The 125,859-nt window shown below is 43.7% G+C and overlaps 1 protein-coding gene across 1 annotated transcript; it reads right to left on the bottom strand.

The window, feature by feature from the left end:
• Positions 1-20,068: 20,068 nt before the first annotated feature.
• On the bottom strand, positions 20,069-66,630 carry LOC120989265 (prostaglandin reductase 1-like). Its single transcript, XM_040417255.1, has 10 exons — positions 66,570-66,630; positions 47,054-47,167; positions 39,364-39,409; positions 37,061-37,117; positions 28,853-29,020; positions 28,531-28,648; positions 26,782-26,937; positions 23,048-23,153; positions 21,184-21,308; positions 20,069-20,264 (listed from the first exon to the last, which is right to left on the bottom strand). Exons 2-10 carry the CDS (start codon positions 47,157-47,159, stop codon positions 20,154-20,156), a joined length of 993 nt encoding a protein of 330 aa, XP_040273189.1. The 5' UTR covers positions 47,160-47,167; positions 66,570-66,630; the 3' UTR covers positions 20,069-20,153.
• Between the last annotated feature and the right edge of the window lie 59,229 nt (positions 66,631-125,859).

The raw sequence follows: 125,859 nt of genomic DNA, 5'->3' as shown, positions 1-125,859 counted from the left end.
CAAATAGGAAAAAGAGGCTACAATTTGCATGAGCTCACCAAAATTGGACTGTTGAAGACTGGAAAAATGTTGCCTGGTCTGATGAGTCTCGATTTCTGTTGAGACATTCAAATGGTAGAGTCTGAATTTGGTGTAAACAGAATAAGAACATGTATCCATCCTCTGATGGCTACTTCCAGCAGGATAATGCACCATGTCACAAAGCTCGAATCATTTCAAATTGGTTTCTTGAACATGACAATGAGTTCACTGTACTAAAATGGCCCCCACAGTCACCAGATCTCAACCCAATAGAACATCTTTGGGATGTGGTGGAACGGGAGCTTCGTGCCCTGGATGTGCATCCCTCAAATCTCCATCAACTGGAAAATGCTATCCTATCAATATGGGCCAACATTTCTAAAGAATGCTATCAGCACCTTGTTGAATCAATGTCACGTAGAATTAAGGCAGTTCTGAAGGCAAAAGGGGGTCCAACATCATATTAGTATGGTGTTCCTAATAATTCTTTAGGTGAGTGTATAGTAAACTGTTATTACCGCATTGAACAACTACCTGCAATTTGCGATACATATTGGTTATTATTTTCAATCAAGACGGCCAACTAATAGTTGCTATATCAGTGTACAGCTTTTTTACTTACATACCAATATACACTCACCTAAAGAATTATTAGGAACACCATACTAATACGATGTTGGACCCCCTTTTGCCTTCAGAACTGCCTTAATTCTACGTGGCATTGATTCAACAAGGTGCTGATAGCATTCTTTAGAAATGTTGGCCCATATTGATAGTATAGCATCTTGCAGTTGATGGAGATTTGAGGGATGCACATCCAGGGCACGAAGCTCCCGTTCCACCACATCCCAAAGATGCTCTATTGGGTTGAGATCTGGTGACTGTGGGGGCCATTTTAGTACAGTGAACTCATTGTCATGTTCAAGAAACCAATTTGAAATGATTCAAGCTTTGTGACATGGTGCATTATCCTGCTGGAAGTAGCCATCAGAGGATGGATACATGTTCTCATTCTGTTTACGCCAAATTCGGACTCTACCATTTGAATGTCTCAACAGAAATCGAGACTCATCAGACCAGGCAACATTTTTCCAGTCTTCAACAGTCCAATTTTGGTGAGCTTGTGCAAATTGTAGCCTCTTTTTCCTATTTGTAGTGGAGATGAGTGGTACCCGGTGGGGTCTTCTGCTGTTGTAGCCCATCCGCCTTAAGGTTGTGCGTGTTGTGGCTTCACAATGCTTTGCTGCATACCTCGGTTGTAACGAGTGGTTATTTCAGTCAACGTTGCTCTTCAATCAGCTTGAATCAGTCGGCCCATTCTCCTCTGACCTCTAGCATCCACAAGGCATTTTTGCCCACAGGACTGCCGCATACTGGATGTTTTTCCCTTTTCACACCCTTCTTTGTAAACCCTAGAAATGGTTGTGCGTGAAAATCCCAGTAACTGAGCAGATTGTGAAATACTCAGACCGGCCCGTCTGGCACCAACAACCATGCCACGCTCAAAATTGCTTAAATCACCTTTCTTTCCCATTCTGACATTCAGTTTGGAGTTCAGGAGATTGTCTTGACCAGGACCACCCCCCTAAATGCATTGAAGCAACTGCCATGTGATTGGTTGACTAGATAATTGCATTAATGAGAAATAGAACAGGTGTTCCTAATAATTCTTTAGGTGAGTGTATATGCTTTAAAATACGCTAGCAGACCGCAGAAGCATTGGATGATTGGATTTGTCACCATGAAAGTGACATCATATTGATTATGCAGTTATTCAGTTACAGGGGTAGATTGGCCATAGACTTTACAGGGAAATTTCCCGGTGGATGCCCCAGGGGGCCACCCAAGTGCTCCTCTCTGCCGCTGACTTGGTACATAATGAGCTCTCAGCGGTAATTAATGCTGTGAGAATCAGGTACTCATGTACCCAGCCAGTACAAGGACCTCAGTTAGGAAGAAAGACTAATGAATCTTTTGATGCATGTGTCTTTACAGAGGATTAGGTTCTAAGTCTGCTGTCTAAAATTAATACAAATAAGTCACAGGGGCCTGATGGGATACACCCAAAGCTATTAAAAGAGCTCAGCGGTGAACTAGCAAAACCATTAACAGATTTATTTAACCAATCACTGGTAACAGGAGTGGTCCCAGAAGATTGGAAATCAGCAAATGTTGTGCCCATTCACAAGGTAGTTGGGAGGAATCGGGCAACTATAGGCCAGTAAGCCTGACATCAATAGTGGGGAAATTAATGGAAACCATACTCAAGGAGAGGATTGTGGAACATCTAAAATCCCATGGATTGAAAGATGAAAAACAGCATGGGTTTACTTCAGGGAGATCATGTCAAACTAATCTTATTGATTATTTTGATTGGGTGACTAAAATAATAGATGAAGAAGGTGCAGTAGACATCGCTTATCTAGACTTTAGTAAGGCTTTTGATACTGTCCCACATAGAAGGCTTATCAATAAATTGCAGTCTTTGGGCTTGGACTCCCATATTGTTGAATGGATTAAGCAGTGGCTGAGGGACAGACAACAGAGGGTTGTAGTCAATGGAGTATATTCAGACCATGGTCTTGTTACCAGTGGGGTACCTCAGGGATCTGTTCTGGGACCCATATTGTTTAATATCGTTATCAGCGAAATTGCAGAAGGCCTCGATGGTAAGGTGTGTCTTTTTGCTGATGACACAAAGATTTGTAACAGGGTTGATGTTCCTGGAGGGATACACCAAATGGAAAAGGATTTAGGAAAACTAGAGGAATGGTCAAAAATCTGGCAACTAAAATTTAATGTTGATAAGTGCAAGATAATGCACCTGGGGCGTAAAAACCCAAGAGCAGAATATAAAATCAGTGATACAGTCCTAACCTCAGTATCTGAGGAAAGGGATTTAGGGGTCATTATTTCAGAAGACTTAAAGGTAGGCAGACAATGTCATAGAGCAGCAGGAAATGCTAGCAGAATGCTTGGGTGTATAGGGAGAGGCATTACCAGTAGAAAGAGGGAGGTGCTCATGCGGCTCTACAGAGCACTAGTGAGACCTCATTTGGAGTATTGTGCGCAGAACTGGAGACCATATCTCCAGAAGGATATTGATTCTTTGGAGACAGTTCAGAGAAGAGTTACTAAACTAGTGCATGGATTGCAGGATAAAACTTACCAGGAAAGATTAAAGGACCTTAACATGTATAGCTTGGAAGAAAGACAAGACAGAGGGGATATGATAGAAACTTTTAAATACATAAAGGGAATCAACAAGGTAAAAGAGGAGAGAATATTTAAAAGAAGAAAAACTGCTACAAGAGGACAAAGTTTGAAATTAGAGGGGCAAAGGTTTAAAAGTAATATCAGGAAGTATTACTTTACTGAGAGAGTAGGGGATGCATGGAATTGCCTTCCTGCAGAAGTGGTAGCTGCAAATACAGTGAAGGAGTTTAAGCATGCATGGGATAGGCATACGGCCATCCTTCATATAAGATAGGGTTAAGGGCTATTCATAGTATTCAGTATATTGGGCAGACTAGATGGGCCAAATGGTTCTTATCTGCCGACACATTCTATGTTTCTATGTAATCGCACATGCCCTCCTGAATTTAATTGCTGTGGCCCACACCTCACCTCCTAGGCCCCCTGCTTCATAGACAACTGGAGGAGGAGGGCAGAAGAGGGACAGCTTTTTGGGCAGTATATTGTGCTACACTGTGTTATTTGGTTTTGCAGGGATGGTATTTTACACCATGGTATTGTTGACCCCACCTCCTTGTGTTAACTTGGGCCTGCCTATAAAATGGGGCCACTTTTATTTTTATTTTTTCCAAGGCCACCTCTGTTCAGTTACACTCTATTTGGTGCACATACTAGACTGCATAAAATATATACAAAAAGACAAATAGATGTTATATATTTTAGATATTTTTATTCTAAACTTTTTTTCTATTATTTAACCACCTCCCGTCTGTTGACTATAAACGTCCGGGAGGTGGATCTCTTTCTCTGAATGAACGTTTCTGAACGTCCATTCAGAGATGGCAGCTGACTGCTAATCATGCAGCTGCAGAGCGGGTTGCCCGCTGTCAGTGACAGCAGAGCAACCCAGAGAGAAGGCAGGGACAGTTCCCAGGTGTCTCTGCCTTCTAAAACACTGTATGCGCTTCCTGTCCCGGACCCCAGCGGTGATGTGACCGCCGTGGCCGGGAGAGTGCAGGAGCTGTCAGGTGTTCTACAGACCTCGATCAGCCCTGCACTGAGGCTGTACAGCATTGTATAGTGCTGTACAGCCTCTCCGGGGGGTGTATTTCCCCTGTAACTGGAGCTACTATGTCAGCCCCAGTTACAGGAGAAATCAATAGTGGAAAAAAAAAAGTGAAGTTAAATGTCCCCGAGGTCTTGTATGACCTTATGGGGGACACAAAGTGTAAAATAAAAAATTAAAAAATAATGTGTTAAAATAAAAAAATTAAAAAAAGGTTTCACATGTAAAAAAAAAAAAATTCCCCAAGAAAGGAATTAAAATAAAATGTTAAAAATGGAAAAATAATAATAAAATAGACATATTTGGTATTTCTGCGTCCGTGACGGTCGGCTCTATAAATATATCACATGAAACACATATACATATACAGCATAAAAAAAAAAAACTGTGTCAAAAAAGCAATTTTTGTCACCTTACATCACAAAAAGTGCAACACCAAGGAATCAAAAGGTGTATGTCCCACAAAATGGTACCAATAAAACCGTCACCTCATCCCGCCAAAAATGAGACCCTAACTAAGACAATCGGTCAAAAAATAAAAAAGCTATGCCTCTCAGACTATGGAGACACTAAAACATAATTTTTTTGGTTTCAAAAATGCTATTACTGTGTAAAACTTAAATAAATAAGAAAAAGTATAAATATTTGGTATTGTCACGTCCGTTAAGATCTGCTATATACAATGTCACATGACCTAACCCCTCAGGTGAACGCTGTAAAACTGTGCCAAAACAACCAAAGTATTATAATGAATGATCAAAAAATCATATGTACCCAAAAATGGTACCAATAAAAACGTCAACTCTTCCTGCAAAAACGAGCCCCTGCACATGACGATCTGCAGAAAAATAAAAAAAATGGCGTTTAGAAAATGGAGACACATACTTTTTTTTTCAAAAATGCTTTGTTATGTAAAACTCAAACAAACAAACAAAGAAAGTAGACATATTTGATATCATTGCGTCCATAACATCCTGCTCTATAAAAATAGCACATGACCCCTACCCTGTCAGATGAATGTTGTAAAAAATAAAAACGGTGCTAAAACAGCCTTAAAATTTCATCTCTATTTTCCTTTAATTCTTGTGGAACACCTAAAGGGTTAACACAGTTTGTAAAATCAGTTTTAAGTAACTTAAGGGGTGTGGTTTCTACAATGGGGTCATATGTAAGCCCCACAAAGTGACTACAGACCTGAATTGGTCTTTAAAAAGTCGGTTTTGGCAATTTTCTTAAAAATTTAAAGAATTGCTTCTAAAATTCTAATCCTTATAACGTCCTAAAAAAATTAAATAATATTTACAAAATGATGCCAACATAAAGTAGACATATGGGGAATGTTAAGTAATAAATATTTTATGAGGTATCACTTTCTGTTTTAAAAGCAGAGAAATGTAAATTTTGAAAATTGCAAATTTTTACAATTTCTTGGTAAATTTGGGATATTTTCATAAATAAAGGTGAAATATATTGACTCAAATTTATGACAGTCATGAAGTACAATGTGTCACGAGAAAACAATCTCTGAATGGCGTGGATAAGTAAAAGCGTTCCAAAGCTTATTACCACATAAAGTGACATTTGTCAGATTTGCAAAATTAGGCCTGGTCACGAAGGGGGCAAATGGCCCAGATGTGAAGTGGTTAATGTATGTTTTTTGCAGAAAGGGCCCTGCTAATAGTGTGGAATAAATAATTAATATTATGATAATTGACATTAATATTATATTGTGTTGAGGTAATTTTAAACTATAGACTTCCAGATGGAGGTGTGCCTATCAGCATCATTTATATGAATGAACTTATAGTTACTAACAATTTGACTTGAAGAAGAGTTTGCTTTGGAGAACCATTTCGGCAGGTATGGGTTCCACTCCCACTCTGAGGCACGCACTATTATATTTGACGCAAGTGTATGCAACGTTCTTCCAAATTAATCAATTGCCTAATAGAGGTGATGCATTGAGAATGCTATCTATAAAAAGTGGTGTGGGAATGGCTGTCCTGGAAGGAAGCATCGTCTATGAGTTGGAGATGAAAAGATGACTGAGGAGCGAGTCTAAAATGGTGGCGTATTTTATGCCATGCCTTCCACATAGAGAGTAGGAGCAGGTTTGTCCTCACCTCAGCTGGTAACTCACCGTAAGAAAGGTGTAGGAGGGTGTAGAGCTAATCCCGGAGTGAAGAAGTCCTTTGCAACCAATCTGTCACCACCATATGTTGGAAATTGGCCGCAGCAACACAAAACTTCTTGCGACGACTTCTTCTTGAGAAGATTCTTTAGTTTATTCAGACAAGAGCAGCAAGACAGCATAGAAATAAATATAAAAGTCAGGCAGAATATGACATGAGGTAGCTGGTATTGTGAAGCAGCAGTAGAAAAAAGGTAGCGCTGTGTGTGTTTATGTCCGCAAATACACTTTTTTTATACCCCAGAGAACAAAGGAATTATAAGTATAATAATATAGGTTTGCCGCAGTGTACAGCAATCCATAGAAGTGAATGGTGACACACCTAAATTACATCATTGCATCATTATTATACATAACATGTGACCTCACAGGAGTCACAGATACTTTACTATTCATAACCATTAACGTACCTAAGTTGCACCTCCAATATCAATATGCATTAGGAAGACTTACGCCTCCTTATACTTCATGATAGTTAATTGGCTAAAACTTCTCTAACATGTATGAGAATGAATATCTAATGCATTTTTAACCTTTGATCCCTTGTCCTCTGATTCCATTATCCTTGAAGGTGTTTGTTTGCAATAAACTAAAGAAACTGACAAGTGTCCACTAAGATTACTTTCACACCTGCGTTCGGGGCTCCGCTTGTGAGCTCCGTTTGAAGGGTCTCACAAGCAGCCCCGAACGCATCCGTCCAGCCCTAATGCATTCTGAGTAGATGCGGATCCGCTCAGAATGCATCAGTCTGGCAGCGTTCAGCCTCCGCTCCGCTTAGCAATCGGACACCTGAACGATGGAAGCAGCGTTCGGGTGTCCGCCTGGCCGTGCGGATCCGTCCAGACTTACAATGGAAGTCAATGGGGACGGATCCGTTTGAAGTTGACACAATATGGCGCAATTTTCAAACGGATCCGTCCCCCATTGACTTTCAATGTAAAGTCTGGACGGATCCGTCTGACTAACTTTCACACTTAGAATTTTTTCTGAACTATAATGCAGACGGATCCGTTCTGAACGGATCCAAACGTCTGCATTACAGGAGCGGATCCGTCTGTGCAGACATCAGACGGACCCGCTCTGAACGCTAGTGTGAAAGTAGCCTAAGTATCTGAAAGAAGCTCTGGAGGACATAAATATGTCACTAAGACTCCATGATCTCTTAACTAGCTAGTCCTGAACAGAAAACATGTATTAATTGATCACCTAAGGACCTCTATTTTCTTAGCAACAGTATTTCAGTATTCAAGGTGACTCTTTAGCTAAGCTTTAAGATAGAAATATAAGATGTCTGACTAAGACAACATGACTGACCATCAGATCTAATCCTGATTCTCCAACACCCTAAATAAACACACCAAGTTACATTGTTTGATATCAGAGAAGTTAAAGGGGTTATCCAAGACTATTAAATGTCCCCCATATGCCTGAGCCCCTCACAATGAATATACTTACCTGGCTCCCAGCATCGCTTTTGATCCCTGCACCGCCGCTGCTGCTTCTCCAGTGTCAGGGGGAGCAGCCAATGGCCGGCAGGGACGGGGACGAGCCTCCCTAGCGTCACCTGCAATGCTAGGGAGGCTCGTCCCCGTCCCATCTGCCATTGGCTGCTTCCCCCTGACACCGGATGTTTTCATCCACGCATGGGGAGAAGCAGCAGCTGCGGTGCGGGGACCGGGAGTGGTGCAGGGAGCAGGGAGCCAGGTAAGTACTGTATATTTATTGTGAGGGGCATTTAATAGTCTTGGATAACCCCTTTAATTCCTCCATTTATTCTCGGGAGCTTGAGTAGGATATAAGCTACATAGGATTTTTTAAATTTGCGGTATAAATAATTAATCTTTTTTTCCTCCTTTGGTGCTAGGTATATTGGGAGGCTATGGAAAAGATACAGGAGACAAGTAAAATCAACAATTTTAATTAAACTGGACCTTCCTAACTAGCGTAGTTTCCAGATTTTTATTACAATTTTTTTAATGTTGAATCTATATATTGTGGCTGGGTGCCTCATCACATATATTCCCAGATACTTTAAAGAATCAGTCTTCCATTGACATGGAAAGGCCAAGGACTAGAACGGTTTGAGGGGGCTGCATAGTAACATCACTTCCGTTTTGTCCCTGTTAATAGTATAACCCGATAACCCCCTCCACCACCATGGTTTCCAGCTCTTGTATGAGGTCAGTCATGACTTGTTTAGGGTTGATGAATACAAGCAAGATATCATCTGCAAACACACTACCTTCAGTTCCTTGGGCCCCCACCCTAAGTCCCTTGAAAACCGGTGTTCACAATAAGTGGGGCTCTATGGATAGGTTAAATAAAAGGGTGACAAAAGACATCCTTGTTTGGTGCCCCAAAAGAGGTCTATTATTAGTGAGCTACACCCATTGACTGCCAGACAGGTTGTTGCATGCATATGAAGGTATTGAATATACTGTTGAAATTGTGAACCAAAATTCCCCCTGCTCAAAATTTCATATAAGAAAGGCCATGCTAAGGCAAGTTATAATTCCTTAGATCTGGGAAATTTAACCCATCCTGTTACCTTGGGAGGATAATTTTTGCTTAAGATATTTTGGGCTGCTTTCCTACAAATAGGTATTTTACAAAAACAGAACTCAGTAGGAAGTTTTGCACTAGAGATGAGTGAATTTCACAAAAATATTATTTCATTAGCCTGAAAATTGGTATATGCCACTCTAGGACTCTAATTTTTTCAAATATTTTTTTCATTATCTCTAAATTGCCATGACAGCAATAGAAAATGTTGTCAGAGTGACACTAAGATATATAGCTATGGTTAAATGCATAGTTGACAGTGCTAACAAACAGCGTGTTTAACCACTTAAGGACCACAGGTTTATACCCCCCTAGTGACCAGGCCCTTTTTAACAAATCGGCACTTCACAACTTTAACGGTTTATTGCTCGGTCATGCAACTTGGCACCCAAATGAATTTTACCTCCTTTTCTTCTCACAAATACAGCTTTCTTTTGGTGGTATTTGATTGCTGCTGGCATTTTTAGTTTTTATGATATTAATCAAAATTGACCTCAATTTTCTCAAAAAAGTGTATTTTTAACTTTTTCTGGTAAAATTGTTCAACTATAATTATATTTCTATACAAGTTTGTGTTTCTCTGTGTTGAGAATTTATTGTGCTACATGTCTTTGATAAAAAAAAAATCCAATAAGTGTATATTTATTGGTTTGCGCAAAAGTTATAGCGTTTACAAACTATGGTACAAAAATGTGAATTTCCGCATTTTGAAGCAGCTCTGACTTTCTGAGCACCTGTCATGTTTCTTCAGGTGATAGAATGCTAGGATAGTATAAATGCCCCCCAAATGACCCCATTTTAGAAAGAAGACACCCCAAAGTATTCGCGGAGGGGCATGGTGAGTTCATGTATGATTTAATTTTTTTTCACAAGTTAGCGAAAAATGACACTTTCTGAGGAAAAAAAAAAAGAAAGTTTCCATTTCTGCTAACTTCTGGCAAAAAAAATAAAAATCTCCCACGGACTCACTATGCCCCTCAGTGAATACCTTGGGGTGTCTACTTTCCGAAATGGGGTCATTTGTGGGGTGTGTTTACTGTTCTGGCATTTTGGGGGCGGGGCTAAATTGTGAGCAACCCTGCAAAGCCTAAAGGTACTCATTGGACTTTCGGCCCCTTTACGCACCTAGGCTGCAAAAAAGTGTCACACATGTGGTATCGCCGTACTCAGAAGAAGTAGGGCAATGTGTTTTGGGGTGCATTTTTACATATACCCATGCTGGGTGAGAGAAATATCTCTGTAAATTGACAACTTTTAATAAAAAAAATTAAAAAGTTGTCATTTACAGAGATATTTCTCACACACAGTATGGGTATATGTAAAAATACACCCCAAAACACATTGCCCTACTTCTTCTGAGTACGGCGATACCACATGTGTGACACTTTTTTGCAGCCTAGGTGCGCAAAGGGGCCCAAATTCCAATGAGTACCTTTAGGATTTCACAGGGAATTTTTACGCATTTGGATTCCAAACTATTTCTCACGCTTTAGGGCCCCTAAAATGCCAGGGCAGTATGAGCCTAAGGCTGCAAAAAAGTGTCACACATGTGGTATCGATGTACTCAGAAGAAGTAGAGCAATGTGTTTTGGGGTGCATTTTTACATATACCCATACTGTGTGTGAGAAATATCTCTGTAAATGACAACTTTTTCCATTTTTTTTATACAAAGTTGTCAATTTGCAGAGAAATTTCTCTCACCCAGCATGGATATATGTAAAAATACACCCCAAAACACATTGCCCTACTTCTCCTGAGTACGGCGATACCACATGTGTGACACTTTTTTGCAGCCAAGATGCGCAAAGGGGCCGAAAGTCCAACAAATACCTTTTTAGGAGGGCATTTTTAGACATTTGGATTCCAGACTTCTTCTCACGCTTTAGGGCCCCTAAAATGGCAGGGCAGTATAAATACCCCACATGTGACCCCATTTTGGAAAGAATACACCCCAAGGTATTCCGTGAGGGGCATGTCGAGTTCATAGAAGATATATTTTTTTGGGCACAAATTAGCGGAAATTGATATTTTTTGTTTTTTTCTCACAAAGTCTCCCTTTCCGCTAACTTGTGACAAAAAGTTCAATCTTTCATGGACTCAATAAGCCCCTCAGCGAATACCTTGGGGTGTCTTCGTTCCAAAATGGGGTAATTTGTGGGGTGTTTGTACTGCCCTGGCATTTGAGGGTCTCCGCAATCATTACATGTATGGCCAGCATTAGGAGTTTCTGCTATTCTCCTTAGGCCTTATGCACACGACCATTGTTTGAATCCGCATCCGTGGCTCCGTTCCGCGGCCCCGCAAAAAAATATAACATGTCCTATTCTTGTCCGTGCTTTTCGGACAAGAATAGGCATTTATATTGCCGGCACTCGTTCCGTTCCGCAACGGGCGCCTTCCGTTTTTTCAACACGGGCGCCTTCCGTTTTTTGCGGATCCGCGGTTTGCGGACCGCAAAAAATGGCACGGTCGTGTGCATGAGGCCTTATATTGAGCATATGGGTAATGAGATTTTTTTTTTCCGTTCATGGTCTGGCCTGAAAGAAAAAATGAACGGCACAGATTTCTTCATTCGCATCGATCAATGTGGATGAAAAAATCTCTGCCAAAAAATGTGCAAAAAAAAAAAGCTGCGATCGCTAATAAAGATCCAAAAAGCTCAAAAGTGATCTTTATAGCGCCACAGCGATTTTACGGTGTTTTTGCAGTGATCAGAAAAAAAAAATTCTGTCACTGCGGTGGGGCGGACTGAACGCAAGTGTGCGCACAAGATCAAGCCTGATCGGGCGAACACTGCGTTTTTTGTAGAGCCTAAGGTGACCCTAATGTACTGATATAGATCTGATTGCAATCAGTCTTGATCACTTACAGATACTATATAGTACTAGTGCTGATTAGCGACAGCGATGACGCTAATCAGCGACTAATCAGTGACTGCGGTGCGGTGGGCTGGGCGCTAACTACCTAACAAGTAGCTAACTAACTGGCGGGGATAAGGGACCCTTAGGCCCCATTCACACGTCCGCAATTCTGTTCCGCATTTTGCGGAACGGAATTGCGGACCCATTCATTTCTATGGGGACAGACTTTGTCCTGCTCGGATCCGGAATTGCGGATCTGCACTTCCCGGTCCGCACTTCTGTTCCGCAAAAATATAGAACATGTCCTATTCTTGTCCGCAATTGCGGACAAGAAAAGGCATTTTCTATATAGTTCTGGCAATGTGCGGATCCGCAAAATGCGGAAAGCACATTGCCGGTGTCCGTGTTTTGCGGATCCGCGGATCCGTGGATCTGCAAAACACATACGGACGTCTGAATGGACCCTTACAGGGGGGTGATCAATGACAGGGGGGTGATCAGGGAGTCTATATGGGGTGATCAGGGGTTAATAAGGGGTTAATAAGTGACGGGGGGGTGTAGTGTAGTGTGGTGCTTGGTGCTACTTACAGAGCTGCCTGTGTCCTCTGGTGGTCGATCCAAGCAAAAGGGACCACCAGAGGACCAGGTAGCAGGTATATCAGACGCTGTTAACAAAACAGCGTCTAATATACCTTTCTGATGTTAAAAAAATCGCATCTACAGCCTGCCAGCGAATGATCAGCGCTGGCAGGCTGTAGTTCAACTTGTTTACTTTGCGATCCTGTGAACGCGCGCTCCTGTGAGCGCGCGTTCACAGGAAATCTCGTGAATCACGAGATGACGCCAACAGGCGTCGCTGAGCCCTGAGAGTGCCGCCGCCCGGACGCCTATCAGCGTTACGTGTGCGGCAAGTGGTTAAAAAAATACTGTGCCGTTGCAGTGTTAAGCTTTTTCGTATTAGAAAACTTGGTCCCTTTCAAGGACAGATTATGTTTTTTGCATTGCAACCTGAAATTAAAATGGATCTTAATTTAAATTTTATGTAATGGACCTGAAAAAATAGTCCAAATTGTTACAGTTAAATAAAAAAATAAAAAACTTTATTTAAAAGATAAACCCAGAAACGTTGTAAGGGCATATGTATTCAGCCCCTTTGCTTTGAAACCCCCAAGTAAGGTCTGGTCCAACCAATGAAGTTCAGAAGTCACATAATTAGTTAGTCCCCTGTGTGCAATCACATGTATAACATGATCTGTCACATGTTGTGAGTAAAAATACACTTCTGAATGGTTTCTGAATCTGAATAAGCAACATGAAGACCAAAGAGCTCTCAAAACTGGTCAGAAACAAAGTTGTTATTAAGTTGCTGTTCAGTGAAACGACAGATTTGGTTCTGGGCTAATCCGCAGGGCGTTATCCTGGGAGTCCCCTAGTATTCTCCCTTTAATTCCTGTACAGGGATCTGGACTACAAAGCATAAGAGCCTTCGGGCTGCTACCTCCTGGATTAGTCTCTGTGTGCTTAAGAACTGACCCACAGAGGTCAGTGACACCAGTGCAGGGCACTGGAGAGTCAGGCAATAATGTATTCAGAGAAAGGCTGAGGTCAGGGTTGGCAGTTTACGTGCAATACAGTAAGTAATCCGAGGTCATTGCAGACAATGAAGGGTCAATACAGAGGTCAAGCACAGGTCAGATCAGGCAGCGGAGGATCAGAATACAGTAAATAGGCAGAGGTCAGTACATGGGCAGACAAAAAAAACAAAGCAAACTAAGGAAACTATAGGTTAGACAACTTCTGACAAGGATGGGTGCCTAAACTACCTCAGGGTTTCCAGCCATTTTCTGGTGAAGATAAAGGCGCATGTATGCTGGCCCTTTAAGGGCTGGAGGGAGTGCAAATGCTCTACAGCCAGTGGAGGAAAGGCCTTGCAGTAGTGTGGAGTGGAGCAGTAGCAGCTTTCAGCTACTGCTGTAACAATCCTCCCCCCCCCCCTCCTTTTGGACTTCGTTCTTTTTTCAGAAGAACAGAGGCATTAATGTTTTCAGCCGTCTCCCATGATCTTTCTTCTAAACCATAACTTTTCTAGTCCACCAAAAAAATCCTTTCTCCGATCATGAATATTTTTTTACTTTAAATACATCTTCAGTACAGAAGTAGGAACAGGAACAGGACCTCTGGAATAGCGATTTTTACACCACAATTGTGTGAGAAAGGTGTAAGAAAGTCACAAATTTTGTCAATAAAATATTTCCAACAAAATTCGGGACTTTTGGCCCTTCACGACACTTTTTTAAACTGACCAGAAAAGGGAGCATGGCGAGGGTGGGGAGCGGATGGTGCATCAAGGCCAGCACATTTACCTTATTCACACCAGGAGCCTGCCGTGGATTATAGTCTGTTGCATGGGCTGCCAGAAGATGTGACAAATCTATGAGAGGCATGTGCTTCTGGATACATTTGGTGCATCTTCTGGCTGCACAGGGGGAATCGAGACTGGCACAGAAAACTCCTGTCTTGATAAATGTCCCCTATAGTGTCCTTTGGCTTCGTAATACATGCATAAGTCCTCACTGCGCCTATGCAGAGACTCCTCCTCAGGTAAACATTCCTTGTCCAGTTGTATAGGTGCTGGATCAGATGATGGAGGCATGAGAGAATCTGAGAAGTTGGTGCCAGCCTCCTTTCATGTGCAGATTTTTTGAGACGCTCTCTGTAACACAGATCAATATGGGCAGCCAAACTAATCAGGGTATCCAGGGTAGATGGAACATCAGGACCTGCCAGTTCTTCTTTTATGCAGCCTGACACACCCTCCCAGAAAGGTGCTGATTTGTTGTTCAATGATAAATCAGAAGCCAGGATGCGGGACTGTATGGCATACTGCCCAACTGAGAAGTTACCCTGGTGGAGGAGCAGGAGGGATGACGCAGTTGAGGTGGTGTGACCTGGTTCCTCAAAGGTCTTGCTCAAAGGGGATAGTACACTGGTTATGAAATCCACTATATCACTTGGGCCTCCCCTCATAGTGTGGGGGAACACGAAGACACTGCAGACACTAAATGTTAAAGTACCAGAGCGGTAGTGAAGGAGCCCAGGCAGCCTAAAATAGTATGCAAGTACTGCAGGAATTGCTCTTGGCAGCCACTGTAAGTAGTCAGCTTCTTATATACTTTGGATAGGCCCATCTTGGGGGGTGGGGGTGAGCAGGTTCCATGGCCTGAGCAAACTGTTATGACAGTGGGTGTAGAACCACTCAGTTAACTAACAGAATTAGCTTTGGGCTAATCCTAAGGGTGTTATCCTGGCAGTCCCCTGGTATTCATCTTTTAACCCCTGTAGTTTGCTGCAAGGGAACCACCAGGCCACTACCTCCTGGAGTAGTCTGTATGTGGTTATCAGCTAACTGATGGGATTCAGATACACCTGTGCAGGGAATTGAAAAGTCAGGAAAAATTGTGATCAAAGGCAGTCTGAGGTCAGGGCTGGTAGAGTACATGCAATATGGTAAATGTTCCAAGGTCAGGGCAGACAGCAAAGGATCAATACGGAGGCCAGGCACAGGTCAGGTCAAGCAGTGGAAGGTCAGCATACAGTAAACAGGCAGGGGTCAGTACACAGGCAGACAGCAGAATGCAACACACCTTTGCAAGAACTTAGCAAGCTAAGGGACCTATTGGTCAGATACAGTACCTTCCCATAGTGCCTGAACTACCCCGGGTTGCCAGCCATTGGCTGGTGAAAGTGAAAGTGCGTGCTGACCCTTTAAGAGCAAGAGAAAGTGCGTGCACTACAGGCACAGAAGGGGAGGACATGCTGGACAGAGAGGATTCAGCAGCCCGGCTCACCTGGAAGAGGACAGCAGGAGTCAGGTCCGGCAGTGAGTGGAGCGGTGGCTGCTGTAATAGTTGTGTTATAAGAAATATACCAAGCTTTGAAAAAAATTGAAAGAATATGGAAAAATGACAAACCTGACAAGAGAATGCAACCCATCAAAACTTACAGACAAGGCAAGGAGGGCATTCCTCAGAGATTCAAGCAAGACAACAGCATTAACACTGAAGTTGATGCCAAAATCTACTGTGGAGATGGAAATATCTGTCCATAGGACCAGGGGCGGACTGAGAACACAAAAGGCACCCAGACCACTTCAGCTCATTGAAGTGGTCTGGGTACAGTGTTCCTTTTGCAAATCGAACTGCAATGTTCTAGAGAAACTGCATTGTTTATGTTCCAGCAATAAGTCAGCCTCTAGTGGCTGGCAGCCACCTGAGGGCTTCCTGGATTAAAACAGACCTTTGGTCTGGTATCTGACGCTGGACGTCCTCACACTCTGCATGATGACCTCCAGGGTCAGATTTTTCCCCATAGGAAAGCATTGATTCAATGATTTCGTATGGGGTGATCTAATCTCAGCGTCCATTAGTGAGCCTCTGTTAGAAGCAGTGTGGGCATAACTACTGTGAAGGGGGCACATATCTGGGTATAACTACTGTGAAGGGGGCACATATCTGTGCATAACTACTGTGAAGGGGGCACATATCTGGGCATAACTACTGTGAAAGGGGGGGAGGTCCTTCACAGTAGTTATTAATCCCTTTCAGCAGTGCCCCCTTCAGTGAATGGGGGACTGCTGAAAGGGGTTAATAACTACTGTGAAGGGCCTAGCCGTCTGGGCAACCCCACAGATCATCCCCCCACAGATCATCCCCCCACCCACCTTGTACTTGTTCCACTGATCCGCTACTTGAGGGCTACATAGGCATGAGATCAGTCACTTCGGTGTGCAATCCCATCCTGTTGCGCGTGATCCCGCGAGACCCGTGACCTACAGCAGCAGGTCTTGCGGGATCACCCGCTGCAGGACGGGATTGCCCACCGAAGTGACTGAACTCATTCCCGCGCAGCCCACAAGTAGCGGAACAATTACAAGAGGGGTGGGGAATAGCCAAATTAAAAAATATTTTGAACCAAAAGGTGTTATGGGGGCTCTGTGGATGGCACTGTTATGGGGATCTGTGGATGACACTGTTGTGGGGGGGATCTGTGGATGGCATTGTTGTGGGGATCTGTGGATGACACTGTTGTGGGGGGGATCTGTGGATGGCACTGTTGTGGGGATCTGTGGATGACACTGTTATGGGGATCTGTGGATGACACTGTTATGGGGGGATCTGTGGATGGCACTGTTATGGGGGGGATCTGTGGATGGCACTGTTATGGGGAGATCTGTGGATGGCACTGTTATGGGGGGGATCTGTGGATGACACTGTTGTGGGGATCTGTGGATGACACTGTTGTGGGGATCTGTGGATGACACTGTTATGGGGGGATCTGTGGATGGCACTGTTATGGGGGGATCTGTGGATGGCACTGTTATGGGGGGATCTGTGGATGGCACTGTTATGGGGGATCTGTGGATGGCACTTATGGAGGGGATCTGTGGATGGCACTGTTATGGGGGTATCTGTGGATGGCACTGTTGTGGGGGCTCTGTGGATGGCACTGTTGTGGGGGCTCTGTGGATGGCACTGTTGTGGGGGCTCTGTGGATGGCACTGTTGTGGGGGCTCTGTGGATGGCACTGTTGTGGGGATCTGTGGATGGCATTGTTGTGGGGGCTCTGTGGATGGCACTGTTATGGGGGGGATCTGTGGATGGCACTGTTATGGGGGGATCTGTGGATGGCACTGTTATGGGGGGATCTGTGGATAGCACTGTTATGGGGGGATCTGTGGATGGCACTGTTGTGGGGGCTCTGTGGATGGCACTGTTGTGGGGGCTCTGTGGATGGCACTGTTGTGGGGGTTCTGTGGATGGCACTGTTGTGGGGGCTCTGTGGATGGCACTGTTGTGGGGGCTCTGTGGATGGCACTGTTGTGGGGGCTCTGTGGATGGCACTGTTGTGGGGGCTCTGTGAATGGCACTGTTGTGGGGGCTCTGTGGATGGCACTGTTGTGGGGATCTGTGAATGACACTGTTGTGAGGGGGATCTGTGGCGACACATATATAGCACTTTATGCTATATATGTGTCATCTACAGATCCCACCATAACAGTGTCCCTGTGAGTGAATGATCCCCAATACCGGCATCTGGTGTTGTAATGGCAGCGGGGCCCGGTGCAGTCACTGTATTCTATTACACCGGGCCCGCTCACTGTAATACTAATATTCATATGTGAACAACTTGAAATCCTCTACGATCCTCTCCCTCTGAGCTCTCTGTACTCACAAACTCAGTAGCCGGCCGGGCGGCAGCGCAACTCACTGACGTCACGCGCCTGCTCCTCCCACTTTATGAATGAAGTAGGAGGAGCAGACGCATGACGTCAGTGAGTTGCGCTGCCGCCCGGCCTGCTACTGAGTTTGTGAGTACAGAGAGCTCAGAGGGACAGGATCTCAGAGGATTTCAAGTTTTTCACATATGAATATTAGTATTACAGTGAGCGGGGCCCGGTGTGATGTTATTCTGCGGCTGGCCCCCATCCCGGCCGCGCCCTCAGACCATGTCCGAAGTGCCCGACCGGTCAGTCCGCCCCTGCATAGGACCACACTGAACGATACAGTCCACAGGTTGTGGCTTTAAAGAAGTGGTCAGAACAAAAGCCATTGTTTAAAGGTGTTGGCTGCTTTCTTATATATACTCCCTTAACTCCTTAAGGACCGGGCTCATTTTCACCTTAAGGACCAGGCCTTATTTTGCAAATCTGACCAGTGTCACTTTATGTGTGTATCTAAGCCATTCTGAGATAGTTTTTTCATCACATATTGTACTTCATGACACTGGTAACATGAAGTCAAAAAAATTCATTTTTTTAAATGAAAAAATACCAAATTTACCAAAAATTAGCAAAATTCCAAGTTTCAATTTCTCTACTTCTATAATACATAGTAATACCTACAAAAATAGTTATTACTTTACATTCCCCATATGTCTACATCATGTTTGGATCATTTTGGGAATGACATTTTATTTTCGGGGGACGTTACAAGGCTTAGAAGTTAATAAGCAAATCGTGAAATTTTTCAGAAATTTTCAAAAACCCACTTTTTAAGTACCAGTTCAGGTCTGAAGTCACTTTGTGAGGCTTACATAATAGAAACCACCCAAAAATGACCACATTCTAGAAATTACACCCCTTAAGGTATTCAAAACTGATTTTACAAACGTCGTTAACCCCTTAGGTGTTCCACAAGAGTTAATGGCAATGGAGATAAAATTTCTGAATTTCGATTTTTGGGCAATTTTTCCATTTTATTCCATTTTTTACAGTAACAAAGCAAGGGTTAACAGCCAAACAAAACTCAATATTTATTGCCCTGATTCAGTATTTTGCAGAAACACCCCATATGTGACCGCAAACTACTGTACGGGCACACGGTAGGGCGTAGAGGGAAAGGAGCGCTGTGTGGTTTTTGGAAGGCAGATTTTGATGGCCTTTTAATTTGCCACCATGTCCCATTTGAAGCCCCCCTGATGTACCCCTAGAGTAGAAACTCCATAAAAGTGACCCCATCTAAGAAACTACACCCCTTGAGGTATTCAAAACTGGTTTTACAAACTTTGTTAACCCTTTAGGTGTTCCACACGAGGTATTGGCAAATGGAGATGAAATTTCAGAATCGCAGCAAACCGCAAGTCTGAATTGACCTGTGGTTTGCTGCGATCGCCGACACGGGGGGGTCACAGGACCCCACTGGGCATTGACCCAAGGTGCCTGCTCATTGATTTGAGCAGGCACCTTGTTCCGATCACCGCCCGCCACGCGGCGGTGATCGGAAATACACAGGCCTTACAGGTACGCCCTGTGACCTTAAGTACCTGGACATCAGGGCGTACCTGTACGCCCTGTGTCCGTAACAGGTTAAACATATGATTTTCAGTTGTAACGAATTCCCCTACAAAAATCTCTGTCTGCTATACTTGGTGTTAGCAATGGGTTCTGTTCTGCTGTAGTGTATCATCACGTCCATGTGACATTATGCCATTGGGGAGGTGGGGTAATATATTCACCCTTCCATCCATGACTCTATGTGCACACCCTGTTATGATCACTGTCTGAAACCAGCAAAGTCAGAAACTGCTACCAGTCTTCCTTAACCATTTTTTTATAGACCCCCTTTAAAAATAAAAGTGAAGTCATTTTTCAAGGGTCAAAAACAAAACAGACATTTAAGAAATATTATTTATTTCACAAGACTAGGGACTGCTGGAGGGCATTCCCCATATATAGTATTTAAAGATTCTTCTCTTCGTTTAAGCTTTTATTATTGCTTTCCCAGTGTTTTCTCCATTGAGCATTCCAATAAATCCAGCCGACATGTTCTCAAACCCATTTGTGATGTGTTCATGATATTTCACCTTACCCTTTTAGGAAACATAACACAATTGCATATTGTTTAGGCACATGAAAATCTAGGAAATAGCTTCTGAAAACTATTAAGCCAAGTCATTATGAATTAGCACTCTTTAAAAAGTTAAAGGTAAACTATATTAGGTGTATAAAAAAAAACCTGCGTTATAAATCTTAACAACAAGCGCTCTATTAAGCTGTTCATTTTAGTAAATACTCGCATTCATAATGAAATAACAGTTTAAGAATCCCTTAGCAATCTGAATATTGTAGTTTCTGTAGCTTCTCCTGTAAATATATAGATGAATAGTCAAGTGGATGTTACCATTTCTCTTGTCAAGTGTATTAAAAATATGGTACTTTGTAACAGACACCTACACTGTAGATATTGATTAGGTAAAACTTCAATTATAGACATCAAGATGTGGTAAATAAAGACTGTAGGACCTTTCATTTCCTAATGTATATATACAGGAGCTAATCTTCAATTCTCCACTTGCTAACTCTAAAAAGATTTAAATAACTGCATATTATACAGTAGGCTTGTTCTCAAATGCGCCAGCTGCTTTAACTTTTTGCACTCAGGACCTGCTGATCCTGTACATAATTCACATCCAACAAATAAGGGACGCTAGTATTGCAAAAATTATTTTCTTTATCAAATATTTCCATATACAATAGTAAATGAAACAGTATATTCATACTAAGCCATTTAAATATTCCATACCCCCAAATATGTGCATGTAAAGATAAGCAAAACCAAAATTTCCATTTTCTTCTGACATACATGATTTGCATAAGTAGAAATTAGGTATGAATTTTCAAATACAGTCATATGATACCTATAACAACTTCTTATATATGAAGGACATTGAACAAAGAATAAAGTATTATTGTCCATGTTTGGGATCTAGGAATTTAGAATACTTATACCTCTAAAATCCACTCCAACAGTTTCTTCTGTGCTTCTTCATAGATGGGTTTATTCTCATAGTGGAATATAAGAAACCCTTCCATGCGCAGTTGTTTAAAGAGAATAAGTGGGTGAACATAGGGTCCTAGAAGTAAATTATAACAGTTACTTCCTGAAAATAAAACCTGTGAAGGTATTTGTCATTTTTGTCATTGTGGAACCGTGACTAAATTAGAATGGAGTGGAATATTTTGTGCTTCACTGACAGCTTGGAATTACAGAAGTTCAGCTGGTTGAACAAGTTCCATCTTGATCACCCTCTTTCTAAACACAGGTTCTTCAACGATAAGCATGGTAACGCTAAGTCCTCCAGAACAAGAGCCGTAATTTCCAATGTCTTCCTGCTCCAGTAAATAGAAGAATGCCCCAAACTGGATAGTCCCCTTAATGATTGTCATATGCACTAAAAAAGTATAATTACCAAAAATGTCCTAATGGGACATCTGTGATTGTCCCACAAAATATATTCTACATTTTTCAAACCAACATCTGTAGCTGAATATTTTTCGTAATTGCACGTAACTAAATAAAAGCTTTGTATGGCACTACCTGCTTTGTATGTTCTTTTGCTCTGTCCACCTCAGTAGCATTGAGACAATATGTACACTTTAGATCATTACACCACAGGACATCACAAAGTGGGATATACAATTGAAGTTGGCAAAATAAATTGTAGCCCCTCCTCTAACACTACCTGATCTGTGGCTATTGGCTGAAGCATTACTTCTGCCACTGCTAACATACACTCTGTGTATAATGCTGTTAAAGGTATTTTCCAGGACTTTGGTAATCAATATTTGGTCCAAGAGTGACATCCCCACCAATCAGCTTGTACAGGTAGCTACCAGTGTCGGAACTATACAGTGGACCGAGGGCATCAGCATGCTGCAGCTCAGCTTCCATTCATTGAGCTGCAGTACCTCAGCATGATCACTACACAGTGGGTGAAACCTTGTGCTTGTGGTTCCATCTAAAGTATAGTCTATGGCGTGAGATAGCTGAATAGTGTGAGTGCGGGATATCAGACCCCCACTGATCTGATATTGATCAATATCCAACGCCTGGAAAACCCATTTACCCTTTCCCTACCAGCACCGTATATGTACGGCGCTGGAGCTATGTGTAAACATGGCGCCCACTTGCGCGTGCAGCGGGCGCCATGGCCGGCAGGTCTCTCCTGTTTCAAACAGTAGAGACCTGCAGCAAATTACTGTCACTGGCAATAATGCCGATTGTGGTAATTAAAGGCTTTAGATGCTGTGATCAAGTGAGATTTAAGGGTAAAACGTACATTTAAGGGTAAAGAGTGAAAGAGTTAATGACCCTGGTAGCTTACCAGACCCTAGTAAATTGCTACTTATCAAAATTTTGCCAGGAGTTTAATTTAAAATTTGTAATTTAGTAGAGCACATAATAGCATCAAACAAAAGAAAAAAACTGTGGGCAGAACTTATCAGCTTTGCTGCAGTTTTTGAATTTCAAAAGTGGTTAATTGCTCAAAAATTATTTTGTGCTCCTCAGAAGTGGTGAAGCGGTGAAGTGTTTGTGATTTATTAATACTAAAGACAGAAAATGGTGCAAATTTTCATTTTCTGGAGTTAGAACAGTCAAAAATGCACCAAATGTATTAAGAGGTGTATGCCTTTTAGTAAAATTGGCCCTATTCACTCCAGCAATTTTTTTTTAAATGTTAAATTTAATATTTATCACCAGTTTAATTAATTTGGGTCAGCATGTCTGGATCTGTGTGGGGCCCAGTCCAGTTTTCAGAGTGGTATATAAACATGAAAAATTAAAAAGCTTATCTATGAAGTGAAAAGAGACCTGTCTGAGGAATGGAATCGTTGTACATTGAGATGCATCCACAAACTGCTATTCTTCCAAAATCTTTCATCTGCTGAAGGGCTGCATCCCCAAACTTTCCTCCAACCTATGTGGTCACACAGAGAAATAAAAAGAAGCAGGTGAGGGTGTCAATCATTATTTGTGTAATATATTGTAAGGGTATGGACACATGGTCAAGTTTCTTGATGCAGCTTCGGAAGCCAGTATCAGGAGTGGATCATGAAAGAAGAGAAAATATAAAGGAACGGTACTCTTTTTTTTAACTCAATCCTGGTTTTGGCTTCCAAAACGGCATCAGGAAAACAGAATGTGTGGCAGTACAATAAAAGTTGGATGTTGAGGATTAGAGCTCTTAATATACTGTACATTTAATTGTAATGCATTTGTTGAAATTAACACATGTCCCAATGGAATATACAGAGTACTGTACTGTACTTTAGGAGATTTGGATCAACCTGGAATGAACATCTATCTGAATCAGGGTTGCCAACTAGAATTTTTTTTTTCTGGACCAGTAAACCCAAAATCACGGACAGCCAACATTTTTTATGGACAAATTGGAAAACCATGATGAATGATAAAGATTATAAGTAATACATGTCTATACTGATAAGAACTTACCAGAATTTACTGTGAGCTGTAAAACGATGAAAATTACCACAAAAATAATCTAGTCAAGAACCACCAGCCTCAAAAAAAATCACAGACACATCTATTTTTTTTCATGGACACAGGAAAAAAGTAGCCTATTTTTATGGACTGTCCAGAGATTTCTGGACACTTGGCAACCCTTATCTGAATGTTCACTAGATCCACCATATCCCAATTACATAATGTAGTAGCTACTTTACATACATCAATGACATGTAGTCTCCATTAGTGATGGACCAACATCGGCCGGGACGTTTCGCGAAGGGCCCCATTCACTTTAATGGCAGGCGAACCTGAAAAACCTTCAGGTCATTATTTCAGCCACCAAATACTTACCAGAAATGCACAAATAGTCCCACAACATGAACAGTGACATACCAGAGAGGGATCAATGGCAAAAATTCCCACAGAAAAATATGTATTTTAATCAGGGGCCATTTTTATGTGTCTTAAAGGGAAACTCTCAAAATTTTTATTTTAGGCCACGGGAGTACGGGCCCCAAAAATTAGGCATTCACCTGACAGAAAAGAACAAGTGATTATGTGGCTGGAGGTATATTAGCTGGTCAGTGGATAACAATTTTACTGTAGACCAGTGGAGTACAGGCCCCAAAAATTATGCATTCACCTGACAGAAAAGAACAAGTGATTATGTGGCTGGAGGTATAATTAGCGGTCAGTGGACAACAATTTTACTGCAGGCCAGTGGAGTACAGGCCCCAAACATTAGGCATTCACCGGACAGAAAAGAACCAGTGATTATATGGCTGGACGTATATTAGGCAGTAAGTGGATAACAATTTTACTGTAGGCCAGTGGAGTACAGAGCCCCAAAAATTATGCATTCACTGCACAGATAAGAACAAGTGTTTATGTGGCTGGAGGTATATTAGGTGGTCAGTGGATAACAATTTTACTGCAGGCCAGTGGAGTACAGGCCCCAAAAATTATGCATTCACCTGATAGAAAAGAACAATTGATTATGTGGCTGGAGGTATATTAGACGGTTAGTGGATAACAATTTTATTGTAGGCCAGTGGAGTACAGGCCCCAAACATTAGGCATTCACCGGACAGAAAAGAACAAGTGATTATGTGGCTGGAGGTATATTAGGCAGTCAGTGGATCACAATTTTACTGTAGGCCAGTGGAGTACAGAAAAGAACAAGTGATTATGTTGCTGGAGTTATATTATAAGGTCAGAGGATAACAATTTTACTGCAGGCCAGTGGAGTACAGGCCCCAAACAGTAGGCATTCACCGGACAGAAAATAACAAGTGATTATGTGGCTGGAGGTATATTAGGCGGTCAGTGGATAACAATTTCACTGCAGGCCAGAGGAGTACAGGCCCCAAACATTAGGCATTCATCAGACAGAAAAGAACAAGTGATTATGTGGCTGGAGGTATATTAGGTGGTCAGTGGATAGCAATTTTACTGCAGGCCAGTGGAGTACAGGCCCCAAACATTAGGCATTCATCAGACAGAAAAGAACAAGTGATTATGTGACTGGAGGTATATTAGAGGGTCAGTGGAAAACAATTTTACTGTAGGCCAGTGGAGTACAGGCCCCAAAAATTATGCATTCACCTGACAGAAAAGAACAAGTGATTATGTGGCTGGAGGTATATTAAGCGGTCAGTGGACAACAATTTTACTGCAGGCCAGTGGAGTACAGGCCCCAAACATTAGGCATTAACCTTACAGAAAAGAACAAGTTATTATGTGGCTGGAAGTATATTAGACGGTCAGTGGATAACAATTTTACTGTAGGCCAGTACAGGCCTCAAAAATTAGGCATTCACCTGACAGAAAAGAACTTGCGATGATGTGGCTGGAGGTACATTAGGCGGTCACTGGATATAAATGTTATTGTAGGCCACTGGAGTAGAGGCCCCAAAAATTAGGCATTCACGTGACAGAAAAGGCCTTTTATGCCGCTGTATATACATAAGACAAGGATCATTCTTTGTTCTGGGTGGTGGCTGAAAGTGTGAGCTGGCATTAGGAAATTCAATTACACGTGGTCGTCACAGGTGTTGAATTCCTCCAAGATCCATGCCACATTCATTTTTAGAAATGTGAGGTAGTCCTCACGTGAAAAGAAACCAATCTCCCCAGAACCTGTCCTGCTGCAGAGTTCGTACAGGTAGTCGTTAACGGCACGTTGCTGCTGGAGCAGCCTATCAAGCATATACAAGGTGGAGTTCCAGTGCGTCGGGCTGTAACAAATCAGACGTCTGACGGGCAGGTGGTTTCACCACTTAACGTCAGCAAGGCGAGCCATGACCATGTAAGATCTTCTAAAATGGCCAGAGATTTTCCTGGCCTGCTGCAAGACGTCCTAGAACCCGGGGTATTTGGCAACGAATCGATGCACGACTAAGTTCAGGACGTGTGCAATGCACGGCACGTGTGTTGCCATATTAGCTAGAGTTTGGTGTGCCTAACAGTCTGTCCCTGCTCCACAAAGCAACCCTTCCCTACACTGGCAAAACACAGAATGTAAAATGGCTGCCAGATTGGGTTCTGTTATAGGGTGGGGGTGTGTCCTTGTGCTGAAACGTCTCAATTGGCTGTCCTGTCCCACCTGATGGATGTGTCATGGGTCAAAGTTCGGAGCAATGCAAAAGAATATGGCGCATGCGAACATCGCCATATGTTTGCATGTTCGGTGAATCGCGAATGAGCAAAGTTCCCCGCGAAACGACCGCCGGACGAACCGCAAGGCCATCTCTAGTCTCCATCTATCCATAACTAGAACAACTTTACCGGACACATTATTAATTAATTAATAGTAGTGGCTAAGCTGGTGTTATCCTTTTGTGTTTCAGGTTTCTATTGTTTCTTTACATGTAATTTTGTTTAAAAAAATTAAAGTAACAGTATAATCTTCCCAAAAGTTATGGCTTCATTTCTTTTTTAACATTGGTTGAGCATTCCTTATGGGATTCTTGCCTTGTAAATGAAACTTAAAAGGGGTTGTCTAGCCAATTATTAAAGAATAAATATAGATAAGAAAAAAGAAGTACAAATATGTTTTATATTAATTTGTAATTTACCTGCTCAAAATAGCAGTCATAGCCTTCCGGAGATGCCTTCTTCAGAGCTTCATCCAAAGAGCTCACAGTCTTGTAGTTAAAAGCCGCATCAAAGCCAATTTCCTTTAAGTATTCAACTTTTTCATCTGACCCAGCTGATCCAACTACTTTACAGCCCTAGAGGTAACAAGTTTTTTTCTTTTTTCATTATATAAATCTGAAACATTTCATTATATATATTTTAGCATTTACCAACCAGGGTTTATAGAAACCCCACCGCATGAAGCAGTGCCATTTGACATGTGACCCGCAACAAAACCTGCCAGAAGCATAAATATAGGGGTCACAGTTGTAACAGAGCCCCATAGTCCACAGATCTCCCTGCCATACCTCATGCCCCTAAGCCCAGAAAAAGCAGGAGCAAGGAGAGGCTAGTGAATAGCACTTCATCACAGTTCTGTTCACTGTGGTACCTCATTGGCGTGTACGCTGGCTGTTTGCCATACTTGTTGGCTGTGGACTTCTATGGGTGTGTGTGTGAACTATTACCTGTGACGTGTATGCTCTGTGTTTGTTCATGTAAGGGTTAATGTTTCCCTGGTCTGTGTGTCCGAAAATCAGGTGTCTTAATCACTCTGCTGTTTAGACCTGTGAGCTATGTGCCTGGGTTTTCAGTCTTTCTTCTGAATCCAGAAAAACTGGTTTGCCGGGTGCTGGCTATCCTGACCAGAGTGTTTGTGACTTCGGCCCATGTGCTTAGCCTGATTGTTCATCAATTGCTTTTATGCCTTTGTCATGTCCTGGTCTGCCCCTGAACACTGATTCCCGAGTGTATTTCTATTTGAATGGGTTTTGGTTTATGCTTTGATCCGGTGTTTGGTTCGATTTGCTTGTCATCTTGATTCATGTCTGTTTTGTATGGTTGGGCTCCTGCTGTATGGATTAGGACCCTGCACTTAGCCAGCATAGGGACTGTCAACCAGTTGGACGATTTGTTCTAAGAGACAGCCACCAAGCAGGTAGGGACAGTGATCAGGTAGAGTTTAGGTCTGCACTATTCCCTATCTGTACATCCAGCTTAATTCTGAGTATGTTTTGTCTCCTAATCATTGTTGAATAAAAAAATAGTTTTTGCCTATTCTGTGTTCTGAAGTCTGCGAATGCCTGTGATACGTTCAGTGGTTCGCCTTAGCCTTTGAATTCGACATTTTGTTTTGGTCTGATGTGAGGTTTAATTTTGAGGTCTCGTCTAGGGTATGTCTTAGGGTTGTGATTAATTTAGAGGTCTGGCAGTCTACATCAATTGTGGGGTCAGCAATTATTTTGGAATTTAATCTGAAGTTGGATTGATTGTGGAGTCTGGTGTTGTCATAGTTAAAGGTCAATCTTTCTTTGTGTGTGCTCAGCATTGTTTCTTTGACAGTTGTCATTGTTACCTTGCTATTCTTAATACTATTTATTTAATGCTCAATTTATTATCCTGCTTACAAATTTTGTTTTCAGACATTTTTAACTGTCATATTACTTGTTTTCAGTTTGTTTTTGTTAATTGGCAAGGGTTCCATGAGATAAAATTTTTAAGAGCTTCCTAATGTTGAAAAAAGTTGTGAGAATGTGATATATTTTAAATACCTTTCTCAAAAATAAAAATTCTATGTATTGTACAATGCAAACATGATCACGTATTAATGTAGCATGCCCACATTCATATATTTTATCTGAACTTGAATGCAGAACTACATACTTAAAAAAAATCTGTACTGTAATTACCTTGATCTTAGCAATTTGGCCAACTATTGTGCCAACAGCACCAGCAGCAGAATTAACAAGAAAAACTTCCCCTGGTTTTGGATTGCAGATCAGATGTAGACCAATGTATGCTGTCACTCTATTTAGAGAAAGAATCTAAAGTGAATTGAATTACATATGCATACATATGTATGATGTATGCATTTTAGGGATGAACATATTGGTTTGTGTGTTGTCTGTTTATCCTCCATGATATGGACAACTTGAAGGTATTAGTTTTAATAAGACATTTTAACTGTAGTAGGGGGTAATAGATAATCATGATTGAACTTTTAAGACTTACCCAGGCATGCCAACAGCTCCGAGTGCTAGTGATCTTGGCAGAGATTCAGGCCAACTTGATGGTAAAGCACGGAGTTCTTCACCATCTGATATAAAATGTGTGGTCCAGCCTGACCGTGCAACATAATAATCTCCAACAGCAAAGGCAGGATTTTTGCTCTCTATTACCCTGGATTAAAAACAGAAAAAATTATCACTTATCATATCATTTTTGATTGTCATATAGAACGCTATCTCTTGAACCTTGACCATAAAGTATATTATATGGCAATTGGTTTCAATTGAGAAAAGTGCTCACATGGCTACTTTCAGGTTTTGGCTGGCCTCAGTGGAACAGGTGAATCCCCTGGGGGCCCTAGTCTCCCACTCCCTACATTAATACATAATACATAAATACATAAACACAGTAGACTGATTGCACTAAATTTAGATACAGCATACAGCATCTCAACCAGCCTATGTGAGATTATATATATAACAAACTGCCCCATTTATTATTATAGATACATTGGTTGGCTGAGAAGACTTCTAGGCAATGAGGCAGGACAGCCAGTATCCTCTTTCTCCAGTGACCTGTTTTCAAGGTTGCTGGAGGACCTCCATAATCAATCTTGTGGAGTCTTGCTGCAGTCTTCCACTGTGTGAACATGTATTTCCCACCCTCCGTGTTACAGGAACATGGTCCACGATCATAAACTTCAGATCATTCTAACCATGTTTTTAAAGTAACAAAACAGCGGCTACACCCACCAATCGGCTTTGGATACGAGGTGCTCACCTCTAGAGGCCTCACCCCAGGCCTATATAAGAAGAGAAAATATTGGTTATGGAAATAAGAGGGGCACTCTCTACATACGGGATCACACACAATCTGGATATGATAGGATTCAATAGTTTATTATCCTCACTGTAACAATAGTTGTGCCCTAAAATAAATGATTAAAATAGTAAAATATTACCCAAACTTAAAACACTTCATATGATCATAAAATACAATGCTAAAATATAGAATGATCCACTTATATACAACTCCTCCTTAGGGTCAAGGAAAGTTAGTCCTTGAATTTGCAGCACTATATATCTCTGGAAGAGCTATTCAATATATAGCGTGATGATGCAATTCTCATATAAGGTGCACTAGTACAATCAATGAGTGAGAGCAGTCCATACAGCTTTGTGTATCTTATTCCGGTTGTGTTCCGATATCACCATACAGTCAGTTCAACCTTGCTGCTCAGTTGAGCCGCGCTAGGTGTATCAGCCAGACGGCTATATAATGTATATTATTCCGTCCGAGCTGAAAGTGGATGTCTCTTACCAGACTCTCGATGCGCCACTCGCCCGCCTCCCAGTAGTCGGTCGTCTCTTACCGGCCTCCCGCTTCACGGCATTGTCCTCTGCCCTGCTCCTCCTCACCCTTCACACGGCGTCCCGCATGGTGATGAAGTAAGCGTCGGCGCAGCGTCTCACGTGATGCGGAAGAGGCGTTCCTTGCCGGTCAGCTGATTATACTTGCCGGAGGTCCTGGTCGGGCTGAGGCAATTCCTAGACAGGCCTGTCGTTATTAGTCAAGTATTCTCTACGTGCACATCAGTTGATTAAGCTCACTTGCTGGGACCATACGCGTTTCGGGGACAACCCCTTCCTCAGTGGATATCACTAAGCTAACCATGTTTTTGTTCCACGAAATGTTTTGGTACAGGTAAGTCTCTATTATTCAATCATGTTTCACCAACGTATAACAATTTGCATGGACACCATAGTACATAATCATTATTTAACATGTACGTAACTCTTCATATGTTGTTTAATTTATAGCTTAAATTTGTCAGTGGGTGAATAAAACATTTACCCATTGACATTAGCTTACAATTAATACAACAAAGATAGGGACAACATCCCATTTTCAGTTTTTTTTATATGTTGCTGTACCCATCTTTGTGTCCCTATGTCTGTTTTTACCAATCTGTCACATAAATTTGTAGGTCTCCTATATGACATGAGTGGCATATTATTAAATCCAGACATTAGAGTGTCCACTTTTTAAGATAAACCAGTGTCTGTAAATAATAATTCAAGTCTGGACTCTGGCTGGGCCACTTCAAAACGTTAATGTTTTTGTCTGCTAACCATTTCTTCACCACTTTTGCTGTGTGTTTTGGGTCATTGTTATGCTGAAATGTCCACTGGTGCCCAAGGCCAAGTTTCTCTGCAGACTGCCTGATGTTGTTGTTGAGAATCCTCATGTATTGCTCTTTTTTCATGGTGCCGTTTACTGTGATTAGGTTCCCTGGTCCATTGACTGAAAAACACCCCCAAAGCATTAGGTTCCCACCACCATGTTTGACAGTGTGGATGGTGTTTTTTGGGTTGAAGGCTTCTCCTTTTTTACGCCAAATGAAGGAAACATCATTGTGACCAAACAATTCAATTTTTGTTTCTTCTGACCATAACACAGAAGGCCAGAAGTCTTCTTCTTTGTCCAGATGAGCTTTTGCAAAGGCCAAGCAAGCTTTTGTGTGCCTTATCTGGAGAAGTGGCGTCCTCCTTGGTCTGCATCCGTAAAACCCAGCAATGTGCAGTGTCCAGTGGATTGTCTGCCTTGAGACATTGCCACCAGCAGAGCCCAGATTCACCAGGATGGCCTTGGTGGTGATCCTTGGATTCTTTTTGACCTCTCTAACTATCCTCCTGGCCAGCACAGGTGTCACTTTTGGCTTCCGACCACGTCCTCTGAGATTTTCCATAGTGCGGAACATCTTGTATTTTTTGCTCAAATGTAAATAACAGCTGAGAAATGTTTTTTTCTTCCCACAATAATGCCTCTTGTACATCGTCTTATTATCTTTTGAGAGACACCTATGTCATTTCCCGTCAAAAAATTACTTGCTGGTTGAATAAAAGTAACTTTAAGTCAATATTTGCCAGGGGTATGAATAATTATGGGCAGCACTGTATGTAGGAAAGTAAAACAAAAACAAACCAAAAGCATATTTAAACTTGTAACGTGAAACAAAAAACATGAAAGACAGGTTCCATCCCCACAAATCCTTGAAATGATAGAAACAGTAATTTCTACCTTTCCAAAAAGGTAAATCCATGTTACAAAGTTTAGCAGATTTTTTTAGTCTGAGGAGTGTGACGGTCATGTGCCTCTTGGCCTCGTGGCTATTATTTGTCTAGAAGATCTGGGTTTAACCTTGTCCATTGCTACCAAGTTATCGAAGGCTTTAAGTGACCCTCTTTGGTGAGCTAGTACCTTCTCACACATAAACTTATTTAATATAGTTATTCGATATCAGTTAGTTATACAATGGCCTGCACCTCCGCTATCGTTGGTATTGTGGGAGATTTCCAGTCTCTGGCTATAGTTAGCATGATGAATGGAACATATGACAAATGATCATTCTGCTACTATGTGACAAAGCTTCTATGTCTAGCAAAGAAAGGGCCATTTTTAGAGATATCTATGAGATGAATGGGTCCAGCTTCTGAAGAAGCATATTGATCAATTGCCAAAAAGGTGCGGACATGACCAGAATATATGGTATAAGGTACCTATAGTAAAGTCTCCAACATTGCTGGACACATTGGGATTTATGTGTGCCAAACGCTTCGGGGTATAATACAATCAAAGCAGCAGCTTACTATATTGCTCCCAATGCGAAGCACATTTTGTGGATGTATGTGCCCAGTATATAGCAGTACGCCACGCTGTCTGACAGCTTTTAGAGAAGTCACTTTCCCACTTCATTATCGCAGAATGAAAGATGCTTTTATGTGTCAAAGTAGAATACAGCATTCTGACTCCCCTACTTCTTGAGCCTCTTCTTATGTTTATTAGATCCTTCATGATGACAGGGACCTCAATTGTTGGCGTCGGTTTTGAGGTGAGGAATGAAGCAATCCTATTAAATGTATGCTGCTCATTCCCTGGCAACGGGAACGTCTCTTGGAGCTGCTTAAATTACATTATGTTGTTGATTTTATAGATGTTGGATACATGTGTGACCCCACGATCCCTCCACAGTTTAGTAGATAGGTCTCCATGGTGGAGCAGCCCGTCCTCCACGTGAGCAGGGTTGCTAGTACTGGAGGAGGAACCATGTGGGAACTCAATTGTGTCGGGCTAGTTAAACCTAGTAAAGTATCAAGGCATGTCACGACTGTCATGCTTGCTTCTAGACTTGGCCATAGCTTTTGACTTTTCCTATCTGTCCAGTGTGTAGTTTGATCTAATAAGAAGGAGATGTGATATTTTTCCAAGTCGGGCAGCCCCATACCCCCTTTGTCCTTAGCCTTAATCATCAGGGAATACACCAATCTCGGTCCCCTTCCCCGGCAGATGAACGCGGTCATCTGGGAGGGAAGAGAGAAAGTTTGAACGTGGAATGGGAATAGGTATTGTGCGAAATACGTATAAAATACGTGGCAAAATCAACATTTTGTACAAGACTATCCTGTCCATCCATATCAGTTCGTATTTCACCAGTCTTTCTAGTTCCAAAGCCAGAGTTTTGAGAAGGGGGAGGAGGGGGAAGTTTGCCTGAACCAGCTGGCAGGTAGGTTTCTTCGGTAAGCTGGATACCTAAATAAGTGATAAAGGTCTCCGTCCATTGGTAAGAGAAACAAGGATATGGATATGGATTGCCTCTCTTTGCTAGGTAAATTTATGGCTAGAATTTGGGATTTATGAACATTAACCTTATAATATGATATATTGCTAAAGAGGTGGAGTACTTCTTCGACCGCCCCCATTGAAGTACCCGGCCTGGTGAGAAGGAGTATTACATCATCTGCAAAAAGGTTGATCTTATGTTCCTGGGATGCTACCTGAATGCCAGTGATAGAGGGGTGACATCTTATCTCCGCAAGCGGTTCCATTACCAAGGAAAAAAGCTAAGTTGAGAGTGAACACCCGTTTGTGATGGTAAAGGGCTTGGAGATAATACCATTTACCAGTACCTGTGCTAAGGGGCTGAAATACTGTATAAAGCCCGTATTGCATTGACTATGGAGTTGCCAAATCCAAAGTGATTAAGAGTAGCAAAGGCATAGCCCAATGAACCCTGTCAAATGCTTTTTCTGTGTCCAGGGATAGGAGCACAGAAGGGACATGTTTCTTTCCTACCCAGTGTATTAGATCAATAAGGCGTCTAGTTCCACCTGGCTCTTGTCTTCCCTTAGTAAATCCTACCTGATCTCATTTAATAAGTCCTGGCAGAATTGGGAGCAGTCTGTTCACCAATATTTTTGCATATTGATGTTTTCCATCAGCATTTAGTAAAGATATTGGCCTAAAATTTGCAGGGTCATTGGGTGCTTTGCGTGGTTTGGGAAAGGTTATAATGGTCGTTTTCAGCATTTCTCCAGGGAGTTGGCCTTGATGCATAGCTGCATTAAATACTATGCTGAGGTGTGGTGTTAGCTCCTCTATAAAAGTATGATAGTATTCTCCTGAAAAACGGTACTGGCCAGGCGCTTTTCCTCTTTTCAGTTCTTTTATATCCTGAGCAATCTGTTGGGCTAAGATAGAGGTACCCTCCATTTGGGTATTGAAGAGGAAGATTTATCAAAAGCATAAGCTAAATTCTTTTTCAGAGCCACCTGCACTTCCTGTAGTTGTTCAAATGCCTGCAGGGAGTTATTAGACTTGTGTATAGTTTTTAATTTAGCTATCTTATCTATGAGATCTACAGTTTCTTTACAATGCGACTCTTGATGTACGTTGGATCAGTAAACCTCTCATGTATGCTTAGAAATGGGTCAGGTGTTGTTGGTGCATTAAGTTAAAATAAGTCTTGCAGTTTCCCTTTGAGTGCAGCTTTAACTGATGGTAAGGAGAGAACATAGGTGTTCATTCTCCATACTGTACCTATGAATTAGCCGGGTGGGCAGGTGTGCAAAAGGCATTGGAACAGAACACATGAGGAAAGTGCTTATTAGTAAATTTAGGTTCCTTGCAAAGGCAAAGTATATATGCTTGGAGCAACTGGGCTTCATTCCATAGAAGCGATCTTTTATATGGGCTATTCAGACCTTTGGCATTTAGGGAAACAAACTTAATAGACATGGCTGGTTGGAATACATGCGCTGGAAAGTATAGTGCCTGCCTAATTTAGAACCAAATAAACTAAGTGTTCAGGTAGTAGAACAATGTGAAGACCTTTTGGGTAGGTCAACATATTAAAATCTTGAAAGCAAAGGGTTAAAACAAAACAATAAACCTAAGTAAGCAGTGGGCGATACTGCACAAACCTTGGGGAACGTTTGTATTAACTAGTGCAAACACAATGTTGTGCTAACCTCATAAGTGATAAGAAAGACATATGACCTCATTGTTTTAGCAGATGTTGTTAGATCCTGTAGATGGTGAGGAGACGGTGATTCCCAATTGCTTCATAAGTGCCAAACCTTGTTCCAGATCAGATATAGCTTGATATATTCCATTAATTGAGACCAGGATTTTCGTAGGGAAACCCCATTTATATAGGGTGCACTGTTGGTGAAGAGCTTGCGTGATGGGGTGCAGCTTCCTTCTAGCCTGTAGTGCTACTTAGAAAAGATCAGCAAAGAGAGAGATAGCTTGAAAGGGATCCAGCAATTTTTGTAGTTTCCTCGCCGCTTGCATGTGTTGCTCTTTATCATGGAAAAAGTGAATACGTGCAATAGAGTCACGCGGCACAGCATCTGGAAGATTCTTTGGTTTCTGTAGCCTGTGAGCCCGATCTATGATCAATTCCATGTCAGGCACATGTGGGAGGACAGTTTGTATTACTTTTTTGATAAAAAACGGTAAATCTGCCACAAGAACCGATTCAGGTATCCCTCGGAACTTCAAGTTATTTCAGCAGTTCCTGTCCTCCAGGTCAGCCATTTTATGTTTAACTACTTCCACCTCTTCTGCCATATTGTTGTGGGTGTCGACCAGCTCATTGTGGGCGGATGAGAATTCGCCCATTTTGGCTTCAACATGGTCAACTTTTTCACCCAAATATTCTACAGTTGTTGTTATAGAAGAGATAGTATGTGTAATATCTTTTCGAATAGAGCCTTGGATTGAGAAAGCCTCTAGTGTTGAGCCAAAACGTTGCGTCCTGTATGGGTGAATAAATCTCTTTTCTTTTTAATATGTAAGTGCTGCCTTTTTGAGATATATATTATATATACAGTACAGACCAAAAGTTTGGACACACCTTCTCATTCAAAGAGTTTTCTTTATTTTCATGACTATGAAAATTGTAGATTCACACTGAAGGCATCAAAACTATGAATTAACACTTGTGGAATTATATACATAACAAACAAGTGTGAAACAACTGAAAATATGTCATATTCTAGGTTCTTCAAAGTAGCCACCTTTTGCTTTGATTACTGCTTTGCACACTCTTGGCATTCTCTTGATGAGCTTCAAGAGGTAGTCCCCTGAAATGGTTTTGACTTCACAGGTGTGCCCTGTCAGGTTTAATAAGTGGGATTTCTTGCCTTATAAATGGGGTTGGGACCATCAGTTGCGTTGAGGAGAAGTCAGGTGGATACACAGCTGATAGTCCTACTGAATAGACTGTTAGAATTTGTATTATGGCAAGAAAAAAGCAGCTAAGTAAAGAAAAACGAGTGGCCATCATTACTTTAAGAAATAAAGGTCAGTCAGTCAGCCGAAAAATTGGGAAAACTTTGAAAGTAAGGGCTATTTGACCATGAAGGAGAGTGATGGGGTGCTGCGCCAGATGACCTGGCGTCCACAGTCACCGGACCTGAACCCAATCGAGATGGTTTGGGGTGAGCTGGACCGCAGAGTGAAGGCAAAAGGGCCAACAAGTGCTAAGCATCTCTGGGACCTCCTTTAAGACTGTTGGAAGACCATTTCAGGGGACTACCTCTTGAAGCTCCTCAAGAGAATGCCAAGAGTGTGCAAAGCAGTAATCAAAGCAAAAGGTGGCTACTTTGAAGAACCTAGAATATGACATATTTTCAGTTGTTTCACACTTGTTTGTTATGTATATAATTCCACATGTGTTAATTCATAGTTTTGATGCCTTCATAGTCATGAAAATAAAGAAAACTCTTTGAATGAGGTGTGTCCAAACTTTTGGTCTGTACTGTATATATATATATATATATATATATATATATATACATTCATGCATGTGTGTTATATGCGCGCTGGAATAGCATATGGTAAAAAGTTGCAGACAAAGGACCTTACCTGGCAACCTGAGAGCCCATCAAGACATCACCTTCTTTCAGTGACTTACTGTATGCTCTGAAAGGTTGAAACTAGCATAAGTATACAATCATTTTCACTTTATAGCAAAACCAAAAACATGGGCCCGTATTTACAAATCATAAAGATGGCCTAAACTTAGGCTGAGTAGACTGCACTACATTTATCATGGGGTTGAGGCTGGATGGTAAATCTGGTGCATGGATAAACACCGTTCTCTTACTGTATACCAGGGAGCAGCAACCTCCGGCACTCCAGCTCTGGTGAAACTACCACTCCCAGCATGCACACTTGCTTGACTTTTGTCAGAACTCCCATAGATTTGAATGGAGCATGCTGGGGTTGAAGTTTCCCCACAGCTGGAGTGCATGAGGTTGCTGATCCCTGCCTTGGGCAACATGCACATGACTGTATAGGTTTTGCAGTTGGCAAACTGGTTATCACAAAATACTAATAACTTCCACATGAAATCTGCATTTTTCTCAGTCCCATTAATAAAAAAAAAAAGCTTTTTTATTATGTTTTATGGACATGGGTAGTGTGTATAAGGCTTTACTTTGAGACATGATATTCATCATGAAATTTTCTCAAACACTTATCCCATTCTTAAAATATTTTCATTTTTTACACTCTGTGCTCCAAAACACAACTTTTCCCCTCCATTTACATAGCCTTATGAGGGTCTACTTTTTGTGAGGCAGGTTGTAATTTTTAATGGCACCATTTTATATACAATACATTGTAATGGGAAGCTGGAAAATAAATTCTAAATGGGGTGGAATTGAATTTTTTTTTATTGTGCCATTGTTTACAGGGGGGGTCATTTACTAACTGATATAGGCCAGTTTTCTGGCGTATATCTCTGTCGCAGATTGCAGTGCAAAGGTTTTTTTCTGTGTTTCTGCTGAGCCCTGCCTCAGGCACGGCTTAACCGGAACTCTGCCAAGGCAGTCCTGGGAGCCTTCACAAAGCTTCTGGCTGCCATAGCAACTTAACAGCTCCCATGATCACATTGCGGGGAGGAGAACTTTTAGAAAATGGCCACTCAGATGCCTTGGTTTCAATTCACCACAGAAGAGTTCCCTCTGATCACAGACATTGCAGTCGTCTGCTGTGTAAACAGTCACTCACTGCCTAGTGCTCCCACTCAATTCCTGAACAGGCTCCATCTTTAAAGATCCAACATCTGCCATACATATATGGAGGATGTCGGGAAGTATTTAGAAGGCGTTTCCAGGAATTGAATTACCTATCCTCTGTATAGGTCATCAATATCTGATTGTTGAGGGTTCTGTCTCCCAACCTGCCTGACAACCATCTGTTGGAAGGAACAACAATGCTTTTACGAGTGCTGTTGTCTCCACTTCAGCCATTCATGTCACTTCTATTGGTCACATGTCCTTTGTGCAGCTCTGTCCCATTCAGGCAAATGGGATTGAGCTGCAACACCAAGCACAGCCACAACTGCTCCCTGTCCTGGCATGACACCCTGGAAATGGCAGGAGAGGCCCACTCAGCAAATCACTGGCCTTACTCCTCTCAACAAGAGATTGGCTGAGTAGGCCTTTCTCGGCATGTCAACCTGGTACAGGAAGTGGAGAGCAGTGGGACCCAAATTTCTCCTAGGAAAACCTCTTTTCACGACTGGTACCCCTTAGTTGACAATGTTTTATAAATTTCATAAATGTCTTTGAGAGGAACAGCACAACACAGAGCGTTAAAAAAGGTGCTCAGAGGGAAAATACAAGTATTTACTAAAATAGACAAGTTAGGAGAGTTGGAATGCTTTTAACAAGAGATGCCAACACAACATTACCACTGACTAAGGGTACCTTCACACTTGCGGCAGGACAGATCCGACTGGCTGTTCACCATGTCGGATCCGTCCTTCCGCTATTTCGCCGTTCCGCCGGACCGCCGCTCTGTCCCCATTGACTATAATGGGGACGGGGCGGAGCTCCGGCGCAGCACGGCGGTGCACGGCGAGAGCCGCCGGACTAAAAAGTCGGACATGCAGGACTTTTAGTCCGGCGGCCTTTCACCGTGCACCGCCGTGCTGCACCGGAGCTCCGCCCCCTTCCTCATTATAGTCAATGGGGACGGAGCGGCGGTCCGGCGGCACGGCGAAATAGCAGCAGGACGGATCCAACATGGTGAACAGCCTGTCGGATCCGTCCTGCCGCAAGTGTGAAAGTAGCCTTACGGGGAAATTACTGTATGTACAGTACACACATTTCACTTAATATAAAACCCTCAAACCAGTTTTAAATGTAATGTTTTCTTACCTCATGTATGGATCTACACTCCAAAACTCAGATTCCAGCAGTACCTCTGCATGATTATAATGACAAAAACATATCAATAAGTATAATGACATACAGTAGGAAGCTGCAGAATCAGCAAGAACTTGAGCCTCATATTTGAATTGTTCATTATCTTAGATAATTGTTTAAAAATGAAAGCTAAACTCACAGTGTACATTCATATGAGTGGATGACATAGCCTGTAAAAATTCTTAAAGGCGCTTTCTAGTACTTACTGTAGATATTGATTAACTTTCCTCAGGATAGGTCATCAATAACAGATCAATGAGGGTCCAAACCCTGAACCTCCACTGATCAGCTGTTTCGGGCAGCTACTAGCATCGGAAACAATACAGTAGATAGAGCCGGAAGTGTAGCATCCTGCTACTAGAAGTCATGTACAGTATACTGCAAAGTGCAAAAGTATATTGCTATCATGTCATGTTTGTATTTCAGTCTGTGCCTCCGCACTGCAAAAAAAATAGAACAATTTTTTTGCAGTGTGGACCATCTCTTGTGGTTCGCAGATCCATGCAAGTGGCTTGCACATGGACAGTGCCCATCGGTGTTATGGTAAAAAGGGGGGTGCCAGAGCCCACAAGCAATGAGCAATTCCATCAATACAGATTGAAGCGCTCATTGCTGGAGCGCCAGGAGCTGCGGTCCTGTCACTCAGCTCCCCATGCGCTGACTTTCCTGCGTTGAATGGTGAGGCAGGAAGCCTCCTGCTCCACCATTCAGCCTGCAGAAACAGATTGCGCTGCTTGCCTGTGTGGGAGGAGCCTGCATCCTGGGAATCTGCCTGGGCTCCTTCCACACAGTGCTGCACAGTGATCTGTGTCTGCAGGTGAGAGCTGGATCTGAGCATCAGGAACAGGTCACGGTGAGTAGTTACCGTTTTTTTTTTTTTTTAACACAGGGGGCACAGAGGGTACTACCACTATGAAGGGAGCAAAATTGGCATTAATGCTATGCGTCCGTGTGCATACCGTATTTTGCGGAACAGAACAGCTGGCCCCTAATAGAACAGTGCTATCCTTGTCAGTAATGCGGACAATAGTAGGACATGTTCTATTTTTTTGCAGAACGGAAATATGGAAACGGAATGCACATGGAGTAACTTCCATTTTTTGCATACCCATTGAAATGAATGGTTCCGTAATGGTCCGCAAAAAAATCGGAACGGACACGGAAAGAATATACATTAGTGCGCATGGGGCTTAACAAGGCAGCAATTGCCTGATGAATGAGCAAGCTCTTGTATATCAGTTAAAGAGGACCTATCACCACAAAAGCCAGTGCAATCTGACAGCACCATATTATAGAGCAGGAGAAGCTGAGCAGATTTATATATAGTTTTGTGGGAAAAGATTCTGGTTCAAGGAGGCAGTGGTAGCAGGCAGTCAGCATGGAGTGGTGGGGGGAAAATGTCATACTCGGCGGTGTGGCAATTTTTCATCAAGCCGCCGGAGGACATCAGCATGGCCATTTGCAGAACCTGTGGGCAGGTTCACCCAGTGGCCCGCACCCCTTTTCCTGCAGTCAAGGTTCCACCACCTCAGCAAAAGGGAGCTGTGTTTCCTTCCCATCATTTACTGGTCCTGATGCTCCTGCTCCTCACCACTCATTTCATCAGCAATCGATCACAGAGGCGATTGCAAATAGACAACAGTATGCGTAAGGCTCCCTCTAGCCAATGGCGCCATTCCTCAAAAGCCAACTTGATGGCCAACAATTCCCTATCTCCCACATCATAATTTCTCTCTGCGGAGGAGAGTTTCTTCGAGAAAAAGGCACATGGTTGCCATTTGGCAGGAGAGGAACCCTGAGACAAGACCGCACCCACCCCTACCTCAGAAGCATCAACCTCAACTATGAAGGGTAACGAAATATCAGGTTGTACCAGGATGGGAGCGGAAGCAAAACTCTCCTTGATATTAGAAAAGGCCTTACGCGCCTCTACCGACCAGGAAGAAAAATCTACCCCCTTTCTGGTCATATCAGTGAGTGGTTTAACAACAGAGGAATAATTCAAAATAAATTTCCTGTAATAATTGGCAAAGCCCAAAAAACGCATCAGCGCCTTCTGATTCTCAGGAAGCTCCCACTCAAGCACAGCGCGGACCTTCTCGGGGTCCATGCGAAAACCAGAAGCGGAGAGAAGAAACCCCAGAAATTGAATTTCTGGAACCGCAAACACACATTTTTCCAGTTTCGCGTATAATTTATTCTCCCGCAGGATGAGCAAGACCTGACGTAAATGTTCCTTATGAGTCTTGAAATCAGAAGAAAAAATCAAAATGTCATCCAAATACACTAATACAAATTTTCCCATTAAATGATAAAAAATGCTGTTCACGAAATGCTGAAAAACGGCTGGGGCATTCATCAAACCAAAAGGCATAACCAAATTCTCAAAATGGCCCTCAGGGGTATTGAAAGCCGTCTTCCATTCGTCTCCTTCTCTGACCCTGACCAGGTTGTATGCCCCTCTTAGGTCTAATTTGGAAAAGACTTTAGCCCCAACAACCTGGTTAAACAGGTCCGGGATCAGAGGAAGCGGATAAGGGTCACGAATAGTGATACTGTTCAGCTCCCTGAAATCCAGACAAGGTCTTAAAGAACCATCTTTTTTCTTAACAAAGAAAAAACCAGCGGCAACAGGTGACTTCGAGGGTCGTATGTGTCCTTTTCTCAGACTCTCAGAGATATAAGCACGCATAGCGACCCTCTCAGGTTGGGAAAGATTGTACAAACGAGATTTAGGCAGCTTGGCGCCTGGGATGAGATTAATAGGGCAATCGTACTCCCTGTGCGGGGGCAAATCCTGAACTCCACTCTCAGAGAAGACATCCGAAAATTCAGAGAGGAAAGGTGGTACAGTCTTAGTAGAAACCTCAGAAACAGATGTCATGAGGCAATTCTCTCTGCAAAAGTCACTCCAACCATTTATTTGCCTCGCCTGCCAATCAATGGTGGGGTTATGTTTAGTGAGCCAGGGTAGCCCCAACACTAGAGGAGTAGGCAAACCGCTAAGGACGAAACATGACACATCCTCAACATGAGCATCACTCACAATCAAACGGATATTGTGAACTATGCCCTTTAATGATTTCTAAGAAAGTGGAGCGGAATCAATAGCAAAAACAGGAATATCCTTTCCCAAAGTGCATACCTGGAAACCATGAGTTATTGCAAATTGATTATCAATGAGATTGACAGCTGCTCCACTATCCACAAAAATCTCACAAAAAATGCTTTTGCTCTCTAGCGCCACCCTAGCAGGCAGGACAAAAGGGGAACTACAAGCAAACGGAAAACCTTAAATTTCCGCCTCAACCCTGCCAATAGTAACAGACGAAACATTTTTAAAAGATTTTTTCCTTTTTGTTTCTTTATTACTCCCAGAAAACTGCCTGAATCTCCTAGAGGGACAAACATTTGCCAAATGATTTATACCTCCACAACAAAAACAAACCCTCCCATGCGGGCTGAATCTTCTATTGTCAGAGGCAATCAACCCCAGCTGCATGGGCTCCTGCTCAGAAGGGACTGACAGCGACTGAGACCCCTGCGCACAGAAAGAGACCGCTGCACTGTCCCGGGACTGAGTATGACAGGAAGGAGAGATCTCTCCTCTCTCTCTAAGATGCCTGTCAATACGAACGGCCTGAGACATAGCAGAATCCAAGGAGGTAGGTCTCTCATGAAAGGCAAATGCATCTTTCAATCCCTCTGAAAGACCATGGCAAAATTGACTTCGGAGTGCAGCATCATTCCAACCAGTATCAGCTGCCCATCTCCGAAATTCTGAGCAGTATATCTCTGCGGATTGTTTACCCTGGCATAACAGACGTAGTCTAGACTCAGCCAGAGCAATACGATCCGGATCATCATATATCTGACCCAGGGCTGAAAAGAATTCATCCACTGAATGGAGGGGCCGTGCCCCCTCCGGCAGCGAAAAGGCCCAGGATTGAGCGTTACCCCTGAGCAGCGATATAATGATCCCCACCCTCCGTTCTTCATCACCAGAGGAATGGGGAAGAAGGCGAAAATGGAGTTTGCAAGCCTCTCTAAAATGCACAAAATACTCACTACCCCCGGAGAACGTATCCGGGAGCGAGATCTTAGGCTCAGAACAAACTCCATGAACGCAAGCTGAACCGGTCACTTGAAAACTGAGAAAAAGTCTTACGGAGATCAGCTACCTCCATTGAAAGACCCTGGAAGCGCTCAGCCAAAAGTGAAACCGGATCCATGCTTGAGACGGTTTTGGCGGCTTATAATGTCACGGGTGGTGTACAGGAAACAAGACAATGCAATACAATAATGACTCACTGGATCCACAACTAAGGAACAAAAGGGAGACCCCTACATGAGACCTGCCACTCTCCCTAATTGCTCAGCCTATGCGAACACCCCAAAGGTGGATGGGCGCATATCCACGTACCTCGGCTATCTAATACCTGAAGACCCTACAATAGTGAGGGGACACGACCACCGGCTCCCTACACTAGACACGGAGGGAGTCAGGGTCACCTGAAAATCCAGCAGACAGAAAATCACAAATAAAGGAACAGCACTTATCTTGCAGAGGACTGGGAAATAGAAACAGCAAGCACACACACTCCAGGAAGTTGTATAAGCCGCAACCTAATGCATCATGGGGAGGAACTTAAAGGGAAGCAATCAGTCCAACTGCATGACAGCTGAGATAGACTAACGAGATGAGGAACTTAACCAAAACAAAGAAACTCAAGGAGGAGGATCTGGAAAGCTCCTGTCAGAGCTTCTCAACTGTCTGGTTGTGACAGCATGGTGGTGTAACGCTGTTCTGCACCTAGTTTGCCTAAGCAAACAGAGTCACACAGGGGAGGAACTGCTCCACGTCCTCCATCAAGAAATCGAATCCTGGCTGTCTCCTCGCCAACTTAAAATTGGAACCATGGTCACCGACAACGGGAAGAACATCATGTTGGCATTGCATCAAAGAGGGCTGAGCCATGCACCCTGCATGGCGCATGCGGTTAGTCTGGTTGTAAAGCGGTTGCTGTAGGCAGGGGGTCCCTCCAAGTCTGTTGCGCAAATGGCCCTATGCATGCTTGGTTGCTTGTGTAGTGACAGCCGAATTGTCACAATTTAGCAGAGAGATGAATGCTGGCTCTCCACCATGTTAGACCCTCGCTACCGGTCCAAAATTGGGGCTTTTTTTTTTTTTTTTTTTAAACACCCGCTGAGAGGGAGTATAAACTGAACTACTATCAAGAAATCCTATGTAGTCAGTTGGCCGCTGGGTATGTGTGCCATCGCCCATCCACATGAAGGTCTGACAGGGGGAGACCTCTGCCCTCATGTTCCACTGCCATGGCTGCTGGAGGTGGGATGGGGGGCAGGAGCAGTACCAGCTCCATCAGCAGTAACTTAAGTCTAGAGTCTCTGATGATCACTTTTCTTCACACGCCTAGTGAAGAAACTACCCACCAGCAAGACATGGAGCAGAACCTGAAACAGCAGGTGGTGGCATACTTGAACTGCACCCTGCCATCCCACATGGAAGATCCCCTGGACTACTGGGCAGCCAAACTTGATTTGTTGCCGCAACTGGCCTGTTTGCCCGAGGCAGGCTTTCCTGCCCGGCCAGTAGTTTGGAATCAGAGCGGGCGTTTAGTGTGTCTGGGGGGCATAGTCACCCCAAGGAGAACTCTCCTTTCGACCCAAAATGTGGAGAGACAAACCTTTGTGAAAATGAATCAGGCGTGGATCAGCCCGGATTTCCACACACCAGTGCCTGATGCATCAGACTAGATCAATCTGGGTGCCACACCCAAACTTTGTCAAAAGAGACCCGTTTCTTCTGTGCTACTGCCACCCACCATCTTGTGCTGTTACTGCCACTGCTTTTTCCCCCCACCTCACCACTCTGTGACTGGGCCATTGTGTTGACTCTTCGTGCAGTTGCCACCCTCCCCATAATGTAACTGGGCCACCTTGTTGACTCCTCATGCGGTTTCCACCCTCCCCATCTATGACGGGGCTGTTATTGCCCCTGTTTGGCCTTGTTGACATCACAATTTACTTTACCCTTTTTCTGATCTGTCAGAAGGACGGAAAAATTAGGAACACAACGGATCCTGTCTTTGGAGCAGCCATAAGGCCTGTATCACATGGTCCCTATTTTGCATCAGGATTGGCTCATGATTTGAAAGCCAAAAGCAGGAGTGGGTACAAAACATGGAAGATATGCAAATATTCCAGCCACGTGTCATCTGTTTCGGATCCACTCCTGGTTTTTTTGGGCCTGAGCAATACTGATTGATTACTGAGCAAATGCTGACCGTGTGAAGGGGGATGCTCAAAAGACAGGATCTGTTTTTTGGGGGGTTGTTCTTATGACGGATGAGAAGGGCAAAATAAAAAGTGACATTCAACCGTCTGAAATTCAGCAAACCGTCCGAATCAAATTTGAGAAATTTGCTAATCTCTAATTACAACTTGTGAGGATTCTACTGTGTTTCATTTTTTCACAATGTGAACAAGGGTCCTGTGGGCTCATTATTAGCCTCCTGGACCAGCTGCTATAGTTTGCATTTTCATTATAGTGTGTTCTATTTTATTCTCATTTATTTTTTCTAGACTTTTTGTATATTGTATGCAGTTTTAACTTAATTTTATTTAAAAAAAACATCCATTACAGATGCTATATGTAGGTCTTGAGTGTCGAAAATCCTAAGTTTAAAAAAGTGCTCAAAGCTGGAAAACTACTCTAGCCAATGCCACTGGCAGAATTAGGCCCCTTTCACACGGGCGAGTATTCCGCGCGGATGCGATGCGTGAGGTGAACGCATTGCACCCGCACTGAATACCGACCCATTCATTTCTATGGGGCTGTTCACATGAGCGGTGATTTTCACGCATCACTTATGTGTTGCGTGAAAATCGCAGCATGTTCTATATTCTGCGTTTTTCACGCAACGCAGGCCCCATAGAAGTGAATGGGGTTGCGTGAAAATCGCAAGCATCCGCAAGCAAGTGCGGATGCGGTGCGATTTTCACGCACGGTTGCTAGGAGACGATCGGGATGGAGACCCGATCATTATTATTTTCCCTTATAACATGGTTATAAGGGAAAATAATAGCATTCTGAATACAGAATGCATAGTACTATAGCACTGGAGGGGTTAAAAAAATAAAATAAATAATTTAACTCACCTTAATCCACTTGCTCGCAATCCACAGAACACCGATCCCAAGCCCGAACTTCTGTGAAGAAGTTCGGGTTTGGGTACCAAACACGCACGATTTTTCTCACGCGAGTGCAAAACGCATTACAATGTTTTGCACTCGTGCGGAAAAATCGCGGGTGTTCCCGCAACGCACCCGCACATTTTTCCGCAACGCCCGTGTGAAAGAGGCCTTAATCCAGAATTGACAGAAATTTAAACACAAAGTTAAAAGTAATCTTTTCCCACAAAACTATATGCAAGTCTACTCATCTCCTCACACTTTATAACATGCTGCCTGCAGATATGACTAAATTTTAAATATGACAGGTTCCCTTTAACTATATTATCACTAAAAAAGCTTATATGCTTCAGCTTCTTCAAAATAATATTCAACCTTGCTGTAAAAAAACTTATGCATATATTGCTGAATCAAGTAGGGACCTTACCTCCATCTTTAATTGGTGGCAACTCCTTCTCAATCAGTTTGAAGTCCTCCAGTTTAGGGGCACCTTCAAAGTGTCTCACCAAAGTCCATGATTTTGATACTACCATTTTAGACGCTATACAGACATAAAAGAAGAGAAAGACATGGTGCATCATGTAGCTATAATATGAACATACAAAAATACAAGGAAGAAAATCGGAATTAGTCTTACCGGCAGAGGTTGCACTACATTTTTTCCGGAAGAGAATAAATACTCCTCTTACCATTTTTGAGGAGTATTTTTTACCCGAGGCGGAATATGAAATTTGCAGTAATTCAAATTCATAATATATAGGCCTACACTTGTTCACATTTGTGTTGGAGGCTGCGTTTGGAACCTCTGTTGCAGATTCTATCAAAAAGACCAGAGAAAAAAGCCTTATATGCAGCACTTTTTTGTCTGGTAAAAAGACAGATCCCAAACGGAAACTGAACAGACTCCATCATAGTAAGGGGGGGTCAGTTCAGATTCTTCCCTGTCAGCTAGACTGGGTTCACATCAAGTTTTTTTCATACATTTAATGTAAACAATAAAAACATATATATGTTAATAGATGCCGCCATACGGTGGCATCTGTCACCATAGAATTCCATTGTAAAAAAAAAAGAAAAAGAAGAAAAAGTATATGTTAGCCTATACATTTTTTTGCTGGACTTTACAAGATGGAAAAACATGGTACACTACACTTTCCCATCCTGCAGAGTCCTGCAAAAAATTTTTTACAATGGAACTCTATGGTGACGGATGCCACAGTATGGCATCTGTCTGAGGCATCTGTTAACATATACGTTTTTTGTGTATGTTGACAAAATAGCCTGCCTGCATTCACTACATACATCACACACACTGCACCATATACAGTACATCAGTATAAGATGCATGGAGTGAAGGGGGTGATGCATGTGGGGCAGGGTGTGATGATCACACACAGCACTACATACATCACAAACTGCACCACATACATTACACAAACTGCACTACATACATCACAGGCTGCTGCTGTCACCTTGTTCTGTGCCTCCATCTTGATATCCGGACATAGTCATAGTCTTCTTGATTTCTGGGACATATCTGCTGTGGTCCTTGAGCAGCGCCCTGCTCTCGTTGGTACAGCCATCCTCAGGAGCCGGCCCCTCCTCCTTTCATCTTCAGACATCTTTCCCTGCTGCAGAGGTCTGTATTGCTCCGGCGCCCAACCAAACTAAAGCTCCATTCTGTGAGGAGCTTTGCTATTGGTTATTTCAGGCACAGGCAGTATCACTGCGCTGCCTGTGCCGTTCACAGTGCTGAATGTAGGGGAAAAAGCTAAGGCATAAAATGTAGGGAGTAAAATGGCCTGAACAGGCGTCAATGATGCTTATACAGGCGTTATAGCGACCTCTGCTTACCTGTAATTCTGTTTCCATGAATTCACCATGACGGCACCACAAGGAGATTGACCCCTGACCTCTGTAGGGTCAGGAACAGAGAAGAGATTAAATTGCCCCCTCCCACCACCATACCCCAGTGTTTCAAAAATTACTAGAGAGCCTTAAATATAGACAAAATCTACAAAGAAACTTAAGATAAGGGAAGGGATTAATATGCCATCATGGTGAATTCATGGAAACAGAATTTCCCGTAAGACTAGTTTCGATTTTCCATATCATCACCATGATGGCACCACAAGGAGAACTAAAAAATTATACAATTTAGGGGGGGGGGGGGGCTACTGCCTGAAGGACCTTACATCCATAAGACAGGTTGGAAGATTTAGACAAATCTAACCTATAATGTTTTATAAAGGTATGCATATTGGACCAGGTCAGAGCCTTGCATATCTCGTCCATTGAAGCACCTGCCTTCTCGGCGTAAGATGATGACACTGCCCTGGTGGAATGAGCTCTGTTTTCTGGAGAAACTAAACTCTGAATTTTGTAACAGAAAGAAATTGTATCCTTGATCAATTTGTGTCTGTGTTGTTTCTGGTAATGACCACACCCCTTACTTCAGGTGTTGCTTATGTGGTCATTTTACCTTCCCTATTTATTGTGGCTTCTCCCACCATGCTGTGCGGTTTATAGCTTCAGTCTTGTTGTGGATTGCTGGTGTTTGGATCTCAGCAGAGTTCCAGTGCTTCCATAGCCATTTGAAGTTAAGTGTCTTCTTCCCCTTTTGTTTATTGTGTGGGTTTACTTGTGTTGCTCTTTTCCCTGTCATTTGTGTTTTGGCCTGAGGGAGACTCCTGTTCGTCCTAACGTTTGGAGGATCAGGTTGTCTCTTGTCCTGACATTAGTACCAGGGTCCTACAGGGAAAGTTAGGACTTTAGGCTCCTGTGTATGAACTCACTCACTCAGTTTATACTTGCAGTCAGTCAGGACTTTGATTAGGGTTTCTCTAGGAGGTGACGTGCTCCTTTCCCTAGTTTCCATGCATTTTCCCCTTACCCCTTTCCTTCCAACGTTCGGTGCGGGTTTCTCTCCCACACCAAAGCGTGACACCATCTTGCAATGGAGGATTTGGAAACCATCTTGCTCTTATTTATCCCTGCAATTTGGATATGGAGGTTATCGGCCCTTCTGAACTCTTTGGTAACCTCTAAATACTTTAACACTGTGCGTCTAACATCTAGTGTATGAAATTTATGCTCCTTCTGATTTTAAGGTTGGTTACAAAAGGAAGATAAAATGATTTCCTGATTTATGTTGAAGTCAGTCACAATCTTGGGAAGAAAACCAGGGTCTAGTCTTATAATATATAGTATAATGCTATCATCAGATATTCTAAGATAAGGTTCCCTGATAGAAATAGCCTGAATCTCCCCTAACCTTCTAGCTGATGTAATGGCAGTTAAGAAAACTGTTTTGAAAGATAGAAGCTTAATAGGACAATCATCAAGGGTTTAAAAGGACTCAGCATCAACCAATACAAGGACTGTATTTAAGTCCCAAGCAGGAGTACGAGTTTTCAAGGTAGGTCTCAATCTAGAAGCTGCTCTGATGAAACATATAATCCACCTATAAATGGCCAGGTCGGTATAAAAAAAGGCACTAAGTGCAGAAACCTGAACCTTTAAAGGGGTATTCCCATCAAAGACAATGGGGGCATATCGCTACAGCACCTAAGAGTAGATATAACACTGTCCAAAAGTCCCTGATGTTTTAACATAGAGATCTCAGGATCCAGACTGTGAGCTTGAAGATCTCTGGATGTGGATGCAGAATTAGACCCTGATGGAGGATATCGCTCCTGGGGGAAGCGTCCAAGTTTCAGCAATAGTGAGTCTCCGGAGAAGGGAAAACCAACTCCTCTTTGGCCAGTAGGGGGTGATTAGAATGACAGTCATTCTTCCCTGTAGGATCTTTTGAATAACTTTCTGGATTAGGGGAAGAGGAGGGAATGCATAGGCTAAATCCAAGTCCCATCTGAGAGAGAGAGAGAGAGAGAGAGAGAGAGAGAGAGCATCTATCTTCCAAGGATTGTCCCCTGGGTTCAGAGAACAAAACGTTTTTATTTTTGTATTTTTTATTGAGGCAAACAGGTCTATTATCAGAGAGCCCCACTTGTCCACTAACATCTTGAACACTTCCAGATTCAGTGCCCATTCCGTTTGATCTATCTTCTGTTTGCTGAGGTAATCTGCGGTTTAGGGAACCCTTGAGATGAATTGACGAGATTGACTTTACTTCCTTCTCTGCCCAAGTAAATATCTTTTTTGAAAGATCTAGAAGCTTCCTTGACTTCGTTCCACACTGATGTATGAGGTACGTCACCGTAGTCATGTTTAACGATAGTATCTTTACATGATAATTCCGAAGAAATCCTGAGGCGGACTTTAGTGTTAATTTATGCAGCCTCCCACCTATCCTGGCATCATTGTTTGTCGCCAGATTTACTTTGGGGATTAGGGAGGAATCCCCTCCCTTTACCCCCTTTTGGGTAACTCCAGAGGCCAGATTTTCCTTTTCCCCTGTAGGACCTGTCCCGACTAGAATAGGGATGAAAGTGATATTTCCTTTTGTTTAATCTATCCTCAGGAAACCCCTTTTTCCTATCAGCTGTTTTCACCAGAATCAGTGGCGGATCCAGAGCCTGGTCTCGGGAGGGGCACAATAATGTGCCAGTAAGAGGTGCCCCTATAGATGCGCCCAATCATGTGCCAGTGACAAGTGCCTCTCCATGCCCCCCCTCAATCATGTGCCAGTAACAAGTGCCTCTCCATGCCCCCCCAATCATGTGCCAGTAACAAGTGCCTCTCCATGCCCCCCCTCAATCATGTGCCAGTGACAAGTGCCTCTCCATGCCCCCCCTCAATCATGTGCCAGTAACAAGTGCCTCTCCATGCCCCCCCAATCATGTGCCAGTAACAAGTGCCTCTCCATGCCCCCCCCAAATCATGTGCCACAAGTATTGCTCCGTATAAAAATAAAAAACACTTATACTTACCCCCATGGCAGCGATGCGATGCAGGCCTCTACCAGCCTGTGTCCCGCGCTGTACGGCTCAGGCAGCGACACTGCCTGCACCGGCCTCTGATAGGCTGCGGGCCTTGTGCCGGCAGCCTATCAGAGGAACAATGAAGGGAGACGCCTCTCCCTCCCCTGCCCCGCCGCAGCACTTCCATCTGTATTGCTGTCCTGAGGTCGGCGATACAGTTAACTATGGAGATGAGCACTTCCACAATGGAAGCACTCATCTTCCCCGATCTGCTCTCCGCCCTGACTCTCCTTATATTCTCCATGGGGAGGTGCAATTGACCCGTTGTTCCCCCCTGGATCCGCCAGTGTCCAGAATCTTATCCAGAACTGGGCCAAAAACGTACTCCCCTGAGAAAGGGATAGAACATAACTTTATTTTGGAAGTCTTATCCCCAGACCAGGATTTCATTCGAAGGGCTCTGCGAGCCGCATTGGATAAACTCGCATCTCTAGCAGAAAACCTGACCGATTCTGCAGACGCATCCGCCAAGAACGCTGTTGTGGATTTTAACAGAGGGATAGAGCTTAATATCTCCTCATGTTAAAAATCAGGTGATTTTCTAATTCGTTCAACAATAAATACATAGATCTAGAAACTGAGGTGGCAGCGATATTAGCTTTAAGACTGAACATGGATGCCTCCCAGGATTTTTGCAAAAAACTGTCTGCTTTCCTTTCCATCGGGTCTCTAAGTTGAGACATGTCCTCAAATGGCAAAGAGGTCTTTTTGTTCACCTTAGCCACCTGAACGTCGATTTTAGGAATTTCATCAAGCAATTTAGACTCTGAAGAATCAAATAGCAGACGGTTCTTAAACTCTTTGGAAATGCCCAGTCTTTTCTCAGGATCAGACCACTCTTCCATAATCATTTCTCTAATATTCTCATCAATTGGGAATGTTTTTTCTAGACCTGCTCAACCCCCATGGTAGCAATGACCGCCTTTAAAATGTCATTCATTTCATCAGATGAAAAGTAGCATTTTTTATTTCCCTCTGATATTTCGCCATCAGATAAGGGTTCGTCTTCATTCCATTGTTTGGAGGAAGACACATCATCCCCCAAGCACTCGGAGTCCGAGGAGGAAGCCATTATCAGTTTTGGTCGTTTAGGGGGGTAGAGGTCCTTGGGTCGTTTCTGTCATGGCCGACAAGGAAGACTTTATCTCCTCCTGAATCATGGCTCTGAATTCGTCTATAAGTGATGGTTGTTCCTCATGTATAACATTTGAGATGCAATCCTTGCAGTGTTTCTTAACATATGATTAGGCAATTTCTTGAAGCTAGAAATACATTTCAGAGGCTTTTTATTTTTCTTCTGGGCCTCTTTTGATACCAGAGAAATGTGACAAACAACCAAATCAGGAGGAATCCTCAACTTGAATCAAGGTTAGATGGTGGAAACACGCTCGTCCTGTAACACCTCACACAACATCACGCAACTGTATAACCAAATAGAGTGGGCTGCACAGGTTGGTACAGTGGTCATAATGGGAGATTTTAACTTCCCAGACATTGACTGGGGACATGAACCTGCCTCAACCGCAAAGGGGAGAAGATTCCTCAACTTTCTGCAGGACCACTTTCTGGGCCAGTTTGTAGAAGCTCCCACTAGGGGCAATGCTCTTTTGGATCTGGTAATCTCTAATGATGCAGAGCTTGTTGGATATTTTACTGTTCGAGAAACACTAGGTAATAGTGACCACAATATAATTATATTCCCCCTAAACTATAAGAAGCAAACTCTGTCAAGCAGAGCAAAGACACTGAATTTCAAAAAGGCTAATTTCCCTGGGTTGAGAGCAGCATTTCAGGGCATAGACTGGGTGCAGCTACTGTCACATAATAATACTGAGGATAAATGGGAGAGCTTTAAATCCACATTGAGTAATTGCACAAAAAAATGTATTCCTTTAGGTAACAAGTATAAACAGCTAAAATTAAACCCCCCATGGCTTACAGCTACTGTAAAAAAGGCAATAAAAGACAAAAAAGGGCATTTAAAAAATACACATCTGAGGGGTCAGCTAGAGCGTTTGAAGATTGCAAAGGGCTTAATAAAATCTGTAAAAAGGAGATAAAATTAGCAAAAATACAAAACGAACAGCAGGAAGAAAAAGAGCAAAACAAATCCCAAAAAATTCTTCAAATGTATAAATGCTAAAAAACCTAGGCCTGAGCAGGTAGGTCCACTAAATAATGGTAAAGGAGGGGTAGTCACTGAAGATAAGGAAAGGGCAGAGTTACTGTAAGTTTTTTTTAGCTCTGTATATACAAAAGAAATGAAAGAAGCTGATATCTGTGGTGCTGGGGCTGTTAGTACATTCAGTAATATACTCAATTGGCTAACTGTAGATATGGTCCAAGACAAGTTAAATAGGGTAAATGTGAGCAAGGCTCCGGGTCCAGATGGATTACACACAAGAGTGCTTAAAGAGCTCTGTTGTGCCTCTGTTTCTATTTTTTAAAGATTCTCTAGGTACTGGTACAGTGGCAAATGATTGGCGCAAGGCAAACGTGGTGCCCATATTCAAAAAAGGATCAAGGTCCTTCACAGGTAATTATAGACCACTTAGTTTAACTTCTGTTGTGGTAAAAATGTTTGAAGAACTCCTAAGGGACAATATACAGGAGTATGTGACTTTAAATAATATTATAAGTGATAACCAACATGGGTTTACCAAGGACAGAAGTCGTCAGACTTGTCACGGAACCATGAACCAGACGTACAACAAGAGATAAGTGAAAATAAGAAGGCTTTATTGAAAACAAAGCTGTAAAGCAAAAGTCCAAACGAATGGTGAAACCGAAGCAGAGTCTTTGAGAGGCCAGAGATCAGGAACCAGAAGGGTAGTCAGACGAAGCCAGGATCAGGAACCAGCAGGGTAGTCAGACGAAGCCAGGATCAGGAACCAGCAGGGTAGTCAGACGAAGCCAGGATCAGGAACCAGCAGGGTAGTCAGACGAAGCCAGGATCAGGAACCAGAAGCAGCAGCAGTCTTAGAAGCATGTGAACACAGGAGGACCAAGCAAGGAACTGAAGCCACAGACCTCCTATATATATGAGCTAGGCATCCAGCTCCTCCCAGTGGGAAGGAGGAGCCGCAGGGTGGAAGGCTACAAGAAACCCAGAAACCAAGATGGCCGCCAGCACATGTCAAACGAAGGAGAACAGCAAGAAGGTAAGACCATGACAGTACCTCCCCCTCAAGGGCCCCTCCTCCGCGGAGCAAAAAACGGTTTCTGAGGGAAGCGTGCGTGGAAGGCTCGGAGCAAGGCAGGAGCATGGACATCTGCGGAGGGAACCCAGGAACGCTCCTCTGGACCATAACCACGCCAATGGACCAAAAACTGCACCCGACCGCGGACCAGGCGTGAGTCCAGGATATTGCTCACCTCATACTCCTCATGATTGCCCACTCGGACCGGACGAGGCCGAGGAACCGAGGAAGTGAAACGATTACATACCAGTGGCTTCAACAGGGAGACATGAAACACGTTAGAGATCCGCATGCCAGGAGGAAGCGCAAGGGCATAGGCTACCGGGTTTACCCTGCGAAGCACTCGGAAGGGACCAACAAAGCGAGGCGCCAGCTTGGGAGTGGGCACTCGAAGGTTGAGGTTGCGGGTGGACAACCATACACGGTCTCCGACCTGGTAGGAAGGAGCAGGCGCTCGTCTGCGATCAGCCTGGAGTCTCTGGCGCTGCGCAGAGGCCTCAAGGGACTTCTGGATCTGTACCCAAGAAGCACGTAGGACGGAAAGGTGATCCTCCACAGCCGGAATATCCTGGGGAGAGAATACCTCCAGTAACACGGCAGGTTGGAACCCATAATTGGCCATGAAGGGAGACGTCCCAGAGGAAGAGTTCACCGCCGTGTTCCTGGCAAACTCAGCCCAAGGCAGAAGGTCAACCCAATTGTCTTGGTGATCGGAGACATAGCAACGAAGGAATTGCTCCAAGGCCTGATTGGATCGTTCTGCGGCCCCATTGGACTGAGGGTGGTAGGCCGAGGAGAAGGAGAGATGAATCCCCAACTGGGAGCAAAAGGCGCGCCAGAACCTGGACACAAACTGACTCCCCCGATCCGACACAATCTCCTTGGGCAAACCGTGCAACCGGAAGACCTCCCTGGCAAAAATCGTGGCCAACTCTTGTGCAGAGGGTAACTTCTTGAGAGGAACACAGTGGCACATTTTGGAAAACCGATCCACAATCATGAGAATGACCGTATGGCCTCGGGATGCAGGGAGGTCCACAATGAAATCCATCCCCAGGTGTGACCATGGGCGCTCCCCGGTGGCTATGGGTTGCAGAAGGCCCAACGGAAGGTGCCGAGGGGACTTACTCTGGGCACAAACGGAGCATGCCGCTACATATGCGGTGATGTCGGAACGTAGGGAAGGCCACCAGAACAGACGTGAAACAGCCCAGGACAGCTGATTCTTTCCAGGATGCCCCGCGGTCTTGGAGTTATGGTAGGTTCGCAACAACCGAGTGCGCAACTCCTCAGGCACAAAACATCTGCCGTTGGGTCTCCCAGAGGGAGCACCAGATTGAGCCGCCAAAATCTGCTCACCCAGGGGAGAGGTCAGGCTGGTGCGAATGGCGGCCAGGATCTGATTCGGAGGTATGACCGAAGTCGGAATCGACTCCTCCCTGGACAGCTCGGAGTACTGCCGTGATAAGGCATCCGCCCTGATGTTCTTGGAACCGGGTAGGTAGGAGACCACGTAATTAAAACGTGACAAGAACAGAGCCCATCTGGCCTGACGTGGTGTCAATCTCTTGGCCTCAGAAAGGTAGGTCAGATTCTTGTGGTCCGTCAGGATGAGAACCGGAACCACCGAACCCTCGAGCAAGTGCCTCCATTCTTTAAGGGCCTGCACGATGGCCAATAACTCCCTGTCACCAATCTGATAGTTGCACTCCGCGGAAGACAGTTTCCGGGAGTAAAACCCACAAGGAAGCAGAGGACCCTCTGGTGTTCTACGCTGAGACAGAAGGGCGCCTACTCCCGTCTCAGACGCGTCCACCTCGAGGACAAAGGGCAACCCAGGGTTGGGATGCGACAGAATCGGAGCCGACACAAAAGCGGACTTTAGGGCCTCAAAAGCTCGGATGGCCTCGAGCGGCCAGACCTGGGAATTACTGCCCTTCCTGGTCAGATCCGTGAGAGGCTTGGCCAGCATGGAAAAGTCCCTGATGAACTTCCGATAATAATTGGCGAAGCCCAAAAAGCGCTGCAGGGAACGAAGACCACTGGGCTGGGGCCACTGTAAGACAGCCGAAACCTTCTCAGTATCCATGGAGAACCCCTCAGCGGAAATGATGTAACCTAAGAAGGTTACCTGGGATCGGTGAAATTCGCATTTCTCAAGCTTACCGAACAGCTTGTTCTCTCGTAACCGTTGCAACACTCGTCTGACATCCAGAATGTGGGCCTCCATGGATTCAGAATATACCAAGATGTCATCCAAATAGACCACCACACACTGCTGCAACAGGTCACGGAAAACATCGTTGATGAATTCCTGAAAGACTGCGGGCGCATTGCACAACCCAAAGGGCATAACCAAGGATTCATAATGACCGGTCCTGGTGTTAAACGCGGTCTTCCACTCATCGCCCGCCTTGATCCTTACCAGGTTATATGCCGCCCTCAGGTCGAGTTTGGTAAAGACCGTGGCCCCTTTAAGGCGATCGAACAGCTCGGAAATCAAGGGTATCGGGTAAGCGTTCTTGATCGTGATGCGATTGAGACCCCTGTAATCGATGCAAGGCCTCAACTCACCGCCCTTCTTTTTCACAAAGAAAAATCCAGCCCCTGCCGGGGACGAGGATTTGCGAATGTGTCCGCGTGAAAGCGCCTCCCTCACGTACTCCTCCATGGCCTCATTCTCCGCTACCGACAGTGGATAGACTTTGCCACGAGGAGGAACGGCACCAGGTTGTAACTCTATGGCACAATCGTATGGGCGGTGCGGAGGTAGGGCAACCGCGCGCACCTTATCGAATACATCCCGGTACTCCTTGTATTCAGGAGGCAACAGAGAGTCCGAGGAAGTACACAGCAACTTGACAGACCCATGGATGCAACTAGCCCCACACTGCGGTGACCACGAGAGGATCTCGGCCGATCTCCAATCGAAAGTCGGATTATGCTTCTGGAGCCAGGGATAGCCCAAGACCACCGAGTAGTGTGGAGACGAAATAACCTGGAGGCAGACCGACTCTCTGTGAACGGCACCAATGGCTATCCCCACTGGAAGGGTCTCATGAGTCACGTGTGACGACAGAAGGGGTCTGCCGTCTATCGCCTCAAGAGCCAGTGGGGAACCTCGAGCCTGCAGAGGAATGGAATTGGCGGCAGCGAACACACTATCAATGAACAAACCACCAGCACCAGAGTCCACCAACGCCTGGGTCGTCACCGAGCCCCCGACCCAGGAGAGGACAACAGTGATCAGTGGTTTGTCAACACGGGAAACCGGGGACGAGGAGACTCCACCCAAGATCTGCCCCCGACAGGATCTCAGGTACGAGCGTTTCCCGGACGGTTCGGACATGCCAACCGAAAATGCCCACCGAGACCACAGTACATGCATCGACCCTCGCGTCTCCGGAGTACCCTCTCCCCCTCGGACAGGCGAGCAAACCCCAGCTGCATGGGTTCACCCCCAGACAAGTCATCCCCAGGAGGCGTGGGAGGAGAGGGAGGCACGGGTGGGACAGCAAACGTAGGCGCCAATCTGTTAGAAGACCTCCGCAGGCTCTCCTTAAAGGAAGGTCTCTCCCTGAGTCTGGTGTCAATCAAAATCAGGAAAGAAATAAGAGACTCGAGCTCCACTGGTAGGTCCTTAGCTGCAACCTCATCCTTCAAGGCATCCGAGAGACCATGAGAGAAAGCAGCGACCAGAGCCTCATTATTCCAGCCCACCTCTGCTGCCAGGGTACGAAACTCAATGGCGTATTCAGCTACGGATCGTGAACCCTGTCTGATGGACATAAGGAGCTTCGCAGCAGAGGCAGCACGAGCCGGCACATCGAATACCTTCCGAAGAGAAGCAACAAAACCGGAAAACTCGGCAACCACCGGATTGTTGTTCTCCCATAAAGGGCTGGCCCAGGCCAAGGCCTTGTCCGAGAGCAGCGAGATCAAGAAGCCCACCTTTGATCTCTCAGTAGGAAAGGCATGTGGCAGCAACTCGAAATAAATGCCCACCTGGTTAAGGAAACCTCGGCACTGAGTTGGCTCTCCCCCAAAGCGCTGTGGAAGAGGGGCAGAACCGGTCATACCCCGAAACACCGCAGGCGCAACAACAGGTGTCGGGGTAGACTCTGGCGCAACAACCGGAGCGGCAGTAGGAGCGACAACCGACCCATCGGCAACGGGAGCGAAATGAGCCGTGCGTTCAAGCAGGGTTTGCAACGCCACAGCGAACCGACCCAACAGGTGATCCTGCTGATCAAGTCTGGCAACCAGCATGGGTAGCGAGGATGGCCCTGTACCGTCAGAACTCAGGGCTTGGTCCTAATGTCACGGAACCATGAACCAGACGTACAACAAGAGATAAGTGAAAATAAGAAGGCTTTATTGAAAATAAAGCTGTAAAGCAAAAGTCCAAACGAATGGTGAAACCGAAGCAGAGTCTTTGAGAGGCCAGAGATCAGGAACCAGAAGGGTAGTCAGACGAAGCCAGGATCAGGAACCAGCAGGGTAGTCAGACGAAGCCAGGATCAGGAACCAGCAGGGTAGTCAGACGAAGCCAGGATCAGGAACCAGCAGGGTAGTCAGACGAAGCCAGGATCAGGAACCAGAAGCAGCAGCAGTCTTAGAAGCATGTGAACACAGGAGGACCAAGCAAGGAACTGAAGCCACAGACCTCCTATATATATGAGCTAGGCATCCAGCTCCTCCCAGTGGGAAGGAGGAGCCGCAGGGTGGAAGGCTACAAGAAACCCAGAAACCAAGATGGCCGCCAGCACATGTCAAACGAAGGAGAACAGCAAGAAGGTAAGACCATGACAAGACTAACCTGATTTGTTTTATGAGGAGGTGAGTAGTAGCCTGTACAGAGGGGCGGCTGTGGATGTAGTGTTTCTGCAAAGGCTTTTGATACTATCCCAGATAGACGTTTAATAGGTGAAGTAAGGTCTATAGGCTTGGAAAGTATAGTTTGTAATTGGATTGAAAACTGGCTGAAGGACCGTGTCCAGAGAGTTGTGGTCAATGATTCCTATTCAGAATGGTCCTGGGTTATAAGTGGTGTACCCCAAGGTTCAGTGCTGGGCCCTTTATTATTTAATTTATTTATTCATGATATCAAGGACGAGATTAATAGCACCATTTCTATTTTTGCAGATGATACTAAGCTATGTAGAACTGTGTCTACAGGGTGGGCCATTTATATGGATACACCTTAATAAAATGGGAATGGTTGGTGATATTAACTTCCTGTTTGTGGCACATTAGTCTATGTGAGGGGGGAAACTTTTCAAGATGGGTGGTGACCATGGCGGCCATTTTGAAGTCGGCCATTTTGAATCCAACTTTTGTTTTTTCAATAGGAAGAGGGTCATGTGACACATCAAACTTATTGGGAATTTCACAAGAAAAACAATGGTGTGCTTGGTTTTAACGTAACTTTATTCTTTCATGAGTTATTTACAAGTTTCTGACCACTTATAAAATGTGTTCAATGTGCTGCCCATTGTGTTGGATTGTCAATGCAACCCTCTTCTCCCACTCTTCACACACTGATAGCAACACCGCAGGAGAAATGCTAGCACAGGCTTCCAGTATCCGTAGTTTCAGGTGCTGCACATCTCGTATCATCTGAAGGCAATCGTCTATGCTGTGAAGATACGAGATGTGCAGCACCTGAAACTACGGATACTGGAAGCCTGTGCTAGCATTTCTCCTGCGAAATTGCTATCAGTGTGTGAAGAGTGGGAGAAGAGGGTTGCATTGACAATCCATCACAATGGGCAGCACATTGAACACATTTTATAAGTGGTCAGAAACAGGAAGTTAATATGACCAACCATTCCCATTTTATTAAGGTGTATCCATATAAATGGCCCACCCTGTATAGAAGATGTCCGTATACTACAAGCTTACTTGAACACTCTTGTAGTATACGGACATCTTCTATAGACACAATTCTACATAGCTTAGTATCATCTGCAAAAATAGAAATGGTGCTATTAATCTCGTCCTCGATATCATGAATAAATAAATTAAATAATAAAGGGCCCAGCACTGAACCTTGGGGTACACCACTTACAACCCAGGACCATTCTGAATAGGAATCATTCAGATCGCTTGCATCGGCCTCTGATAGGCTGCGGGCCTTGTGCTGGCAGTTTATCAGAGGAACAAGGAAGGGAGACGCCTCCTGGGTCCGCTCTCCGCCCTGACTCTCACTATATTCTCCGTGGGGGGGGGGGGGGGGGCAATTGACTCGTTGCTCCCCCCCTCCCCCCTGGATCAGCCAGTGTGTTATGTGCTGATTCTGATGCAGATTTGGATGTGAATTTGTCTCGAAATTCCTTCATTTTTGTGTTGCAGCAAAATCTGAAAGAAACACATGCAGTTTGTTGCAGATTCACTGTGGCCAACTCAAGTGTGAATATCTCCAAATAGGACATATGGACACCTTTACTTTTATGTCATTATTTATCACTTACAAGCAGAAGGAACCGGCTTCGCACGGGTATATTTCATCTATTTCATTTAATGTTTGTGTATGTCATCAAAAGATATCAACAGTATCCCCCTTAACAGCAATCTCTACAGCACCCCGCCCATTAACACTGACCTCCATAGCAGACCGTCCCCTTAACTGTGACCTCCACAGTTCCCTGTCCCCTTAACAGAGACCTCCACAGTGCCCGCCTCCTTATCAGTGACCTCCACAGCAGCCCGCCCCTTTAACAGTGATCTCGACAGCATCCCGCCCCTTAACAGTGACTTCCACAGCAGCCTGCCCCTTTAGCAGTGACCTCCACAGCGGCCGCCCCTTCATTAGTGACCTCCACAGTACACCATCTCCTTAACAGTGATTTCCACAACACCCCGTCCCCTTAACCCCTTAGTGACCACGCACATTTTTTAAAAATTGCATTCCAAGTGATATAACTTTTTTGTTTTTTCATCAATGTACTTCTATGAGGTTTTATTTTTTGCAGGACAAGTTATAATTTTTAATGCACCATTTTAAGTACATACAATAATTGATTCAAGCAAGCTGAGTAGCTAAAACTCCCTTTGTTTACATCAGTAAAAAGGCGTATTAGTGGTCACTAAGGGATTAACATTGGCCTCTACAACAATCTGCCCCTTAAAGGGGTTGTCCGGGTTCAGAGTTAAACCCGGGCATACCTCCAGTTTCACCCAGGCAGCCCCCCTGACTTGAGCATTGGAGCAGTTCATGCTCTCCTTTGCCCTGCGCTAAATAGCGCAGAGCAAAGGCATTTTCAGGAATTCCCGGTGACGTCTCCGTCACTGATGGGCGGGCTTTAGCGCTGCCCTAGCCCGGCGGTGTGTTATTGTAAACAAAAGAGCCCTTGCCCTGCGCGATCTAGCGCAGGGCAAGAGAGCGCATCGGGGCATGAGATGAGGGGAGCTGTCTGGGTGAAAATATGGGTATGTCCGGGTTCAGCTCTGAACCCAGACAACCCCTTTAACACTGACCTCCATAGTGGACCGTCCCCTTAACTGTGACCTCCACAGCAGCCTGCCCCTAGGGTGGCCAGAGGTCTGGTTTTAGGCCGGAGAGTCCGGCTTTCAGACTACCTGTCCTCCATCCAGAGCCTCCCTCAATCCCCTGCAGCTGATAGAAGTTGATTTTTACCTTTATTTTTTCAATCCCCATCGGCTGCAGAGGGGGAGTGGGTGTGGCTTAGCAGGACCTGGGGGCGAGGTTTGTAAGTCTGTCTTTTGAGGGTGGCCTGAATGGCCACCCTACCTGCCCCTGAGCTGTGACCTCCACAGCACTCCGCTCCCTTAGTAGTGTCATCCACAGCACCCTGCCCTTTTAAGGCTGACCTACAGCAGTGAAGAAAAATGGCTGGGTTCTTATGGAAACCTGGTGTAAAACTGTGTGTATGTGAAGACTAAGAGCCTGCGAGCTTCTATTGGCTGATAAGGGTCATGTGACCAGCCTTCTATTGGCTAATGCATTTTTTGGGAATATCTCATGCAGGGATGTCCTTTTGAACAGCTCACTCTCAGACAGCAGCACTGTGCGGTCTGAGCGTGAGCTGCAGGGAGAAAGTCACCGTCCCTCTTACCCCTGCAGCTGACAGAAGTTGATTTTTACCTTCATTTTTTCAATCCCTGTCGGCTGCGGATTGGGAGGGGGCATGGCCTAACCAGATTGAGGGCGTAGCTTAGCCGGACCTGGGGGCGGGGGTTTTAAGTCCGTCTTTTGAGGGTGGCCTGAATGGCCGCCCTACCTGCCTACTGAACTGTCACCTTCACAGCACTCCGCTCCCTTAACAGTGTCATCCACAGCTCCCTGCCCCTTTAAAGGGATTCTGTCATCAGATTTAACCCCTCTAACCTAAACATATGCTCATGTCCAGACTAATAAGAAGAATCCTAAGCCGGCCTTATTAAACCTCACTGAGCTCTATTTGCCCTAAAAAGTTTTTAGAACCTGTCAACCACTTACTTAAGGTGCCCAAGGGGAGGTCCGTTAATACAGGGTGCCCGGCCACACCCCTCGCCGTCCGGTGCACAGTGCCGCCTTCCCTGTTTTCAGCGCCACCTTCTACAGCTCAGCACCGCCTCCGCAATCCTCCCCGTCCCTCTGCCAGATCCCGTGCCTGCGCACTAGGCTAGTGCGCAGGCGTGGGACCTGGCAGAGGGACGGGGAGGATTCCGGAGGTGGTGCTGAGCTGTAGAAGGCAGCGCTGAAGACAGAAAAGGCAGCGCTGAAGACAGGGAATGTGACCCTGTATTAACAGACCTCCCCTTGGGCACCTTAAGTAAGTGATTGACAGGTTATAAAAACTTTTTGGGGCAAATAGAGCCACAGTGAGGTTTAATAAGGCCAGCTTAGGATTCTTCTTATTAGTCTGGACATGAGCATATGTTTAGGTTAGAGGGGTTAAAACTGATGACAGAATCCCTTTAAAGCTGACCTGTAGCAGTGAAGAAAAATGGCTGGGTTGTTATGGAAACGTGGTGTAAAACTGTGTGTGTGTGGAGACTAATTGACCATGTGTATGGCAGTTGGGCTATGAAGAGAAAGACCTGCAGGCTTCTATTGGCTAATATAGGTCATGTGCCATATTTGCATTTTTTGGGAATATCTCAGGAACAGTACGTGCTAGAGAGCTGTGACCCCCACAAGATTTCTTTCCAAGCTTCGTTGAAATAGATCGTTGCATTTTTGAGTGATCGCGGAACATACATACATACGTCCTTCTTTATATATATATAGATATGATATAGAATGTAATTGTGTTATAAACAATTATACGCAAGACGCAGATAAGAAGCTTTCTCAGCAATGCAGCACATCTGGGAAGCTGTCGTATGTCACAACACAACTCGTGATATACATCCTACGTGATAATGCAGCTACATAACCATATTGTAAAGTAGGTTATTGGCCAGGGATAGAATGATATCCATCTTTAGAGATCAGAAAATCCTTTTCCAAAGAAAGCTATAGGCTTTAAGCCTCATTCACACGTCAGTGTTTCACGGATGTGTGCTGTACGTGTTCTCCACGGACAGAACACATCCCCATTCGTTTTAATGTGTGTATTCAGACATCAGTGTTTTAGCACGGTCCGTGGGTCAGTGTTTTTAGCACGGATGCATACTCTATTTTGTCCGTGTTGCATCCATGTTGCATCCGTGTTTCACGGATCATTAAAAAGAGATGCTTTGAAATATATTTGTTTAGTGTCAGTAAAACACTGATGGAACACGGACAGCAAAAAACGGACACGGATCCAACACGGATCCTTCACGGACAGCTTCATGGATGCATCACTGATCTGCATCACTCACGGATTTGAGCACGGACGTGTGAATGAGGCTTTTTTCACACAGTCAGTGTTTTTGCATCAGTATTTGTAAGCACACAAGAGGCACAAGTATTTGTATGACACCTTTCTCTATAGGTTCCACTTCTGGTTTTAACTTGCAAATTCTGACCAAATACTGAAGCAAAATACTGACCAAATACTGATCATGTGAAACAGGCAGTAGGAAAGGTTTCCCATATGTTCACACTGGAATCTGCACATAATTTTACATGAGGTAAAAACTGTAAATCCACAGCATCTCATTTTATAATGTGACTATCTGCCTCAAATGTCAACCTCTAACTATTCTGCCTAATGTGATTATACGATAAGGCTACTTTCACACTAGCGTTTCTCTTTTCTGGTATTGAGATCCAGCAGAGGATCTCTAAGGCCTCCTGCACACGGCCGTTTTTTTTCCCGTTTACTGGTCGTTTTTTGCATTCCGTATACGGTCCGTATACGAAACCATTCATTTCAATGGTTCCGCAAAAAAAAACGGAATGTACTCCGTATGCATTCCGTTTCCGTATTTCCGTTCCGTTTTAACATAGAACATGTCCTATTATTGCCCGCAAATCACATTCCGTGGCTCCATTCAAGTCAATGGGTCCGCAAAAAAAACGGAGCACATACGGAAATGCATCCGTATGTCTTCCGTTTCCGTTCCGTTTTTTGCTGAACCATCTATTGAAAATGTTATGCCCAGCCTAATTTTATCTATGTAATTACTGTATACTGTATATGCCATACGGAAAAACGGAACGGAAAAACGGAACAAAAACGAAAACACAACGGAAACAAAAAAACGGAACAATGGATCTGTGAAAAACGGACCGCAAAACACTGAAAAAGCCATACGGTCGTGTGCAATAGGCCTAATACTGGAGAAAAACGTAACTGAACAGAATGGAATTCTCCAAAATGCATACCGTTCCTTTTGGTTGCGTTCCCAAGCTGCGGTTTACTTTCCATCGTGGGATGCAGAGCAAAACGGATGTATCATGACCCACAATGTAAGTCAATGGGGACGGATCAGTTTTCTCTGACAAAATCTGATAGAGTAGAAAACGGATCCGTCCCCCATTGACTTTCAATGGAGTTCATGACGCCTGCGTCATTGCTATGTTAAAGATAATACAACCGGATCGGTTCATAACAGATGCAGGCAAAAACGCAAGTGTGAAATCACCCTAACATGTGGAAATTTATCATACGCAGCACTCCAGAATTCTGACTTCAAAAAATTTAATAAAAAAAAGGGACTTTTGACACTGTTTGGGTTACTGTTGCATATTTTTTGCATTTTTACACTATTCGGTTCAGGTTTGAAGAGTGAGTGGGAAAGCGAGCGTTGTCAGCTCATTAATTTGGCTACATGCACACGAACGTTGTTTGTTCTCATGTCCGTTCCGTTTTTTTTTGCGGATAGGATGCGGACCCATTCATTTCCACGGGTCCGCAAAAAACGCGGACAGCATCCGCATCAGTATGTCCGTTTCTAGTTTGCCGACAATGATAGGCATTATTACAATGGATCCGCAAAAAAAAAAACTGATGCCATACGGAACGTCATTATTTTTTTTTTGCAGATTCGCAATTTGCGGACCGCAAAACACATACGGTCGTGTGCATGTAGCCTTTCACTGAGAATTTTTGTTTGTTTTTAAAGTTGCACAAAGTAATAAACTCACTCCGGGAGAGGGATGGAATGAAAATGAAGCAGAATTTTGAAACAAATTGTTCAGTGTAAAGATTAACTAAAACTTAACGAACATGCAACATTTGATAAATCTGGTACAAAGTACTCCAACCTACAGACCCAAGAGTGCGATTATTGTTGAGTAACTGCCAATGTCTAGTACAGTTAAAGTGCAACTGTAATTTTTTATTTTATTTGCTAGTTTATTAGAGCTAGGCATGTATACCTGAGTTATTCTGTCAATGATTGTCAATAGATCTGTAATTACCTTATAATATCAGCTTTCATTAATGTCCTCTGTCCCTTTCGACTGCTCCTTTGAAAGACAGTTGCTATGGCTCATCTGTCTCCGGCTAAGAAGACAGGAAGACATAGGGGCAGTCCTTCACACTGCATGAGGCTTCAGAGTGAGGAGGCGTGTAACATAGTAACATAGTACATAAGGCTGAAAAAAGACATCTGTCCATCCAGTTCGGCCTGTTATCCTGCAAGTTGATCCAGAGGAAGGCAAAAAAAAATCCTGTGAGGTAGAAGCCAATTTTCCCCACTTAAAGGGCTTCTGTCACCCCACTAAAGTCTTTTTTTTTTTTTGGGCTAGTTAAATTACTTATCCTGCGATATATGAAAATATAATGGTGTTACTTACTTTGATTCAGCAGTTTCTTCTAAAAATGAACTTTTATAATATGTAAATTAGGTCTCTACCAGCAAGTAGGGCGGCTACTTGCTGGTAGCAGCTGCAGAAAACCGCCCCCTCGTCGCGTTGATTGACAGGGCCAGCCGGGATCTCCTCCTCCGGCCAACCCTGTCGGCATTTTAAAAATTGCGCGCCTGTGTTCATTCTGCGCAGGCGCTCTGAGATGTGGAGGCTCGCCTCCTCAGAACTCCCTCAGTGCGCCTGCGCCATTGACATCACCGAAATAGAAGACGTCATCGGCGCAGGCGCACTGAGGGAGTTCTGATGAAGGCGAGCTTCCTCATCTCAGAGCGCCTGCGCCGAATGAACACAGGCGCGCGATTTTTAAAATGCCGACAGGGCTGGCCGGAGGAGGAGATCCCGGCTGGCCCTGTCAATCAACGCGACGAGGGGGCGGTTTTCTGCAGCTTCTACAGCAAGTAGCCGCCCTACTTGCTGGTAGAGACCTAATTTACATATTATAAAAGTTTGTTTTTAGAAGAAACTGCTGAATCAAAGTAAGTAACACCATTATATTTTCATATATCGCAGGATAAGTAATTTAACTAGCCAAATGACTTTAGTGGGGTGACAGAAGCCCTTTAAGGGGGAAAAAAAGTCCTTCCCGACTCCAATCAGGCAATCAGAATATCTCCCTGGATCAACGACCCCTCTCTAGTAGCTATAGCCTGTAATATTATTACGCTCTAGAAACACATCCAGGCCCCTCTTGAATTCCTTTATTGTACTCACCATCACCACCTCCTCAGGCAGAGAGTTCCATAGTCTCACTGCTCTTACCGTAAAGAATCCTCTTCTATGTTTGTGTACAAACCTTCTTTCCTCCAGACGCAGAGGATGTCCCCTCGTCACAGTCACAGTCCTGGGGATAAATAGATGATGGGATAGATCTCTGTACTGACCCCTGATATATTTATACATAGTAATTAGATCTCCCCTCAGTCGTCTTTTTTCTAAAGTGAATAACCCTAATTTTGATAATCTTTCAGGGTACTGTAGTTGCCCCATTCCAGTTATTACTTTAGTTGCCCTCCTCTGGACCATCTCCAGCTCTGCTATGTCTGCCTTGTTTACAGGAGCCCAGAACTGTACACAGTACTCCATGTGTGGTCTGACTAGTGATTTGTAAAGTGGCAGGACTATGTCCTCATCACGGCCATCTATGCCCCTTTTGATGCATCCCATTATCTTATTGGCCTTGGCAGCAGCTGCCTGACACTGGTTTCTACATCTTAAGCCTCATGCACACGTCCATGGAACACAGACCGTGAGATACCGGCCTGGATTCCTGCTGAGTGCAGGAGCGCACGGCGTCCTTGGTTGCTATGACGCCGCGCGCCCGCTTCTGTACAGTAATACGAGTGTATTACTGTACAGCAGCGGGCGCACGGTGTAATAGCAACCAATGACGCCGTGCGCTCCTGCACTCAGCAGGAATCCAGGTCGGTATCTCACGGTCCGTGTACCACGAACGTGTGCATGAGGCTTTAGTTTTCTGTTACTAAAATTCCTAGGTCCTTTTCCATGTCAGTGTTACCGAGTGTTTTACCATTTAGTATGTACGGGTGACTTGCATTATTCCTTCCAATGTGCATAAACTTACATTTGTCAGTGTTAAACCTCATCTGCCACTTATCTGCCCAAGCCTCCAATCTAGCCAGATCCCTCTGTAGTAGTATACTGTCCTCTTCAGTGTTAATTACTTTACACAGTTTAGTGTCATCTACAAAAATTGATATTTTACTGTGCAAGCCTTCTACAAGATCATTAATAAATATATTGAAGAGAATAGGGCCCAATACGGACCCCTGAGGTACTCCACTAGTGACAGTGACCCAATCTCAGTGTGTACCATTAATAACCACCCTCTGTTTTCTATCATTGAGCCAGTTACTTACCCACATACAGACATTTTCTCCCAGTCCGAGCATTCTCATTTTATATGCTAACCTTTTATGTGGTACAGTGTCAAATGCTTTGGAGAAGTCCAGATATACAGTACGACATCCATTGATTCGCCGCTGTCAAGTCTAGAACTTACCTCCTCATAGAAACTGATTAGGTTAGTTTGGCATGACCGATCCCTCATGAAGCTATGCTGATATGATGTTATTTGCTTATTTCCCTTGAGATGCTCCAAGATAGCATCTCTTAGAAAACTTTCAAACAGTTTACCCACGTCAGATGTTAAACTTACCGGCCTATAGTTTCCAGGCTCTGTTTTTGGACCCTTTTTGAATATTGGCACCACATTTGCTATGCGCTAATCCTGTGGAACATTCCCTGTCAGTATAGAGTCCTTAAATATCAGAAATAAGGGTCTGGCTATGACATTACTTAATTCCCTTAAGATACGGGGGTGTATGCCATCCAGTCCTGGCGATTTGTCTATTTTAATCTTTTTAAGTCGCTGATGTACTTCTTCCTGGGTCAGACAGGACACTTTTAATGGGGAATTTATTTTTACATTCAGCATTTCATCTGACAGTTTATTTTCTTCAGTGAATACAGTGGAGAAAAAAATATTTAATAGCTTTGCTTTCTCCTCGTCGCTCTCTGCAACTCCCCCCTCATTACTCTGTAGCGGGGCCGACACCCTAAGATTTATACTTTTTACCATTTATATATATATGTGGAACATTTAAGGCTGGGTTCACACTTGAGCGTTTTACAGCGCGTTCAAACGCGCTGTAAAACGCTCAACACATGAAAACCAATGCTTCCCTATGGCCCTGGTTCTCACTTGAGCGTTTTACAGCGCGTTTGAATGCGCTGAAAAACGCCCTACGCTCAAACAAGTTCTTGAGCTTCTTTGGGGCGTTTTGACGCGCGTTTGTGGCCATAGGACACTGCAGTCAATCACACAAACGCGCGTCAAACGCGCGTTTACTATTGCAAAAAACGCGCATAAAAACGCGCGACAAAAACGCGCGTTAAACGCGCATATCAAATACGCTCAGGTCTGAACCCAGCCTTAGGGTTAGTTTTGCTCTCTTTGGCAATTAATCTCTCGGTCCCTAGTTTGGCTGCTTTTATATATTTTTTTTACATATTCTATTTTTTTTCAGTGCTTTCTCGCTACCCTCCTGTTTTAGTGATTTAAATGCTTTATTTTTGTCATTTATTGCTTTCTTTACAGTTCTATTTATCCACATTTATTTATTTTTGTTCCTTAACCTTTTATTACCATAAGGTATGTACCTCTCACAATTAGATTTTAGGATGCTTTTAAAAATATCCCATTTTGTGGCTGTATTTTTATTTTTGAGGACTTTGTCCCAGTTAGGCCTATGGCCTCTCTTAGTTGGCTAAATTTAGCCTTTTTGAAGTTTGGTATTTTTGTTCCTCCCTGAAGAAACACTCTTTTGAATGACAATTGGAAGGTTATTACTTTATGGTCACTATTTCCCAGGTGTCCCCCAACCTGCACGTCTGTTGTTCTGTCAGGCCTATTGGTTAATACTAAGTCTAGTATGGCTGTCCCTCTAGTCGGGTCCTGAACCAATTGGGAAAAGTAATTGTCTTTGGTTATTGCCAAGAACCTTTTTTCTTTATGAGATGTACAGGTTTCAGTTTCCCAGTCTATATCTGGGTAGTTGAAGTCCCCCATAATAACGACCTCATTATTATGATCTGCCGCCTCGTCTATCTCATTTAGTAGTAGATTTTCTGTGGACTCTTGTATATTAGGTGGTTTATAATAAACTCTATTAGTATTTTATTATTGTTTTTGCCTCCATGTATTTCTCCGTGTGTCTCTCAGTAATCTGATTGGCTGGCAGGGAGCTGCTGGCTACAGCAAGTGTGTATGGGAAGTGAGGGAAGGCAGTTTTGGCCTCAGAGAACTGGCAGAGGGGGCATCTTGAGAAGGTCCTCATATTGCAAATGTTTAAACAGCTGTAACTAAGGGAAAAACTTAAGGAAAACAGTGGTATGTGAAGAAATTAAAGATTGCTTTATGCATAATGCTGCCGCAGCAGTAACATAGGCTAAAATTATTTTTTTTGATGAAAACATGACAGTTACTCTTTAAAGATTACTTAAAGCGGCTGTCTCACTTTAGCAAATAACTTTCTTTACATAATAAATGCTAATACAAGCTACGTACTAATGTATTGTGATTGTCAGTATTGCTTACTATTGCTGACTAGATTCATTTTTCCATCACATTATACACTGCTCCTTTCCATGGTTACAGACCACCCTGCAATCCAGCAGTGGTGGTCGTGCTTGCACACTATAGGAAAAAGCACTAGCCTATATGTAGCCCCACAGTCCTGGCCACCAGAGAGGATGTCGCTTTTTCCTATAGTGTGCAAGCTCGACCACGACTGATGGATTTCAGGGTGGTCGTAACCACGGAAACAAGATGTGCATAATGTGATGGAAAAATGAATCCAGCCAGCTAATGAAGCAATATGAATAATAATGGATTAGTCAGTGGCTTGTATTTAGTGGCGTCGCTACAGGGGGGCGAGGGGGGGCAATTGCCCCCCCTATGTTATTGTTTTCCCCGGGTGCCCCCCCGCTGATTCCCCAAAGCAGCTGCTCTGCCCAATGGCCGGTGAATACTAATGAGCATTATGGAAGCGCTCATTAGTACCGAAGGACCAGGAAGTGGTGAACGCTATGTACTTACCGCTTCCTGGTCCTCGGCTGTCGGCTGTGCAGGGCTGCGCACAGCGTGAGGGCGCTCTGTGACCAGTTCAGAGCACAGTCGACTGAGGAGAAAGAAAATTGCAGGCGGCGTCCAGGAGCAGGAGAGGTAAGTGTTTTTTTATTTTATAAAAAATGAGGTTGCAGGGGGCATAATAGGGGCTAATTCGAGGCATAATGGGGCTAATTCGAGGCATAATGGGGCTAATTCGAGACATAATGGGGCTAATTAGAGACATAATGGGGGCTAATTAGACTATTAGAGGCATAATGGGGCTAATGAGGCATATGGGAGCTAATGAGGCATATGGGGGCTAATGAGGCATATGGGGGCTAATAAAAGGCATAATAGGCGCTAATGAGGGGCATAATGGGGGCTAATTAGAGACATAATGGGGGCTAATGAGGCATACGGGGGCTAATTAGGCATATGGGTGCTAATGAGGCATAATGGCTTATAATGGGGGCTAATGAGGCATAAGGGCTGATATGGGGGCTAATGAGAGGCATGGGGGCTGATATGGGAGTGATGAGAGGCATAATGAGGGCTAATGAGAGGCATAATAAGTGTCATCCACAGATGCCCCCATAACAGTGTGTCTTCCACAGATCCACCATAACAATGCGCCTGCGCACTGACGAGAGACAGAAAGAAGGGGAAAGAAAGCAAGCAGAGGACGGCACAGCAGACGACTGAATAGCTTCTTTTGTAAGTAAATTGTTTTATTATAAATGTATCCCTGCATACCGCAATTCTCTCGTATTTTGTAATCTTATTTATTTTGTTTTTGCCCCCCCCATTTTTGACTGTGGCATCTTTGTGCCCCCCCCCCCCCCCTATATATTGTTCCTAGAGCCGCCACTGCTTGTATTAACTTCTTCCACATAATAAATGCTATTTGCTGCAGTGAGACAACTCCTTTAATATGTATCAGTAAATGTTTATCTTCATAGAATAATAAAATGAGCTTTCCTACTTGCCAGCAGTGCCACTGACCTTACAAAGGTGCCCTCACATGCTGCACATTTTGATGCAGATATTTTCCTAATATCAGTTCCAGTAATCTGAACGGCGTTGTCTTGGTGGGAAGCTCATGGATTTCTGTGATCCCCGTTCTGAAATACATAAAAACACCACACCACTTTCTTATGGCTGCAATGCTTTATTAAAGGGGTTGTCTCACTTCAGCAAATTACATTTATCATGTAGAGAAAGTTAAAGGGTTTCTGTCACCCCACAAAACTCATATTTTTTTTTTTGGATAGTTAGATTCCTCATAGCGCGATATAGGAGAATATAATAGTCTTACTTACTTTCATGCGGCCGATTCTTTATAAAACGAAGTTTTATAATATGTAAATGAGGGCTCTACCAGCAAGTAGGGCGTCTACTTGCTGGTAGCCGCAGCAGAAAACCGCCCCCTCGCCGTGTTGATTGACAGGGCCAGCCGTGATCTCCTCCTCCGGCCGGCCCTGTCAGTAATTCAAAAATCGCGCGCCTCTGGTCATTCGGTGCAGGCGCTCTGAGATGAGGAGGCTCGTCTCCTCAGCACTCCCTCAGTGCGCCTGCGCCGATGACATCACCGAAAGAGAAGACGTCATCGGCGCAGGCGCACTGAGGGAGTGCTGAGGAGACGAGCCTCCTTATCTCAGAGCGCCTGCGCCGAATGACCAGAGGCGCGCGATTTTTTAAATACTGACAGGGCTGGCCGGAGGAGGAGATCACGGCTCGCCCTGTCAATCAACACGGCGAGGGGGCAGGTTTTCTGCTGCGGCTACCAGCAAGTAGACGCCCTACTTGCTGGTAGAGCCCTCATTTACATATTATAAAAGTTCGTTTTATAAAGAATCGACCGCATGAAAGTAAGTAAGACTATTATATTCTCCTATATCGCGCTATGAGGAATCTAACTATCCAAAAAAAAAATAATGAGTTTTGTGGGGTGACAGAAACCCTTTAATACAAGGCACTTACTACTGTATTGTTATTATCCATATTGCTTCCTGCATCATGCATGCGGACCCATTCACTTGCGGAACGGAGGCGCGGAAGCACTATGGAGTGCTTCCGTGGTGTTTCTGTCCGTGCCTCAGCAACGCAAAAAAATAGAACATGTTCTATTTTTTTGCGGTGTGGACGGATCACGGGCCCATTCAAGTTGAATGGGTCTTGATCCATCCCGGCCGCCGCACGGACGTTGCCCATGCATTGGGGACCGCAAATTGCGGTCCCCAATGCACGGAACGGCCGCACAACGACCGTGTGCATGAGGCCTTACTGAAGTGAGACAATCCCTTTAATGGTAACCTTATAATACATCGCAAAAAATAATTTAACCCCTTCAAGACCAGACCTATTTTCATTTTTACATTTTTGATTTTTCCTCATGTTCCAAAAGCCATAACTTTTTTTTTTTTCGTTCACATAGCTATATGAGGGGCTTATTTTTTGCGGGAGAAGATGCATTTTTTAATGCCACTATTTAATTTACCATGTCTTGTATTAGAAAAAAGGAAAAAAATTATTTGTGTGGCTAAATAAAAAAAAAAATTAATTCCACCAAGGTTTTTGGGGTTTTGACATCACAGCGTTCAATATGCACTAAAAATGACCTGACATTCTTATTCTGCGGCTCAATACGAATGCGGCAATACCAAATTTGAACAGTTTTTTTGTTTTACTACTTTAAAAAAAATTAAAACCTTTAGAAAAATCAAAATTTTCTTTGCATCGCTATATTCTGACAACCATAACTTTTTTATATTGCGGTCTACAGAGCTTTATAAGGGCATTTTTTTGTGTAACGAAGTGTAGTTTTTATTGATGCCATTTTTGTAGTATATACAACGTTTTAATCACCGTTATTAAATTTTTTGGGGGGCCAAAATGACAAAAAAATGGCCAATCGTGTGTTTTTCATATTTTTCTGTTACTGCGTTCACCACACAAGACATTTTTAGACGCGGCGATACCCAATATGTTTATTTTTTTTATAATGTATTTTTATATGTAAAATTCGGAAAGGGGGGTGAATGAAACTTTTTTTTTTACTTTATTAAAATTTTTTTACAACAATTAGCCCCCATAGGGGCCTCGTACATGGGATCCCCTCTCCTATTCACTATAATAGAGATCTATTACGGTGAATAGGATTTTTACACTCTCCATTCAGCGCTATACCTTGTGCATAGCTCAGTATGGAGAAAGCCATGGCAGGCCTGGATCGCTTCAGCAGCGTCCAGGCTGCCATGACAATCGATCGGAGCACCGCGATTTCACTGCGGGGGCTCCTGTCACGGCCTATGAAGTGCGCTGTGACACTGTTGCTACACTTGCGGTTGCCCGCGGCAACGTGCTGCTGTGTGTGCATGCGGTGGCAGTGTCTCGGCCTTCTGGGTGATTGCCGTGACATGGTTGCCACGCATGTTGTTGCCTGCGGCAACGTGTAGCTTTCTATGCTTGTGTGTGCACTTCCCCTTTAAGTTGCTTCCTTCCCTTGTCTGGTGTTGGAAGGGTTAACTCCCTTCCTAGTGTTTTGTGAACACTGGGTTTATGTGTGTGTGGGTGTGGCTGCTTGGGCTATTTAGCCTCTGCTGGATGCCTGAAGCTGAGGGGTACTCCAGCCATGGTGTATGCTGGAGCTATCCTCCTGGTCTTCATATGTCATCTGTCCAGTGAGGGCCACCCTTGTGGTCAGTGATGTTATTATGGTGTCTCACGTTTATTGCAGCTATGGGTGTCCTGGGTTCCTGTGTGGTCTGTGGTGTGTGCTGTGTCCTTTTAATGTTGGTGTGGACACCAGCACTTGTGCACGGGTTCCAGTCAGTGTGTCTGTGGCAGGTAAGTGTGTTACGGGTCTCGCTTACCTGCCATCTCTATAGCTGTATGTGTTCCCCTCTCCTTGCAGCCTGGCCTCAGATAGAGACTCCTGTTCCTCCATGACTGGAATGAACAGGTTGTCTCTCCCCTGCTCCTAAGTGAGGGATTACCAGGGCGACTTAGGGTTTCTAGGAATCATGAGTATGAGTCGTCCTACCATCGGGGTCCGCTCATACAGTGAGGAGTCAGGGAGAGGATTAGGGATGTTGTAGGAGGTGACCTGCTCCCTTATTACTCCTTTTGGCCAGGCTGATCCCCTTTACCCTCTGACACCGCACGGTGGGGGGTTTCCCCCACTCCCCGTCGTGACAGCTCCGATCAGAAGGAAGATGGAGCCGCATCACTTCGCGGGTGCCGCGATCAGCCTTGATTGCGGCACCTGAGGGGTTAAATGTCAGTGCGGCCGGATGCTGGCTGTATAATACAGCCGGCAGATCGCGCGTATGGAGCGGGCTTACTGCAGATGCCCACTCCATACATCCCGTACCTGTACGTCATAATGCGTGAAAGGGTTAATAAATTAATAAATAACTAAAACCATGAAACTTCATAACTATAGTCCAATATTAAAACCAGCCTTATTCACTGAGATCCACTCAGCACCAGCTGAGCGATGCAGCCCCACTAATAAAGCAAAGTGACTAAAATAAAAAGGAAGGAGGGGCAGGGCACCGATCAAATCTTCTTATACTGTCCCGAACCACCGAAGAACTTGGGAATATAAAGGGGAACATTTTCCCACCATGAGGACAGGAGTGAATGACAACACTGATATCTCCCCAGCTTCAGTCGGCATCCAATCAGCAACAGATCTTGACCGATCACAAGTCCTCCAGAGGCTACAGGAACCAGATCCAACTGGACAAAATTGAATCTTTACATCATTTTGAGGTAGTTACTGTAAAATAAAAGGCGGTAAGAAAGTGACATGAGAGAGAGAAAAGGGGGGGGGACTGAAGAGAACCACATGCCTAACATACAATAATGATACTGTTACTGCCCCATGTGTCTCCCAAGCTTAACGCTCTGGGGGACCTATACATTCCTTTCCTGCACTTCATTTCATGGAACACAGCAGTGTGGAGAAGGGTCAAATGCAATGATACATTAGGTGGCACTTTTATTAAGACTGGCGTGTTAGATGCCGGTCTTACTAAGCCCTATAACTGACGGTGGATCCGCTGGAGTTATGAAGAGGCGCCGGCCTTCCGGTCTTACATTTTGATCATTTTCTACGCCTAAACCAATGGTAAATGGATCCTCTTCCCTACCCACACCATGCCCCCTTTTTTAGACCTGCCGTGAGCAAGGAAAAGTTGCAGATTGCGGCGCAAACGACCTTTGCACCGCAATCTGCACCATAAATATGCCTAATTTAGAAGTATTTCTGTTTAATAAGTGACCCCCTAGGCCTTTATAAAGTGACTTCCAACATAAAATCTGATCAGAAAGGGTACTCACTACTAAAAAGGCTGACTGTACATAGTCTTTAATGTAGATGCACACTGGTCATAAAAATTCTGGCCTTCATGAGGGATTGTCCTCTCTAAGAGGGATTTTCTCAGGAGGTTTCACAGCATTTCCTTAGACACTATTACCTCTAACACACAAACTCTGCAGAGGTGACCTTTATTCTAATTCATAGGCCAGTAAAGACTGGTAAAAGGTAAAACTGCTGAGTCACACTGATCTAGCAATGTAAGTGGAAAATATTAGGACTATGCCTCATTTACACGTCACGAACGTAAGGGCTCCGTGCCAATGCTGCGGACCGCATGCGGTGGTTCCGCAATACACGGGTCACCAGCAAATCCGGAGATGCGGTGCGGAACGGAAGCACGGAATAGAACCCCACAGAAGCACTACGGAGTGCTTTTGTGGTGTTCCGTTCCATGCTTCTGTGGAACAGACGGATCGCGGACCCATTCAAGTGAATGGGTCTGTGATCAGCATGCGGCTGCCCCACAGTCGGTGCCCATGCATTGCGGACCGCAATTTGCAGTCCGCAGCACGGGCACAGAGCCCTTACGTTCGTGGGCAAGAGGCCTTTGAGTCAGTGATTTTGAGCCAAAACCAAGTGCGGCTCTAAACACAGAAGAGGTGCAGATCTTTCCCTTATACCTTATGTCTGTGGAGGCTCCAATCCTGGTTTTGGCTCACAATCACTGATGGAAATCACTGACCAAAACACTGACGAGACTTTACACATCTCCATCTATGGTAGCTATTTTCTTTAGTTTGCGTTCACGCAACCGCATATATTTTACTGTCTGGAAAACGTGGATCCACAAAACATACGTCAGTGTTGCATCATTTTATTTTTTAGGATCCATTGTAACAATGCCTATCCTTGTCCTTAAAACAGACAAAAATAGAACATGTTCTATGTTTTTTGCAAGACTGTGGAATGGACATACGGATGCGGTCAGCTTTTTTTGCAGACCCATTAAAATGAATAGGTCTGCATCTGATCCGCAAAAATTGCGAATTGCATGTGGACCAAAAACACCTATGTGTAAATGGGGTCTTAGGATAAGTCTGTTTTCCAGGAGTGAATTAAAAAAAGAGGCTAAGTTGTTTCTGTCCTTTATACCTTCTCTGCTTTTATGATCTACTCCTGATTTTGCCTTTCAAAATTTCACCAGGAAACCTGACCATGTTGCTATATCTATATCCCTTATAGTGAAAGTGCAGCGGCCCGAGAGCGGCAGACAGGAGGATGGGAGTGGTAGTGGCTCTGGCACACCTTTTCTTCACTCAGGCCACACCCTGATATTGGGGCTCCTGCTTGATAGTAGTTGGGTTCCCCTTGGTGCAGTGGGCTTGGTGTTGGTGTAAGGCAGGAGATGTAGGTCTGCGGCCGATATAGGGTGCTAGAGTCAGTAACTAGGTCAGTTGTAGAAAATGAACAAGTCTCTCTGTCACGGCTGAGGATGGGGAAACCCCTCAGCCATGCTATGCCAGAAGATGTTATTGGCTGCTCGGCCAGGACGACAGAATTAGGGAGCAGGTGACCTCCTAACGCATCCCTAATCTGACCCTGACTCCTAGCTGCATGAGCCGACCTTGAAGGTAGGAGGGCTCATGCTCAGGAACCTCGGATCCCTACTCACCCTCCGCCGATCCCTGAACTAGGAGCTGGGTAGACCACCTGTTCCTCCTGTATGCAGAGAAACAGGAGTCTAAACTGGCCGAGCTGCAAGGGGATATAAACATAAACAGACTATGGATATGGCAGGAGAGTGAAAGACTTCCACCCCTACCTGCCACAGACACACTGACTGGATTCCTGGACACAAGTGCTGAAGTCCACACACAGACATAAAAGGACACAGCACACATAAACACACAGGAAGCCAGAACCATAGCTGCACTAATAACAGACACCACATAAACATAAACTTAACATCACCTAACATTTATGACCACAAGGGTGGCCCTCACTGGCAGATGGTATTAGGTAGGAGGATGACTCCAGCAGACCATGGCTGAAGTACCCCTCTGACTACTGCTTTCAGCAGAGGCTATATAGGCCCAAGTAGCCACACCCACACAGATACACCCAGTGTTCACACACACAGAAGGGAGTTAACCTTTCCTAGACCAGGCAAGGGAAAACCGCCACATACAGGGGAAGTGTACAAACCCTTATCACACTGCAGCTGTTACCGCAGGCAACGACATGTGTGGCAACCGTGTCCTGGGAGTCAGCCTGAAGGCCGAGACACTGCCACCACATGTACACAATACAACACGTTGCCTCGGGCAGCCACAAGTGAAGGGAAACTATCACAGTGCACACACCCAAACTTTGTGCACACCAAACATATAAAAAGGCACACCTACAAAGACAGGTTGCCAGGTGTAACTGCATGCAGATTGCAGCAAGCTGCCAAGCACAAACATGTTGCCAGCGGCAACCACATGTGAGGCAACAATCCAGCCGCCCTCACCATGTGATTGACAAAAACCAAACCGCAGGCAACTGCATGCGGATCAGGAGTCGTGACACTAACCATGGTCGTGACACTCTATTTACTAAAGTACAACACGGGAGTTGTAGTACATCCAATGGTAACAAAACACAGTTCCAAACTACTGATAGTGCGAATCTTCCCAGATAGCAATGTATGGATATAAGCCAGGATGGGGGTTGTAGTACTCCTTCCCTCTATCTCTCCAAAGTCTCTCTCTGCAGAATCTAAGACTGGCAATATTATTTTTGCAATGGTGGCTGTAATTCCTGTCAGAGGAGTACAGGATCAAGATACGGTGGGTCAGACATTTCCAGGATTGAAACGTGTTTTAACAATGTCCCTTTCTTTACAGTAAAGTATCTACCAGCCTTAAACAATTAATATCTTACTGACTGACTCCATTGCTCAGCCATGCAGACTCTGGACTTTCTCTCTGGAGTAATGTGAAGTAGAGATGGCTTTGTTGACGCAAATGTCTCAAAGAAGGGAATTGTCTGGGACTCAGGCCTAGTTTTCTGAGGAGTAAGAACCTGTAAAGTACACTCAGAAAGTCTTCAGACTACGGCCTATTCCACACGAACGTGTGCACTCCTTGGCCATATTGCGGACTGCATTTGCGGATTCGCAATACACGGGCACCGTTCCGTGTGCATTCCGCATCACGGATGCGCACCCATTTACTTCAATGGGTCCGCAAATCCGGAGATGCGGAATGGTGCGGAATAGAAGCACGGAACGGAACCGTACGGGAGCACTACGGAGTGCTTCCATGGGGTTTCGTCCCGTACTTCCGTTCCTCAAAAAGATAGAGCATTAAAGTGATTCATAATGAACTGGGTTTTTCACTAATTTAATTAAAATTCCTCCACCCAGTGAACTTGTTTTTTTTAAATTTTGCTTCAGATAAATACAGTAGAACAGCACAATTTTACTGCATATGCCGATGTGCAAAACCTAGAGGGAGAAGGAAAAAGCATTCTAACATGACTCTTAGTATAAGCGTGTGTGGCTTGCCCTGATTAGTTAAGAGGCTGAAAAACATCATCATCAGCCAATCGAGTGGTGGCAACAGGGAGAGAGAATGAGCAGACATCATTCTGCTTGTAGATAAGGGCACTCTCAGAAATTAAGGACCATGCAAAGATACAAGAAATATATTTTATTATGCTGAATATTACTATAAAAACATATGTAAAAAGATAGTCGACAGTCGATAACTTAGTAGCAGATAAAAAAATATATTAATGGAATAATAGCAGCATTGTATATTCAACCAAATACACCACTCCTAAAAACACCTGCTTGTAACAACAGTAAATATATCTCAATAGCAGCAAAATACAATCGAATGGGTAAATAGCAGCAATATAATCGAATATGGACAATCCAAATAGCAATAAAATGAAAATTTAGTAAAACTGCAATAAATCGAACTGCAAAAAAATCGGAGGTCAATGATATCCACTACTAGTAATCGATATTGAAACTTAAAAGTTCCTTACTTTATTCCACCAGGGCCAATCCGTCCTATGAATATTGGTTGTGGTTAATTTTGTGTACAACTTTCCTGAACAAAGCGGCGTCCCGCTAAATCAGGATGGGTAGAGGCGTCCCGCTATTTAGCAGCTTGCAAGCGATTATTCGTTTACCTTTAATCCAGCTTCCATCGAATCAGACTTTACCGAACCTTGGGATATTGTCACTCCCTGCGCTGTGCCGGCGATGTTGTCACACTCTGGTATCGGGAGTTATTTTCTTAATGAAGACCACGCTGGCGGGCTGTTGTTCAACACGTGGGCTAGTGATGTATCGGTCCCTTTCTGTGTTAGCCGTCAAATCGCATAGGTAACTTTCGAAAATGATGAATCCCACTTTTTTTCCGGGTCGGTTACAGTCGATGGTTTGTAAATGTATCTGGTCACAAATTGCAGGGGATGTGGCACCAGACGCGTTTCGGGGTATATGCATTCACCCCTTCCTCAGTGGTAGACATCCCCCCTTTGGCATTCCTCTTTTATAGTGATCACATTATTACGTAATTCATGGACTGGATGGTTAATTGAAAAACGTCAGTTCCGGTTTATAAGGTGTGTGTAATTACTCGGATTGGTATAGGACACAAACGTCTGTTGTTAATTGATATATATTGCCCAAAAATAAAAATGTTCAAATCGATGCATATGTCAGTATTTTCACATGGCAAATTTTATGCTTTAGCAATTACCTAAATGTATATTGTTGCATACATTTGTTCATAGTAAATCTATGTATCATCTGAAGAAAAAACGCACCTATGCATATTGCGTTATCGTTGCGGCATGTGTGCGGTTTTGTCTTCTTTATGTCTAAATTGCAAAGACATCACATAAAATAACATAAAACTGCAGGTTAGATTGTCAGAAATATAGGGTATTTATGATACAATGTCAAACAGGAAATTGTTAATAACACTAATTTTGGATTGTCAAACAGTCAATTGGATACATATATATAATCGCAAATAGGGAGGTAAATTTTATTTTTTTTAATTTTATTTTACTCTATTTCAAGTTAAATCGAGTCACTACCACGAATCATCTCAACATACGGCTGAGCTGGAAAAAAATGTTTCCTCAGGCATGGCATGCTGGCCATAATGGCAAGCTATATGCTTGCTTGCCTATGTGCTGACAGGCATATCATTCACATTATTCACTTTTAGACTCTCAATATCAAAGCAAAATGGGGGAATGTTTACCTCCTGCTGAAAGGAAGGCCAAATTATTCGAGGGTAAGGAAAATCAGCAAATGGAGACCTACTGGCTCAACTTCCAGGTTCAGTCCTACTTGGCCTTTCTCCAGGACATACCCTGTTCCCTGACCCTATGGACTTCTGGGCAAGCAGACTAGAACAGTTACCTAGTATGCTCTCTCTGTTCTTTTTTGCCCAGTCTCCAGTGTCATCTATGAGAGAGTTTTCAGCATGGCAGGTTCAGTGGTAACACCAAAATGGACCAAGTTTTCCTTGGATATGGGAGGCATGGATATGGGAAGATTTTCACACTTTCAGCGGAGGCCAATGTATAGGTCTGGCTTTGCTGACTGTTCCCCATCTTGCTATTGCTGCTAACTGTCTGCCTACCATCATGTTCCAAACTGTATGGCTGCTGCCATCATGCCACTGTCTGCCTTCATACCACATGGCTACTGCTGCCACTGCCATCATGCTACTGCCACCATCATGCCACTTCTGTCTGCCTTCTTGCCAACATGTTCTGTACCATACCTTTTGGCTGCTGCAGCTGCCACTGCCACGAATGCTACTCCTCACTACAAATGCTCAGAATTATTCCAGAATTGGAAAATTTTGGGGAAAATTTCCAGAATTGTTAACGCTACACCGCTGCCAATAGTACCAACAAGCTACTTTTTCTTCTAAAACAAATCACATGTGTGTGGGCAGGCATTCTGCCCTATTGAGGCATACGTTTTGGACGCTTCATCCTGACAAGCCATTCTGACAACATTTGCTATTGCTGTCATTGCGTTCAAGAGCTTAGGATGGGGGGATAAAATGTTTTAAAAGTTCTTAAAAAATGAACAATAAAGATAACATATTTTCCTTTAAAAAGTCCTAGATGACTAATGATCACGGCATACGAAGCAAATAGGTTGCTTTTGCTCATCAAAGTGGTCAGTGGGTTGTCTGCCAGAGTTTATGGGATAAGTCTCTCTATCATAAGCAGGGAAGCATTTCCTTAGTAATGGTGTCTCATCTTCCAGCAACAGGGGTTTCTCCCACTGTTCTAGTTTTTGGCATACTTTCTCCAGACTTTTGGTTAGGAAGTTGACTTTATCTGTCAGAGCAGCAACTGCATCAAGAACTGAAGCTTGAGCTTCCTGACTAACTATAGGGTGACGTTTTAGAGTTGTAGAAGGCTTATTCACAGACATTTCAGAAGGCCTAGCAGGCTCTGGTTGTGGGTCTTTCCCCAGAATACTGATAGCTAGTTCTTTGAAGTCTAGGAAGGTAGAACTTGGGTGATGTGCAGCTAACATCTTTAACTGTCTCTTTATAGTTTTTGTCCTAACACCTTTAATGTATTGCTCTCTCAGAGTTTTATTTTAATCCTCTGCTTCACACGGGTTTACCTCTAAAACAACTTTCAGGGTTTCCTGTAAAGATAATGCAGATTCTCTGAGTGACTCATCAGGCTGCTGTTTTGTGTTGAAGAATCTCATCTTGACCTCTGACACAGTATTAGGCTAAAAAGTGGCATAGAGTTGTTCAAAGATCTGTTTCATCGTTCTTTTCTCTGAGCTTGACAACGATTTCACTTCTCCGCATGTGGAACCTTCCAACTGAGCAATGAGCTTCCCCGGCATTACTTGGGAACCAGGGTGCTCCTAGAAAATAAGGCATTGTTAAGGGCATCATGCTTGGTGCTGCGGCGGGCAGTAATACGCTGGGACTAGCTGTGGCTCTTGCATGGGGCAATCTAGGGTCAGACTGCGCAAGAGTCTTGGCATTAGGCAGACTAGTTAACAATATAAAATGAGTCATCTTGCTAAAACGGTCAACTACCACCAAAATTACTGTTTTCCCCGAGGAACTCGGTAGATCCGTAATAAAGTCCATGGACAAGTGCGTCCAAGGACGAGACGGAATAGATAAAAGAAAGGAGTGAACCAGCCGGTCGAGTATGAGCAACCTTAGATCGTGCACAGGTCTCACAAGCTGCCACGTAATCCTCAATGCTCCTACGTAACCCGGGCCACCAGAACCTCCGGGACACAAGGTCACAGGTGGACTTACCACCAGGATGTCCGGCAAGGACAGTATCGTGATGTTCCTTGAAAACCTTGTATCGCAGTTCTTCGGGAACAAACAACCTCCCTTGGGGACAAGAACCAGGAGCCCCCTCCTGGGCTCCCAGCACCTCCATCTCTAATTCGGGATACAGAGCGTAAACCACAACCCCGTCAGCCAAAATCGGAGCAGGATCCTCTGAATCACCTCCCCCAGGAAAACTGCGAGACAACGCATCTGCCTTGATGTTTTTGACCCCCGGACGAAAAGTAACAACAAAATTGAACCTGGTAAAAAACAGTGACCATCTGGCCTGCCTAGGGTTCAGACGCTTGGCAGATTGCAGGTAAGCCAAATTCTTATGATCCGTATAAACAGTAACGGGGTGAGAAGCCCCCTCCAACCAGTGACGCCATTCCTCAAAGGCCAACTTTATTGCCAGCAACTCTCTATCTCCCACATCATAGTTCCTCTCGGCGACCGAGAGCTTCTTAGAAAAAAAGCACATGGGACCCACTTGAGAGGAGAAGAACCCTGCGACAGCACTGCTCCCACCCCCACCTCTGATGCATCCACCTCCACCACGAATGGCTGAGACACATCGGGCTGCACCAGAATGGGAGCAGACGCAAAACACTCCTTAATAGTCGAAAAGGCCTGCAATGCCTCCTCCGACCAAACAGAGACGTCAGTGCCCTTCTTGTCATATCAGTCAGAGGTTTAACAATGGTGGAATAGTTCAGAATAAATTTTCTATAATAGTTAGTAAACCCCAAAAACCGCATCAAAGCTTTCTGATTCTCTGGTCGGTCCCATTCCAGAACCGCCCGGACCTTTTCGGGGTCCATACCAGAGTCGGAAAGCAGATATCCCAAAAACGGAAGCTCCTGCACCGAAAACACACATTTTTCCAATTTGGCATATAATTTATTCTCCTGAAGGATCGTCAAAACCTGTCTCACATGATCCTGATGGGTCTTCAGATCAGGAAAGTAAATTAAAATGTCATCTAAACCACGAACCTCCCCACCAAGTGATGAAAAATGTCATTGACGAATCTCTGAAATACCGCTGGCACGTTCGTCAACCCAAAAGGCATAACCAGATTCTCAAAATGACCCTCGTGCGTATTGAAGGCCGTCTTCCACTCATCCCCTTCCTTGATTCTTATCAGATTGTAGGCTCCTCTCAAATCCAACTTGGAGAACACCCTGGCACCAACAATCTGATCAAAAAGGTCGGAGATCAAAGGAAGGGGATACGGATCCCGGACCGTAATAAGGTTCAATTCCCGAAAATCCAAACACGGTCTCAGTGATCCATCCTTTTCCTTAACAAAGAAAAAACCTACTTCCACCGGAGACTTAGATTGCCTTATATGACCTTTTGCCAAAATCTCGGCGATATACTTTCGCATGACCTCTCTTTCAGGTTGGGAAAGATTGTAAAGGCGAGACTTTGGCAACTTAGCTCCTGTGATGAGATTAACAGGACAATCATAGTCACGATGAGGGGGCAAGTCCCACCCTCCGAAAAGACATCCGCAAAGTCTGAGAGATATTGAGGTAGGACCGCAGTGGACACCCCAGAGATAGCTGTGTCAAGACAATTCTCCGAACAAAACTCTCCCCAACCAATAATTTGTCTTGCCTGCCAATCAATAATTGGATTATGTTTTGTCAACCACGGTAAACCTAGGACTATAGGAGCAGGCAAATTCCTCATGACAAAACAAGAAATAAACTCTACATGTGAATCACCCACCCTCAACTGAATACCATGTGCAATATGAGTGAGACTCCTTTGAGAAAGAGGTGAAGAATCTATTGCAAACACCGGAATCTCCCTTTCTAAAGTGCACGTACTTAGACCCAGATTTTGAAGGAAAAGAAAGTCAATAAGGTTTAGCCCAGCACCACAGTCAATGAATACCTCAACAAAAAAATTTCTTGAGTCTAGCGCCACCATAGCTGGAAGGAGAAAATGAGAATTACAGGAAGCTTGCATATCTGCTTGTTCCACTACTCCATTCACGCTACCAAGAGTCAGGACGTTTTTTTTTTATTTCATATCATCACGCGGTTTAACAAAAGGACAAGCAAAAACAAAATGGTCACTTTTACCACAGTAGTAACATAGTTTATGTAATCTCTTAAAGTTTCTCCTACCAGAACGAAAATATATCTGACCCAACTGGATGGGTTCCTCCCCTACCCCAGAGCTATAAGTAATATCACCCTGGGCAGCAGGTGAGACAAAACCACACGCAGAAGGGATCCCTTGCACAGAGGGAACCTTATACCTCTCTCTGATACGTCTATCCAACCGTATAGCCAAAGACATAGCATTCTCTAGAGTATCCGGGTACTCATGAAAAGCCAGGGCATCTTTCAACCTCTCAGATAACCCCTGACAAAACTGACTACGTAACGCGGGGTCGTTCCACCCCGACTCAGTAGCCCATCTCCTAAACTCTATGCAGTAAACCTCTGCAGTATGTTCACCCTGTAATAAGTTACGCAATTTAGATTCTGCCATCGAGACCCGATCTGGGTCATCGTAAATCAATCCCAGGGCTCTGAAAAATTCCTCCACCGACCGGAGGGCCAGAGAACTGGGCGGCAGAGAAAAATCCCAGGATTGCGCGTCCCCTTTTAGCAGAGACATGATTATACCAACCCTCTGACTTTCATCACCTGACGAAAATGGACGCAGTCGAAAAAACAATTTGCATGACTCTTTAAAGTGGAAAAAATCATCTTCACCCCCTGTAAATTTCTCGGGAAGAGCGACTTTAGGCTCCCCACCAATTTGACCTGCACCTGATGCCATAACACTCTGACACCATGTGACCAAACTACGCAGATCTGCAACCTCTAGGGATAATCCCTGCATGCGGTCAACCAGTGCATCAATTGACGCTATCACAAAACCGCTGAGTAATGGCAGTCACAGTATGGCGGGTTATAATGTCATGGCGGACTGGATCTCAGATATACAGACAACCAAATAAACAAGTGTCTAGGCGAGATTCTAGGGAATGGTCACCTCCTAGCATATCCCTGAATTCTGTCCCTACGCTGCTAAACCCACATTCAGACCTAGATGGTAGGAATAATGTGTCCTCGTGCCTGGACTGCACACACCCTAGAATCCCTGAGATGGTGAAAGGGGAGAAGGGGCAGAAGACACACAAACAGCCTAGACCGCAAATAACAAAAACAGAAACCAAACTTATCTGAGCTGGAACAGACAAACCATCCTTCCTTGGATCCAAGGCCAGACTGAATTCTATAACCCGCACGGCCCTCTGGGAGTGAAGGCAATTTAAGCCAATGACCCCACCCAGAGCACCTGAAGGAAGGCGGATCCAGCATGATTCCAAAACAAAACAAATGGTTAGAAACGTGCTGCCAATCTGACAGACCTCCGCACACCGGTCGAGCAGGGCATGACACCTGTCAAGGCTCCACCACCTCAGCCGAAGGGAGCTGTCTGTCATTCCCATCTTCTACTGGTCCAGATGCTCCTGCTCCTATTCCTCTTCAGTCATTCTGTCAGTAATCGATCACCGAAGCGATTGCCAAGAGACAGCAGTATGCGTGCACGCATCCAACGGCGCAGAAGCTGAACATGCTCCTGTCCAAGTTGCTGGTGCTGCAGTCCCTTCCTTTCCAAGTGGTGGACTCTGCACCTTTCAGAGAACTGACGGCTTGTGCTGAGCTGAGGTGGAGAGTCCCAAACCGTCATTTCTTTGCCCAAAAAGCAGTACCAGCCCTGCACAAATATGTTGAACAGAAGGTGGGCCAGTCCTTGAGCCTGTCGGTTTCTGCCAAAGTGCATCTTCACACTATGTCACCTTGCCACTCTGTGGTATCCTGATGCTGCTGCTTCTACTGCCATCTCCACACTATGTCACCTTGCCACTCTGTGGTATCCTGATGCTGCTGCTGCCAAATCCATATATGTCACCTTGCAACTCTGTGGTCTCCTGATGCAGCTGCTGCCATATCCACACTATGTCACCTTGCCACTCTGTGGTCTCCTGATGCAGCTGCTGCCATATCCACACTATGTCACCTTGCCACTCTGTGGTCTCCTGATGCAGCTGCTGCTGCCATCTCCACAATATGTCACCTTGCCACTCTGTGGTATCCTTATGCTGCTGCTACTGCAAAATCCACACTATGTCACCTTGCCACTAAGGGGCCTCATGATGCTGCTGCTGCCGCCATCTCCACACTATATCACCTTGCCACTCTGTGGTCTCCTGTTGCTACTGCTGCCGCCGCCGCCATCTCCACACTATGTCATCTTGCCATTCTGTGATATCCTCCTGCTACTGTTGCTGTTGCCATATCCACACTATGTCACTTTGCTACTCTGTGGTCTCCTGATGCAGCTGCTGCTGCCATCTCCAAACTATGTCACCTTGTCACTCTGTATTTTCCTCCTGCTGTTGCTGCCATCTCCACACTATGTCAACTTGCCACTCTGTGGTATCCTGATGCTGCTGCCATCTCCACACTATGTCAACTTGCCACTCTGTGGTCTCATGATGCTGCTGCTGTCAACTCCACACTATGTCACCTTGCCACTCTATGGTATCCTCCTGCTGCTGCTGCCATATCCACACTGTACACACACCCTATAATCAGATCAATACCCGATACGTAGCTGCCTGTCGGAATATTATAAAATTTTATTGAACAAATAATAAAAATAAAAAAAAAAAATATATATATATATATATATATATATATATATATATAGTACAGACCAAAAGTTTGGACACACCTTCTCATTCAAAGAGTTTTCTTTATTTTCATGACTATGAAGGCATCAAAACTATGAATTAACACATGTGGAATTATATACATAACAAACAAGTGTAAAACAACTGAAAATATGTCATATTCTAGGTTCTTCAAAGTAGCCACCTTTTGCTTTGATTACTGCTTTGCACACTCTTGGCATTCTCTTGATGAGCTTCAAGAGGTAGTCCCCTGAAATGGTCTTCCAACAGTCTTGAAGGAGGTCCCAGAGATGCTTAGCACTTGTTGGCTCTTTTGCCTTCACTCTGCGGTCCAGCTTACCCCAAACCATCGCGATTGGGTTCAGGTCCGGTGACTGTGGACGCCAGGTCATCTGGCGCAGCACCCCATCACTCTCCTTCATGGTCAAATAGCCCTTACTTTCAAAGTTTTCCCAATTTTTCGGCTGACTGACTGACCTTCATTTCTTAAAGTAATGATGGGCACTCGTTTTTCTTTACTTAGCTGCTTTTTGCTTGCCATAATACCAATTCTAACAGTCTATTCAGTAGGACTATCAGCTGTGTATCCACCTGACTTCTCCTCAACGCAACTGATGGTCCCAACCCCATTTATAAGGCAAGAAATCCCACTTATTAAACCTGACAGGGCACACCTGTGAAGTGAAAACCATTTCAGGGGACTACCTCTTGAAGCTCTTCAAGAGAATGCCAAGAGTGTGCAAAGCAGTAATCAAAGCAAAAGGTGGCTACTTTGAAGAACCTAGAATATGACATATTTTCAGTTGTTTCACACTTGTTTGCTACGTATATAATTCCACATGTGTTAATTCATAGTTTTGATGCCTTCAGTGTGAATCTACAATTTTCATAGTCATGGAAATAAAGAAAACTCTTTGAATGAGAAGGTGTGTCCAAACTTTTGGTCTGTACTGTATATATATATATATATACACAATAGCAGCATAGCATTCACAGGAAAATATACCCATAGGACTACTATTCAGGATATATAAAGATAAGATGCTTCTGGCAGTAAATGAAGGAATGAAAAAAATCCCAAAGACAAATGAGTAAAGTGCAAAGTGCCACAGTATAAATCAGTACATACAGAAGACAATTCTATAGAGTATACAGACCGATGTAGTCCTAATCCCGACACGTGATTCGTGGTCGCTTTCTCAAGGGATCCCTTGAGTAAGCGACCGCGAAACACATGTCACTCTGCGGTATCCTCCTGCTGCTGCCGCCATCTCCACACTATGTCACCTTGCCACTCTGTGGTATCCTCCTGCTGCTGCTGCCATATCCTCACTATGTCACCTTGCCACTCTGTGGTCTCCTGATGCAGCTGCCGCTGCCATCTCCACATTGTGTCACCTTGCCACTCTGTGGTATTCTTTTGCTGCTGCTACTGCCATCTCCACACTATGTCACTTTGCCACTCTGTGGTATCCTCCTGCTGCTGCCATATCCACACTATGTCACCTTGCCACTCTTTGGTCTTCTGATGCAGCTGTTGCTGCCATCTCCACATTATGTCAACTTGCCACTCTGTGGTATCCTCCTGCTGCTGCTGCCATCTCCACACTATGTCACCTTGCCACTCTGTGGTCTCAAGAAGCTGCTGCTGCCATCTCCACATTATGTCACCTTGCCATTCTGTGGTATCCTCTTTCTGCTGCTGCCATATCCACACTATCCCTTGAGAAAGCGACCGCAAAACACGTCGGGATCAGGACTACATCGGTCTGTATACTCTATAGAATTGTCTCCTGTATGTACTGATTTATACTGTGGCACTTTGCACTTTACTCATTTGTCTTTGGGATTTTTTTTCTTCCCTTCATTTACTGCCAGGAGTATCTTATCTTTATATATCCTGAATAGTAGTCCTGTGGGTATCTTTTCCTGTGAATGCACATATATATATATATATATATATATATATATATATATATTTATATTGGATATAAAAAGTCTACACACCCCTGTTAAAATGTCAGGTTTCTGTGATGTAAAAAATGAAACAAAGATAAATACATTTTTCCACCTTTTTAATTTATATTTATTTATCATTTTCTTCTTCTCATTAAAACATGACATAAATGGGATTTAGCCATTACAAAAATACATATATATACCGTCATAAATTACAAAAGTGTGTCATAACAGTACAGCTATACACCATCATAAACTACAAAGGCTTGTCATAGCAGTTTGTCCCCTTCATGTTTACTTTTACAAAAACCTCATAAAAGAGAGAGCTTCCCCCCCCCCTCCCGTCCCCAACCCCACCCTCACCTCCTCCCTCCCCCCCTTTTTTTTTTTTTTTTGGTTGTCTTGGGAGTATCCTAATGGCCTTTCCTTTCAGTAACCTCTTCTCAGAACCTTGTATTTCTCCCTTTTCGCTCCTTATTTATTCACTGGCTTCACCTGCCTGGCTTTCTCGTAACTTATCACCCTTTCACATAGATTTTTCCATTCTACCACATTTGGCGGGCTGTCCGCTCCCCATCCTCTGGCCAAGACAACACGTGCCAGCATCAGACCTTTTTCCCATTTCTTTTCACTTTCTCTGTCTACCCCAATTCTTCTAGAGTCTCCCAGGACTACTATGCTAATCTCAAAAGGAGCAGATTTCCTTGTCTCTCTCTCTCCTGGAAAACTTGAAACCAGTACCCCTGCACAGTCGGGCAAAACCAGATCAGATGGGCAAAATCAGCCCTCTCCTCTCCACACTTCCAGCATTTTGCATCTCCTGTTTTATACATCTTACTCATGACCCTTGGGGTGACATAGGTCCGGTGAAGGATAAAAAATTGCGTCAATCGGAAGCCACTGGAGATTGTACTCCTTTTAACATTTTTATATATATTTCTCCAATCCAATATTAAGGGTGCCACCTCTTGTGCCCATTTCTTTTCACTATTAAATTTAATCACCCCTCCCAGGCCCTTCTTTATCCCTTTATAAATCTGTGAGATTGAGACTTTACTCCCTATTCCCTGATAACAAAAATCAGCAAATTCTGAGTGCTTTGTAGTAAAATATTCTTTATTCTTCGTTTTATCAAAAGCGTGTTTCAGTCTACTATATCTAAACCATGTGAGATAGTCTTTATCTATACTTAAACCCATTTCCTCTGGTGTCTTCAACTTTCCTTCCACTACTATCTGGGGCACAAATCTAATGCCCTTTTTTATCCCAAAACAAATAATCCTCGAACTTCAAAAATTCTTTTAAGTTAATATTTCCCCAAATGGGTGAAAACTTTAGTGAGTGATTTATTCCTAATAATTTTTTGATATTAACCCAAACTAAGTGTACCATCTTACTAATTGGGCACTGCCTCCCCTTTATTTTTAACATTCCTGCTTCCAATGTACTAATAATGTTATATTGGAGAGCTCCCAACTCCCCTTCCAGGAAGCGACGCAGTCTGTCATCCTCCATCATTAACCACTGAAGCTGGGATGCAAAATAGTAGCCCCTGAAGCATGGGATGGACAGTCCGCCATCTTCCTCATCTAACCATAGGTATTTTTGTTTCAGCCTGACCCTTTTTCTCCCCCAGATAAGATCGTTTATCACTCCTTCTAATGCATTGAAAAAATGGTCCCCTATCCAGATTGGGCATGAGGAAATAACATACAAAATCTGTGGTAATAAAACCATCTTTATTATTGCTATTCGGTCCGCTTGTCGGATCAACAGCTTTTGCCAAACACTTGTTTTTTCCCTAAATCTTTTTAATAGAGGGTCAATATTAAGTTCTAGATACTCCTGTATCCTCGAACTAACTTTTATTTCCAGATAATCAAACGATTCCGTGGGTTTCAAGATTTTAATGTTAATTTCCTCCGGCCCAATTACCTGACCGATTGGGAGCAGTACCGACTTTGTCCAGTTCACCTTAAAGCCGGAGACAAGGCCAAACTGGTTAACTACTTCCATCAGATGCTGTACCATTGGTACTCCTCCATCCATAAAAAACAGAATATCATCCGCGTAGAGGCATATCTTATCCATTGCGCCGTTTCCTCCAAATCCCCTTATTTTTCCGTCTGCTCGAACCTTACAAGCTAATGGCTCAACAAATATAGCGAACAGTAGTGGGGAGAGTGGGCACCCCTGACGGGTTCCCCTCTGCAGAGGTATTGGCTCTGATATTACTCCATTAATCCTAACCCTAACTTTCGAGTTTTTGTATAAAAGCTGTACCCATTTAATAAATTTCTCCCCCAAATTAAACTCGTGCATAGTCTTCCAGAGGTATGCCCACTCCACCCTGTCGAACGCTTTCTCAGCGTCCAAAGACAGGATGGAATGGGCACCCTCACCAACCATCTGCATATTCAACAATGTCCGTCTAATATTCGTCTGCGCCTGACATTTGGGTACAAACCCGGTTTGGTCCGGGTGTATTAACTTCTCAATAACTTTTCTTAGGCGGTTTGCAAGCAACTTAGCGCATATTTTGAAGTCGGTGTTGAGGAGAGAGATGGGGCGATACGAATCCACCTTTCTCTCATCCTTCCCCTTTTTGCCTATCAAACTTATTACAGCCTCGGAGAGAGAGGACGGGAGTTCGCCACTATCCATTGATTCATTTAAGACCTGTACTAACACTGGAATAATGACGTCTCCATACCTTCTATATATCTCAAAGGGTAGGCCATCCAGCCCAGGACTAGTATTCCCCTGAATAGTTTTCAATGTCTCTCGTAGTTCCTCAACTTCAATAGGGCCATTCAACCAGTCCCTCTCCTCATCCGAGAGTCTGGGAATCGATACTCCCTCCATGAAGATTCTAATTTCTTCAGGGCCCCCCCCCCCCCCTCCGAGGAGTAGAGGCCCCCATAATATTCCATAAATTCGCGCTCTCTCTCTCCCTGGCTGGATACCATCCCCCCAGCTCTCCCCTCAACACCGTCAATCCTATTACCCCCCCTTTGATTCTGTATAAGTGTGGACAGCAGTTTTCCCGTCTTCCCAGATTCTCTAAAGTATCATTCCCCCTCAAAAAACACTTTTTGTTGTGCCTTATCGCTCAGATAATTCCTCAATGTACTTTTAGCCTGATCCAGCTGGCTTATCAACTCAGGGATTTTCTTAGTCATGAGTTCTGCTTCTATTTCTTTTATCCTATCTGTCAGCTTTCTCTCCTGTTCTGCAAATCCCCTTTTCAGACCCTTAATTTTACTTATCAAGATGCCACGTAGAAATGCCTTAAAGGCATCCCAAACATACCCTGAGCCTGCTGACCCTAAATTATATTTCCAGAACTCCTCTATATTCACCCTGATATCATCTTCATCCTTGATTAAATTCAGCCAGTGAGGGTTCAGGCGAAACTCACGAGTTGTTCGTCTTAGGTTTGTTTTAAACCGCAGGCAAACAGGGGAGTGGTCCGAAATACTATTCACTTCATACTTCATGCTGGAAACTTTGTGTACTAATTCTGAGCTAACCAGTGCCAAATCTATCCTGGACATTATTTTATTTCCCCGACTGAAGCAGGAAAACCCTGGCTTGTCATCGTAAAGATGTCTCCACACATCTATTAAGGATAGTTCCTGCGATATTTTCCACAACACTGATTGTCGCCCTGTCATCTGTTTATCCTTTGGGATCACCGAGTATCTGTCCAACTCGTCATTCATAAAGTTATTTAGATCTCCCATAATTACTATGGGGCATTTACCTCTTGAATCTGCATACTCCACTAATCTATGGATAACCGTTAGGGAAAATGGGGGAGGTATATACACAAAGGCCAAAATACATACAATACCGTTCCACTGACAATGAAGAAATACATATCTACCCCTGTCATCTATTTTCTCGTCAATTGGACGGAAGTCTACTTTATAGTGAACATATACACTAACTCCAGATGAGTATGTAGAAAAACATGAATGGTATTGATACCGGGCCCATTTCTTCTTTAACAGGTTTATTTTATCCTTTATACTATGTGTCTCCATTAATCCTATAATAGCCGGGAGATGTTTACAGACAATATCAAAAACCATTACCCTTTTGACCCTGTCTCCTAGGCCCCGCACATTCCATGTCATAATACTACTCATTCTGATCAGTCACTTACTTTTTCTTCACCTTGGACCCTATTAGACCTCCCAAGACAACCATTCCCACCCTACTCCCCCCCCCCCCCCACTATCTGGTTGGCGGAAATCGAGAATTTCCCCCACCTCTTACACACAACCCTTTCCCACCCCCAACCCCTCCCCCCTGAACCACTCTGGCGCCTTTCATGTTCCTATTCCTTTAACGTCCAGCCACTCCACTACCTCCTCCGGAGAGCCAAAAAACCTAACCTGTTCACGATATATTATACGTAGCTTGGTAGGATACAACAGGGAATATTGTATCTGAGCATCAGCTAATCTCTTTTTCACTTCTTTGAACTCACGCCTCTTAATCTGGGTAGCTCTAGAGAAGTCAGGGTAAATCGCTATATTATTTCCGTTGAACTCAATTATCTGCAACATTCTTTTCGTTCGCATTATTGTATCCCTGTCTTTAGCACTTTGTATTTTGGCCAGGATTGCCCTCGGGGGAGCCCCTTTTATAGGGGGTCTCCCTGGTATTCTGTGGGCTCTTTCCACTGAAAACTGGTTAGTTAGGCCCTTGTCTTTAAAGCTATCTTGCAGCCACTGTTGAATAAACCCTGTTGTATCCTCACCTTCCGTTCCCTCAGGGAATCCGACTATTCTGATATTTGATCTCCTGGATACATCTTCCATTATTGTAACTCTCTCTAAAAGAATCTTCTTTTCCTCTTCCATTCCTTCTACTCTTTTCTTTAAACCCTCTATATCATTTTTCATAATTCCTGATGTTATCTGCAACTCCTTCACCTTCTCCCTAACTTTATTCATATCCTCCTTTATGAAGGAGAGGTCAGCCTGTACCGAGGCAATCTTAGTTGTCAAATCCTCCAGGCTATGGTTAGTTCTTTGCACTGCGCCCAGAATTTCCAGTAACTTATTATCTACCAGGTTGATTCTTTCCTCCATCCCTTCTCCACTACCCACCCTCATTTCCATTCTCCCATGCTCCTCGGGGGCGGCCGCTTCACCACTATCCTTTTGTATTTCCTTATTACCTCGCAGAGAACTCTTAATTTTGGGTGGGGATCTAAGATATTTCTCCATGCTAGTTGTTGTAGTGCTGCACTTCCCACCCCCTGGCGAGGAAGAGCCAGCCATGCCAGCGGATCTTCGGTTTACGCCCTTTGGAGGCATGAGTTCAATCCCCCCAACCACCAAAAAAACCAAAAAGCAAATAAACAATTACAGGAGGGGGAGAGGGATAAAAAGACAACAAATATATAGGTGTATCAATACATAGCAATTAGCTAATAATTATATATCCATTACTAAGGGAAGGAGCGGATACATAGTCTCGTCCAGGTTTGATCTATTAATGTATATACCCAGCCAACAGTCCGCTAATCCCTTTGAGAGGGTATAATCCGCCACCTGTCTAGGGCGAGGTTTCCAATAATAAGATAGAATACGTCGATACGTGGCGCTTGGATATTACTCCATTATTATTCCTCAGGTATGAAGACTGTACGGAGTATAGTCCAAAGTTCGCTCACAGAGGAGACTAGATAACTTATGTCCAGCAAACCAGCACCTTCATTCAAAAAAAAAGGAGGTTATATTCGACCGTTCCTTCAGTTACATTTGTATCCAGCAAGAGGTGCCTCCTCAACACAGATAGATGTATTCAGCGAGTCCTCTACTTAGATACATATCCTGTAGGCAGTGCGCTCCACCGTTCTAAGCGAGTTTATTCAATACTTGTTCAATACTGCATCCGCATACATGTATATCTCTAATACATACAGGGGAGTGTGTTCAACAGTGCGTTCAACAGTTCAACAGTTCATCTAGTCATATAAAACCATTCAACAGTTTTTTGTGTGCAACAGTTCATCTAGTTTTTTGTGTGCAACAGTTCATCTAGTCAGATAAGACCGGAGAGAGTGACTTGAAAGGGGGAGCAAATCCTCTAGTTACGAACATATATGTCCAATGAAGGGACGGTACATTCGTCACGGGGAAAAATGTAAGCAGATTTCTCCCTCCTCTTTCCTTCTCTTCCTCCTCTCTCCCCCCTTCACTCTCTCCCCTCGGTACTCATCTCCCTGGGTCATACGAGTGGAATCCCAGGGTTACCAGACCTCTAATGACCTTTAAAGTGGCCCTACATGCCCCGAAGTCCACTTCTCTTTTCCTTGGCCAGTCCTACATGTAGTCAGCGCTGCCATCGCACCAGTTCCCACAGAGAGAAAGGAAAAAACTGTACCTTCTTTCCCTTCACCGCCTGGAGAGTCATATCCGGGGCAAGGGAGACCTTACCAAGCCGCTCGTGGTGGGGGTTAAGAGGGAGCCCGGATCCCCTTGCGTCCTCTACATCCACTCCTACTCCACTTCTTTAACGGCTGTTATAGTCGGGGACCCTCACTGCAACGGATCCCAGGCACCCCAGGCGCTCTCCCTGCTGCACGGGAGCCGTGGGAGGGAGGAGGCGGTCTCGATCTACTGCAGCCGCAGCAGCGCCAAAGCACTCGGCCCGACCATCTGTGATGCGCTGTGATGCGCCGCTGACATCCGGTAGCAGGCGCTCAGACACTCAGCGTTCAGGCGCCGCGATCCATGAGGCAGGGGAGGGAGCGGGAGCACGGCACGTCCTACGTCATGCCGTTACGTCCGTCTCACACTATGTCACCTTGCCACTCTGTGGTCTCATGAAGCTGCTGCTGCCATCTCCACATTATGTCACCTTGCCATTCTGTGGTATCCTCTTTCTGCTGCTGCCATATCCACACTATCCCTTGAGAAAGCGACCGCAAAACACGTCGGGATCAGGACTACATCGGTCTGTATACTCTATAGAATTGTCTCCTGTATGTACTGATTTATACTGTGGCACTTTGCACTTTACTCATTTGTCTTTGGGATTTTTTTTCTTCCCTTCATTTACTGCCAGGAGTATCTTATCTTTATATATCCTGAATAGTAGTCCTGTGGGTATCTTTTCCTGTGAATGCACATATATATATATATATATATATATATATATATATATATATTTATATTGGATATAAAAAGTCTACACACCCCTGTTAAAATGTCAGGTTTCTGTGATGTAAAAAATGAGACAAAGATAAATACATTTTTCCACCTTTAATGTGACCTATAAACTGTACCACTCAATTGAAAAACAAACTAAAATCTTTTAGGTGGAGGGAAGAAAAAGAAAAAAGCTAAAATAAGATGGCTGCATAAGTGTGCACACCCTCTTATAACTGGGGATGTAGCTGTGTTCAGAATTAAGCAATCACATTCAAAATCATGTTAAATAGGAGTAAGCATACACCTGCCATCATTTAAAGTGCCTCTGATTAACCCCAAATAAAGTTCAGCTGCTCTAGTTGGACTTTTCTGAAATTTTCTTAGTCGCATCCCACAGCAAACGCCATTGTCCACAGAGAGCATCCAAAGAATCAGAGCGATCTCATTGTTAAAAGGTATCAGTCAGGAGAAGGGTACAAAAGAATTTCCAAGGAATTAGATATACCATGGAACACAGTGAAGACAGTCATCATCAAGTGGAGAAAATATGGCACAACAGTGACATTACCAAGAACTGGACATCCCTCTAAAATTGATGAAAAGACGAGAAGAAAACTGGTCTGGGAGGCTACCAAGAGGCCTACAGCAACATTAAAGGAGCTGCAGGAATGTCTGGCAAGTACTGGCTGTGTGTTACATGTGACAACAATCTCCCGTATTCTTCATATGTCTGGGCTATAGGGTAGAGTGGCAAGACGAAAGCCTTTTCTTGCGAAGAAAAACATCCAAGCCAGGCTACATTTTTTCAAAAACACATCTGAAGTCTCCCAAAAGCATGTGGGAAAAGGTGTTTTGGTCTGATGAAACCAAGGTTGAACTTTTTCGCTATAATTCCAAAAGATATGTTTAGTTAAAAACAACACTGCACATCACCAAAAGAACACCATACCCACAGTGAAGCATGGTGGTGGCAGCATCATGCTTTGGGGCTGTTTTTCTTCAGCTGGAACTGGGGCCTTAGTTAAGCTAGAGGGAATTATGAACAGTTCCAAATACCAGTCAATATAGGCACAAAACCTTCAGGCTTCTGCTAGAAAGCAGAACATGAAGAGGAACTTCATCTTTCAGCATGACAACAACCCAAAGCATACATCCAAATCAACAAAGGAATGGCTTCACTAGAAGAAGATTAAAGTTTTGGAATGGCCCAGCCAGAGCCCAGACCTGAATCTGATTGAAAATCTGTGGGTTGATCTGAAGAGGGCTGTGCACAGGAGATGCCCTCGTATTCTGACAGATTTGGAGTGTTTTTGCAAAGAAGAGTGGGCAAATCTTGCCAAGTCAAAATGTGCCATGCTGACTCATACCCCAAAAGACTGAGTGCTGTAATAAAATCAAACTGTGCTTCAGCAAAGTATTAGTTTAAGGGTGTGCACACTTATGCAACCATATTATTTTATTTTTATATTTTTTCTTCCCTCTACCTAAAAGATTTCAGTTTTTTTTCAATTGAGTTGTACAGTTTATAGGTCACATAAAAGGTGGAAAAAGTTCTGAAATGATTTATCTTTGCATCGTTTTTTTACATCACAGAAACATGACATTTTAACAGGGGTGTGTAGTCTTTTTATAGCCACTGTATATAATTATTTGTTTAATAAAATTTGTTATCTTGTGCATTACATATTTGCTGCTTTGTTTTTCTTTGGGGTTAATTGATCATATCCACACTATATCACCTTTCCACTCTGTGGTCTCCTGATGCAGCTGCTGCTGCCATCTCCACACTATGTCACCTTGCCACTCTGTGGTATCCTCCTTCTGCTGCTGCCATCTCCACACTATGTCACCTTGCCTCTCTATGGTATCCTAATGCTGCTGCCATATCCAAACTATGTCACCTTGCCACTATGTTATCTCCTAATGCTGCAGCTACTGCCATCTGTATACTATGTCACCTTGTCACTCTGTGGTATCCTAATGCTGCTGCCATATCCAAACTATGTCACCTTGCCACTATGTTATCTCCTGATGCTGCTGCTACTGCCATATCCACACTATGTCACCTTGCCACTCTGTGGTCTCCTGATGCTGCTACTGCCGTCTTCACTCTATGTCACCTTGCCACTCTGTGGCCTCCTCCTGATGCTGCTGCTGTTGCCACCACCTCCACACTATGTTATTGGGCCACTTTGTGGTCTCATGCAGCTTCCACCTCATCAATATGTCATAGGTCCACTCTGTGGACTTCTCATGCTCTTCCCACCCTCCCCACTTCATGACTGGGCCAGTAATTTGCCTTTTGGCCTGGCTGACATCATGATCTTCTGATCTGTCAGAATTAAGGCTTATGATTTGCTAGCCAAAAGTAGGAGTGGGTACAAAACACAGAAGACATGCAAATATTCCATTTATGTATCATCTCTGTTTTAGATCCACTCCTGTTTTTTTTAGCATTAGCAATACTGATGGATTATAGAGCAAATGCTGACCGAGTGAAGGCATATGCTCAACAGACAGGATCCATTTTTTGTGGGTTATTGTTCTGACGGTTCAGAGGAAGGGCAAATTAATCAGTGATGTCAACACAAAGTTATTGCTGACACCCTCTCCACTATGTCCAGGGGGGCTCTACTTGAATACGTGTTTAATAGAACAGGTTCTGTAGACATCTATGTGGAATCAGCTGGTGACGGTGTAAAAGGAGTGCGCTTCTTCTTGACGCTAACATCGACCTGTAAGGCTGAGTTCATACTTGAGTTATTTGGTCAGTTTTGGTCCTGTGACTGCCCTAATAAGTGATGTGTGAAGTGATTCTAAGAGCAACGCCTGTCATCTGATTGTCATACTGACTCACAGTATTATTTCACCACCACAGCAGACTCCCTATGCGTGTAACTACAAGGAACAGTGTTTGACACCACTATAAAGGCTCTCTGCAGCCCGTAAATCTCAGTTTTTTAACAAAATTCACCACGAAAATATATTCGGATCGAACCAAATTTTTCCCGAAAAATTCGGCCAACCGGCGAATTGATTTTTTTGAAAAATTCACTCATCTATAATTGGCACCAATCACCTTTCAATGTACCATTGACATTCCTTATGTAGATATAGGCAACATATTATTCAATAATTAGGATTCAATCATAGAGTTCTGTCAAATTACAGTGGTGATTGGAATGTTATTATCCCGATACAATGAAAGGTCTGTTTAACACATCATTTAATTGCAGCAACTATAGGAGATCCAGTGTCCCACAAGGGGGGAATCCTGGTCCCTTGAGGGGGAGAAGTCAGAGCTCCGGATCCAAGCTACTCAGATGCGCTTTCTTTGGGGGGGTGGAGAGAAAATGTTCAGTCATAGAGGGGATAGACCCAGGTATACCAGTAATAGTTCCAACATTACAGCTTTAACAAACCATAGACATAGCTCTAGGCACACAATATATGTTAGTCAGCTATCCAACAGTATGTATTAGTTACTTAAGCATTCAGTGATATATATTATTAGCAAAAGAATACAAGAAGGGTTGATGTTAGTCACGTTCAGAGCAAAACTATGTTTCTTACCACCCCTGTGAATAATGATAAAATTTCCATCTGTGAAAAGAAAAAAAATGAGTAAAACTACAGTACAGTAATTCATCATAGATGATACGAGACCTAGAGAAATGGAGTCAAAGCAAAATCAATATTTATGCCTTTTGGGTACAAGGTATCTAACTCATAGATCCACCTCAATTCTTTTTGTTTCAGCATCCTCTCCATGTCTCCTCCTCGTCTAAGTGAAGGAACATGATGAGCAATAATTCTATACCTTAGTTGACTCACATTGTGTTTCTGCCTCCTCAAAATGTTTGGGTACAGGTAAATCTTGTTCCGAATTGATTTGTGTTGCCCGATTCTTTCTTTACAGGCATTGATCACATAGACCACAGGGGCATTGTAATGTATAGACTAGGGGTGTCTGGCATGTATAATAACCCTTAATTGGGTAGATATTTTTAGTTCATTCATCAATACGTTCAGAGCAATATGCTTCCGGGTCAACCCCTGTGATCTCACATGGTTTGGCCTTTAAATGTTTGGTTTTCAAAAAAAGACAATTATACAAAAAAAAATGTTTGGTTTTCACATGTGTATGCATGCTTGAAAAAGGCTGAGTGACAGCCAAAACGTTGCATATATTTGGGTTTGTAGAATCACTACTATGGATTAATGAACCTCATCACTTCAAGAATTGGATGCTTTCTTCATCTTTTTGCCTTACGTTATTTCTGAGGAGCCATTGGACTGGGCCCCAAGGGATACGTGCATCCATGAAACTGGATCTCTCTATTGAAATGAGTGCTGTATTTAGTTTTTTCTTTTTTTGAAGATGTAGAAACAGCTCAAAGATGACCAACAGAAATGGGAAACCCAAAAAGCTAAATTTCAAGTGTCATAGCAAAGGGTCTGTAATTGAATACGTATGCCCATGCAATATTTTAGTTTTACCTTTTAATACATTTGCAAACATTTCTAAAATTCAGTTTTTTTTTTATTATGGGTGATTGAGTGTAGATTGATGGAGGAAAATTCGATTTTTTATTTTTTTTTGCACAAGACTGCAAGATAACAAAATGTGAAAAAATGAAAGGGTATGAAGATTTTCTAATAGCTCCTCTCTCTTTCTCAGCTAATACTAGAGATTCACTAACAGTGATGGCCAGTTCGCAGTGTTCGCCAGTGAATCTAACCATACTAAAGATGGCAGCCCGCGTGTGTTCGCTGGCGAACACTGCGAACTGGCCATCACTGTTCACTAACCTAAACTACAGGTGGACTTACTGTACTGATCCATACAGAATTAACTATAAGGGTAATACAATACAACTAATAACGTTAAATAACAAAAAACAACTTTGCAAGTACCCTATTCTAGGGTACTGCAGTAGCAATAATGTTGGTAGTAGTTACTTACTCTGATGCTTTCTTGAGCCATGCAGAGATGGAAAGGGGGCACTTTATTTTCCCTGGGGCACACCCTGATTCTGGGGTTCTCTTGCCTGGTGTAAGGTGGGGTGCCCTTGCTGGTGATGGATTCTGAGGTGCAAGGCGGGGTTCTCTGAAGTGTTAGGCAATTATGGGGCAGGTGTAACAGATGAAAAGGGTCTTTACTTTTTGATAAAGTTCAAATACAGGAGTCATAGTTCTCAGCATGAATGGACTGGCAGCTTTGAACTTTTACATATCTTTCAGTTCTCACAGCTACAAAGATAGTTAACAGGCCAATTTTCCTTCACTTTGAAGCAAATCCCCACTTAATAATGGCTGACCCTATGGCTTGATGGTAAGGCTAGTTTCACATCTGTGGCGTGTATTCTGGCAGGCTGTTCCAGCAGAGACCAGCCTGCTGGAATTCTTAGAATTTGGCCCTCCCAGATCCAAATGGAATTAAGTATAATGGGGTCCAGCGGAGATCCGGCCACATAATGGAAAAAATGCTGAGAATTGGCCAGACACAAACCGCTGCACACTGCAGTTTGTGTCCGGCTGATTCCCGGCATTATCTTTATCATATTATTTACATATTATTTTTTTTTATTTTTTTGTGCAAATACACAGTGTATCTGAAACTCATTCTGACTTTGATTCTGACACGTGAGGAAAGTCAGACACCCAAGTCAAGCATCATTTGAATTTGTCATCTAGCTAGCATACTTCAAAAAACTCTATCCAACTTTATTTCCAAATTATCTCCAGCCATATGTTTAGGTACTGAATAGTCACATATTGAAGTCAGATGTCAAAGTACACCAGCCTTTGATACCCTCTGTGCTTCTGGTGGATGCACATTATTTGTGACAAGGCCTCATCATGAATTAGGTGCATCCTGTCATGCACTTACTTGTTTGCTCTCCTGTGGCAAGCCTGGCAAAAATATGGTGGCGGTGCTGGCCCTGCTGAGTATTGATTTTGCGTCTGATGTGACCTTCTGGCATTTTACTTTGCTAGTTTGTGAACTCGCCTTTGTCTGCTGACTTTGTCTCTGATGTTTTCTCTTGGTTTTATTTTGCTGTGTATTTGTATCTGGTCCTGGTTTTGCCTGTCTGGTTTTCACCCCTTTCTGTCCTACTACTCTTTTCCATTTCTCGTTTAGGGGCCTGCTTTTAGCTAAGAAGTGATTGTCATCCAGTTGTGGGCCATCACTTAGGAGGATCATGCAAGTAGGTACGAACATTGGGCTGCACTGTTCTCTATCCTTTTATGACACATCCTCTGCCAGTTTGTGCTCCTGGAGTGAAAACTACTCCAATCCCTGACTGTAGTAATTTTCAAGCATCATTTTCACCAGTTTTGTAGCATAAATGTTCACAAATTTGCAGGGGTTGATGGCCCGGACAATGCCACTTCCCCATACCACCTCCACCACCCCCCAGTGGTGAAGATGGCATAAATATGCCTGGGGTCTTACAACTTTTTTGGATGGTTTTTTATTTGCTATTTTTAAGGGTAAGACTACACGGCAATATGTGTTGCAGAAAAGTCACTCAACACAAAAATGTGTACAAGTTGTCTGCAACTTGCTGTCGCATGACTATTTTAGGACTGTGATTTTTCAGTGAAAACATAGCCAAGTCGCAGGTGAGTTGCATGTCGTGCACAATTTACATTAAAGTCAATGGTGTCAAAGTTGCACATGACCTGTGAAATGCAAAACAAAATCCGTCATGTCTGGATTTTTTGCAACTATTGCAGACATAGCATGTCGCTTGTTACATTGTGGCACCATTGACAATAATTACATGAAATATCATGTGACACATGTTGCCATACCGTTATATGAAGAAATAAAAGTTAAATATTTTTTTATATTTTTGGTGCTAGATTTTACATTTATGGATGTTACTTAAATGACTCGAGTCCCTGTGATATCTGTGTACTGACTTATTTTTTTTATTATTATTCTTGTGTGCAAGTTTGTTGAAAAAATATGTTAGGTAGTGGTCTTGTCTGGAACCTATACACCCTCTCACTGATTATAAACAGAGATGGGTGAAGTTTGAAAAAATTGATTTGGCAACTTTGCCAAAGTTAGCCAAGAAATTTAATTTGTTTCAAATTAATTTGTCACTAATCTTTGTCACTAATCTCTATAAATCAGGTATAACCATGGCCTTCGGCCTTAGGGTACTGCCATGGTGTGTGCGGGTTGAGGCCATGCTGCGATGAAGAACCGTGGCGCCAATTAGCCGGCAGCTGCCTTTCATTTAATAATGAAGACTGCACTGTATAGTCATGCTTCATTGTTAATGGCTGCGTGAAATTTTGAAACAGGGGATGTTGCTGGTATACAGTTTGGCTGGTTATGTCTGGGACAATATGCTTATTATTGCTGTTCTAGCCTGCAATCTCCTGCAGGTTGACAGTAAACACTGAATATTAATCAGCTCTGGCATACCCACTTCTCCAACCCCAGCGCTCTCCTGCCCTACAGTGAGAGCCCTTCTTCTGCCATCTGCTTCTCCTCCTTTTTCACATCATATAATATCGATGAGGATATGTCATCAGGAACATCCTGCTTCTCCTCTCTCTGAATCCTGCTGACTTTTCTAAGACATGGAGACTTGGAAGGATGATTTGGAAGTAAAGCTGAGACCTGGTCCCCCTAAGGGGTGCAGACTGGATGGTATTGGTTGACACGCTGGCAGTGGAATAATAAAGGCTTCCATCTTATTGGTTTTGAATTACATATCTTAGTTTATGGCTGATGTAGGAATAAGTAAATGTAGGAATAAATAAATAAAAAACTGAAGCAGAATTAGTCTCCCTTCACTCTCCCTGCCGTCTCCCTGCATGGAGGCAGATCCCACCCTCCTCATAGAACTTACTAACAATAAATAAGACACTACAATCTGGGTTGGATAAACAATGGCCGCAATGCTTTATTATGGGTTACCTTAATTAAATTAACACCAGAATAAATTATCGTAAATAATTAAATAATTATAAATACTTCTCCAATAAATAATTAATTCAATAATCCATAAGCATAATCAATTAATTAGAACTACATCCACCCCACAAGCCCCGCCTTAACAAGGCGGGGTCCCCCACCAGCATTGCAGCCCTTGTTCTATTGCCGATTGTAGACCCAAATTGTAAATATCCAACCCAATCTCAGACAGATGGTAACATGCCTTTTATTTATACCAAATCTCTCTTTATCTCCCAAATTAAATCACATGTTTTTACCTTACCCAAATCATTCCCACCCAAATGGATGATTAAAACATCAGGAGAAGGCAACCTAGAGCAAAAAGTTTACGGATTTCAAAAAGCAGATTCTTCCAACATAAGCCTCTAACTCCTAACCAGAATATATTAAATATTGAAGGATCAAAAGATAAATTTTCTGAATAGACTCTTTTCTCCGCTCTCTTCCGAGCCCAAAACACATAATAGTGGCCCACAATCCATATAACCACTTGTTTTCCTGCAAAACAGAAGATTAGTTAGTCTGAAATCAGATGACTAGGCCTAATATACAGTTTAAATCTGCTAGAATCCCAACGACCAATTTTTTAAACTACCGATTTGTCTAAACCCCATCTAGCCGCCTCCGTCGCTGCCCCAATTCTAAAGGAATGGGAGGATATATTAAAGGAACTAAGTCCCAGAGCACCCAAACACTTTTTAAAGACAGAACAAAATTGAAATTTGGTTAAAGGAGACCCATCTTTATGAATCAAAAGGGGGGCGGGCCCGCTAGGCCGGACCCCAAACCATAATCGAATCGCATCAACCGGCCATAATTTAGACCCCTCCCAGGAATTCAGACGGATTACTCGGCCCTTCCCAAGCTGGTCAGTTTTAAAATGCCTCAAGAAAATCTCAACAATTTTACCCTTTAACGTTACCTCAGCAAATTCCAACCCACTACAAGACGCCCGACTCTGAGCCACCAATTCACTAATAAGTAAGGCAGCAACGAACGGTAGAATGAAGGCTGTACGAAACAGTAAGACTTCAAAATGATCAAAACAAACAATAGGTAAGATACCATACAGTTTTTCTAATAAACCAATAGAAATAGGTCTCCTACTATCCACCTTACTAACATTTTTTCTATAACCTTATAGCTGCTTAATTGAAAAAAAAGCAGACAATGTCTTCTCGCTAAACAATTTTTGAAAAAACGAGACTCCTGCCACTGATCTAGAAATAGAAGAAAATGACAATTGTTTCTCCATTAAACTTCCAACAAATAACAAACCACAACTCACAATATCTAAACTACCATTAACAGACAGAGAATTACAAAACATTAACCAGTCACGCCATGCGGCCCATGTTTTAGGAGCAACAGAGCGTATGATGCCTTCTGAAATTAATCCCATAACAGATCCCAAAGGTGCGGAGGATAAGGGGTCCCTTCCTCTTCTGCTTCTGGCGCTAGCTCCCGAAACTTCAAAAGCTGAAAGCGAGATAGAGAATCAGCTATGAATGCAAAAAGGTTCAAGGAATCCAGCTCCACTTCGATAAAGGAATCTTTATTTTGCTTGCGGTAAAATCACATCCAATTGTGGTTACAAAAAGTCTTGTCTACGCGTTTCGGGCTACCAGAGACAATTCCAGCCCTTACTCATGACACAGTAAGACATTAAAAGTGGCACTATTTATAAGGGAGACCGCACCTGTCTTCACTAATTGTGATCACATGAGTGCAAATACCCTCAAAAGAGTGCCATGCCTTTGAACAACTCTTCTCACGAGGAAAAGAAAAATAAAAAAAAACATACAATACACAATAAAAGAGCCTATGCAAAAATACATGAGATATATACTGGATGAGGAGATAATGGGATATAATAAAATTAAAGAAAAGATTATTTTTATAAATCTGGAAGCTGCGGGGACTCTGAAGGTGTGGATTATTGTTGCAGAATTAAATCTAGACATTTGTTCAGACCATCTGGTTGGCGCGTATTTAATGCAAAAATCCTCTCTATTTAGTAATTTTCTTCTGTGGTCGCCTCCTCTTTTGGGCAATAAAACCCTTTCTATGCCCTGTACCACCATATCCGATGTGTCCCCACCATGGCAAACAGCAAAGTGCAGACTGGCTGCAGATATATTGCGGTTGCCATGGTGGGGCACATCAGAAATGTGTTTGCGTATTCTGGCTTTAATGGCATTAATGATACACCCCACATATTGCAGCTTACATTTTTTGCATGTAATTAAATAAACTGTATGAGTTGTATTACAATTGAGGTATGATTTCATTTGAAATACTCTGCCATTTGATGCCGAAACAAAAGTCTTGGAGATTGACATATGGGTGCAACAGATGAATCTATGATGTCCGCACCTGTAGCTCCCTTTAGTTGTAAGCCAGACTAGCTGCGATTTTTTCTTTTCCTGGTATAGACTAGGGCTGACATAGTTTGCGATGGTGGGTGCTCTTCTAGCTGCACATTTGACCCCATCTGCAACTATGTCAGTCCATTCCTTGTCATATTCCAAAATAGGAAAATGTTTTTTTATGATGTAACATATTTGTTTAAACTCTGTACTGTATTGTGTAACAAACAGATTGTTGTTTCTGTTACTATTACTTTTAGTGTTTTTATTATAATTTTTATTTTTGTTCGTAACTGTACTGCGGGGTTCATCCCCCTTCAACATATTTTCTTGTCTTGGATAAACCAGGGACCCTCTTTCAATGTTTGACACCTGCCGTATTGCATCCTTAACCTGTTTTGTGGCATAAGCTATTTTATATAATCTATGGGCAATATGTTCAGCCTGTCATGAAGCTTTTTTCATCTGTGCAGTTTCTTCTTGCACGTATTATCTCACCCCTTGGTATATTTGCTATGACATGTTTGGGATGACAGGATGTAGCATGTAAAGTAGTGTTCCCTGCCAGGGGCTTTCTATAAGTACATGTGGAGACTTGATTGGTGGAGGGATCCCCCCTCAGGCGCAAGTCCAAAAATGAAACCTCCCGTGTGTCATGGTGGACACTAAAGGAAATAGTGTCCACACAGGAGTTAATGTAACTACAAAAGGCTGGTATGGCCGCCACATCACCCGTCCAGACCTGGATCAGGTCATCAATGTAACGGCCATACCACCTGATGTAATGCCAGAAAGGGTGGGTGTCGATGAGGAGAAAGCTCCTCTCCCACCATGCCATGAAAATATTGGCTATGGAGGGAGAGAACTTGGCCCCCATCGACACCCCCGATATCTGAAGATAAAACTTGTTGAACATAAAAAAGTTGCGCCTGAGGAGGAAGTCCACCACCAAAAGCACATATTCCTGCAAGCCTGCAGTAATATTCCCATAGGTCTTTAAGAACCAAGCTAGAGATTGTATGGCTAGTTCATGCGGAATATTGGTGTATAAAGACACAACGTCCGCTGTAATCCATATGTAATTTGAGGACCATTCAATATTCTCAACTATTTGTAAAACGGATGCTGTGTCTTTAAGAAAACCGGGTATAAGTGGTATAAGCGGTTGGAGTATAGAATCAACCCACTGGGAGATTCTTTCAGAGAATGATCCAATGCCTGCTACAATAGGCCTAAGGGGAGGTGGAAATTTTTTTTTATGTGTCTTAGGGAGTGCATGAAATACCAGAATAACGGGAGATGTAGTTTATACAGTACAGACCAAAAGTTTGGACACACCTTCTCATTCAAAGAGTTTTCTTTATTTTCATGACTATGAAGGCATCAAAACTATGAATTAACACATGTGGAATTATATACATAACAAACAAGTGTGAAACAACTGAAAATATGTCATATTCTAGGTTCTTCAAAGTAGCCACCTTTTGCTTTGATTACTGCTTTGCACACTCTTGGCATTCTCTTGATGAGCTTCAAGAGGTAGTCCCCTGAAATGGTCTTCCAACAGTCTTGAAGGAGTTCCTAGAGATGCTTAGCACTTGTTGGCCCTTTTGCCTTTACTCTGCGGTCCAGCTCACCCCAAACCATCTCGATTGGGTTCAGGTCCGGTGACTGTGGAGGCCAGGTCATCTGGCGCAGCACCCCATCACTCTCCTTCATGGTCAAATAGCCCTTACTTTCAAAGTTTTCCCAATTTTTCGGCTGACTGACTGACCTTCATTTCTTAAAATAATGATGGCCACTCGTTTTTCTTTACTTAGCTGCTTTTTTCTTGCCATAATACCAATTCTAACAGTCTATTCAGTAGGACTATCAGCTGTGTATCCACCTGACTTCTCCTCAACGCAACTGATGGTCCCAATCCCATTTATAAGGCAAGAAATCCCACTTATTAAACCTGACAGGGCACACCTGTGAAGTGAAAACCATTTCAGGGGACTACCTCTTGAATCTCATCAAGAGAATGCCAAGAGTGTGCAAAGCAGTAATAAAAGCAAAAGGTGACTACTTTGAAGAACCTAGAATATGACATATTTTCAGTTGTTTCACACTTGTTTGTTATGTATATAATTCCACATGTGTTAATTCATAGTTTTGATGCCTTCAGTGTGAATCTACAATTTTCATAGTCATGAAAATAAAGAAAACTCTTTGAATGAGAAGGTGTGTCCAAACTTTTGGTCTGTACTGTATGTATTCAGATTCCCTATTAGTCAGAAACCCTGATTTAACTCCCAAATCCAGAATATCTTTCAATTCCCTCTGAAAGGAGGGGAGGGGGTTGTCGCTAAGGGTAACATACACTGTGATGTCACTTAGCATAGATTCAATTTGGGTCCTGTATAGACTGCTATCTAATACGACAACCCCACCCCCTTTATCGGATTGTTTTATCACAATATCCTCCCTCGATTTCATATCTTGTAAAGCCTTCATTTCATTTTTGGTTACATTATTAGTACCAGCAGTGTCCAAGTCAATTTGATCATGCTATAAGACCAAATCTCACTCCACCAGTTCTTGGTATCGGTCCAGTGCTGGGGATCTGGATTGAATCGGATAAAAATCCTGATTTTTGGTATGGAAATGCAGTGACATATTATTCAATTCCAGATCGCCCAGGACTGTATTCGATTCCTGTAGTTCACATGCATGCATCATTTCATGAAAACTCATGTTCCCTGTATTGTGGGAACTTATATTATCATAGACAGATGACTCACTCGTGGATGTCACAGAGTGATCCGCGTCCCCAATCTCCACAACACAAACATCATCTCCACCCACCTGAAAATGTCGTCGGAGAGTGAGGGCGCGGGCCAGTCTGTTGATATCCAGGAGCGTCCTATATAAATCAAATTGACAGGTGGGAGAAAAAGTTAGCTCTCTTACACTGATGTCATCTGCTGATAATATGGAGGCGGACAAGTTGATCACTTGGAGTTCATCCTGTCCTTTTTGTATCTCACGGGATACCGGCGGTTTTGGATGTTTCCGACCCGCCCTACGTATTTTGAAACCGCTTTATGTGTACCAGTCTCTTGGACATGTGGGGTATGCGTGAGCGAGGAGGCAAGATCCTGTTCAAAATCAATAGAGTCCAAATCCGTTCAGCTAAATTAGACCCTCTGGAGGTGTATTCTGTTTAGAGTCTGTCCATGTGCAGCTAGAAGAGCGCCCACCATCGCAAACTATGTCAGCCCTAGTCTATACCACGAAAAGAAAAAATCGCAGCTAGTCTGGCTTACAACTAAAGGGAGCTACAGGTGCGGACATCATAGATGCATCTGTTGCACCCATATGTCAATCTCCAAGACTTTTGTTTCGGCATCAAATGGCAGAGTATTTCAAATGAAATCATACCTCAATTGTAACACAACTCATGCAGTTTATTTAATTACATGCAAAAAATGTAAGCTGCAATATGTGGGATGTACCATTAATGCCATTAAATCCAGAATACGCAAACACATTTCTGATGTGCCCCACCATGGCAACCGCAATATATCTGCAGCTAGTCTGCACTTTGCTGTTTGCCATGGTGGGGACACATCGGATATGGTGGTACAGGGCATAGAAAGGGTTTTATTGCCCAAAAGAGGAGGAGACCACAAAAGAAAATTACTAAATAGAGAGTCCTTCTGGATTTTTGCATTAAATACGCACCAACCAGATGGTCTGAACAAGCAAAATAAAGATTCCTTTATCGAAGTGGAGCTGGATTCCTTGAACCTTTTTGCATTTGTACTACCCGGGCCTGACACGGGTTTCCGTGCTTACAGGTGGAGGAGGGGCAGGTGAGAGCTGCTGAACTTTCCTTTTTACTACAGAGAATCAGCTATGATATTCCTTTCCCCACCTTGCTTTAATCCAGATATCCATCTTTATGCAGCATAACACCAAGTGTCTTTAACTACCAACTCGCATTTTGATGATAAGGTATTAATCGCAAAGAGCACCCCTTTATTGTCCGTCCTAAATAATATTCTTTTATTACTAAATTCTGAACCCCAAATCACTACAGATACTACCACTGGGAACAGCTCCAAAAAAACTATATTTTTTGTCACACCACTAGAGACCCAAGAACCCGGCCACGGTTCAGCCGACCACTTATCAGTCCAAAGGGCCCCATAGCCACAACTTCCAGCAGCATCCGTAAATAAACCTAGAGATTCTGACTCTAAGAACTCTTCTTGCCAACAACTTGAACCATTAAAATTCTCTAGGAATTCTAACCAGATTGTCATATCATCCTTCAAACCTTTTGTCAACCTGATGTGAGAGGTAGGAGATTTAAGACCCCTCATAGAAAATATAAGCGTTTTGAAAAAATGCGGCCTACTGGGATAATCCTACAGGCAAAATTTTAAGCACCCAACAATGACTGCATTTCCCTCAATGTACATTTCTTCTTTCTCAACAAATAAATTAATAACCTTCTCATTTTATCTACTTTCTCCATCGATAAATAAAACTTCATATTAACTGTATCAATCATAATGCCTAAAAATTCCAAACAATGACATGGAAACACAGTTTTTTCTTTGGCTATTGGAATACTGAATAAACTACATAACTCTAAAAACTTGCATAACAAAATAGAACATAACGCCGTACCAGGATAACCTACAAATAAAAGTCATCCAGATAGTGTAACACTACTCCAGAAGGAACCTGCGACTGAATTACCCAATGAATAAATGTGGAAAAGGATTCAAAACAAAAACATGATAGTGAAAAACCCATTGGGAGATATTTGTCAAAGTAAAAACCACCTTCAAAATGAAAACCAAATGAGTTAAAACCTGAAGGAATTACCGGGAGTAAGCGAAAGGCTGACTTAATGTCCGCCTTGGCCAGCAAGGCTCCTCGGCCAAAACGCCTCAATAAAGATAAAGCATTATCAAAGGAAGAATATTCCACTGAAGCGTTAGACTTATCCACCAAATCATTCAGCGAATTTTTCTCAGAAAATGACAGATGGTGGATAAGTCTAAATTCTCCTGGTTCCTTTTTACGAACGATTCCCAATGGCGACAGTCTAAAGTTCAAAAAAGGTGGATTAGAAAAAGGACTGTCAATTCTACCCAGCTCCAATTCCTTTTGTAATTTAATTCTAACAACGTCTTTAAAACGATCAACAGATTTTAAATTTCCCTGGACTTTGTGTGGCTGTCATGGCCCATAAACAGGTAGGAACTAGTGTTAGGGACCACTCAAATGAGGCGACCTTGACGTGGTGAGTGGCTTATTACGCTTTGGCCAAAATGTACACCAATGTCTCATCCAGCATGGAGGCAGGGCAGAATGCTGGATGTAGAGTGCGATCACATTTGCATTTTCCGTTTGTATATGTATTTCGCCATAGTGATGTGCACCTACATACAGGTTGTGCTGACTCAATCCCCCAGATTTTAAATTATTCACCTAGCAACAACCTTTTCCCGGAAATTCCGGAACTTCAAATCCAATATTAAAACCCTCAAATATGAATTTAGCTTTCGCCTGATCTGGATACAGGCTTAGCCAAGGAAGCATTTCTGTAAGCTTCACTGGCATCCAGGCTTTTGGAAACCTGATCCCTGGTACTTGGCTGTTGCTGGTTGATTTGAGAATTCCTTTTAAAACAACGCATCATTGAATGCGTACCACCACAAAACGAACATTCATGTTTATATCTGCAATTAGCTAATCATTTACATAAAGACTCATTAAATGCAAAACATTCACCTTTCCTAAAATTCGATTGTGGGTTAGCTGATGATTTCAATGGCTGCAATTTTTGCGGCAACATCAGATTGACCCACAATCCGATATCTTTCACTCCGCATTTGATTGACGGATGTATCGCCAATTTTTGACGGAACATTTCGTCATACTGAAACCACACAATCCTGCCAAAATTGCGGTAGGCCTCCAGAATAATATCTAAATGTTGAAAAAGACCACTACAATATTCTGGGTGTTTTTCTCCAAGCACTGCGGCATAAATACTAAATGCTTGAATCCAATTATTGAATGACCTAGGAGAAAAACGTCTTCTATCATCTTCATCTTTCTCCTCTTTTTTTTCTAACCGTACCACATGTTCCTTAGGGTCCATTCACACGTCCGTTGTTTCTTTCCTGATCTGTTCCGTTTTTTGCGGAACAGATCTGGACCAGATCTGGACCCATTCATTTTCAATGGGTCCTGAAAAAAAATCTGACATTGAGCTGTCCGATTTTTTTCAGGACCCATTGAAAATGAATGGGTCCAGATCTGGTCCAGATCTGTTCCGCAAAAAACGGAACAGATCAGGAAAGAAACAACGGACGTGTGAATGGACCCTTAGCAGAAGGTAACAATGACATTACTTCAATAAATTCTAACCGCCAAATTTTTTCTTTAATACTAGTATTCAAGTGAAAACTCAGCGGCGATATTTCACATACCATCGCCTCCTTAACTCCAATACCTTTCTCCAAAACAGGCACGGTTTTTACCACCGCTGCACTGCTATCATTAAATTTCTCACCGCCACCAATCCAGACATCAGATGCTGGATGACCTTCACGCCTACTAGCTACCTCCGCTAGCAGCTTAACCAGACCTGACAGTAACAGCGATTCAGACACAGACGACACAATAAAATTCTCACCATCCGTAGTTCCCTCCTGGACTGACCCACAGGATGTCTCTCGCCGAGATCTCTTTATGGGGGCCAGGAGGAGGCTCAACCACAAGTTGTGGGAACCCCTCAACTGGCTGCCCCATTAATTCTTCAGCATCTTTTCTTGTCATGCTGCAGCCAGGACTGTTCCCATTTTCTGCCACTAGAGGGCGCTGGCGCTGTTCTTTTGAAATGCCAGCACTATTTTTGCTGACAGTCCGGCTGTTCTGCGATCCAGCTATGCTTCTTTTTGAGGACCTGCTTCTCCCCTTGCCTCCACTAGATGTCGCTGCCTCCTGTCTTCTTGTTACAGCCCTGCTCTGACGGCACCCCGCTTCAGGAGGGGGAGTATAAGCGCTCCTAGCTCTTTTGGCTCTTTTGCAATGGAGCGCAGCCAACCCCTCCTCCCTCTGCTGACAGGAAGACGGCTCTTCCCTGCCCCGGTCCGGCGCAGCGCTGGCTCCTTCCTCCGGCTCCGTCCTCGCTGTCGGCGGCAGGTCCAAGCATCTCCGCAGCCAATCTTCACCGCCTGCAGCCTCCACTTTCTGCAACAGCTGGCGCAGCAAGACGTCCATGGCGCAGATCCAGCGATGCTCCTCTTCTCTCTTCAGACTGGCCACGAACCACCAGAGCAGTTGCAATATAAAGGGGACAAGATTCCCGCCGCAATCACCAGAACAAATCACATCTTCGGAATTCTCCCCCAGCAACCGCTCTCCACCAATCAGCTTCCAGGATTCTTCGGCCAGCCAACATCCAAGAACTGGAAAAAAAACGGTTGCCTCAGAACACCTTAACAGGTACCCTAAAACAAAAGAGCGGGAAAAGAGAGAGAAGGGGGGGGAGAGGAGGCACTACCTATATATATATATATATATATATATATATATATACTGTATATATACAGTACAGACCAAAAGTTTGGACACACCTTCTCATTCAAAGAGTTTTCTTTATTTTCATGACTATGAAGGCATCAAAACTATGAATTAACACATGTGGAATTATATACATAACAAACAAGTGTGAAACAACTGAAAATATGTCATATTCTAGGTTCTTCAAAGTAGCCACCTTTTGCTTTGATTACTGCTTTGCACACTCTTGGCATTCTCTTGATGAGCTTCAAGAGGTAGTCCCCTGACATGGTCTTCCAACAGTCTTGAAGGAGTTCCCAGAGATGCTTAGCACTTGTTGGCCCTTTTGCCTTCACTCTGCGGTCCAGCTCACCCCAAGCCATCTAGATTGGGTTCAGGTCCGGTGACTGTGGAGGCCAGGTCATCTGGCGCAGCACCCCATCACTCTCCTTCATGGTCAAATAGCCCTTACTTTCAAAGTTTTCCCAATTTTTCGGCTGACTGACTGACCTTCATTTCTTAAAGTAATGATGGCCACACGTTTTTCTTTACTTAGCTGCTTTTTTCTTGCCATAATACAAATTTTAACAGTCTATTCAGTAGGACTATCAGCTGTGTATCCACCTGACTTCTCCTCAACGCAACTGATGGTCCCAACCCCATTTATAAGGCAAGAAATCCCACTTATTAAACCTGACAGGGCACACCCGTGAAGTGAAAACCATTTCAGGGTACTACCTCTTGAAGCTTATCAAGAGAATGCCAAGAGTGTGCAAAGCAGTAATCAAAGCAAAAGGTGGCTACTTTGAAGAACCTAGAATATGACATATTTTCAGTTGTTTCACATTTGTTTGTTATGTATATAATTCCACATGTGTTAATTCATAGTTTTGATGCCTTCAGTGTGAATCTACAATTTTCATAGTCATGAAAATAAAGAAAACTCTTTGAATGAGAAGGTGTGTCCAAACTTTTGGTCTGTACTGTATATGTATATATAATCCAAATAAATGCAACGCAGCACTCCTTAGATAAAAAGTGAAAAAATACAAAATTTATTCAACACATGTTGATACAGGCTGTATCAACATGTGTTGAATAAATTTAGTATTTTTTCACTTTTTATCTAAGGAGTGCTGCGTTACATTTATTTGGATTGTGTTTGGACCCCGGGACCCAGGGGAAAACGCTGGCACCTGAATCATTTGCATCACTTGAAGTGAGGAGTGCTGCCCTGCCATCCTTTGGATATATGTATATGTATATATATATACAGTGGGGGAAATAATTATTTGACCCCTCACTGATTTTGTAAGTTTGTCCAATGACAAAGAAATGAAAAGTCTCAGAACAGTATCATTTCAATGGTAGGTTTATTGTAACAGTGGCAGATAGCACATCAAAAGGAAAATCGAAAAAATAACTTTAAATAAAAGATAGCAACTGATTTGCATTTCATTGAGTGAAATAAGTATTTGAACCCTCTAACAAAAAAAGACTTAATACTTGGTGGAAAAACCCTTGTTTGCAAGCACAGAGGTCAAACGTTTCTTGTAATTGATGACCAAGTTTGCGCACATTTTAGGAGGAATGTTGGTCCACTCCTCTTTGCAGATCATCTCTAAATCCCTAAGGTTTCGAGGCTGTCTCTGTGCAACTCTGAGCTTGAGCTCCCTCCATAGGTTTTCGATTGGATTAAGGTCCGGAGACTGACTAGGCCACTCCATGACCTTAATGTGCTTCTTCTTGAGCCACTCCTTTGTTGCCTTTGCTGTATGTTTTGGGTCATTGTCGTGCTGGAACACCCATCCACGACCCATTTTCAGTTTCCTGGCAGAGGGAAGGAGGTTGTCGCTCAGGATTTCACGATACATGGCTCCGTCCATTTTCCCGTTTATGCGAATAAGTTGTCCTGTGCCCTTAGCAGAAAAACACCCCCAAAGCAAAATGTTTCCACCCCCATGCTTGACGGTGGGGACGGTGTTTTGGGGGTCATAGGCAGCATTTTTCTTCCTCCAAACACAGCGAGTTGAGTTAATGCCAAAGAGCTCTATTTTGGTCTCATCAGACCACAGCACCTTCTCCCAGTCACTCTCTGAATCATTCAGGTGTTCATTGGCAAACTTCAGACGGGCCTGCACATGTGCCTTCCTGAGCAGGGGGACCTTGCGAGCCCTGCAGGATTTTAATCCATTGCGGTGTAATGTGTTTCCAATGGTTTTCTTGGTGACTGTGGTCCCTGCTAATTTGAGGTCATTAACTAACTCCTCCCGTGTAGTTCTAGGATGCTTTTTCACCTTTCTCAGAACCATTGACACCCCACGAGGTGAGATCTTGCGTGGAGCCCCAGAGCGAGGTCGATTGATGGTCATTTTGTGCTCCTTCCATTTTCGAACAATCGCACCAACAGTTGTCACCTTCTCTCCCAGCTTCTTGCTAATGGTTTTGTAGCCCATTCCAGCCTTGTGCAGGTCTACAATTTTGTCTCTGACATCCTTGGACAGCTCTTTGGTCTTTCCCATGTTGGAGAGTTTGGAGTCTGCTTGATTGATTGATTCTGTGGACAGGTGTCTTTTATACAGGTGACTAGTTAAGACAGGTGTCCTTAATGAGGGTGACTAATTGAGTAGAAGTGTCTAACCACTCTGTGGGAGCCAGAACTCTTAATGGTTGGTAGGGGTTCAAATACTTATTTCACTCAATGAAATGCAAATCAGTTGCTATCTTTTATTTAAAGTTTTTTTTTCGATTTTCCTTTTGATGTGCTATCTGCCACTGTTACAATAAACCTACCATTGAAATGATACTGTTCTGAGACTTTTCATTTCTTTGTCATTGGACAAACTTACAAAATCAGTGAGGGGTCAAATAATTATTTCCCCCACTGTATATATATATATATATACATACACATATACACACATAAAACGTACCTATATATACATAGCCTACATAGATAACCGGGCTATTCAGTTTCCCTGTACTTTCCCTGCACTCTCCCTGTCCAATATTCTTCTATTAATCACTTTCAGCAACACTGTCCCTAACGTATGAGCGTTTGCCACATCTCTTCCTATGCTCAGCTCACTGGACAATGTTGGAGACCACGTTGGATAAGGGGTTTTATAGGGCTGTAATATAACAGGGGATAGCTATCTGCGGATTGGATAGCTGCACGGCATTATGGGTGATCTTGCATTCCCGGGACTCTTAGGGCTGTTTCACACGAGCGGATGCCGTGCGTGACATCCGCTCCGTGAATGACAGCCAAGACCCGATGCAGAGTGCAGAAGCACTGAGCATTAACATGACTGATAATGCTCCGTGCCTCTCTGTGATCTCTTTACTACGAAATCACGGTGACAACTTTATCTCACTGTGATTTCGTAGTAAAGAGATCACAGAGAGGCACGGAGCATTATCAATCATGTTAATGCTCCGTGCCTCTGCAGTCTGCATCGGGTCTTGGCTGTCATTCACGGAGCGGATGTCATTCACGGAGCGGATGTCACGCACGGCATCCGCTCGTGTGAAACAGCCCTTACTTTCACTTTGTAACATGTGCAGCTATAGGTATAGGTTTCCACTTCTGGTTTTGCTTACAAATACTGACCAAATACTGATGCAAAATACTGATCAAATACTTACCGTGTGAAATAGGCCATAAAAGGGATAGATAAGAGGTAAGCAGTAAACTATGCCTGCTTTTCACTCAACTTTTACAAACGGATGTGTATTTGGATAGGGGATAACTTGTTGCAATAGGAAAACCCCTCTAATAAACAAAAATTACCAATCAATTAGATTATTTAGAAGATTCCTGGACCTCTGAGCAGGCTAGCGAAAAGAGGGGGGCATCATTGCCAATATTACTATCATGTATCCTGTGATGGGGGCTTATCTTGCCACCTGGTAGCCATTGAGCTTCTACTTCCCAGTCTTTCTGAAGCATCTGTAGCTAAGTATAGACCCATTTATACTATCATATTTTTAGTCTCAGGTTTTGTTTGCACCATTCCTGGACTATGTCCAAGTACCTATCTACCTCCTGATGAACCTGCCTCGTTTCAGGTGAAACGCGTCGAGGTTTATGTATTAGGATGGGCATATGAAAACGTACGTATTGTTATTGTGAGAGGATTGGGTGTTATCCTATAATTGTATCCCCCCCTCTTCTCTCCTCATATCCTTATTAATCCCAGTTTATGCCCCGAGTGGGCAGGTGGTTATTTCATATCCTTGGAACACCTTCCACTTGCGGCATTATGGGCCTTTTTTAACCGGTTTTTGTGTATCTAATACTCTTTCCCTGGATAGGGTCAATCTAGGGATTCGTTAGCCCTAGGTTCGGGGACAGGGAACTCCCACCATCAGGGGGCGACCCTGGGCTGAGCAGACGTTAGGGCATTTAGGGTAAGCAATTGTCTGCCCTGCCCTACCGCAGTACAGGTCTTCATTCCTCGAACTACCAAGTATCTAGACTATCTGTGTGTCACTAATGAATGTTGAGGGGTCGCTACTCCCCAGTCAAAAGTAACTTATATATAATTCTTTTGAATCGTAGCATTGTCTGTTGGTATATACATACCTATACCCGCACGTCGATTAATAAAGGTAATTTTAAAAGTCACTAAATTAATAAATGAATATGTTACAAACCCTCTAATAAACACTTTAGGGTACTTTCACACTTGCAGCAGAGTATTCCAGCAGGCAGTTCCGTCGCTGGAAATTCCTGCCGGATCCGTCAGAACGTATGCAAACTGATGGCATTTGTCAGACGGATCAGGATCTTGATCCGTATGACAAATGCATTGAAATTGAAAATACCTCCGGTGTCATCTGGAAAAACGGATCCGTTTTGTCGGAATACTCTGGGCCGGATCTGACATTAATGCATTTCAATGGGAAAAACTGCAGGATCCGGCATTCCGTCAAGTGTTCCGGAATTTTGGACAGAGATAAAACCGCAGCATGCTGCGGTGTTATCCCCGTCCTGAAAAGTCAAAAAGACTGAACTGAAGACATCCTGATGCATCCTGAACAGATTGCTCTCCATTCAGAATATATTAGGATAAAACTGATCAGTTCTTTTCCGGTATTGAGCCCCTAGGATGGAACTCAATGCCGAAAAAGAATAATGTTAGTGTGAAAGTACCCTTACTGAGCAGGAAAAGGATTATGCCACTTCATACATACAGGGATTTCACCACTAGATGGTGATCTTAAACACTGAATGAGACAATTATGAGGTGAATTTACCATTTCATTAACTCCAGAATTCTGGCTTCAAAAAGTCACACAATAGGGGCTTTGTGACTTTTTGAGTCCTTTGCTCAAAAATTTTGGAAAAGTGGGCATTGTTAGCTATGTAAATGAGTTTTACTCCAGATTGAGACTTTCTAAAAAATCACAGAAAAGCCTCAAACTCACTACAGTAAGAGGGTTTAGTAGGATTTATAGACAAAAGTGTTAGTATTAAGGCTGCACAACATTTATCAAACAGCATGTAACATTTGATAAATTTGGTGCAAAGTACTTCAAAATAGACTTCAAATATTACCCTCATGATAAATTCCCCCCTTAGACTTTATTTTTATTATTAGAGATGAGCGAATTTCTCAAAAATTTGATTCAGTCGGTTCTCCAAATTTTCCAAAAAGATTCAATACGAATTTATTCATGGCGAATCACGTTAAAAGACAGCAATTTCCTGGCTGCAGAGAGCCTGTATAGTGGTGTAGAACATGGTGTTTTGCAGTAATGTGCATAGGGAATCTGCTGTGGTAGTGAAACAATACTGTGAGTCCGTATGACACTCAGATGACAGGCGTCGCTCTTAGAATCACTGCACACTTCACCTATTTGGGCAGTCATAGGGCCAAAACTGACCAAAAAACTCAAGTGTGAACTCAGCCTTAAAGGTCAATGTTAGCGCCAGGTATAAAAAAAAAACATGCAGAGGCCCAGGATCCTACTATAGTGTGAAAAAGCGCACTACTTTTACACCATCATTAGCTGATTCCACATAGATGTCTACAGAACCTGTTCTATTAAATGCTTTTACAAGTAGAGCCCCCCTGACAGAGTGGAGAGGGTGTCAGCAGTAAGTTTGTGTTGACGTCACTGATTATTTTGCCCTTCCTCTGATCCGTCAGAACAATAACCCCCAAAAAACGGATCCTGTCTGTTGAGCATCCGCCTTCACTCAGTCAGCATTTGCTCAGTAATCCATCCGTATTGCTAAAGCCAAAAAGGAGTGGATCCAAAACAGAGATCATAAATGAATAGAATATTTGCTTGTCTTCTGTGTTTTGTACCCACTCCTGCTTTTGGCTACAAAATAATAAGCCAATTCTGATGAAAAATAGGGACCATGTCATACAGGCCTTACAGCTGCTACCTAGAAAGGATCCATTGTGAGTCTAATTTTTCCTTCCTTCTGACAGATCAAAAGAAGGGTCAAATAAATGATGATGTCAACCAGGCCAAAAAGGCAAAATAGTGGCCAAGTCATGGAGTGGGGAGGGTGGGAACAGCACGAGAGGTCCACAGAGTGGCCCAGTGACAGAGTGGGGAGGTGGCAGCAGCACGAGGAGACCACAAAGTGGTGAGGTAACAGCAACATGAGGAGACCACAGAGTGGCACAGTGACATAGTGGTGATGTGGCAGCAGCATAAGGAGACCACATAGTGGCCCAGTGACATAGTGGTGAGGTGGCAGCAGCATGAGAAGACCACAGAGTGCCCCAGTGACATAGTGTTGAGGTACCCTGTTTCCCCCGAAAATAAGACAAATGAAAAAAAATAGGGTACACATTTATTGTTGAACAAAAAAAAAGGAAATCAGGGTGGGGAGGGGGATCACTTAAAATGGCACAGGGTGATCAGAGAAGGGAATCAAAATGACACAGGGGTATCAGGGTGGGGAGGGGGATCACTTAAAATGACACAGGGGGATCAGAAGGGGGAATCAAAATGGTACAGGAGAATCAGAGGGGGGGGGATTACTATAGCATTTTAGTACCCCCTTCTGATCCTCCTGTGTCATTTTGATTCCCCCCTCTGATCCCCCTGTGTCATTTTAAATGATCCCCCTCCCCACCCTGATCACCCTGTGTCATTTTGATTCCCCCCTCTGATCACCCTGTGTCATTTTAATTACCGTTTTTAGTCTCCCCCTCCCATCTTCACCAGATATCCCCCACCTTCCATCAGATATTCCCCCCCCCACCTGTCACCCCGTCCCCTGTGTGTCCGTGCCAGCCAAGTTGTGAGACTCCATCAGGGCAGAGCGAGCAGCAGGCAGAAGAAGGCGGCAGCTTGTCCTGGCGGCGGCTGCGGCCAATCAGTGAGCTCCTTACATTCTGGGGTGGCTTGCTTTATAATCGGGGAGGCATTATGTCCGGCCGATGCTTTATAATCGGGGAGTCATTATGTTCGGCGGATGCTTTATAATCGGGGAGGCATTATGGTATGTCCGGCCGATGCTTTATAATCGGGGAGTCATTATGTTCGGCCGATGCTTTATAATCGGGGAGGCATTACGGTATGTTCGGCCGATGCTTTATAATCGGGGAGGCCTTATTTTCGGGGGATGCTTTATTATCGGGGAGGCCTTATTTTCGGGGGGATGCCTTATATTACAGCGATAGGCAAAACTAGAGGTAGGTCTTATTTTCGGGGGATGTCTTATTTTCGGGGAAACACGGTAGCAGCAGCATGAGGAGACCACATAGTGGTGAGGTGGCAGCAGCATGAGGAGACCACAGAGTGGTGATGTGGCAGCAGCATGAGGAGACCACAGAGTGGCCCAGTGACATAGTGGTGATGTGGCAGCAGCATGATGAGACCACAGAGTGGCCCAGTGACAGTGTTGAGATAGCAGTAGCATGGGGAGACCACAGAATGGTGATGTCGCAGCAGCATGAGCAGACCACAGAGTGCAGTGACATAGCATTGAGGTAGCAGCAGCATGAGGAGACCACAGAGTGATCATGTGGCAGCAGCAGCAGAAAACCACAGAGTGGCACAATGACATAATGGTGAGGTGGAAGCAGCATGAGGAGACCACAGAGTGGTGATGTGGCAGCAACATGAGGAGACCACAGAGTGGCCTAGTGACATAGTGGTGAGGTGGCAGCAGCATGAGAAGACCACAGAGTGGCCCAGTGACATAGTGGTGAGGTGGCAGCAACATGAGGAGACCACAGAGTGGCCCAATGACATAGTGGTGATGTGGCAGCACCATGAGGAGACCACAGAGTGGTGATGTGGAAGCAGCATGAGGAAACCACAGAGTGGCCCAGTGACATAGTGGAGAGGTGGCAACAGCATGAAGAGACCACATAGTGGCCCAGTGATATAGTGGGGATGTGGCAGCAGCATGAGGAGACCACAGAGTGGGGAGGTGGGGGGGCAATACCAGTACCAGCTAAAGATGGCGGGTGGCAGTAGGAGTATCTGGCAGCAGGTCTGGCAGCAGGCGGGTGGCAGCATCAGAATAGTAGCTGAAGCAGGTAGCCAGAAGAAACAGGTCTCTTTTGTCAAAGTGTACATGTGGCACTGTGAGATTGTGAAACAGCTCTCATTGTTCACTCTTTGTGTATAATTGTCATTCTGAGTTTTGACCATAAGAGGCCACTGTTTCTCCACACTGCTAACAGACTGCAAGCGTTTGCATATTCATAGGAGGTGGACGGAGCTGAGCTGGAGAAGCAGGAAGCAGGAGTGCCTACATCTTGCAAGAGACTGTGTGTAAACTGAATCTGCTCGCATCCAGGGTGTCAGTGCGTCCTAGAGCTTCAGGAATGGTAGCTGAGTAATCACCGTCCAAGACGGATCCTGTCCGGAGGAAAACGAATTTTCAAGAAGGCTGATAGAAGCTGAGGAACGGAGAACTCCCTCACCTGCAGTACCTTATGGTTGCTGAAAGGACTTGTCATTGTTTAGTTGGAAGGCATCATCAGACACAGATCAAGACCCGGGTCAGTAATATCGTGCACGCACCGTCTAGTGATGTTTTGCACCTAAAGATTAGGCCTGTAGTTAGTCAGTCAGGGTCACTGCAGTGTATCAGGCAAAAAGTTTGCTACCGTTAGTACAAGGACTCTGTTACTTAAAGAGACATTTCATACTGAGAGCATGACTACAAACCTGTTTAGTGTCTTCATTAAGAAAGTAACATTTGAACACGTTTTATCATACCGGTTATGTAAAGGAGAGGGGGAAAATCTTGCATAGAAGTGATAAGTTTGTAAGCTGCTGTGCTGTACCACAGATGACCCCGAACTAAGCATACACACAATCATTCGCGTTCTGCAAAGGGTAATAACAGGTACGGTGGGACAGTTCTAGTTGTTTCCACCAATAGGCATATTACGGCAAACTGCCTCGGTATCCACCAGGGGACATCTTGCTGTGCAGCACAGGGGTTCTCAGCTGCGGCTGGGTGCATGTAACCTGATTCTTTGTTCATTTTGGGGTTTTGTTTAATACCTTGTTACAGTAAAAAGAAATCTGATTCACAAAAGCTGGTGTCAAAGTTGCTTTCCTCGTTCGTGACTTCGCTGTATTCTGGGCAGCCTATCCCGGTACACGGCTTACAGCACCATGGATAATCTAGTCCAGGGGTCTCCAAACTTTTCAACAGGTGGGCCACATTGAAGATTTTACAAGTATTCGGGGGCCGGAAAAAAAAATCAGTTATGTATTAAATTAAATGTATATATTTTACATGGATCG

This window comes from Bufo bufo, chromosome 2 (genome assembly GCF_905171765.1).
Source record: "Bufo bufo chromosome 2, aBufBuf1.1, whole genome shotgun sequence".
Taxonomy (NCBI): domain Eukaryota; kingdom Metazoa; phylum Chordata; class Amphibia; order Anura; family Bufonidae; genus Bufo; species Bufo bufo.
The sequence above is the reverse complement of the archived record's forward strand: the minus strand, read 5'-3'. Positions and strand labels throughout refer to the sequence as shown.

Coding starts and splice junctions, on each gene's coding strand:
- LOC120989265 (XM_040417255.1), bottom strand. CDS start 47,159: ATGGTAGTATCAAAATCATGGACTTTGGTGAGACACTTTGAAGGTGCC. Junction 39,410..47,053: donor GCCACCAATTAAAGATGGAG/GTAAGGTCCCTA, acceptor ATAATCATGCAG/AGGTACTGCTGGAATCTGAG. Junction 28,649..28,852: donor GGAGCTGTTGGCATGCCTGG/GTAAGTCTTAAA, acceptor TTCTCTAAATAG/AGTGACAGCATACATTGGTC.